The sequence below is a fragment of the Erpetoichthys calabaricus genome, chromosome 8, assembly GCF_900747795.2.
Source record: "Erpetoichthys calabaricus chromosome 8, fErpCal1.3, whole genome shotgun sequence".
Lineage (NCBI taxonomy): Eukaryota > Metazoa > Chordata > Cladistia > Polypteriformes > Polypteridae > Erpetoichthys > Erpetoichthys calabaricus.
The window spans coordinates 45,381,562-45,525,740 of NC_041401.2; the positions used below are offsets into that span (position 1 = coordinate 45,381,562).

The 144,179-nt window shown below is 38.8% G+C and overlaps 1 protein-coding gene and 1 long non-coding RNA gene across 7 annotated transcripts; both read left to right on the plus strand.

Moving 5' to 3' along the window:
- Positions 1-13,787: 13,787 nt before the first annotated feature.
- hnmt (histamine N-methyltransferase) lies at positions 13,788-98,873 on the plus strand. 6 transcript variants are annotated; one of them, XM_028806504.2, is made up of 8 exons: positions 13,788-13,930; positions 25,005-25,151; positions 45,874-45,926; positions 47,535-47,642; positions 51,728-51,858; positions 56,325-56,418; positions 74,880-75,310; positions 82,925-83,090. In XM_028806504.2, exons 2-7 carry the CDS (start codon positions 25,015-25,017, stop codon positions 75,233-75,235), a joined length of 879 nt encoding a protein of 292 aa, XP_028662337.1. In that variant the 5' UTR covers positions 13,788-13,930; positions 25,005-25,014; the 3' UTR covers positions 75,236-75,310; positions 82,925-83,090. The 6 variants fall into 6 exon arrangements, with proteins under 6 accessions (XP_028662337.1, XP_028662338.1, XP_051786976.1 ...); XM_051931017.1 differs by lacking the exons at positions 74,880-75,310; positions 82,925-83,090 and adding exons at positions 94,431-94,861; positions 98,631-98,873 and having other exon boundaries at positions 13,804-13,930; XM_028806505.2 differs by lacking the exons at positions 74,880-75,310; positions 82,925-83,090 and adding an exon at positions 86,354-86,772 and having other exon boundaries at positions 13,789-13,930.
- Positions 98,874-104,902: 6,029 nt separating this feature from the next.
- On the plus strand, positions 104,903-105,845 carry LOC127528985 (uncharacterized). The gene is made up of 3 exons (XR_007935670.1): positions 104,903-104,993; positions 105,074-105,235; positions 105,706-105,845. It is a non-coding gene; the product is annotated as an uncharacterized LOC127528985 (long non-coding RNA).
- The last annotated feature ends 38,334 nt before the right edge of the window (positions 105,846-144,179 follow it).

The window sequence follows — 144,179 nt, forward strand, 5'->3', positions numbered from 1 at the left end:
TAAAATGAGAGAGAACTTTCATGATAAATCTGAGATACAGTGTGTTAATTAAGTCACTTATAGTTGTTGCTTAGAACAGGTCCCATAGCTAGCAGGGACCGAAAGACCCATTTTCAGCATGAAAATGGGATAAGCATACTGTTTTCTGACTGTTTATGTAATGGGTGTAATGGGCTATAAACCAGTGTTTTAAAGAAAAGGCAGAATTTCTGGAAAATTCTGCTACAGGTTATTGCTGATGGCTATCTACAGGACACAAATATTTACCTGTCTTGCTAAAGAGTCACCTGCTTTGAATAGTCAGACTGCTTTGATTTAGTATCTTATCTACACACAATGTGTAGATACAGAACTGTCTGCTTCCTTGGAAAATTAACGAGTTCTGGGGACATTGGTTTCTAATCAAGTACTCAAAGTAAATGTGTTTACACTATTTATTATACAGAGTAAATTGGTTTGCACCATTGTTTTCACTGATTACCATGTTCATCTATGCAGAAATTGAAGCATATATATATTTCTGGAAAAAGGAGAATAAAGGTAGAAGAGAACAGAGAAGTATGGTCTGAGACTTGGGACTGCTGTCTGTTTCTTTTATGTTTTACACCATATTGCTGTGGCTACACCCTGTAGCAACAGTGGCTTGTACCTGGCCCAGGTTCCCCTAGGCCTGAGGTCGGTAACATTTACAAATGGTCCAGCTATATAACCGAACTTAAAGGAATGAAGCATGATTTATAAGCTTTGAACTGAACTTTTCTTAAACCAGAGCATTTCTTTTCTTTGCTATATTTGCCGGTATTTTGCAGCGCCCGAAATATATACATCGCGGGTCAGGTCGCCGCCACCGCCGGGCTGCGAATGAAAAGACCACCGGCAGCATTTGCTCAGGAATACGCCGTCCTTCTCATTACCCTGGAAATAGAATTGTCGGTGTGCCAAATTTGCATTATGTGGAAATAAACCCTGATTGCGGCTCTGTGCAGAAAGAAGCCTCATTATGTAATGTTGCACTGTTTAACTCGAGGTCTCTTAATGGCAAAGCATTGGTGCTGTCAGAACTCATCACTGACACCAAACTTGATATTCTGTGTTTAACGGAGACTTGGCAAAAACCGAATGAATTTGCGTCTCTCACAGAGGCGACTCCAATTGGTTTCACTTTCCACTCAGAGCCTCGCAGCTCAAGACAAGGAGGCGGGCTGGCAGTAATTATCAGAGAAGACTTAAACATTAAAAGAATCCCAATTGACTGCCCATTGTCTTTTGAGTGCCTGGCTCTTAAACTAATAACGGAATCAGGTCCTGTCTCACTCATTGTTCTTTATCGTCCCCCAAAATACAATGCATCCTTCTTATCCGATCTGATTGAACTTTTGACCCACCAAAGCTCTTACTCTCAGAGAATTATGCTTCTTGGTGATTTCAACATCCATATTGACATTACTACATCTAAACTGAGAAATGAATTCCTGTCCGTACTGGACTGTTTTGACTTGACACAACATGTTGATTTTCCAACCCATTCTGGCGGTCATATATTGGACCTGATCTGCACTTCTGGACTATCTGTTGCCAACATTTACAGCACTGATTTGGGACTCTCTGACCATAAAGCAGTATTTTTCACTGTCTCATTACCTATCCCACCTCTTACCTGTAAACGACAAATTTCTTACAGAAACCTTAAAAATATCTGTCCCTCTATCCTTTCTGGATCCATTTCTGATCTTTTACTGTCTGCACCTATTCCATCAACACTAGATAGTTTTGTTGACCACTATAACTCAGCCCTTCACTCAGCATTAGATAAAACAGCTCCTTTAAAACATAAGGAGGTTTCCTTTAAGCGCTCAGCTCCTTGGTATAACTCAGAATTGCGATCTATGAAAGCAGCTGGCCGACGCCTTGAGAGAATGTCACGTAAGACTGGCCTCACCGTGCACATCCAGGCTTTCTCTGACCACCAAAGAGCTTACAGAGAAGCACTAACTTCTGCCAAGAACACCCATTATGGCAGAATAATAGAAAGTGGCCATGATAACCCAAGGGTTTTGTTCTCTGTAGTTAATAAACTACTCGAACCCGCATCTGGTCCAACTACCTCTTCTACTGAAGTCTGTGAGGAATTCCTCCACTTTTTCCGTAACAAAATTAAAGATCTAAATAATTCAACTAACATAAATATATCATCTGTTTATATCTCTCCCTGTTTTCCCACTCCATCCAGCTCCTTCTCTAAGTTCTCACCAGTCACCTCTGCGTTTGTTAATAACCTGCTTTGTAAGATGAGGCTGACTACTTGTGTACTGGACCCCATCCCCACCACACTACTTAAATCCTGCCTTCATGCCATAATCCCGACTGTTACAACAATAATAAACTCATCCCTTGACACTGGCTCCGTGCCACTCACTTTTAAAATTGCTTCTGTAACCCCAATGTTAAAAAAGTCTGGCCTTGATGCTGACAATCTTAACAATTTCCGGCCTATTTCCCACTTACCTTTCCTGTCAAAAGTTCTTGAGCGTGTTGTAGCTTCCCAACTCACCAATTACCTAACCTCTAATATTTTGATGGAACCCTTTCAGTCTGGATTCAGGGCGCGGCACAGCTGTGAAACTGCTCTGCTACGGGTAACCAATGATTTGCTTATGGCAGCAGACTCTGGACAAACTAGCATATTAATTCTGTTAGACCTCAGTGCAGCATTTGACACAGTCAGACATGACATCCTACTGTCCAGAATGGAGAACATGCTGGGTATCTCTGGCACTGCCCTCCAGTGGTTCAAGTCCTATCTGAGTGATAGGCAAGAGTTTGTTAGTCTTGGCAACAGCAGATCCAACTCCGTGCCAGTCACACAAGGAGTCCCTCAGGGCTCTGTCCTTGGTCCTCTGCTTTTCTGTATTTATATGCTTCCCCTTGGCCATATTATCCGTAGTTATGAATTGGGTTATCATTTTTATGCAGATGATACCCAGCTCTACTTCAATGTTAAAAGTGGAACTTCATCAGAGCTTTCTCAGCTCACAACCTGCCTTAGTGAAATTAAAACCTGGATGGAGCAGAACTCTTTAAAATTAAATTGCAATAAAACTGAACTCCTGCAAATTGGGACTAAAATGCAACTTAATAAAATGAGCTCCTTCCCAGTCCATCTTGGCAGTGATCTCATCAGACCTGCCTCTACTGTAAAAAATCTTGGTGTCATTTTTGATTCCTCCCTCACTTATTCCACCCACATAAATCACATTAAGAAACTTTCTTACTTTCACCTCCGTAACATATCCCGTGTTCGCTCCTTCCTCTCCTTCTCTAATGCTGAGAAACTTGTCCATGCTTTTATCACATCCCGCATCGATTATTGTAATTCCCTACTGGCAGGTGCCCCTTCTAATCTTATATCACAGCTCCAGCTTATTCAAAACTCAGCTGCAAGAGTCCTTACTCGAACCAGCAGCAGCGAGCACATCACACCCATCCTGCTCCGTCTTCACTGGCTCCCTGTGTCCTACAGAATCGAATATAAAATCCTACTAATAACCTACAAAGCTTTAAATAACCTTGCACCAAACTACATCAGTGACCTCCTCCATCACTATGTGCCTGCCCGCCCACTAAGGTCCTCTGATTCTGGTAATCTTGTTGTGCCCCTCACTAATCTACACTCCATGGGTGACAGGGCCTTCAGCTGTATAGCGCCCAGACTCTGGAATGACCTACCAAAATTAATCAGGTCAGCTGACTCCATGAATTCCTTTAAAAAACAACTCAAAACTCATCTGTTCAGGAAGGCTTTTAGCTCTATTTGACTTTATTACCTTTCTCTCAGTTTACATCTCTGTCAAGATGCCAATGTAACCTGTATGTGTGTGCTAGACCATCAATTATGTTGTCTGTTTTTTTCAGAATTTACTGTCTTAATCTTCTTTATTTATTTATCTGGTTTGTACAATGCTATATATTGTATATTCTGTCGTTCTTTATTATATTCTGTAAGTGCCTTGAGCATGGGAAAGGCGCTATATAAATAAAATGTATTATTATTATTATTATTATTATTATATTATTTTCTTTTCTATTTTTGTGTTAACTGTTTTACTAAAGTTTTTAAAACAAAGATATTTTGTCTGTGGAATCATTTCAACGAGTCAAGCTTTTACCAGAATCCCATGAAGCATGCTGAAGCTGCAGAACTGTGGTAATTTTGGATAAACACAGCTACAATACCTAAGCTGGTCCAATATTTTATTTGCATATTTTTAAAATACTTTCAAGATTTCTAATTCCAGCACAGCATCTTAAATAGTTTTACCCTTCAGGTTCACATATGATAGTAGCTTGGTACTACCTGTAGCATTCTTACCCACTAATAAAAATTAGATTTTTTATATTTAAAAGAATAGATATAAATAGGTATCAGGCATGCAATGTTTTATCTCACTGAAGCAATAAATAAAAGTTGCAATAGATGAAACTCAATTAATTCTGGATGAAAAATTCTGCCATCTGTGTACTGGCGAAACTGAAAGTGATGTTTACGGACTTCCTAGTGGTAGCACGTAAAGTGAGAAGAGTAACGGACCAGTACTGAGCACTTGATAACACCATGTCTAAGAACAGATGGCCTATAAATAAATTTGTGATATTTTTAGGCTATTTATATCTCAATATTTTGAAATCTCCTCTACATGTTTGATTTAACCCCTTGATTCATACAACCAAGTTACTGCAGTCTGCAACTTATTGTATTTGTGCCTTCTTTATATTTATTAGTGGTTTCTATTGGAAAAATGTTAAACTTGCATGCAAAACTGGGAAATCACAATCACATTAAATTTAACAAAGCAGTATGTATTCAAATCTTGTACTTGCACACAACAAGAAACATTTCAAAACAACATAAATTTAGGTGAACTTTTTGTGCATGATGTCTGTCACAACAGGTCATTTCACTGTGACAAACAGCTCTGCAAAACAATAATAGTCCTACCACATACATATGTATCAATTGTTTTGTGCTTTTTTTTTCCACAACCAATTCGTGGGGTGTCATCATGAGAAACTTGACAAAAAAACTCACTTTCGCACTTCACTTCTTTCTCATTCTCCAGACTCTTTCAAACTGCAGATACCAAAACACTCACTTATATGCATCACACCCATTTGCATAGGAAAGTGATCTGGATGGGTGGGCGAGTGTGTGTGATGTATGTATGTAAATTTATTCCATTATGTTTCTGTGAGAAGGAGGGAGAAGCGAAATGCCAAAGTGAGTCTCATAACAGCATCTTAAAAAAATTACAAATTTGTATTTGATATGCATGGTATAGTCATTTAGTATATCCCACATAGAAGAAGTCATGATATATCTTTATATATAATAAGCTACCCTGGCTGTCCGTTTGTCTGTCCAGGATTTTAAATCACCTGTAGCTTGCAAACCGTTTGACCTATTGACTTGAAATTTGGTACACATATACTACGTGACGTCTGCTATCCGCTTTTGGGGTGGTGATTGATCTCCAAGGTTAATTTTATTTTATTGTAGAATCAACTCTCGGCAACAGGGCGGCCATGCGGTGCATGCGTACGGGCGCTGTTCTCATTTCCTACCACCTTCGCTGTCCCCTATCTCTTTATATCTTAAATCATTCTTGAGACAGATTGAAGACTTAAGTGCCATCTTAAGTGAAAAATTAAAGAAAGCATACTAAGTAATTGCAACACAAACACTGACTTAATCAGTTTTAATGCAAAAAGATGCCGACGAAAGAAGGGAAGAAGCGGGCCACTAGGGTGAAGAAAAGAAGAGCTGCTCAGGAAGCAGCAAGCACATCAACCTCTGAGCAAATGAATGCTAAACGTACAGAGAAAGAGGATGAAAACTAGGAATGCTCAAGTCAAGCGTATTCACTGCACGATATCGTGCAGTGCGCCGTTACTGGTCTAGTATATTCTATGTATCCCCCAGCACTATTTCCATACATACTGTAATAAGACATAACTTTATCTAATTGATTTTTAAAATGTAAGAACAAAATCAGACATGGGCAGTGCCTGAAAACCTGTGTAGTAGAACAATATGTTCAATGGTGTCAGAAGCTTTGCATAAAGTTAACATTATATTAACTGTAGCATTCCCACCATCAGAAGATGTTTGGATATCCTGGACAACTGGAGTTAATTCTGTGTCTTCAGCAAAACACTGCTATAATAGGTTGTATTGAGATATACGCTGTGAAGTTACTAATTTATCTGGCACATTAAGAAGAAAAGGTATATTTGAAATCAGTCCATAAATTGGCTTAAATTAAAATTGGTGTATAAATACCAAAATGCATATTTCTGTTTAGATCAGATTTCTTCATTATTGCTCTTGTTATAGCCACAATTACTGTGTCAAACTCTTTGCCTGTCAATATTTATTTATAATTTTAAAAATAGTTATAGCAAGAATGGTAGTCAAGTGTTACTTACTGTACTTTGTATGAATTGATTTGAGAGACTAGTGGCTTGATTTAATTTAGAAATCAGTTTTCTGTCATATATTAAGTGAATATTTGGCACTGCACATAAAAAGGAATATTTTTTTCATCCTAATTCTAATAATCAGGCACAACTTTGAAATTTAAAGTTGTATGTTATGTATTTATTCATTGAAGAAGTTCATGAAATCACTGCTACTAATGTAAGGATGGATTTCCATCAGAATACAGATTTTCCATTTGTTAAATAAGGCCCTATTTCAAACAGTACCTGAGGGTGATTTCTATTTTTTATCTACTATTCATTTATTAACTATTATCTTTGTTTACCAAAAAATCATTAGTGTTATTATGAGCTTCCCTTCCAATTCACTGATCATAATAAAACATCAAAAGAAAACATAAAGCAGTAAAATATAGTCTTGCTTGAATAAAAGCAAGATTTGTTTGGAGTAGACTATAAATATGTGGTAAAATATACAGTATATACAGTATCCTATACCAATAGTTATCTCAGCAGTCACTTACTTATTGTTGCATGATACATCTCAGCCAAAAGGTTAAATTGTAAAGGTTCTTGATTTTCTACAAATCTGAATATTCACTGGATTTGTAGTTAAAACTCTGTGCTCAGAACTCTGGAGAGTGTGATGTAACTGAACTTTCATTTCTATTTGTTCCAATTCTGGATGACACAGTGGCACAGGGAAAGATGGGTTAACTTCACTAATCCTGGAACCTGCCTTAATTCCATTACTGATTTTAAATTAATATATTTTTTTCTGGTTAAATTACTAAATGGACTTATTGAATATAATAGAAAGTTGAGTAAAGACAAACACCTAGAAGGATGTCTTTGTACGCAGGTGTAATATAAGAGAACAGTAGTAGATAAAGAGTTGTTTGTGGTAAACACTGTTGTTTTGTCATGGTAAGGTCTTTGGGTGACCTCATTCACCTTTATAATCTTTATTTTGTAGACCGTAAAAGAATACCCCAAATCCCATATTCTTACAACACCATCAGGATTAACTGCTGCTGTAGTTCAATACTTCCCCATTCTTTTTACATCTGTAACCTCAGGAACCAAGATAGAAAACCAGAATAAGCAGGAGATATCATTATGTATTATTGATAATATGCTCAATAAATAAGCCAGCAGAGTACAAATGTGACTGTTGGCAAAATTATATTAATACAATCTAGTAATAGACAGTTAATCTTGCTTAAACTCCAGCTGGGCCTTTGAATGTAGAGATTGATGGCATGGCCACTTCTCAGAATGGAAACAGCAGAAAGACTGTGCTTTTTGGGGGGAATTTACATGTGCTTAAATAGTCCATTTATTCACGGAAGCCCAATTTCTAAAATGCCATGTAAACCCTTATTCCAAATAAAAAAATTGGGTTATTGGCCTTGGAGAAACCTGATTATCAGGTAGATATCAGGTATATTTCAACATGAATAATCCAATTATGTGGCTATGTAAACCCCTAACTGGGTTATAGTTGTGGATTTTGTAGTCTGCACATGTCTATTGCACTCTTTCAGCCTGCACATGTACAGTATTTGCTTTGCACACACTTTTAGCAGCCACAGGTAGAAGTGTTCCCAAAATAAATTTCCAGAAGCAAACGTTTGGATGATCACTTTATTCCTTCTCCTGGCTGAAATGATCTGTTTCAAAATTTTAGAAATAGCAACATTTGTGTTGATGAGCTGAGTGTACAGCTACATAATTTTGAGAGCAGTAGTTATGTTACTGAAGTAAAAATATCTGTGTTATTATTATTCCAGCGGCACCGAGGGTAAAGCAAAAAGCATACATACCAGGACATTTGCAGGGCTCAATCACACAGCCAAGCAGAAAAGCATGTTCTACAAGCAATACAGTAGCAGAAACCTATAAATAGACCATCAATTTGACTAAACATTTATAAAAAGAAGGAAAATCATCGCAGTTGTCATGCTTATTTTCTGATTGACGGTGGCCAATGGTGACGTTTAACTGTGTTTGCACAGATTAATGACGTTGGTGCGTTTTGCCAATTGAGAACTACAGAAAATTACTTACACATGTAAACGCAGATTGTTGAGAAATCAGGCTACTGACTTAATTATTCACCTTAACCTAATTATGTGTGTGTATATAAATGCACTGTTTGTTACCTCTTTCTTTATTTTGATGTACTTCCCAGACCAATGGGATAAGACTTCCCAGACCAATGGGATAAGACTCTGTGCATTAAACCAATTCTATTCAGCCACAACTCCAATAATAGCTTAGCTCCATTCTATCCCAGGCTCTCTTCTCTGACCATGGTGAGCAATGTCTAAGTAAGGGAGACATTCTCTTTGCAACTACGCTCTGTGGTTAATGGGTGACTGTGAGGTGACACTCCTCTGGTCATGGGCGACTTCAGTGTGACCACTGGCATTGACAAGGCTGGCTATGAGGATTGTGTCGGTCTCCATGGGTCTGGCAACTGTGGTGAAAGTGGCTCCATGCTCCTTGACTTTGCAAAAGGTTAGTGGCTGCGAATTTCTGGATCCTGGTTCAAGCGCCATGAGCTGCATCGTTGTACTTGGTACTCCAATACTGATGGTGCGGTGAAGGATTTTGATCACATCCTAGTGGGCAGATGCTGGCCACTCTTACAAAACTGCAGGGTCTACAGAAGTGCCCAGTTTTTGAATTCTGACCACAGACTTGTTCTTGCTACTCTGAAGAACCAGCTTAGGTCCAGTAGGCTACAACCTAATAGGAAAATGAGGATGGACCTGGCCAGACTCCAAGATCAGGCTGTTTCTAACTAAATTGCATGCAGTTTATGTGAGGAACATACAGACATGGGTGCTACTGCTGATCCTAATGTGATGTGTGAGACCTTCCATGACAAGACCCTGAAGGTTGCTGAGGGTTGTGTTGGTGTTACCAGTGTTCCCATAAGAATATGTTTCATTTCGCAGGGCACTCTGGATATCATCGACAGGAGTCACAGCGCATGGCTTGATGGCAACTCCGGTTTGTATCAGGAACTGAGAAGGATGGCTGTGAGGGCTCTGAGGGTAGATAAGGAGGCATTTATTAAAGGAATCTGTGAGCAAGTGACACATGTCCTGCTTACAGAGGAATCAAAGCATTATGAACATCCAAATCTGTTCCTCGGAGAGTTGAAGTCAGGGTGGCTGGTGAAACGGTCCTTACGGATAACACTGCAGTTGTAACCCACTGTGCTGGCTACTTTGAGCAGTTGTTTAAAGCTGATCCTCCAGCTAGGACATTGGATATCTCCGGGTCCACAGTTCTTGAGGCTGAACCTCCAATTAGCTGTGAACCACCTAGTCTCACTGAGATTGCACAGGTGGTAAACCAGCTGAGGGGAGGGATCTGTAGTATCCGGGATGAACTTTTCCAGGCTGGTGGTAAGGCTGTTGTCCTAGCATTGCAATGAATCTTTGCTTCCATTTGGGAGATGGGCATTATGCCAACTGACTAGAAAATGGGACTTGTCATCTCTATCTGGAAAGGGAAGAGTGATCTCCTGAATTGCGGCAACTACAGGGGGACAACACTGCTCTAGGTGCTGAGTAAGGTTGAAGTGGTATTACAGCTTGATTCAGAGCCTTGAAGTGGCTCCCTAAGCACACATGTCTGAGAGAGGGTAATAGAAATGTAGCAAACTGCTTGTCCATATAGTTGAAGCAGATATCCTTAAATTACTTTTGAGGTAATTGTACAACATACTTTGCTATTCGCTATTAGCTAACCCAGTGAGTCAAATTGAGTGAATGGCATCCTTTCATTTGTAAAATTGTCTAGGTTCCTACATACAAAGCATACCTTAGATAACTTAGACAATGTATTGAATCTTAAGTATGACTAGAAAAAAGAAACATGGAGCTTAATGTAACATTGGCTTCAGAGTTTTAACCACATTTTATTAATATAATCAAAAAATAAATATCTAACAAGTATGTCAACATGTAAGAAATAATCAACCCAGCAGACACCTAAAACTTACCCTAGCCACCCTGTCCCACGTTCTGCACCTTATCACCATGAACAAAGATGAGAAACTCACTATACCACCACACCTTTAATGTTCTGTTAATTTCTGGCTGCTTTTAACAGTCAATGCCAAAGTAATGAAATAAGCAACACCAATCTAGAAGCGCCCCATGGTGCGCACACACACACACAAACACATCCATCAGGCAGAAATAAGTAGGAATCTCCCCCACACCTACCTAAATATTTTTCCATCAAGAGAAAGATAGCACTGTGAGTCATTTTTTCTTTTAATGGCAAAGACAAGACACACAAGAAGAAGTGCTAAATACACTACAGAAGTGATGTACATATAAGAAATATTGGGATTCTTACAGCACCTTCGTACAGTGCCCATCCTCATCCAAACTACAGTGTGACTGTCTTTACATGTGCTGCATTGACTTAAACTATGAGAGCAGCTGCCTGGCCATGAAAAACACATCTTTGTTACAATAAGTTAACATCCATGGCTAAAATAAACAGTTGCAAGTCTGAGTAATCTGCCCTGCCCTAAGTCAAAGGCAGTAGTTTTTATTTGGAATTGAAGTCTTCTACAGGGGATACTGGCGGGATTTCAAGCTACTTGGCAGCCACTTGGAACAAGAATCTCCAGTCAGGTTATAAACAAGAAACTCAGGTCAGGTTCTACTGTATATGTGTACTTAGATGGTTGGGATAGTGTGGGCAGGTGGCTCAGTAAAGATATTTCCACTCAAACATACAAAGCAGTCTGATGATTACCAATGGTCATGAACAAATGACCATCAGGTACAGGCCCTGAAATAAAATCATTACAATTTATCATTAAAAGAACTTCATATATAACATTCTTCTCTTAAATTTCTGCTACAGTTCAAAAATCAGGAGCAAAACTGTCATCATAGATAAAAAATGTTCACCTTTTTTTAAAAAAAACTTATATATGTGGGCAAAAACCACTTAGAATTTGACCTCACTTTTACCATTCAATGTTGAAGATTCTCATTCATCTTTTCTTTTTGCTTTGAGTGCAAACTGGCTAAACTGCTAAAAATTCAGTTCCTTACCATTGAGTGTAGCCTGACCATGTCATCCCAACTCTTATCAATCCAGCACTGAAGAGCGCAGCATCAAGAATACTTCATGACATGAAGTCGCGGGGACAGTTTAATACCCGGATCTCAAACCAAAATGTGGATTGTTTGTTTGTTGAGGTGTTACGTCAAAGTGGCAGTTGTAAGGGAAATCTGCTTTTCTCTGTAACCAAGAATTTGAGTGTTCATCGCCTCCAGCAAGTTCACTGTGAAGATAATGAGATCATATAACTCTTTTACTATTAACTGAAGTACTTACAGTATATATAAGACACTAACTGTGCTACCCGTCTAAGATGGGTTGAAATCTAAGTAATCAACACAGACTTCAGCGTTGACGTTTGCAGTGCACCATGCAATGCATATTTTTCTGTAATGTGCCATTTAGGATGGCGTTTGTAAAAGTAGTGTTAATGTTTGTGATGCGCCACCCTTTGGAATGAAAGAGACATAACAACTGGGTGGGCACACAGACAGGAATGTATCCTTTCATTAAGATGGACTCTTGTTTAATTATAAGATGTTTGATATACTTTTAATTTATCTTGATAATGTTGTTGCCGTTCTATCTTAATAAAACACCGAATGTTACTGTAGATGGCATAAAGCTTTTTTTAAATCCAGATTGGTATAGAAATGTGCATTTTATAACTATGTTTTGCAAAATATCCTATTCCCCAGAAGCTAAAAATCCCCCAGATTTCTTCAGTGTTTTCACCATATTTCTTCAGACTTCTCATAGTGAAATGAGGATCCCTCAGGATTGTTGTAATTAGGGATGTTTATTCGAACTATTGCAGTGGTGATTTCAGCTGTTATTTAAGGACATATTTCCAGACAATGGCATTGACAAAATATTTACAAAAATGGAACAAATATTATTACTTAATCATAACACACAATGACTTATAACAGATGCAAGGCATCACTGTCTGCTTTCGTTCATAAATAAAAATCAGACAGGATAATTTTATGTGTACTGTATATCAAATAAAACCAGTAAGTAAAAACAAAAATTGATACGCAAGTGCGTCAAAAAATAAATAAAAAACCACTGAACCAGTATTGTGTTTGTCGTTCATTTCTTCATTGTATGAATGAATATAAAAAAACTAGTGAAATGTCTTTATATTACAATTTCTGCCCTCTGAATGTTTATAATAAAAAAAATGAAATGCATGAGTTGCTCCTGGGATCTTTCTCCTGGGATCTCATTTCTTCACTTTTTATAAATGATTCATGACTACAGCATTAGCTGATGGCTGATTTGTTAGAGAATATTGCTGGAAACATGGAAAAATAAAACAGATTTATGAAAAAGACTTAAATTACAGCAACAAGTATTGCAGTCCTAGCAAGACTACCAAAATAAATGAATAAAGTAAATAAACATACTTTGGGAGATGGAACAGATGACAGTATTGGGATCCTATTAACAATGCTGATTTGGTACGTATGCTGCATGTTTTATTTAAATTTGCTCTACAATATGGAGAGTGCAAGAAAAAGAATTTGGGGGCAACTAGCTAACCAGAGTAAAGTTGGAAAATGGCAAATAAATTGGTGACGATCATCGTGAAATAAATGTATTTTTGTGCAATAGGACTCAGCAAGTTCTGGTAATGAAACTGGACCACATCTATACATCCGTCCTTGGGGCTCGATTATGATTTTCATTTTTGTACAAGCACTTTTTCTTTCTTGAACTTTAGATCTGACGTCTGTACCTTTTAAAGCTTTTTCTGCTAATACAGTATAGCTACGCTGACAGCGCTGTGCTTTCTGCTCCTACAAAGAGGCAATTTAATGTATTGTCTAATTTGGTGCCAGCACAGGCAAGGTACCCCTTTATGTGCTCTTCTCCTTGTATCAGATGCCCCCTTTAAATCTTGTTTTTTATATTGAATTATATTACAAAGCACCTTGTGATGCTTTCTGTTAAGTTACAGTGTAAAATACAGCTTCATAATTCTATTCATGGCTCTCATTAAAATGCTGAAAGCGCTATATAAAACATTTCACTCACAGGCTGCTTTTCTCTTGTAATTAAAATGCATGATGGCGTTTCTTTGGAAGTCGATTATCATTTCTTGAATATAAAGTGCAGCTTTGGAGACAGTTCGAAGGGCATCAAAAGAACGACCGTGCCTAACGAGAAATAACAAAACAGTGCCGAGCTATCAGAGAGGAAATCACGCCGCCCCCCGCAGGCGAGGGGGCGGCAGCTCATATAAGCTCCACTCCGCTCAGCCAACAAATCGTCAGGCTCTAGTGAGACAGCTTTACGTGGACAAGACCGATTGAACTGAAACGTAAGTTCAAACTTACTTCATTATCACTATTTTTAAAATATATACTAAATATCGTGTGGTCTTAAGAAGAGTTGTTTTGTCAAAACAGATAAAAGTTAAAAAGCGCAGCCTGGATAGTAGGAACGAATCATAACGTATCATGCCCGTTGTTCCAACGTCAACCTGAAAGCTGCGGTATGTGGCCGCTCGCTAATTTCCGTTTACTTCTGTCCAGAGTCACCGCCACGTCATTCCCTTTATCAGAATCGGTATGAAAACGAACGAGCAAATAAGTACCCCTAATGGCCATGCGCACACACGCCTAATGCCAGTACTGAAACAATGAGACCGCTTTCCAGTTAGCACTTCGGTCCTCTTAATAACTTAAACGTCTCCATGACAACGAGATCTCCTTCTTTATGCGCCGTGTCATCCGTATCGTGAAGCGGATTTATTGAACCTCCTCAACAGGTTTTTGCTAATTTCAGTAGCTTTGGAAACGCTGACAATTTCATTAGTTCCCAAATTCATTGTTGCGACCGTCTAAAATGTTCCGCATCTGTCTACTAGCCAATCGCCTGCCTAAACTCGTTGCCAAAATGCTAAGCTGAAAGATAAAACATGGTCTGAACGTAGCAAGAAGTGTACAGCTGCGCAGCAGTTAATGATATTAAAGCACACGCTATAAGGCTGCCAACCGTCCTCACTTTTAACGCGCCTGAACTGTCCGGGAGGAATGTATACAATTTTTAAAATGTCCGGAATTTTGACTCCTAAAATTTGAAAACCCATATTCTTATCATTAGTAAAAATTGAAAGCCGTACACCAATCAGCACTTTCGGAAGTATTGCTCACACTTTTTCCGCACAAAATATTCACTTACATTCCGGTAGTAAACAACGCTGATATTGACAAGGGTAGTCTGTCCAAATTGGCTTTTTCACTTCATCTTTTGCATTCAGCTTTATCTTCATGGCGACAGTTGACAGTTCATTATAAATGTTCCTTTATTTATTTGTAATCCCAATTCACCGTAACAAAGTGAATTAATTCAAAATCGAAATTACAATGTCACGTTTTCTATGTTTCTTATTTTCGATTCTTTCAGCAGTTTGGTTAATCTAGAAGTTTCATAATCCAGATACAGTCCGTCATATTTAAGTGCGAGTAAGTAGTGCTTTGTAATATTTTAATGGAAAATATTATTACCACCCTTTGTTCCAAAAAGGATTTGTAATTGTAAATGAATCAAGTCAACGATTAAAGTTTCAGGTAATTAAAAACAAAATCACAGGTTTATTATGTCATATAAGTGCAATATGTTTTTAGTTGCAATTTGATCAAGTAATAAGTCACTTCTTCCTGTAATTTAATAATATTTTCATAATTCTTTCATTTACATAAATTCAGGAATACCCATTAGGCAGAAAAAAGAACATAAAAGTTCACAGATTACTTGAACACTAAATATCCTTGTTTTTGAAAGGGTAGAAAAGATTCATTTAAGGGGCTAATGCTCACAAGATTCAATTTCAGTAGCATGCTATGTAAAGATTTCTATTCATATTTATCCAAGAACCCAGATTTACTGAGAAAAATAATTTCAGTGGAAAAATATAAAAGAATGCCGATAAATGCAAATAATTTTACTCTTTTCAATTTAGTTTATTTTCATTTTACTAGAAGTGAATTTACCATGTGTTTCATTTTTTACAGGCTTATGACAGTTAAGCTATCCAAATAAGAATGGAAGGAATTAAGTCTGTTAATTTAAGGGGTTTGACATATTCAAAATATTTAATGGGTTATTAGTTTGCCAGTGACTGTGCTTGTGGCCATCATATCATAATTTATAAAGGTTTATATAATTTTAAAAAACCCTAACACATTATAAAGACATATTATGACATCATAGGGAAAGGTGTCCTCAAAGTCCTCATTTTTCAACCCAGATGTCCTCCTATACAGTGAATGAGAGTTGGCAGTCCGACACATGACAATAAAGGTTATGGCTAAATACAGTAAGTATCTTTTGGTTTAAATGACAAACTGGTTGAATGTCATCAGGTTATCAGAGATGGTGTTATTTTCCTGGATTATGTTGCTATATATCAATATCTGAAAGAGAAAAAACAAAATTAATTACACCTCAAAATATTGAGGCACCACAAGTTTAAAACACATACAGTCCACATTGTTAATTAAATCACAATTAACTTTCATATAAACTAATCTAAAGTTTATAGTTTGAATAATTCTACATTTCCCCTTGAGGTTAATGAAGTTTTTCTATTCTAATCTAAGATAATCGGGAGCCAATGCCAACATTACTATTTACTTAAATATTTAACTGATGCCTTTCTCCCAAGTAACTTACACCATTTGAGATACACTTGGTTACTTTTGTTATTCATGTTGGAGCACAAGCAGGTGAAGTGTCTTGCTCATGGTCACAAAGTGTTAGGGTCCAGGATTTGAACCTACAACCTCATGGTTTGCAGTCTTAACCACTTCACAGTCTAAACCAGGGGTCCTCAATCACGGTCCTGGAGGGCCGCAGTGGCTGCAGGTTTTTGTTCTATCCCAGTTGCTTAATTAGAAAGCAATTCTTGTCGGTAATTTCATTTCATGGCTTGTTAGTGCTTTAACTCCACTATGTTAGGTCATTCTCATATCCGAGATTTTCTTCCCATTTCTAAGGATATCATCCAAATGATTTGAAGTCTAAAACGGCCGAGTATTTCTCAGTCCTTCTCTTTTTTTCGCTTCACTTTCCTTCCAAGTATTTAATTAAACGTAATAGTGCACAATAAATACACAGTAAGTGTAAATGGTAACAAGCTAAATGGAGAAATGCTAATCTCTTTTGTCATTTGCATGTTATGGCTAATAAGGAACAATTAAAAACCAAGAATACAGCTGTTTAAGACTAAAATAAGCAATAAGGGTTCAAAATCCTTAACGAGTGAGACAAGTAAAGTGAAGCAGGAGTGTTACTTGAGCAATAAGTGCTTCTTATTAAGAAATTGGGTTGGAAAAAAAACCTGCAGCCACTGCGGCCCTCCAGGACTGTGATTGAGGACCCCTGGTCTAAACAGTTTCATCATTTTAAATAAAAACTTGAATTTTAAAGTTCCACATGAATTTAAGACTGTGTTGGTGGAAAGGTAACATACTTCATGGGTTTGTGTGTGTGTTTTTTGCTTTGCGCCCTCTCCCACTATAATCTTTCATCTGTGGGGGATGGGCGAAAGCATTAGCTTTGTCAAAAATTTCGATCTCTTGTTTTTTGACGGATCTCGACATTTTAAGGTCTCTCGATACTGAAGACATCAGTATCACAACGATGGGTGTGTGTCTGTCTGTGTGTGTGTGTGTGCCTACCAAACTCGAAACTTAAGCCTGTTATGAGATGATGTGCTGATTAGTTTGTGAGCCAAATCTTGCAAGGGAAAGAGGCACTCTAGACTGAGGAACACTCAAATACTGTAACTCTACAATTAACTATGAATTTTTCTTGTCAATTGCTATAGTAATGACCTATTTTATGATCAAAAAGATCAGCATCAGAGCAGTAAGTAAATACTGATATGTTATAGAATAGTTTGGGTACCTTGTTTTCTAGTGTGCTACTGACGCTCAAATCCAAATTATTTAAAGCAAAATTAGAACATTGAATTACAGCACCTGTATTGGAAAAATGTAATCAGTTAGTAGCATTTAAATTATTTGTTTCAAAAATAGCAGGGGATATTAAGAATACATGTGTAAGAAACATGTCAATATTAAACAACCTGCCGGTGTCATCAATGCTTCTCACTGTGCAAGCTTCTCAAAACTCCAGAAATCATTACCATTAGATAACATTCTTCCAAGTAATGATTGTACAGTTTATGGCATCAGTTACTCTTACAGTTTCTTTAACCCAGTTGCCTATCAACTGGTAACTTACAGAAGTTATTTAGCACTTCCATTGAGCTCCACCAAATCGATTTGCATGGTTCACTGAAAAGAGTCATTCAAAAAGAAAGTTCACGTTTCCCCCCAAGAATATTTCTATCTCTTAACAAACAGCCCTTTTAGGTTTTATTAGCGAAAGGAAACAAACAGAACTACAAAATATAACAGAGTCTAATGTCGACAGTTTTGCTGCCTTTAGTGATGGATTTGCTAACAACGGTACCACTGAGTTTGCTGGAAAATCTACAACCACCACCACCCGTCAAATGTCGAAGGATTGGCCAGGTCATGTATTTGTTTGATATTCACAAGCCACAAAGGCAATCGGTATTAAAGTTTCAAACTTCTGTTCTAGTTGGTAAGGCACAACAGTCATGGATACAACAGATAACTGTACGTGATTGAAATATGGGATATCAAAAAATCTGAATTTAGCATTTCTGTAATATCCTAATTTAGGGCAGATGCACACAGGTATTCAGAGACTGGAAATGCACAAATCAGGTATTCATACGTGAATTGCAAGGAATGGTACAACGGTATCTCATCTCTTTTTTCCCTTATATAATTCTATTCTGGTCAAAATTGTAACGGATATTATTTGGGTGTTTGTGCCTCACGTTGGGTTGGTATGTGGTATGTGTCGTCAAAAGAGAGACCGTTAGTTTATCTTCACCATTTGTAAGCAGATGTGTATTAGTGTCAGCAAAAAACATTTAAAATAGACGTGAAAGAAATACAGTTTACATTGATATAACTGGAGTTCAATTTTTTTTAATTTTAACAAATGAATATTTAAATAATAAAAGTAACATTAGGCCCACTGGTGGCAAATTCAGGGCCACCCTTTTATTTAAATCCTCGTGCTGCAACTTTTTTCAAGCCAGATGAACCTTTGACTCAAACTAATCAATAAAGGGGAGTCAAAAAACTGCTGGCTTTACTTAAAAAAGATGTTCATAAAATTGTCGAAGTTGAGCAATTTGTGAGCAAACTTAAAACATAATGTTCCTGATGTTTAGCTCAGTTGAGACCCTCCTTTGTCACCGACCTCGCGTCTTTAAAATATCCAGTTGTGCTTTCGGTATGATTCAGTTGTATAAGCAAATAGAACCTGTAGCCTTTTATATTTGCCATTTGTTATTTGCAGGCTAAGTGTTTGTTGAAATAAAAATCACAATTTGCTTAAATGGAAAAAAGTCCCTTATTCTTTTAGAGTTTCTGTAGGCTGCTTTATGTATTGATGCAATTTGTATTGTTTACAAAAAAAAATGCAAACTTTATTTAAACAAAAATTACAACATCTTTATATAAGATCAATTTAAACTGTTTAAATGTAAAAAATTGACAGTCGGCACCCTTACCACCTGCAAACAATGCAGATATAACTCTTTACCATTGGTATTGTGCTGTTAGTTATTTGACTAAGATAAACGACTTTATATAAACCTATGCATGATGTTAAGCACAAGTCAGTGCCTAATGCTGATACTGCACATCAGTTAGTGATTCATGTTAAATAAAGCCAGAAACTCACATTTAATACTCACACAGTGTATAAACCAGTGTACACTGCAACTAACTTTTGTAACTTTGTGGACCTACATATTCAGTGCAGTATCATGAAAAGCAGAGTCTACAGCACTGGATTTCAGCCAACAGTTTCCTGGATAGTGCGTTTCATTTGCCAAGGACACCAACATGCATGTACCCAAAGTCACACTGAGCCAGTTTACTTTTACAGGTCAGCCTAACTACATTTCCATGGTCTGTTGGAGAAAACTAGAGTACAGTACAAGGAGGAAATGCAGGCAATCAGAGTTAAGACATTCCGGCTATAGACAGAAGGCAACTGAATCACCATTTGTACTTAAACCTATGATTTAATTGTTTATTGACATAACACCAAACATACTATATTAATATTTTCATGTAAAAGTAGGTCAAAAATGTAATGTCAAAGTGTTCTTTTACCAGAAGCAGTATACGAGCAAGTCTTGGAGTGTTCCAAGCATGTGGCAATAAAATATTGATTTGTTTTCCTCCAGACTGAGCACAGAGACATATTCTGGTCCAGCAGAAGTAACTGCACATCCCGGCAGGGCTATAAAGTAAATACCACACAAAAAGAATAATAAAGAAATATGAGGGCAAACTGGGAAACTAAAGGACATAAAACTGGAGATGAAAAGAAGAAAATCACATTGTATAGCAGGATTGGCCCAGTGTATTGATTTCAAGAGCCTGAAAGTACTAGCCATATGGGTAAAATAATCACGTTGGTTGCTTCTTATTATACAGTAATAGCCAAAAGCTAGTGAAACATCTGCAAAAAATGTGATTGTACCATCTCAAAATAGTTTCTAAAATGCCTTTTTTTCTTCTCAAATTGCTGAAGGACTGACTTACAAATAAGTAGGTGAACACTATTTGAGGCAATGAAGTCTTAAGGTTGTTAAACACAGCAAACGGCTTATAAATACAAATTATGTAATTATCATTTATGCAGCACATCAGTTTCTATTCATAAATAATTAGGTAAAACTTATTACAATTTGCCTTTTATTTTTTGTTTTAAATTGTCCTAACTTACATGATTGCTCAAATAATTAGAGTTGCCCTCAATTCAAGCCAGGACTTGGAGCCTTGTTACTTATGAAACAAGAGACCCACAGCTCTGTCTTTCACACTGAGTTTTTAATGATTAATTTAGAAATGCCTTAATTTGAAGGTTGACTTGATAACAAAATCTTTGTGTTTACGTGAGAGATGGCAGCTATGATTCAATGGATGGAGACAAACTTGACATGGTGCCTCTCTTCACAGAAAGACATTTACTGAAGAAGATGTAGATGTAAGAGCTATTTATTAGTTATTTTATGTTAAACTGCTAGAAGTATTTTCCTAGTTATGTTAAAACGTTTGTGTGTGTGTGTGTGTGTGTGTGTGTGTGTGTGTATGTGTAAATATATTAGTGCATAGTCAATGCAAGATTATAACCCCGACAATCTAAATTGTAGATTGAATATTCTGATTATTTCTTGTCATTCTGACTAGAGACAAATTCAGTCTATGATCTGCCTTGCAGTTGGTAAGCCAAGGAGGACAAACCAATTCAAACTGTACTGAATGTACTGAACATACAAACCGTACTGAAGTGAAGCCTATGCAAGTTTGCCACAACCTTTACGTAATGAAAGTAACTGAAGTTTAACATGAAAAAGCTAAGATTGTAACAGAGAATAAATCTTTTTTTCCCTTTTTGCCTTTTATTCTGCATGTATAATAACTTTTTCCTGATTTTTTGTGATTTGTTCTTTTTCAAATCATCTCTTAACTTCTTTAAAAATGAACTTTTTTGGACTGAGGAATTTCTTTTGTTATGCATTTGACTCATGGTAGATCATACCTTGCCAACACAGTAGCTTCTCAGTTTTAGGAACCTGGAAAAGACGCAGCTACAGTAGGTGATATATCACTGATAGTTAGATATGATAGCAAGACGCAGCAATTGTAGGTAATATATCACCAAAATACCTGATAAATTAAAATGAAGAGGTGAAACTGTGTTATTTGGGTAGTGGAGGGAAAATTGTTGTGATTGGGGTTTCCACATAATCATTTGCATCCTTATGCAGACATGCAATAGGTGACAGGCTTCACATTAATGATAAGCAAAACGATGTGTGTGAAATGGAATTTGCAGAGAAACTCAGTGTTTTTCTTTGCAAAAAAAAAAATTGTGAAACTAATTGCATTTCACTTCCAGTGAAATTCATGGTATTCATACAAGGAGAAAGGTGTTTAGATCCTGTTTGGAAGTGTTTTCAGACATAAGTTTTACATGCATCTGCATGTCATATAGTATTTATAAGCCAATCTCCAGTGAAAAGAAAAACTTCAAACTCATCTCTTGTAACATGAAGACATTTTGTTGAGCCATTCACAATGTGTTGTGGTTGTTCGGGTATGAGTAATGTTATGCTCCCTTTGCTGTTTATGATAACATTCTAGATCACAAAAATAAAAAGTGGAGCTCAACAACACATGAAATGTGAGCATCCTCCACCAGGATAAGATGGGTGTTGCATAATGGTGGGACAGCTTTCCAGGTTATTATTTAACATGCTGCTGCCTATGCTGCCAGTGTTTCTGTTTAAGTTCTAGTGTTTTTATCAATATGAGAAGCCTATAATATGATGGTCTTTTTCATATCAAATCGCTCTTCTAGTCACCTATGTAAATCAGAAAAGTGCAAGGGAATAATTGGGTAGCCAACCAGACCACCATATTTAATTTTATAACTGTAGAAAACCAGTGCTTGTTAGCACTACATACACAAACAAATGTTGCCTTTCAATGGCTGTCTCTTTAAGCCATAGTAGGCAGATTTAGAGCAGGTCAGGTTGGGAGCTCTGTCCTGTTGCAAGTTCGGGTCGAAGAATGATGCCTCAAGGGGCGGGGCCTTCTCTGTCCACTTCATTTGCTGTCATTGGGCGTCTTTCTGGAGCTACAGGTGCTGACACATGACACTCCATACTGGCAAAGGGAGGAGTTTCAAGTATTGATTATGATTGGTGGATTTTAACTGTTTGAAATGTTACATTAGTTTTGTTTATAATTGGACTGTTTTCTCATATAGAAGTTAGGATGTGTTTGATTGTTTTGTTATAAAATCAATTTAATAATCGTGTTTTTAAATTCAAATAAACACATTTTCCATAGTTAAGAATACAATTTATTCAAAAAGTAAAAATCATCCTGTTTTTGCAGTACCTGGGTTCAAAACAATGTAGGAAACTTGTGGAGATGGAGAGTTTAATTGCAATAGCATAGTTTGTGTATTTATTCAAAGAAAGCACAACTCATGTTCAACACAATATGTCAATATTTTTAACTGCATTATCTGCGCTCAAAAGGTCTGAATGTATTGTGTTGACGGACAGTGAACTTTAAATTTATGCTTTCTTACTTTTTGCTTTTCTTATATCACATGTTGAAACGCATAACATAATAATGAAAGTAATAATAATAATCTTAGTTGGCTCTCTCTTAGTGATTGGGTGAGAAGCACAGACATCTGGGAGAGGCTCGGAGTAGTGCCTTTGATCCCAAACATCAAGAGGAGCCAATTGAGGTGGTTCAGGTATCTGATATGGCCTCCTGGACTGCTCCCTGCAGAGGTTTTACAGGAACAGCCAGATGACAGGAGATCACTGAGATGACTATACCTCCCAGATGGCCTGGGAACGAACTCCTTGGTGTCCCACAGTCAGAGTTGGCAAGTGTGGCTTGGGAAAGGGATGTCACTGCTGAGACTGTTACCCATATGACCCGGTTTTGGATAAGCAGTGGAAAATGAATTAATGGGTATAATTTTTATTTATATAGTACCTTCTCAAACCGAAGTACACTTAGCACAACAAAAAAATGTAACAAACCAGAAGCAAATTAGAAAAACAAAAAAGAACAAGTAAATAGAACAAAAATATTGAAACACATTTTACAGAGGCTAAAAATTTAAGACTGAAGAAAGGAAGAGCAACTGGACAAATGTTGAGATAAGAAGTTCCAGGTTGGTGGGGGGAGCATGACTGAATGATCTGTCACCTCAAGAAAAATGTTTGGTCTGCAGGAGCATTAAGATCCCAGTACCAGAGGACCTAAGACAATGTGGAGGATTATATGTATGAAGGAGGTGGACAAGATATGTAAAAACTAGATAATTTGTATTTGATGCATACAGATACAGGCAACCCATGCAGATGGTGAAGGACAGGAGTGATGTTAGTGCAATAGTGGAAGTAATAAGGTATGCACAAGTGCTTTAGCATCCCTCCTATTAAGTGATGGGTAAAAACGGTGATATTGCAGAGGTGGTAATAGGCATTTTTGACAGTTAAGCTTATATGAAGCCCAAAGTTAAGTGATTAGTCAAAAAGGGCAACTAAATTACACACAACTTCTGATAGTTGAGTCAATACACATAAATGTTAAAGCTGAAGTCTGGAATCTTAGAGGCAATCAGGTTGGGGGCAATTCATAACACTTGAATCTTATCAAAATTGAAATTAGCATCCAGCCAGATATGTAAATCAGAAATGCATTAAAACAAGCAATAGGGTGTCAGATCAGTGGTGGACTTGGTGTAAATTTAAATCTGAGTAGTCTTCTACATAAGAATAAAAGCTGAGACCATCTCAAATAATTTGTTGTAAGGGGAGCACCTATTAGAAAAAGAAGAGGACTGAGAACAGATCTCAGAATGTAAACAAGATTTAAATTTACAAATTTTAACAAAATACTTTTAGTTTCAAGATGGATAAAGATTTAAACAAGGATACAACTGTGCTAGAATTGATGAAAAGTGAGGCAGATGACTATTATGATTTATAGTGTCAAAGGTTACACTAAGATCAACACACCATAAACTGCTTGATCCAGCTGAGGCCTGTACAGTTCCATATCTTTTACTGGCAACTTAAGATACAAGACATGACCCAAGTCTGGACAGGGTGCCTGTTGATCACTCCCATTCCACATCAACATTCTCACAGACCCAACATAGAATTGTGAATTGACCCAACGTGCATGTCTTGGGATGTGTGAGAAAAAAAGCACACAGCGACAGAGGGAGAAAGACCAGACACAGGAATTGAAATGCAGGGTGTTGGATCTACAGTATGAGGAGTCAGAACTAATTCCAATGCCACTTTGCTAAAAGGCCATAATAAATATTTAATTGGTGACTCTGTTTTAATCAATGCTTCTTTAGCAATCATTTTAGCTTAGCTATTTTCAGTGCCTCTCATTGTGGTCACTAGCTTATGCAAAAATAAAATTCATAAGGATTGTAGTTCAAGACATGTATTAGCAAATCAAGTGCAAAGCACCCTAAATTGTGTTTAACTGAGGTATGATATTGTATTTTATTCTGTAGTTGACCATTATTTAAGGTATTTCTAGGTAAATCACCTCTTTTGGCGTCAATTTCCTTTGAGGTGTGTTAGGTGAACTTTGATAGTAACTATTTGCCTTTCAGATAATAAATTGCCAAGTTATGCAGGGGAGGTCTTAAGTCACTACCAATAGTTTACTCTCTACAATCCTGACTCATGTTTAATTCTATTTCAGCAAGGCAGAGATGGCATCACCTTTGCAGAGTTTGCTGGGCAATGAAAGCAGTTATACAAAGTCTTTCCAGATATTCTTGGATTACTCCACTGAGCATCAATGCATGCATGAATTTATCGACACAATTCTCCAGGACCACTTAACAAGGTAAAAGAAAATTAAAGAAACATGACATGAACTGTATTTGAACTCAGTATTGACTGTTGAGTTTGGCTGTGTATTTGCTGTTATGCTATAGCATTTACTAGGCCTGAGGTTAGCACAGTGATCCTAGATAGATAGATAGATAGATACTTTATTAATCCCAATGGGAAATTCACATTCTTCAGCAGCAGCATACTGATACAATAAATAATATTAAATTAAAGAATGATAATAATACAGGTGAAAAAAAAAAACAGACAATAACTATGTATAATGTTGAATGTTAACGTTTACCCCTCTGGGTGGAATTAAAGAGTCGCATAGTTTGGGGGAGGAACGATCTCCTCAGTCTGTCAGTCTAATAATAATAATAATAATGAGTCATTAAACTTTAAGCATTTCTGTTAAATTTTTCACATTTTTGTGGTGCCAGCCTGTGCTGACTAGGAAAATGTCTAATTTGCACCTTACCCTTACTGCCAACTCGTAGGCTGCCTACAGCCATTATTCCTCATTTACAGTACCAGTGCTTCTTCCTTCCTTAAATATCTATAGACTCTCAGTTATTCACTTAGCTGAACACATTTTATCTTAGTTAATATTAACTACCTCAAGAGTCCATAGTCCATAACTGTTAATCACTTTTAGACATCAGCTAAAATCTTACATAGTTAACGATGCCATGATTATGACTTTTTTATATTTATGTAGTCATATTCACACAAGAAAACATGGGATTTCCTTTCTGTGGCATCTTAAGCAGACAAGAATAAAAATCACACAAAGGCAACATGTATCTTTCATGAACTTCTTCTATCAATTGAACAGTAGCTTTTTTTGATGGTAAGGGGCAAGACTTGAAGTGGGCCGATACACAGCACTACTGTGTACTGGGTCTTTTCCATTTATTGCTGCACACCGGCATCTCTCTTTGAACTCCAAGGGACCCCCTCCCACTGTTGTCTGATGACATGTACAAATATGATTCTAATCGAAACTCCTGCCATGCTGTCATGGCCTAGCTTATGATATTGTGAACACCAAAACAAACAAAAAAGGAAAAATCTCAAATTGTACAAAACAAACAGTAAAAGGTTCCACAAACACTGTGAAAATGCAAGACCAGAAAGTTGTCGGTGTAGGCTCTGGCTCCTCCTAACCATGTAATGAAAAATCATGCCTTTAAAATGGATATGCACATTGTTGATTAAAAGCAGATCATGTTGTTAATGATTGCATATCAAATACAAATGTCATAGTGCAGTGCCCTTGGAGTATTATTACTTATCAGATTCTATCCAATGGAGTACACATGTATTCTTTTAGAGAAGTACACAAAAGAGGCAGGGTCAGCTTTCACTTCCACCTGCATCATGGCTGCCTGCCTTCCTTTTTAAACCATGCCTTTGTAGAATTAAACCATTCATTGCCCTTACTGCAATTTACTTTAGTGCCAGGAGTGAATCTGTAGCGACTGAGGGCCACCATTTAACTATTCAGATGCACTATTTAGTTTAGTGTCCACATTGTCTTTATTTTTGATATACCCACATGGTGAGGAGCGGATATCACTCAACAGTAGCTATCCACTCCACTGAGGACTACACCTAAACCTGCTTTAAAACATGGCACCATAGCTTGTGTCATCTGGCAATGTCCACCTCTTACCATTTGACAGTCTGACATCTCACTGAGATACATTCTGTTAAGATACCAATAATCCACCATGTAGACAATTCACCTAACTTTAAAGAGCACATGCTGTTTTACTTCTATGTAAATAATAAAAATTTTTAAACATTTTTAAAAGTGTGCTTTGTGTGTTGAATCCTTTCTGAACGTACTTCTAGCTTACAGTCCTTGTATTCCAATAATAACGAAGCGCTGAATATTCCATTATTAGGTTCTTGGCTTGCCTCTTCCTGCTTCCATCCATCTATTCATTCATTCATTCATTTAATAATTCCTCAGTATTAACATAAGGTTGTGGAGGTTGGCATCCATCCCAAAAGCATTGGGTACAAAAAAGAGAAGAAGACCTAATTATGTTGCTAGTCCATTGCATAGGTCGCAAACCCATCCTGAGCTGCCAGCTAGCTTCCATACCTTATGAATGTGGAAAAAACCGTAGTAGATAGTGAGAAAAAAAAGGTGAAGAAAACCTATAAACTCCAAACTGCAGCAACAACCTATACTCGGTCTTCTGGAAATTTGAGGCCACTGATCCCGCATTGCATGCTTAAGCTTTGCTATCCGTTTTACCTTTTTTTATATATACGTTTTGATGTGCAACATTTTGATACATTTTTTGTGTCTGAGCTCAGAATCCTTAAATGTCATTGTGTAATTCTTCTATGATTATTGGATTTTAAACCCTGCAACGACTGGTTTAATTATGTGTCGTAGTGCTGATTTTTGAAAGCAGAAAGATATAGGAAATATTCATTCATTTATTCATTTTTAAAATCTGTTTGTCCTAATAATAAGGGCAGGAACAAAAAAAATGTATTTAATAGAGATGAAATTGTACATGTCTCAATAAATACAGTATGTCTATAAAAATGTGTTTTTTTTGTTTTTTTATTAATTTTATTGTAATCATTCCGTACAAATAGATCAATTTTTACAAAAAATAGGATTGAAAACAAATCAAGCCCCACCCCTGAGAAGGAGAGCATGGCCAAAGGAGTAATACTTAAGGCTTGTAAACATGCCTAAATTGTTGAGTTTAATAGGGCAAAAAAGATAAATGGAGAAGGAAAAGAAATGCAGAAATAATTATCTTCTTATTCTAAAATATTATTGATTAGATCCTGCCAGGTTTTGAAAAAATTCTGTACAGATCCTCTAACTGAGAATTTGATTTTTTCCAATTTCAAATAATATAAAACATCGGTTTTGTTTTTATAAGGTTAAAGTGCAAGACAAGGAGAAGGCATTAGATGACAGACTATGTAGCACTGATGTAATTTCTTGCACACCCAGAATGAAAAGAGTGGGTAGAAATCAAATTAAGTAGAAACTTGATATTTAAAGATAAAGTGTCTCTCTATCTTGATGTGTTTAACATTATTCAAAGAAAGAATGAAACACAAATTCTTCCAAACTTCAAAGTGCATGTAAGGGCGCCATTCCCTAAATACAGTCTAGATTTGCTTTTAAACTTTGGCGGAATTTACAGTGAATTCAGAAAATATTCAGACTCCTTTCACTTTCTCCATACTCTATTGTGTTGTAGATTTAGTTTTAAATGGGTAAATTAGCCATTTTGCCCATCAATCTATAGTCAATAATCCATAATGACAAAGTGAAGACCTGTTTTCAGAAAGGTTTGCAAATTTATTAAAAGTCAAACCCTATAATGTCTCATCATAAGTATTCAGTACCTTGCACAAGCCCCTTTGTTACCAATTACAGCTTTGATTCTTGTTGGGTAAGTCTCTACAAGCATTGAACATCTGGCTTTGGACAGTTTATTCCTTTTGTGGTGGCAAATCATCTCAAGCTCCCATTGATGGGAAATGTCTGTACAGATACTCCATGGGGTTTAAATCTGTGTTTTGGCTGTGCTCAAGGATAGTAAGAGTCTCCAGGATTGTCCTAGCTGTATGCTTCGGCTCACTGTCATGCTGAAAGGTGCACATTCGCAAAGTCTAAGGTTGATTGCACTCTTAGAGAAAGTTTCATTCATGGACCTCTCTGTGTACAGGGATTACGGCAAATTAGTCACCCATGTGTACCTCCAGATGGCACATTCAAAGTGGTACTATCTGTCTTCTTTTAAAAAATTATCTATAGGAACAAAATTACCTTGCCACACTATAATGGAACATGTAGTATTAAATGTTGTATACAACTGAGAACATATGTATTTTTAACCAAACAATGCAAAATAAATAAATAAATAGCTCAAAGGAAACACAATTGGAAACAGACAGGCAAAATATCCATCAAACTATTCTCTAATTAAAAATTGGTCCTGAAATGTTTAGGCAATTAGAACATCTTTTTGGTATCCCAGGCTGGATTACATCTGGAGACCACCTCATATTATTTGAACACTTTATCCATTCAGATGTTACTTCTACTTTTGGAATATATTTCTGACTGCTGAATGTTTTTTCAGAAAAAGACTTGTATGTCTGCGGTGGGTTGGCACCCTGCCCAGGATTGTTTCCTGCCTTGTGCCCTGTGTTGGCTGGGATTGGCTCCAGCAGACCCCCGTGACCCTGTGTTCGGATTCAGCGGGTTGGAAACTGGATGGATGGACTTGTATGTTTATTTACTGTGTATAGAGAATAGTTTGAAGGATACTTTTAGTTTTCTATGGTAGCCAACATGAAAATGCTTGAAACTGCCCACTGGTTAAGCTCAGACATCCTGATTTATTTGTATCAGCACATTTTAGATTAGAAAATTAGATCATACAGTATATAACATTCAACTTGTGCTTTCTTCGGTGATAACAGTTTATATAGGAGAAGTCTTACTTAGTCTTATTATAGCCAGCAGCCATACCACTTGCATTTCATAACAGGTCATCCACCTGAAGCAAAGCATGTTCAGGCCCAGCCAGTACTTGGATGGGAGACTATCTAGGAAAAGCTTGGGTTGCTGCTATTATTGTTATTATTTGTTATATCTGGGACTTTTGATATGTTTAACTAGTTTGGGACTTTACATAGGTTCGCTTCCCGGGTCCTTTGTGTGGAGTTTGCATGTTCTCTCAATGTCTGCGTGGGTTTCTTCAGGGTGCTCCGGTTTCCTCCCACAGTCCAAAGACTTGCAGGTTAGGTGCATTGGCGATCGTAATTTGTCCCTACTGTGTGCTTGGTGTGTGTCTGTGTGTGTGTGTGTCCTGCGGTGGGCTGGAACCCTGCCAGGGGTTTGTTTCCTGCCTTGCGCCCTGTGTTGGCTGGAATTGGCTCCAGCAGACCCAACAGTGACCCTGTGGTTTGGACATAGCGGGTTGGATAATGGATGGATGGTTGTGACTTTACATAATACTTAATTAAGAAGTGTGTTTCTGGAGTATACCATTTACTGTATCTAATGCTGATTGGTGAAAATGAAATTATATTGAACTGTATTATGTAAATGAACCTAATTAATAAAAGGAAGCTTTCTGTTGCATTTCTTTAGTCTGCCATGATGCCTTGGTGAACATGGGGGCTCCGCCTATAAGTGCATAAAGGACAACCTTGTTTGAATTTCACATGTAACAATGGCTTTCTTCATTAGTATTTCACACAAACAACACATACCATTGAAAGCTTCTTGCCAGCCAGGTAGTACAGTTTGCAAAATGAACAGTATCCATGATCTGTGCTTCTTATAATTATGCCGGATATGAAGAAGAATGGTTTATTTAATCAAAATACACCAAATGAAGTAATGATCTCTTGGTTTACACAAATGTAGCAAAAGAAAATCGCAAAACAAAGCACAAAAATCCTACTACTTCTGCAAGCCTGTCTTTGCTACCCCTATTTCTCACCTCCCTTTAAATGATCAGTCCTCTAACCACATTCCAGGCTGCCATGGCCTCACCCTCTTTGTCCAGCAGGGTGCATGCTTCCTAGGAATGTGTTAATTTTTACAAATTCAGCTCATACTTTGAACCTGTATATATACCCCTCTTTTAGTAACCAAAGTGGTAATATTAAGACAAGAGAAATGAAATACCATATATTCTGGTTGCTTTAAGATGCAGCTTTTTGCTTCTAATATGCATTACAGTATAATCATACATACAAATAAAGCTGAAGGGAAACTACTGAAACAGTGCAAAAGCAGTAGTTCTTCAGTTGGGTTTTTGATGACTGCAATTCCATCTTTTGGTTGGAGAGGAAGCATGGTTCTTGGCACAGAGCTGACGTCATATCTTGCCAATGGGTCTTTTGGCTTGAGACATCATGACAAGCCTTGACTACCCACACTTTTAGTATATTCAGTGAGCTATTTGTGCCCAATACCATGTATGGATTAGGCTCTCAAAGACCCAAGTGTAGTACATTCTTTCAATATCTGTGAACATTGCATCTGCTCTAATCACTTAAGGATCCTCCCTGAACAAATTGTTTGCTTCTGCTAAAAAGAATGTATGTATGTATGTATGGCAAACAAAATTTAGGTTCACAAATCACAGTATCAGATTGTTTTTTTTCCAAATCTGGTTACAACATTGTTCATAATTCGAGGGCATACCAATCCCTGGTAACTATGGCAGTTCCACATTCAGGAACTCCCTACTTCAGTCCATATTATAAGGTAATCCTCCTAACTAACTTGCCTAGTTACCCATTTCAAAATAATAACAAAACATGCTTCCTTTCTTTTTTCTTTCTACAAAACTGGGGATTCCCAACCTGGGGTACACAAACCCCCAGGGGATGCAAGATGGCATTTCAGGGGGTGCGACAAAGAGGAAGCCAGCACCACGATTGGCTGACTTTATAGCGGTGCAATCGGTGTCTTGCAGTTTTCCTTCATTTGTGGTCATTTATTAGTTAGTACTCTTGTCGTGTGTATGAAACGAATCAAGCATTGCACATGCAATTATCACCTGTGAATGAGCCACAGAAATGCTTGTTCTCGTAGGTTTCTTGCTTTGGGCGGAGTATTTGTAAAGGCAAATAACTTTTTTTTTAAGAGAGTGGAATCTGTAGAGAGAGGAGAGGTCTAGTGTTGATTTCTGTGCAAGCCCTCATGTAAAATGTCAGTGATTTCAAGGTTTGACATTTTTGGGATAAGGGGGACTGAACTGGATGCAACACCTGCTGTCCATTTCTCCTGTTGGCAGTCCTGGAAGTAGCGCAACATTTTTAACTGTGCAACGTATCTGTTTTTGAACTGCAGTGCAGGTGTTATTGGGAGATAGAGCTTACAAACTGTATTTTATTGCTTAGCGGGGTGCTGGCACCCATTGGTACACAGGGTCTCCAATCCCCTAAACGTCTCGACCGTTGATCGTGTTTCATTTCCTTGTAGTGCCTGATGCTTCACAGGATACCCCAACCCCCCAGATCATCAATCGAGTGTCTAAGCTTCACGGGGTACATATTTACAAGATGATTGAGATTTATGATTGTACACCCTCCACAATGCTGGAAAAAATAATGCTCAATTTCGAGGAATTAAACACCACTTCCACATTATATAAAATCGTATTAGAGTCCCTACCTTTCAAAGATCCAAGAGGACATTGGGAAGAAGATCTCTTAATTAATATATCAGAAAAGGAGTGGAAGGTAGCAAAGCAGAGAATTCACTCGAGTTCCATATGCGCAAAGCATAGAATTATTCAACTAAAAATTATATATCAAGCTCATCTGTCTCGCTTAAAACTGTCCAAAATATTTCCAGAGCAAGATCCAACCTGCGAACGCTGCAACCAAGCTCCTGCCTCACTGGGTCACATGTTCTGGGCCTGCACCCAACTAACATCATTTTGGACCAAAATTTTTAAGTGCCTTTCAGACAGCCTAGGTATCACAATCCCTCCTAACCCATTAACAGCTGTGTTTGGTGTTCTTCCAGACGGACTTGAAGTGGAGAAGGACAAGCAAACTGTGATTGCATTCACTACACTTCTGGCACGCAGACTTATTCTGTTAAATTGGAAGAATCCTAAATCTCCTCTGATAAGTCAGTGGAAAACCAATGTTTTATATTATTTGAAATTGGAAAAAATCAAATTCTCAGTTAGAGGATCTCTACAAAATTTTTTCAAAACCTGGCAGGATTTAATCAATATTATTTTAGAATAAGAGAAATAACTATTACCACATTTAATTCCCTTCTCCATCTCTTATTTACATATATATTTATTTCTCCCTTTCTTTTGTTTATTGTTGCCTTATTAAGAAGCCCTAAGCAATTCTCCTTCGGCTAAGCTCTCCTTCTCAGGGGTGGGGTTTGATTTGTCTTCAATTTTGTTGGGTTATAAATTGATCTATTTGTATGGAATGATTACAATAAAAATTAATAATAAAAAAAAAAAAAAAAAGATTTATGATGGTAAATTGCTTGGTTTATATTTTAATTTTATGCATTTTATGTATAAATTTTAAAGCTTATTTTTTTTTAGTTCAATTTGTTCTCCCATTGTCCTCTAAGTGGTTCACTTTGTGGTTCAAAAATTAGAAATTTGACTGTGATTAGAAATTAGAAATTTGATTCATCTTTAAATGTGATATTACATTTGTAGGGGTTTTGAAAATGAATAAAAACATTTTCTACGAGTGCAGGGCATATAAAAGGTTGGGAACCACTGTTCTAAAACATTGCCCCACTTCACCTTCTTACTCTAGACTCAAAGTTACTCTTGAAGTGAGTGACCTTTAAAACATGTTTGTGATTACATTACATGGACTCTCCTCTAGTGGCCCCTGAAAGTCAACATAATAGAGCCAACTTTGGTTAGGAATTTCTTTTGAAACAAGCACTACAAGACTAGGTTATGAAAATTGACTGAAAAAAAGGGAAAAATGCTCAAGACGTTATAAGTGTGCAACCATTAATGCTAATAGTAATGCTAACAATAATAATACATTTTTGTTTATATAGTACCTTTTCCATGGTCAAAACACTTGTGATGGACTGCGCACATTGATGGGCATCCTGGTCCAGATTAGAGCATGGTGCCTTAACTGGACAGGAGACCAGCCACAAGAAACAGGGTGAAGATTATCTTGTCTCAACCAGTAGACAGGTGGAAGATGGCAAGACGACAGTAGGCACACTGTCACCCCAGCTGGGCTTGACCCAGGAATGATATCCGGCTGGGAGGGCAGTGTAATGGAAGGACGGGGGAAACAAACTGACAGGACTTCGGGCTTCCCCAAGACAATAGGAGGCAGCTTCCTTGGGTGATGATACCCGCAAGGCACTCTGGATATTATAGGTCCGTAGAACAGCCTTGATGGGTTCCGTGAGGGCTGCCAGGTCGAGAGATTCAGTCAGACCCTCAAACAGATGCTCCACAAGGTAGTCAGCGTGGACGGTTGGAACTGGGACCAACTTTTACCCCTGGTACTCTTCGCTTATCGGGAGGTGCCACAAGCCTCCATGGGGTTTTCCCCTTTCGAATTTTTGTACAGGTGCCAACCCCGGGGCATTTTGGATGTTCTAAAAGAATGTTGGGAAGGGGAAGCACTTCCCTCCACCAACATCTTAAAGTATATCACACAATTATACGCCAGATTTGAAAAAATCCGACCCCTACTAAAGGAACACATGTCGAAGGCTCAAGCAGCACAGGCACGGAACTACAATAGAAACACCTCCCTGTGCAAATTTCAGCCGGGAGATCGGGTAATGATGCTTGTGCCCACTTCCCACTCGAAATTGCTGGCTCAGTGTCAGGGCTCTTACGAGGTTAAAGAGAGTAAAGGGCTCATTGACTATTTGGTGAGTCAACCAAATCGTCGGCTGAGCGAGCAGGTATATCATGCTAATTTACTGAAGCCATGGAAGGACAGGGAAGGCCGCCCTCTCGCCGGCCCAACCCTCTCCCTTTTCTCGAAAAAAGCAGAACTTAACCTCAGCCACAATCTGACTCCCCACCAGCGACAGGAGCTCAAAAGTGTGATTCTGTCTGTCCCGGAAGTGGTCAGCAAAGCACCTCGCTGATTCAGCACAACATAGTGACGGACCCAGGGGTGGTAGTCCGGGAATGACCCTATCACCTCCTGGAGGCGAAACGTACAGAGGTGGAACTAGAAGTTCTACGGATGTTGGACATGGACATTATTGAAGAAAGTCACAGTCCGTGGTCCAGTCCCATCGTCCTCGTTTCTAAGCCTGACGGGTTGTGGAGATTTTGTAACGACTTTCGACGTCTTAATCAAGTCTCCAAGTTCGATGCCTACCCCATGCATGAACTCCTCAAGCGGCTGGGGACAGCCCATTACTTGACTACTCTTGACATGACAAAGGGATATTGGCAAATTCCCTTAACGGCATCCGCAAGAGAGAAAACGGCATTTAGCACCCCTAGTGGACACTGGCAATACAAGGTCCATCCATTTGGACAGCACGGGGCACCAGCAACCTTTCAGCGTCTGGTAGACAGAGTGCTAAGGCCCCACCAGTCCTACTGTGCCACCTACCTCGATGACGTTATAATTTTTTCTGGCACCTGGGAGGAGCATGTGCTGCAGGTTTACACCATCCTCCTGACACTAACAAAGGCCGGGCTACGTATCAATCCCCGAAAGTGTTTTTTTGGATTGAACGAGGCCAAGTATTTAGTCTACCTGGTGGGAGGGGGACTGGTGAAACCACAGAGTTCAAAAATCAAAGACATCCTTGAATGGCCCTGTCCAATAGTTAAGAAGCAAATGTAAGCCTTCTTAGGATTAGTGAGTTACTACCGCCAGTTTGTGCCTCGGTTTTCAGAGAGGGCCGCCCCCTTGACGGATCTGACAAAGAAAAGGGCCCTTTACATGTGGTGTGGAACGATTTGACAGAACAGGCATTCAGTGACTTAAAAACAGCCCTCACGATGGCACCTGTTTTGAGAACTCCTGATTTTTCTCGTCCTTTTCTCCTCCAGACCGATGCTTCTGACATAGGTCTAGGCGCTGTGCTGAGCCAAAGCATTGATGGTGTCGAGCACCCTGTGATTTACCTGAGCCGGAAACTGTTGGACCGGGAGACCGGTATGCAGCATTGGAACGGGAAGCCTTGGCCATCAAGTGGGCGGTATCTCACCTGCGGTTCTACCTGCTGGGCCGGTAGTTCACCCTGGTGATGGACCATGCCGCCCTCCAGTGGATGGCCCTTCACAGGGACTCGAATCCTTGAGTCTCCAGGTGGTTTTTTGGACTTGCAGCTGTATAAGTTCACCGTCACTTATCGCCGAGGTAACTGCCAAGCCAACGCTGACGCTCTCTCGCGGGTTCACAACCTCTCGGTTCGTGGTGCCCGACCTGATGGGTCTGGGCTGAAGGAGGGCTCATGTCACGCACGAGCGCATGGGGAGCAGCTTAACACTAGAATTACCAGAGTCTACGAAAAATCTCGTAGATCCGGCCCACCTTAAAACCATTCACAGCTCTCTTTTGTCTTCTAAATGTGCCGATTAAGACGAGCCAGCAAGCAGCCGGCTATTCCATCCCCCATCGTCGCAGAGCGTTCACTAAGTTTTCCCAGCTCTTGCCTTGTTTGATTATCTGGGAGTGACTGAACTGCTAGAGTTTTAGTGTGGAAATAATAGATCGCTATTTGAAACACACACAGTTCATGTGTGTTCCATTTCTACAGCAATCTGTGTAAACACATTTTTAAAACAGAAACGTTTTTCATATTTTAGTAGTAAATGACAAAATGTAGGCATAAACTATATAATGTATGAAGCCTGAAGTCCAAAGATCAAGTAAAAACACTTCCACAAAAGGTTCAAGACTGATACAATAGCTTCCGTGGCGTAGCGGTAAGATTTGCTGACTTGTAATTGAGAGTCCCCGGTTCGATCCCCACTCACTCCTATATTTGCCATTTTCAGTAGTGAGCTCCTCTTTTTGTTAATATTATACAGTACACGCATACATTTGGTTTGCGTCTGTAACACACGGTGTGCATTTATAGGACTTGTAAAAGTTACCGTTTTTTTTTTTTACTTTTATTCTCTCTAAATCACGATACATACTACCCCCACACCAGGGATCTGACGCTGTTATTTTTTATTTGAAACGGAATAACTGGAGATGTGAGTGGTGTTTTGAGACAATGGAACTGGACATTCTCTCATCTGGAGGGATAAAAGCTGACACACAAACGCTGGCGAATTTGCCTTCTTCGTATCTCACCGTCACTTGATTTTTTTATTCGGTTTTATTGAGTGTTCCTGCTCATGCTGAATTAGAGTGCACCTTATGGTGAATGATGTCAAAACAACAAAAAAACACAGACGTAGGTATATATGATATTTGGAATTATTCGTTTTATGACCTGTATAGTACATTTCGGAAAACTTTGTGGCACGGATGCAACATTATTCATATTATTCATATTCATTCGCATAACATCTTGCGTTTTGTAATCAGTGAATGCGTATTTTTTTTTCCCGATCTTGCCAGCCCCCACATGTTGCTGTATGCTGTTTCTTTTGTATACTCCAGGACATGCAGAGGATAGAATAGTACAGAGCAGTAAGTTCAGCGTTATATGCAATAATCAGATTCAAATGTTAACTGTTCACACACACGCAAGGATAGTCTTTCCTACATTTACAACGTGTGTACCTGTTACAATGTACATGCTTCTCTCTATGCTGTGGTTCCTATTACACACCTGAAAAAAAGAGACAATATATGTGTAAACATCATCGCACTAATGCAATATTATTTGAAAACGAACAGCGTCAGATTGGGTGTGGATTTATGTTGGCGCTATTACTGAAAGAAAAAAAGATCAACATATGCGTTGATCCAGCAGAACTGAATAAGCTCACGCGCTCTAGCATCCCAACCCCGATCTGACTCTAAGAAACAGCGCAAGTACAGACGCAAACCAAGTGTGATCAAGATTTCCCGGTTCGATCTCACTCACTCTTATATTTGCCGTTTTCAGCACTGAATAAGCTCACACGCTCTAACACTCCCCCCCCCCCCCCCCAAAAGAGCAGCTTACTACTGAAAACGGACATAAAATTTATAAATTGGTATGCACTGTAAATCGTTAAGTTTAAAATGTCGATCGCAGTTATTTCTGTTAATTAATTCATGCTTTTTACTTAGAGTCAGAACAGGAGCTTGTTCAGCTTATTCAGCTTCTGATCTGACTCAAACAGCGCCAGTATAACTTCACACCCAACCTGACGCTGTTCGTTTTCAAATAATATTGCATTACTTCGACGATGTTTTCTGATTGGTACTATTCGCGTCATAAAATGATTTCTTCACATATATTTGTCTCTTTCTTTTTTAAAATGTGCGTTGTAGCACGCAGCAACTGGCCACCTTGATGTTCTTGCGCACACTGAATAAGACAGCGCTATATGCAATCATCAGATTCAAATGTTAACAGTTAACAGTTATATAGCACGGAATGGAAGTCAGCAGTTCTTAGCATTGCACCACGCAAGCTGTCATATCAACCGCCTACTGTAACTTGCTTTCTTTTTTCTTCGGTTATATTCTTGAATAAATGTGCACTTGCTTTATTATACTTTTACATGGGGTAGGGAAGGATCCTGAACACGACTGAGACAATGAAAAGTGAATTAAAAAAAAAAAAAAACAAAGCTAACCTTTGCAAATATCATAAATTACACTGGCTGTTACAGACTGAAATCAAATGTATCTTTTTATTCTAAAATAGTAAAAATAAGAACACTTCACATCACATAAGGGTCATGCAGGATCGAACTCATGACCTTCTGATTGCCAGTCAGCAACTGATACTGTTGCGCCACGGCAGCAATCGTAGTAAATAGGTGTCAATGTCCCACACTAAGGCAGCTTTTTTTGGCGGCGGCTTTTTTTTTTGTACCTTTTGTGAAAGTGTTTCTTTGATATTTGGACTTCAGGCTTCATACATTATATAGTTTATGCCTTCATTTTGTCATTTGTTACTAGAATATAAAAAACATTTCTGTTTTAACAATGTGTTTACACAGATTACTGCAGAAACGCAACACACATGAAATGCGTGTGTTCCAAATAGCGATTTATTATTTCCATTCTAAAACTCCACTCACTCCCAGATAATCAATCAAGGCATGAGCTGGGAAAAGCTCGTTTACGTTCTAAGTCGGTGGGGGGATGGAATAGCCGGCTGCTGGCAGCATGTCTTTATCGGTACATTTAGATGACAAAAGACGCTGGCAGAGAGGTGAGAACGGTTTTAAGAAGCGATTTAAGGTGGGCCGGATCTACGAGTTTTTTCGTAGGCTCTGGTAATTCTAGTGTTAAGGACCCAACACGCACCACAACAAGTCGTGCCGGGGACAACGGCGGGGTACTAACCTCTTTGTTTTCTCAGAAAAAACGAAGCACCGCCATCCGTGACTTATATATGTATATATATATCTATACTAATAAAAGGCAAAGCCCTCACTGACTGACTGACTGACTCACTCACTCACTCACTCACTCACTCACTCACTCACTCACTCACTCATCACTAATTCTCCAACTTCCCGTGTAGGTGGAAGGCTGAAATTTGGCAGGCTCATTCCTTACAGCTTACTTACAAAAGTTTGGCAGGTTTCATTTCAAAATTCAAAGCGTAACGGTCATAACTGGAACCTCTTTTTTGTCCATATACAGTAATGGACGGCAGCTCGCTGGCCGTGGGAGGCGGGGTTGCGTATCGCGTCATCACGCCTCACACGTAATCACGTGAACTGACTGTGAAGGAGAAAGGACGGCCTTATATGGCGTTCGTTTATAAAACAGCGGACAGGCTATGTAAAGGCAGCTTCACAAAAAAACAGGTCCTTAACAAATTGTTATTGGTATATTTTCCCTCAGTTTAAAAAGGTTTTCTTTTCTTCTTAATAAAAATTTAAAAGCAGAATTTCGCCGCTGCAAAGCGCGCCTGACTTTATTGAAAAGAAACTAAACTTGCAGCGCCGCCGCTATTCAATGACACTTGCCTATCGCCTGACTTTATTGAAAAGAAACTAAACTTGCAGCGCTGCTCTTCACTGACGCGCTGCTATTCAATGACACTTGCCTAACGCCTGACTTTATTGAAAAGAAACTAAACTTGCAGCGCCGCCGCTATTCTATGACACTTGCCTAATGCCTGACTTTATTGAAAAGAAACTAAATTTGCAGTGCCGCTATTCAATGACACTTGCCTAACGCCTGACTTTATTGAAAAGAAACTAATCTTGCAGCACCGATATTCAATCACGCGACGCTATTCAATGGCACTTGCCTAACACCTGACTTTATTGAAAAGAAACCAAACTTGTAGCGCCGCCGCTATTCTATGACACTTGCCTAACGCCTGACTTTATTGAAAAGAAACCAAAGTTGCAGCACCGCCGCCATTCTATGACACTTGCCTAATGCCTGACTTTATTGAAAAGAAACTAAACTTGCAGCGCCGCTCTTCACTGACGTGCCGCTATTCAATGACACTTGCCTAACGCCTGACTTTATTGAAAAGAAACTAAACTTGCAGCGCCGCCGCTATTCTATGACGCTTGCCTAACGCCTGACTTTATTGAAAAGAAACTAAATTTGCAGTGCCGCTATTCAATGACACTTGCCTAACGCCTGACTTTATTGAAAAGAAACTAATCTTGCAGCGCCGCTATTCAATCACGCGCCGCTATTCAATGACACTTGCCTAACGCCTGACTTTATTGAAAAGAAACCAAACTTGCAGCGCCGCTGCTATTCTATGACACTTGCCTAATGCCTGACTTTATTGAAAAGAAACTAAACTTGCAGCACCGCTATTCAATGACACTTGCCTAACGTCTGACTTTATTGAAAAGAAACTAAACTTGCAGCCCCGCTATTCAATGACACTTGCCTAACGCCTGACTTTATTGAAAAGAAACTAAACTTGCAGTGCCGCTATTCAATGACGCGCCGCTATTCAATTACACTTGCCTTATGCCTGATGAGCCAAGAATTAGGACGAAACACGTGTCGCGTACTCTTTGCATTATTTGACAGTAAACTATTTTCAACCATTCTATGATCTGCTTCTCACAACTGAAGGCACCGTGGCTGATGTTAGCTGACTTGCTGGCCAACCATAAGCGTTACCTGGTAGGTAACCACCCATACAATCAGATTGTGATTCAGACTACGAATGCCGTGAATGTAATTACCCCGATCTACATACTAGAGAAAACCTCAATGAAGAAGAAACAGTGTGTAAGCATACATATTAACACATGTGCAATTAAACGTGTGCATTTACGGGGTGATTTCTCAGGCTTAAAAGCTCGCCTTTTATTAAAAAGGTAAATGCAAACTGTTTTCATTCTGAAGGGCACAAACCACGTTGGATTTCAGCCGTTAAACGCGCAAAAATGTCAGTACACCAGATAAATAAGCGCAACATATTATCAGTTGTATTGTATGCTTACAATACATATAGAAATGTGTTAATCGTTAACTAATATTATGGGATGGTGTTTTTCGACTCGCGCCTTGATTTAAACGATTGCATGTCTTGGTGGGTTTGTGTAGCTTATTGTCAATATCTTTACACCTCTTTTTAAGACTTAATTTAAAAAGGTTTTCTTTTCTTCTTAATTAAAATTTAAAAGCAATACTTCACCGCTGCAAAGCCCCTCTAGCGCTGACGTCCGACATTCGATTACTGTAAGCGAGTGCAGTGCAGTGAGTGTGTACGCCTGATGAGCCAAGAATAAGGGGGAAAGAGGTGTCGCGTACTCTTTGCATTATTTGACAGTAACCATCCATTCTATGATCTGCTTCTCACAACTGAAGGCACCGTGGCTGATGTTACCTGACTTGCTGGCCAACCATAAGCGTTACCTGGTAGGTAACCACCCACTCACTTCACTCCCTTACGGGAATCGAACCTTGGACGTCAGCGCTAGAGGCGAAGCCCCTAAAATTGCGCCACGGCGTGTGGTTCGTTTATTTGACAGCATGTAGATCGGGGTAATTACATTCACGGCATTCGTAGTCTGATTCACAATCTGATTGTATGGGTGGTTACCTACCAGGTAACGCTTATGGTTAGCCAGCAAGTCAGCTCGAAGTGATCACTCGAGTGAAGGCAGCTTCACAAAAAAACAGATCCTTAACAAACTGTTATTGGTATATTTTCCCTCAATTTTAAAAGGTTTTCTTTTCTTCTTCATAAAAATTTAAAAGCAGTACTTCGCCAGTGCAAAGCGCGGGGATTTGAGCGACTGATGCATACAGACATATTCATGAGTGCAGGTACTTCGGAAAGAAAGCACCGTGTAAACCTAAACTTTAAATTAAGTTCATAGACCTACAAAAGGTTGCCATTGATTTGAGGCAAGATTGCTTTTCTCATGTACAACTATACGTTGCATTCTTAACAGTAAGCTTGCACGACTTGGTCATATTACAACCTGAGTGCTGAACTGACAACGTCGTATACAAACAGAACTATAACAATCGTAATAAACAAACAAAAAAAAAAAGCGAAGAACCCTTGGATTTCATAAAAAGGCTCCTTCCTTGGCGAAGCAAGGAAAAAGGAAGACCTTATATGGGGCTCTTGCATGCCCTATAACCCGGGAGTGCGTCACAGTCACGTGACTGGAGGAAGCGACATGCTCCCGGGATGAAAAGGACTGTTTACCCTGACCCGGAAGGGATAAGGACTTGGGGGTTTGGCCAGGAACCACTTCCGGGTCAGGGGCTATAAAAGGACTCTGGGTAAGCCCAGACATTTGAGCTGAGCTGGGAGGTAGGAGGGCGAAGTGTCTGGGAGTGGAGGATTGTTTATTGTAGAGAATAGTGTATTGAGTATATGAGTGTGGTGTGTGGAGTGCTTTGTGCACATTATAATAACAAAATAAATAGTTATTGTATTTTCACCTGGTTTGAAGAGTGGTACCTGAGGGTTCAAGAGGTGGACAAACACAATATTTGCTACAATAGATATATATATAGATATATATATAGATAGATAGATAGATAGATATAGATATACAGTATATAGATATACAGATATAGATATAGATATATATAGATATAGATATATATATATGTATGTATGTCTATATATATATATATATATATATATATATATATATATATATATAGCTTATAAGTACTGCCTTACTTCTCTTTAAGAAAGGAAGATGTAATGATACTTGATTTAAACGATTCCATGTCTTGGTGGGTTTGTGTAGCTTATTGTCAATATCTTTACACCTGTTTTTAAGACTTATTGACTGAAACGGGCTTTCACGAAAAAAGTTAGGGCTTTGCTACAGGATACACCCTCCACAAGTTAAGCAAGTAAAAATAAAAGTGTTTATTTCTGTTTTATTTAAACCTTTTAAGTTTGTATGCATAGCCCCATTTGGCTGTTTTAGTTTTTTTTTTCTTTCTTCAGTAATATTTAATCTCCTTAAAGATAAAGAACATATGCATTTTACTTTTTTTGTATCTCTTTAGTAATATTTTAGTGTAAAAGGATAACCAGTGTTTAAACCTTTTATGTTACTTTATAAAGTTATTTTACACAATGTTGAAAAATTAATAAGAAAGCTACATAATTTGGCAGCTGCTGATTTAATTTTCAATGAAATGAAAAAAGCTCTCCAAGAGAAAACCTCAATGAAGAAGAAACAGTTTGCACTATCTAAAAATGAGAAACCCTCATTTATAAAGGTTTGCTGCAGATGACTTAACTGAAAATAAATGAATAGTTCCTATGTGTATAATACATATTTATCTATTTTACTTATGCCTTTATTCCAGCAGCTTGCAACATCTGAGGTACAATTTGTTACATTACTTTTGTTTTTTGCAGCACAGGCGGGTGAAGTGACTTCCTCAGGGTCACACAGTGGTGTCAGTACCAGGATTTGAACTGACAAGCTCCAGGTTTACTGAAATATTACTGAAGAAAGAAAAAAAACGAAAACGGGCAAATAGGGCTATGCATACAAATGTCCATCCATCCATTATCCAACCCGCTATATCCTAAATACAGGAGCCAATAAGTAGATATATATATATATATGTGAATGTATGTATGAATGTATATATGTATGTCTATATTTATATGTATATATATATATGTAGATATGTAAATTTGTATATGTATGTATATATGTATATGTGGATGTGTATATGTATATATATGTATATGTAGATATGTGTATATGTAGATATGTATATATATGTATATATGTTTATGTATATATATATGTTTACATAACCTCTTTAACACACTACATCTCCGCTGCGAAGCGCGGGTATTTTGCTAGTATATATATATATATATAATATACAGTGGAACCTCAGTTCACAAACGTCTCTGAACACGTACAAATCGGTTTACGACCAAAAAGTTCACCAAACTTTTGCATCTGTTCACGACCACACACTCGGTATATGAAGAAGCCAGTTTCCCTTTCGGTTTGTGCGTGCCGATGATTTCCGCATGTGGTCAGTCTCTCCCTGTGCAGCTAGAGAGAGAGCGAGAGAGAGACACACACACACAGGCGCGAGAGAGAGACACACACACACACAGGCGTGAGAGACACACACACACAGGCGCGCAAGCGAGAGGGGGTTGGACACATAAGGCAGAAAAGGCAGTTAAAGAATGCACAGGGCTTGTTTTTGTTTTCACTTCTGTTTACAGCGATCGGTTCGCATTGTTACAATGTTACTTTTCTTGGTGGTTTATTAAATTACGGATTTTTCAAATGTTCATTTTTTTCCCTGTGCTTAAAACTCATTAAAGTGTTTTTAGCGAGCGGTTCGTAGTGCTATAGCACGAACTCTTGCAGTGTTAGTTTTCTCTGTTGTTCAAGGTTTTCTCAGTGTTATTCAATGTTTTTACATTAGTTTACTATTATGCTGTGCATTCTATGGTATAATTAACTATATTTGTGCTTAAAAACTTAAAAAAATATATATTTACATACAGTTTGTACGGTCTGGAATGGATTAATTGTATTTACATACAATCCTATGGGGGAAATTGCTTCGGTTCATGACCAAATCAGGTTACGACCAGAGTTTTGGAATGAATTATGGTCATGAACCGAGGTTCCACTGTGTGTTTGTTTATATATAATATAAAATATATATAATATGTGTGTATGCTCTGTACGTGTGTGTGTGTGTGTGTGTGTTTATGATCTATGTTGGACTGAGGTCAAATCTACAAATGAAATGGAAAATATATGGATGATATATTTATCATACAAATGTTTATATTTTGTAGGTGTGTATTAGACTTTATAAACAGTAGTATTCAATATTCTTTCTCAAAGAAACATTAACATGATGATTGTTCTTATAAATCCATTTTTTCTTTGTGCAACAACTGTATGGGTAATTTGCTTTGCTGAGCACTTCATTATTTTACTTTCATGTTATCCTACTTAATCTATAAGACTACACTTTGAAGAATGCCTTTGTTCAAAATCAGGTAATATATTTGCAGGAGACCTTGACCCAACCTTTGTAAAATGTAAATTTCGGAGAAAAAACATTTATCAATGTTAAAATGCCTTCAAGATGTTAACAATTGATAATACGGCAGATGGGACCATCTTGGCATCTTACTCTGTAAAAGTTTGAAAAGAAATGAGTGGAAAACAATATCAATTTGAAAACAAAGTGTTTGGAGTGGGACTGTGGTTTATAGTCTGGAGAGGGTCTTAGAGCCCATTCTTTTGTCAAAATGAAAATAAGGGATGTTACAATCTATGCTATATAAATGTAATGAATTATTATTATTATTATGATGCCACATCCTACTCAAATACTGTAAAATACTAAGTTAATGTCTGGAAATGTATATCGTCTAATTAAGTTAGCATATCATGAGCTGTGAGGTGCAGTTAGCAGTGATCCAGCCCACTTAACCTAAGGCTTTCAGACAAATTATTTCTGCTACACTGGCTTACCTAACATATGTTTTAGCCCCATAATACAGTTTTAATAACTTAATGCTGCTGAAACCACAATTGAGAAGTGTTGAGGTACAGTTTGACCTAGAAACCAGAATACTGATGCTTTTAAATATGTGTGTGATCTCTCTTCTCTTCTAGCATTGGAAATGACAAATCAGAACTGAATGTTTTAGGAATTGGAAGTGGGAAAGGTAAGTATTAAATAATTCTTTAAATTTTCCAGATATGCAAAAAAAAATGTTTCTCTTATAATACATGGTAACATAATATCATTTCACACATACTTCTTCAAAAGAAGTCTTTAAAATGTAATGTGTCATGTTTCTAAATGAGTAAACAAGTCAGGATGTGTGTAAAATCGTTTATTGGAAGTGCAAGAAGTAACAAGAAACCTGTTCAGTTGTTCAGTATTTATTTAGTATCTCATAGTCCCCTGTACTTTAAATTGGATTGAGAGTCTAGATGGATCTTTTATAGTCGTCGAGTATTTTACAAAAAAGAATGAAAAAAATATAAAGTGGAAGAAACGTTTAAGTTTCAAATGTCTGCCTAGTCCTTAAGCTTCATTAAAATTTGAATGTCAAGACCTTTATTTTGTATAATAACTGCCTACCAAGATGTTTTGCGACTACAGACCTATCATGCTTTTGTTTACAACTGTATTCCTCAGTTTGACCACAGGCCGGTTAAGCAACATGCTGAAGGTCATAAAGTGAATCAGAGGCAAACATTGAACCAGTAACCTTGTGATTTAAAGTCCAATGCATTATTCACAAGGCTTCATTCTGCAGCAGACACAGACCTAGATGTAAACATTTTCATTGAAAGCTCAAATAAATATGTTAGAATCTTTCATAGATAGACAATAATAGTGCAGAGAATTTATTCAGAGAAACACGTATCAAGTAGGGCAGATAACTTAAAGTGGGTTATTTGTCACCAGTTTGAATCGTTTAAGGCATGAAGTGGTCCAGATGTTTTAGAAAGGCTGTCTCTCCACAATTCCTTAAATTGCCATAAATAAGATCTCAGTTCTTTGTCTGAGTGTTCTCAATTAATAATGAGGGAATGACAAAAAACATCAAATTACCCAGAATTTGTTTCCTGCTTCTAGATTGACTAAGCTACAATTTGTTAGAAATAACATGCAATTGATCAAAAAAGTGTTTGTTTTTTTCTCCAGAAAACATTTTAATAATCTATAATTTATTGTATTTATTAATTTAAAGACCATCAGTCTTTGGCTAACTGAGCACTACCCGCTTCATGGCCTTTCTTACCGAAAAGACAACCATGTGCAGCCATATGTTCAAAAAGGTACTAATAATTTGTGGAGTAATGAAGCATGTCAGGCACATTTTAGTTATTAATACCTTAAGCGATAATTTGATGTAGCTTCAACTGTGCATGTTTGATATTTTGCATTGTGAGAGCTGCTATACAATCAGGCACAGTGTCCGTTAAACATGTGAATATATTGAGCTCACTAAGTAAAACAACCTTTCATAATGAATAGCTAAATCAGAAAAGTAATTTGCCAAACTCAATTAGAAATGAGGAGCATGATCTGCTAGGTCTGTAAATAAATAATATAATAGCACACAATTTGTGTAACATCTTCAGATAAATTACATGGAACCCAGAGCTGAGCTTTTGTAGTACTGTAACAACTGAAGGCAACTATGTTTGATAAAATGATGATTCAAACCTTATTACTTTTTTTTTATTATTCCTCAGGAAAAAAACAGTAAAAAATATACATACTGTTCTAATGAGATTGTGTTTTGGTGTTTCCTTAGGTCAGATTGATCTGCACATTTTATCTTATCTAAAGCTGAAACATCCTGGGGTTTCAATTAATAACGAGGTTGTGGATCCTAATGTAGAGCACCTCAAAAGTTACAGAGGTATTTTTATTTTTCTGACAGAACTGATTTTTGTCCCAATAATGTGAAATAAAATTGAAATCTTCAAGCTATACATATTGTAGCTCTCTAAATGCATATTTCTAGTTAATCATTTTCTCAATGCTTTCTTCTGTGCCTTTCTTCTATGTAAAATTCCAGTTAATAGTGATTTATTTTTACCATGTAAATTGAGATATTCTACTATTGTAATTGAATTGTTGTGGTTTGGACCCTCAGGACAAAATACAGATTCAGTTCTTCAGCGTAGACTGACGTTATCCACTTTTGCTATGGCTAAAACACATACCCTGGCTTAAAGAGCTGTTCTCTTAAACTCTTATTCCTAACTAAAAAGTCTCAGTTTCAGTGGTGAGGTCCCTCGTGGTAATGCAGCCTTCACACCTTATCTGATAAGATGATTGATACCAGACCATGTTACATCACAGGGACTGCTCTCAGATGTACAAGCTGGACACCCAAGTTAAAACAAAGGACCATAACTCAAGAATGAGTAATACTGATGGACAGAACTTTGCACAAATAGTCAAAAACAAAAGGATAGGCTTGCTTATATACACCCAAGAATCCAATGGCAAGACCTATGTTCCTTCCTTTAAAAACACCGGTAAGACCTTGATCATCTCTCTTCTTATCAAGATTACAGCTCTCAACTTGGCCTTAACTATGGCTGTCCATAGCCAGAACCCATAGCTGATAGTGTGTTGCTGTAAGAGAGGCTAAAGCCCTCGTTTTACTCCAAAGAGCAACTGTATTGAACTGAAAGGGTGGAAGACTTGTCTGTTTTGGGGTTGAACAAGGGTGCCATTACTCCAAAGCTTGCTGAGGAACATTAAGTGCACAAGCAGAGAGAGACTGTATATGAACAGCCACGCATTTCTCTTCCTGAAAACAGAAACTGCCTCTGCAACAATTGCTTGGAAGACATGAATTTGCTAGTAACAAGAGGAGACTGTCAAAGGCTATTTGAACCTCAACAAGAAACTTCAGTATCTACTGCTACCAGAAAGTGCAACCAAGGTGAAGAAGGATATAATCTCCTAAATTAAAAGAAAATATACTGGAGAGTCTTCCATGTGTCTGGAGAAAGTTGACCAAGAAAGGAACACAGCTATGCTTACACCATAAGTATAAGTACAACCACTTTGATTCTGAGAACTATTAATTGTAACTTTTGTGAAGGCTAGGCTGTGCCACAGAGCCCCAAACACGAACACACAAACGCAGTCCCTGGTTCAAATCAAAGGGGTGTTTATTAAAAAAAAACCTCATAACAACAATTAAACTCGGTGTTTCTTCTTCCTTCTCTTGCCCTCTCTCTCCACTGCACTGCTACTCCTCCAGTTGACTGTTGCCTGTCTCTGCTCCCAGCCTTGACTCGCCTGGAAAAGGCAGTGCACTTGCTATTTACAGAAAGTTTCACATATCTTGTCCATCATAGACTACATTAATAACAGAGACGTGTCAGAACAGGGTGGTTGTGGAGGACTTTGTCTTGTGGTTCAGTGACCTCAACATTAGCTACACAAAAGAGCAGGTGGTGGACTTCTGGCATGCCAAGAAGCCTATGAGACCAGTCACCATTCAGGAAAAGGATTTGTAAGTGGTGAAGATCTACAAATATTTGGGGGGTTCACAAGAACAACAAACTAGACTGGTCTGACAACACAGTGGCACTGTACAAGAAGAGCCAGAGCAGACTGTACTTGCTCAGATCTTTTGATGTGTGCAGAAAGCTGTTGTAAATGTTCTACCAGCACATAGTAGTCAGTGTGGTGTTCTATGCTGCAGTCTCCCGAGGAAGCAACTTAAGCTCAAAAGGAGCACAATGCCTGAACAAAATTACCAGGGAAGCCTGTGCCATCACAGGGTGAACCCTGGACACACTGGAAGCTGTTGTGGAAAAGAGGGTGATGGCAAAATTGGATGACATCATGAAAAATCCCCTCCAGAAGGTGTTCTCTTGGAGCGCTTTCAGCCACCGTCTCATTCCACCACGGTGTGATAAGAAGTGCCTGTGGGAGTCTTTTGTGCCCACCCACTACCTTCAGGCAATTCGATGCTTCCACCCAATGTACTTGTTAAGTTTATTTTTTATTTATTTTTGATTGATTGTATTATTTGTCCTGTGAGTCTGTGTCTTTGTTTTTTGTGTTTTCTGTTGCTGTATGTATTTCCTCATGGGATTAATAAAGTGTATCTATTCCATTGGGTGGCACAGTGGGTAACGCTGCTGCCTCGCAGTTGGGAGATCTGGGGACCTGGGTTCGCTTCCCGGGTCCTCCCTGCGTGGAGTTTGCATGTTCTCCCCGTGTCTGCGTGGGTTTCCTCCGGGCGCTCCGGTTTCCTCCCACAGTCCAAAGACGTGCAGGTTAGGTGGATTAGCGATTCTAAATTGGCCCTAGTGTGTGTGTCCTGTGGTGGGTTGGCTCCCTGCCCAGGATTGGTGCCCTGTGTTGGCTGGGATTGGCTCCAGCAGACCCCCGTGACCCTGTGTTTGGATTCAGCGGGTTGGCTGGATGGATGGATCTATTCTATTTCCATCCATCCATCCATTTTCCAACCCGCTGAATCTGAACACAGGGTCATGGGGGTCTGCTGGAGCCAATCCCAGCCAACACAGGGCACAAGGCAGGAACCAATCCCGGGCAGGGTGCCAACCCACTGCAGTCTATTCTATTTACTTTTTAGAATATTCAGTTAACTTGAGATGCACATTTATTGTGTAGATAGAAGCAATAGTTACCAGAGGAAACCCATGTAGTCACATAAAGAACAGGCCAACTGCATACAGATAGTGATGGAGCTGGATGTCTAACACAGGACCATGAAGTGTCAACCATTGTGCCATTTCCAGTTATTTCCAGTAAAACCAAATCCCCAAATATGCTTTATTTAGGAATAATTTCAAACACTTAAATTAACATTTTTCATAATTAAATGATAAAAAAAGCTTCTTTATAGTTCTGTGCCTTCTTTAAAGTTGAATACACATGCCGCAAATGTTTCCTTGGTTATCAATATCAGAATAGAGAAGATTTACTAAATAGAATAAAAACTATGCTAAGGGGAAATTTTTGTGTAAATTGTTGAAAGTTATTTCTTCTCTTGGATTCCTATAACATGCCCTTTATCATGTGAAAAAGAATGAATGAAGCATGTGAAAATGAAATGAAAAGGTCATTGTGTTCATGTTGTTATGCTTTCAGCACCGTCTACACATTATAAAGCATTCCTTTTGTATCCTAGATACTACACTGTGATACAAAAGTGTTTAGAAAAAAAGGAATATGGGTCAGATTATTAATTTGGATTTTTTGTCCCAGTATATTCCATGCTTATCCAATTCTTGTCATTAAATAGATGCAAGGCACTAACTGAGTTGTATGTTTTTTTTTGTACTTCCCTAAACCATTTAAAGGCCATTGATAGGTTCTCTCTGTCCTATAAGCAATGGGCACAAGGCCGCAGTCAACTATGAAGAAGACAGCAAGCTACAGGGCACACTCGCATACAACAGCAATTTAACATTATCAGTCTACAAAACAATACACATTTAGGCTGAGGTGTTAAGTTGACACAAAAACTAGGAATCAAGCAAAGATTCAAACACTCTGAAGACTGTGCTACCCTGCTGCCCAAATCAATTCTAGCAAAGCTCTCCTGACATTTACAAGTGTCTCCTGTATATACAGTAGTTGTATTGACTTGACCCTGCTGATTGTGTAGTGCAGTCTGCTGTGCTTCTGGTATTTTCGTGGTTTTGCTCTGTTGAGAATCTGTGGAGAGGTGATGACACTGAGCTACTGACATCCTGAAATGAGTGTGGTTCAAGAGGCAACACTGTTAATACCAATTAAAAACGTTAAGTTCCAATTAAAATCATAAAATCAACTTATATGTATAGATGTTACATAAATAAGCTTATCTTTTGTGTTCAGTGTGAAAAACATTTGCATTAAATACAACTTAACATCTATAGTAAAATACATATGTGGTATCAGTTGGCTCACATCCCAAAACATACATATTAATGAGTATTATTGTCCATTTTGAAATTCCCACAGAGTTGGTGGCAAAGACTCCACACCTTGAGAATATCAGCTTTACCTGGAACACGATGACAGCATCTGACTTTAAAGATAAGTTAGACAAGGAAACGGAGGCAAGAAAATTTGACTTCATTCATATGATTCAGGTACTGTATTAAAGTAGAAAATTATTTGTATTGCATCTTAGTTAAAATTCTCTTGAATTCCAGTTAGCCATTATTTTATATCCTATAGACAACTATAACAGGATGTTCAATAATGTTGCTGTACTGTAGTAGCAACATTTTATTTGTTGCTATTAAAGTAATTATTTTCATTTTTAATTAATTAATATACTTGTGGAAGTTCAGCTCCTGTGCACAGACAGACAGACAGACACCAGATGTCCAAAAACAAACACATTTATTACTCTTCAGTAATGGACAACACCACACAATGCTCAAACCAGCCAAATACTCAGTCCCTTCTTTCTCTCTTCTTCTTTCTTGCCACCCTCACTCCTCCACACACAAGCTCCGTCCTCTTCCACCCGACTCTGGCTCCACTAATGGAGTGAGGCAGCCTCTTTTACACTGCCTCAGATGTGCTCCAAGTGCTCCGTAATGCTCTTTCGGCAGCACTTACTGGTGTGGCGGAAGTGTTGTATGAGCACCCAAGAGCACTGCAGCTGTGCCTGGATTCACTTCCGGCAGCACTTCCAGGTGTGGTGGAGGTGCTGCATTCCATGGCTCTGTAATCATCTGGGCACCCACTGGTGGTGGCCCCAATGCAGACCCGGGTGGCTGCCTTCTCGTGGTCCAGGGGAGGTATTGTCCCAGTCTCGGTTCTTCCAGGCGTCACGGCTGTGCAAGATCCCCAGCAGTCCACCACAGTACTGTATGTACAACTAAACAAATAATAATGCCTATATATAAAATAATAAGACACTGTCAAACCCATTTAACCAAATTCAGGGTGGGCAGCACAGACAACAAATATTCTAGCAGCACTCGGTCAATCAAGGGCCCACTTACAGTACATATACAACACAGGACTACTTTGGATTCACCACTTACCAGCACAGCACAGCCTAATCATCCTTTATCCCTTACTGGCTATCTTCCTCACCACTTCAACACCTAACTGCTAATGTGTGGTGAGCTTACTGGGGCAAGAATGGCTGCCGTTGCATTTTCCATTCAGATGCTACACATTTTTGATTGTTGAAATGCTGTCTATGTAAAGCACTTTGAGTAGGTTAGAAAAGCAATATAGAAAAGTATTTAATTAGTAATGGAGTCTAAGTAAACTTTTCAATTTTGAGTTTGTATATATCTTTACAGAACTAACACAAATCTAGATCTGACAAATTAGATAAATCTAACCCCATCAGATAAACTCTTCCTGTGATTATATATTGCTGTCTTTAGTTTGATTGGAGTTGCTTTATGAACAGATTTAATCTATTACCTTTGATTATTGTATTGTACATAAAGTTAAAGCCTGACTGTTTAAAAATGAAGAGGAAATAATCTGTTCAGGAAAGCTCAGCAGTGGTTGTGGATTTTTGTTTTAATTAGTTACCAGTGGCTAATCTGTTTCTTTTGGTAACACTTTAGGTGTCCTTTCTTAGCAGCTATTTAGTCTGTAAATATTTTATTATCACTTTATTAACAGTCAGTCAGTATCCAACCCGCTATATCCTAACACAGGGTCACGGGGGTATGCTGGAGCCAATCCCAGCCAACACAGGGTGCAAGACAGGAACCAATCCCGGGCAGCCCACTGCAGGACACACACACACACCAAGCACACACTAGGGACAGTGTAGGATCACCAATACACCTAGCCTGCATGTCTTTGGACTGTGGGAGGAAACCGGAGCCCCCGGAGGAAACCCACACAGACCCGGGAAGCGAACCTATGTAAAGTCCCAAACTAGTTAAACATATCAAAAGTCCCAGATATAACAAATAATAATAACAATAATAATAGTAATAATAATAGCGGCAACCAAAGCTTTTCCTAGATAGTCTCCCACCCAAGTACTGGCTGGGCCTGAACATGCTTTGCTTCAGGTGGATGACCTGTTATGAAATGCAAGTGGTATGGCTGCTGACTATAATAAGACTAAGTAAGACTTCTCATATATAAACTGTTATCACTGAAGAAAGCACAAGTTAAATGTTATATATGATCTAATTTTCTAATCTTATTACACACATTAAAATTCTTGAATGACTTTGCTTTGTTTTTTATCATGCAAAAACCACTTTGTATCATATTTTTCAAGACATTATATATTATTTATTTCTTTGTCGCACACTTTATTGAAAAACTGTATCTAAACTTAAAGATGTAGTATAAAATATTTAATAGCAAATTTTATTTGATGCTTTACAAATGTCTAATTTTAGAGCATATTAAATATTATTATATTTATTAATATTCTATGCAATACCTGTACCCCTACAGAAATGTATACGTGTCCCACATAAAGTAAATAAACTAAGAAAAAAAGTAATCTGTTTTCTTAATTTTAAAATCTTTGCATGCTATTATGAAATGAAATTAAAACAGAAGCTAAAATTACCATGCACATTAAGGTTTCAGCTAAGGTGCTCAGTATTACTCTTTCATGAACTGGATTTTCTCTTCTGGACTGCTTATGGATTGTATATTTAGGGACTTATAGTATCAATTGAGTAGCTCTGAGTATCAAGCATCATTCTTGGTTTCATGAACAGAACTTATGGAGTTATTAACAACCCCTTAATTTGGGTATCTTTTATAAGGAGCAATTAGTTGTCTATAATGCTTTCAGAATGTTAATAGGTGCTTATAAAGGATATTTTAACTAAAGTATAGTCATTTTGAAATATCTAGAAAATAGATTAATGAAATTGATTATGCATGCACTACCATACAAAAGTTTGGGATTGCGCAGAAATTTTCATGTTTTTGATAGAAATGTTTATCTTGAGACCACAACTGAGCTGTTTGGGCATATGACTAAACACCGTGTTTGGTGTAATCCAAACACAGTTTATAAAAGCCACATCATTCCCTTCATTAGGCATGGTGATGGCATGCTTCTCTGTAGTAGGCTCTTAAACGTTCTGTGAGGGTAAAGGGTAAAATGAATGCAGCAAAAATACAGTAATTGAGGAAAACCTGATGAGGTTTACCAGAAAAATATATGTCTTGGAAGATTTGTTTTCAGCATGACAATAACCCTAAGCATAAAGCCAACAGCTAAATGAGAATGGTTTAAAACAACAATGTTTATATTCTGGAGTGACCAGGTCAGAATCCAAATGTCAATCCAATTGAGAATTTGTGGCTGGATTTGAAAAAGGCTTTTCATTCTCAATCCACATGCAACCTAACAGAGCTTGAGCAGTTTTGCAAAGGCAAATGTGGAACAATTGCAGTGTCCAGATGTACAAAGCTGTGTATGATTCAAGGCTGTCATGGCTGACAAATGCATATCTACTCAATACTGACTTGAAGGTGGTGAATACCTATGTAATCAGTTATTTTATATTTATAATTAATTTTGACCACTTTGCAGAGATATGTTTCACTTTCACATTAAAGAATGTCAAAATCCAGAGTAAATCCACTGTGATTCAATGTTGTATAACAATGAAGTATGAACATTTCCAAGTGGCATGAATACCTCTATAGACACTGTATGTTGGGGCCAACAGTTGTAAGGTGCTGATTTTGATAACAAAACACTTGTAACAATATTTAGTTAAGCATACATCAGTAGGCTGTAGCTTTTAGGGGATTTGTGCATCTTTATGGGACCAGTTATTAATGAGAAGCTCTGGCACTGGCCATAGCTGCTCTTAATTCTGTATTATGTCAAAGGGATCTAAAGCCTCTGCTCCATTATTGGAAAGTGAAAGACAAGAAGATTTGAAACCTGCAGAGGACACACTGCACTGGGTGTCTCTAGGAGTTGCAACACTTTAATGTGCACTTGGGGTGTAGTTGCAGCTCAGACCACAGGGAAATGACAGTGCACAGCAGAATAAGCAATTTTACCATAACTACTCACCTTAGAAGGTTGTATAAATTGATTGGCACCAAGCAGAGCTCAATGAGCTAGGAATAGAAAGTAGAGTACAGGACAAAGCGTCATTGACATGGATGAGAAGCAGCCCAATGTGAGGAAAAACCTGTGTTTATTATTATCCCAGTGGGAATTATTTGTTCTGTCTTTGTTAAACTTGACTTCAGATAATGTTAGTCTGTAATGAAAATAAAATGAAAACTAGAGGTAGAGCGTTGTATGGCTGGGCGGTGAGGTCAAATGGGCAGCACCAAGTAATGATCCTCAAAATGCACAGTCATTTTAATATGAAGTGTGAGGATGAAATATATAATTATATACTTGAGCATGAAAGCATTGGTAAATTTCAAATTAAAACAAGGAGTTAATTAGAAAGTGTAAATTGGAGTACCATGTTTTTAGAAAGTTTTGCAAAACAAGATGCCTGCCTCCAGGTGTAGTTATGATATTTCATCTTTCGACTTGAAAGATTAATTTATACTGACATGAAAAACCATGCACACTTTAGAAAATACGTCAAGTAAACTCTTTATTTGGCTTTGTCCATAGATGCTGTATTATGTTGAGGATCCTGGTGAAGTAATAAAATATTTTCATGGACTCCTGGCACAGAATGGAAAGCTTCTGATTATCATTGTGTCAGGTAAGATATTACTGAATTGAAAATTATTGACCATTTAATTCTCTGGGGAGAACCAAGCTTCTCTTGTTTTTACTTAAAATTTGTTCAAAGGTTAACCTTCATAGATGACACACTGTGCAAAGTGTTTCATACTGGGTCTTCCTTTGAAATGTTTCGAATACAATAAGATTGTAATACTGCAAATATGTGACCTTGAAGTTAAGTGCTAGACTGTAAACCATATAGATACTTGTTTAAGTATGATCAGCTATCATAGCAATTCTCGAAATATTAAAATATTCAAATTGTGTTCCCCGAAGTGCAGGTTGCTTTTAATGAATATGCTAATTAAGTGGGCATTTTGCTATTAATATACCTTTGCTACCTTACTTTCACCCAAACTGCATGAGTGAATCTATCCCTCCATTCTTTAAGTCTTCTTATGCCATCACATGGTCAGAGAAACCCAAAGCCCAAAGTTAGGAATGTTGGATGCAGGACAAGAAGCAGCCCTGGATGGGGAGCAAATCTGCCATTGAGTACATAAATCTTTATACAGATATTGCACACATCCAGAAAAAGAAACCATGCAACATGGAAAAAACATGCTGGCTCCATACATACAATAAACAGGCTAGAGGTTGAACATAAGTGGAGGGTTCTTAAAACCTAGAATGAGTACCAGCGTAAATACAAATAAAATATAAATGCTTGTTTTTGTTGAATTACTTGTTTGTGTCTTCATTTACTTCCACGCTCCAAAAGCATGTTACCAAAATCATTGATCTCTCCAAATTGCTCTTGTGCATGTGAATGGCCTGCTGTCAAGGGTAGATATGCAGGTTAGGTGGTAATAATTTATCCCTAGTATTTAGGGTGTGAGTGGGTGTGTGTTCATCCAGCAATGGACTGGCGCTCTGTCCAGGGTTAGTTCCTGCCTTGTGCCCTATGCTAACTGGTATAGGCTCCAGCACTCCACATGACCCTGTTTAGGACCAAGCGGGTGGGACAATGACAGTGACAATCTCCCACGTGTTGACTGTTTTTAAGTGTATACATACTGGATATGTGGTTCTCAAATAAAATGTTTTCATTAATTTTCCTGCAAGATTTTCCTACATTATATACTATTTTTCAACAAAATAAAACTGAACAGTTATATATATACGTATATATATATATATATATATATATATATATATATATATATATATATATATATATATATATATACAGTGGTGTGAAAAACTATTTGCCCCCTTCCTGATTTCTTATTCTTTTGCATGTTTGTCACACAAAATGTTTCTGATCATCAAACACATTTAACCATTAGTCAAATATAACACAAGTAAACACAAAATGCAGTTTTTAAATGATGGTGTTTATTATTTAGGGAGAAAAAAAATCCAAACCTACATGGCCCTGTGTGAAAAAGTAATTGCCCCCTTATTAAAAAATAACCTAACTGGGGTGTATCACACCTGAGTTCAATTTCCGTAGCCACCCCCAGGCCTGATTACTGCCACACCTGTTTCAATCAAGAAATCACTTAAATAGGAGCTGCCTGACACAGAGAAGTAGACCAAAAGCACCTCAAAAGCTAGACATCATGCCAAGATCCAAAGAAATTCAGGAACAAATGAGAACAGAAGTACTTGAGATCTATCAGTCTGGTAAAGGTTATAAAGCCATTTCTAAAGCTTTGGGACTCCAGCGAACCACAGTGAGAGCCATTATCCACAAATGGCAAAAACATGGAACAGTGGTGAACCTTCCCAGGAGTGGCCGGCCGACCAAAATTACCCCAAGAGCGCAGAGACGACTCATCCGAGAGGTCGCAAAAGACCCCAGGACAACGTCTAAAGAACTGCAGGCCTCACTTGCCTCAATTAAGGTCAGTGTTCACGACTCCACCATAAGAAAGAGACTGGGCAAAAACGGCCTGCATGGCAGATTTCCAAGACGCAAACCACTGTTAAGCAAAAAGAACATTAGGGCTCGTCTCAATTTTGCTAAGAAACATCTCAATGATTGCCAAGACTTTTGGGAAAATACCTTGTGGACTGATGAGTCAAAAGTTGAACTTTTTGGAAGGCAAATGTCCCGTTACATCTGGCGTAAAAGGAACACAGCATTTCAGAAAAAGAACATCATACCAACAGTAAAATATGGTGGTGTTAGTGTGATGGTCTGGGGTTGTTTTGCTGCTTCAGGACCTGGAAGGCTTGCTGTGATAGATGGAACCATGAATTCTACTGTCTACCAAAAAATCCTGAAGGAGAATGTCCGGCCATCTGTTCGTCAACTCAAGCTGAAGCGATCTTGGGTGCTGCAACAGGACAATGACCCAAAACACACCAGCAAATCCACCTCTGAATGGCTGAAGAAAAACAAAATGAAGACTTTGGAGTGGCCTAGTCAAAGTCCTGACCTGAATCCAATTGAGATGCTATGGCATGACCTTAAAAAGGCGGTTCATGCTAGAAAACCCTCAAATAAAGCTGAATTACAACAATTTTGCAAAAATGAGTGGGCCAAAATTCCTCCAGAGCGCTGTAAAAGACTCATTGCAAGTTATCGCAAACGCTTGATTGCAGTTATTGCTGCTAAGGGTGGCCCAACCAGTTATTAGGTTCAGGGGGCAATTACTTTTTCACACAGGGCCATGTAGGTTTGGATTTTTTTTTCTCCCTAAATAATAAAAACCACCATTTACAAACTGCATTTTGTGTTTACTTGTGTTATATTTGACTAATGGTTAAATGAGTTTGATGATCAGAAACATTTTGTGTGACAAACATGCAAAAGAATAAGAAATCAGGAAGGGGGCAAATAGTTTTTCACACCACTGTATATATATATATATATATATATATATATATATATATATATATATATATATATATATATATAAATAAAATTATATATATATAAAATATATATATATATATATATATAAAAAATTTTAATATACAATACTGTGCAAAAGTTTTAGGCAGGTGTGAAAAAATGCTGTAAACAAAGAATGCTTTCAGAAATATAAATAATGATTGTTTATTGTTATCAATTTACAAAATACAAAGTGAGCAAACAAAAGAAAAATCTAAATCAAATCAATATTTGGTGTTACTACCTTTTGCCTTCAAACCAGCATCAATTCTTATAGGTACACTTGCACAATTTTGTAGGATTCTAGTCAGGTGTATGATCAACCAATTATACCAAACAGGTGCTAATGATCATCAATGTCACATGTAGGTTGAAACACAGTCATTAACTGAAACAGAAACAGCTGTGTAGGAGGCTTAAAACTGGGTGAGGAACAGCCAAACTCTGCTACCAAGGTGAGGTTGTGGAAGAAAGTTTCATGTCATGGCGAGATTGAGCACAGCAACAAGACACAAGGTAGTTATACTGCATCAGCAAGGTCTCTCCCAGACAAAGATTTCAAAGCAGACTGGGGTTTCAAGATGTGCTGTTCAAGCTCTTTTGAAGAAGCACAAAGAAACGGGCAACGTTGAGGATCGTAGATGCAGTGGTCGGCCAAAGAAACTTAGTGCAGCAGATGAAAGACACATCAAGCTTATTACCCTTCGAAATCGGAAGACGTCCAGGAGTGCCATCAGCTCAGAACTGGCAGAAACCAGTGGGACCCAGGTATACCCATCTACTGTCCGGAGAAGTCTGGCCAGAAGTGGTCTTCATGGAAGAGTTGCAACCAAAAAGCCATACCTCCGACGTGGAAACAAGGCCAAGCGACTCAAGTATGCACGAAAACATAGGAACTGGGGTGCAGAAAAATGGCAGCAGGTGCTCTGGACTGATGAGTCAAATTTTGAAATATTTGGATGTAGCAGAAGGCAGTTTGTTCGTCGACGGGCTGAAGAACGGTACAATAATGAGTGTCTGCAGGCAACAGTGAAGCATGGTGGAGGTTCCTTGAATGTTTGGGGCTGCATATCTGCAAATGGAGTTGGAGATTTGGTCAGGATTAATGGTGTTCTCAATGCTGAGAAATACAGGCAGATACTTATCCATCATGCAATACCATCAGGGAGGCATATGATTGGCCCCAAATTTATTCTGCAGCAGGACAACGACCCCAAACATATAGCCAAAGTCATTAAGAACTATCTTCAGCGTAAAGAAGAATAAGAGTCCTGGAAGTGATGGTATGGCCCCCACAGAGCCCTGATCTCAACATCATCGAGTGTGTCTGGGATTACATGAAGAGACAGAAGGATGTGAGGAAGCCTACATCCACAGAAGATGTGTGGTTAGTTCTCCAAGATGTTTGGAACAACTTACCAGCCGAGTTCCTTCAAAAACTGTTTGCAAGTGTACCTAGAAGAATTGATGCTGTTTTGAAGGCAAAAGGGGGTCACACCAAATATTGATTTGATTTAGATTTCTCTTTTGTTCATTCACTGCATTTTGTTGATTGGTGTAAATAAATGATTAACACTTCCATTTTTGAAAGCATTCTTTGTTTACAGCATTTTTTTCACACCTGCCTAAAACGTTTGCACAGTACTGTATATATGTATATGCATATTGCTCTATCTGTCTAACTATCTTCTTTTAGGACTCCTGGATAAATGCTTTCTGGTCCCAGTGATTTGTTTCTTTTCATTCTTTTAATTCCAGTAGCACTTCCCTCTTTCTTTCTCATCGCCAAGTTGTTTCATACTACTCTCCATGTAGTATGGAAGGTATTTCTCTTTCTGTATATTTGATTTTCACTCTACTGTTTTTTTTTTATACACTTCACCCTTTTCTTGACTGATCACTTATTGTTAAAAATAATAAACAGGCTGTTTAGCATAGATTTTCCAGAGAATTGGCATTTTCAGAGTTACTCTTGTCTGACTGCATTTTGGTAACTCCAATCTTTTGACTGTTGCTTTCCTACTCTCAGAAGACTTTTGGTTATTACTGGAGTGATTTGTGTTGTGAGGTGTAAAACAACTAAATACTTTCCTTGTTTTTATCAATTGAGAAGCTTCTTTAAATGTCCTTACTTACATTAAGTAATGTAAAAAACAGACTTTTTTTCACTGTGGCCCTATTCCATATTTATTTGAGAGAGTTTATATCTGTAGCTACCTTTAGTGAGAGCTCTACATTATACAAGTTGTATGCTTCCTCCACTCCCAAAATGATTTAAAGACAAACATGGCTATATAAGCATATTCCCAGTAACTGGGGTTGGTAATGTAGTATGCCTATTATGGCCATACAATTCTTGATTTAGAAAATTCAAGAAAGGAACTCTAATAGTTTAAAAATATTCAAATAGAAAAAGTACTGAAAGTATATGTCTTCAATTTACTGATACAAGTGACATTCAAAAAGTTTGTGCACTTTTATATTTTCGTTGGAAACGGTGATGTCAAAAACATTTTTTGCAGATGGCATTAAAAAGTTGGTATAACGCTGGGAAAATTGCATCGCAAAGCAAGGTGACTATGTAAAAAAGTGACGTCATTTGTTTTTGAAATCCTTAATAAATGGAGTTTAAAAAAGTTTTTGAACATCCCTCATATCATGTACGTTTCTGTTGTAAATTGACTTACTTACCAAGGCTATTATTATAATACTTATTTTTTATCTGCATTTACTTTAATGTTGGCCTATACTACTGTATATTTAGATGGTTATACTACATAGCCAAAAGTACGTGGACACCCCTCCAAATTGTTGAGTTCAGGTGTTTTAGCCACACCTGATGTTAACAACTCCATAAAATTAAGCACATAGCCATGCAATGTCCATTGACAAACATTGGCAATAGAATGGGTCATACTGAAGAGCTCATTGCCTTTAATGTTGCCATCTTTGCCACAAGTCAATATGTGAAATTTCTGCTCTGCTGTTTCTGCCCCTGTCAACTGTAACTCCTATTTTTGTGGATTACTGTAAAAGCATCCAGGAGTAACAGCAGCTCAGCTACAAAATGGTAGGCCATACAAACTTGCAGAGCAGGGCCCCCCCCGAGTGCTGAAGCGAATATCACGTAAAAGTCACCAGTCCTCTGTTGCTTCACTTACAAACTGCCTCTGGAAACATCAGCGCAAAAGCTGTTTTGGGGGTTTCGTGAAATGGGTTCCTATGGCCTAAGATCACTATGCACAATTCCAAGTGTCGGATGACGTGGCGTAAAGCATGCAGTTTTTGAACTCTGGAGCAGTAGAAATGTGTTCTTTGGTGAATTTGATGAATTACACTTCACTATCTGGCAGTCTGATGGATGAATCAGAGTTTGGCGGATGCCAGGAAAATAATACCTTCTGAACTGCATAGCCCCTATTGTACAGATCAGAGGAGGAGGGAAAATGGTCTGGTCTGACAGTTATGAAATGCTTGTAGTTATACTTCAGTATACCATAGAAACATCTGACAAAAAGATCTAAAAGCACTGAAGCAGCAAACCTTATGAAAAACAAACGGGACTCTTGGCCATGACTGTACTGTATAATACTGTAGGTGTGATAGGTAGGTGTCCACAGAAGTTTAACCATATATTGTATAACTGTATACTTAGTGCCTAGTTATATTTTTCCCCTTTTAGTATGAGGTAAGATCTCCTTTAGCCTCCAGAACAGTTTCAGTTCTACAAGGTGTAGATTCAATAATGTGCTGGAAACAGCTTTTAAGAATGTTGGTCCATGCTGTAAAGGTAGGATCTTGCTGTTCCTGCAGATATTCCCATCTTATCTCAAGGGTACTCTTTTGGACTAAGATCTGTGAATTATGCAGATTATCAAAGTAAGCCGAACTTGCTGTAATGTTCAAGAAAGCAGGTTGAAATATTACGTTTTTTGATATCATACATTATCCTGTTTGAAGTATCAATTCGAATAAAGTGTGGACCCTGACCATAAACGGATGCACATGGTTAGCAACAATATTTAGTTATGACGTGGCATTCAAAACTCCCTCAATTGATATTAAGAGGCCAAGAATTTTTCAAACCAGGCAACAATTTTTCAGTTTTTAGTTATTTAGTTTTGCTTTATGTCCACTGTTGCCTAATCTTTGCTTAAAAAAATCTAACCTGCTATGGTGTTCAGTTAATGTAGCAGATAATCTTCAAGGTCTTTCATGCTGTGCATTTAGAGATACTCTTCTGAACACAACCATTTTGATTGTAGCTCTTTTTTGTTATCTTAAACACATCCTGCTCTTCTAGATTGACCTGTCTCATTAACAAGGTGCTTTGTACATGGAACTGCATTTTACTGGATATTTAATGTTTATTGCTCTAGAGATTGGAGGAGGAGGTTAGGAGCATGCGTTGATACGACGCGTTACCGCACCCACCACATGACAAACCACCTCAAGATCCCAGAATAGGACCCAAGTGCAGCCATTCAAGGGGTGACACCTCAGCACCACACTAGTTCAGATGAAATGGGACAGTGTCAGGTTTTTTTATGGTGGCTGGAGTGCCAATTCTGCCACCAACTCCCTGCGGGTTGGAAGGCCTGCTTGCAGGGCTGGATGCAGATTAACATCATACCCAGGATGGAGCAATTGCAGGTTAAGAGCCTTGCTCAAGGGCCTAACAGAGTAGAGTTATTTCTGGCGTTTATTGGATTTGAACCAGCAACCTTCCGATTGCCGGCACAGATCCCTAGCCTCAAAGCCACTACTCCTCTCTAGATATTGTAGTGCATAAAATCCCAGGAGGACAGCTGTCTTTGATATGTTGAAACCACCACGTTTAACACAGTTAAGTCACTTAGATCACATGTCTCTCCCATTAACTTCATACTTTTATATATTGATTTGCAAGCACGAGTGTCTCTTTCTGCCAGGTGTATCTAACGTAGTTGCCACTAAGTGTATGCCTTTCTCAGTTACTTTGAGATTATTATCTTAATTTTAGACCAGTCAGGTTCAATGGAAAAACATATCAGGAGTGCAGCTGGATGATAAATTAGACTGGACTGCCAATACTGATGCTCTGTGTAAGAAAGGACAGTGCCGGTTATACTTCCTTAGAAGGCTGGCGTCCTTCAACATCTGCAATAAGATGCTGCAGATGTTCTAGCAGACGTTTGTGGCGAGCGCCCTCTTCTACGCGGTGGTGTGCTGGGGAGGCAGCATTAAGAGGAAAGACGCCTCACGCCTGGACAAACTGGTGAGGAAGGCAGGCTCTATTGTTGGCATGGAACTAGACTGTTTGACATCTGTGGCAGAGTGACGGGCGCTCAGCAGGCTCCTATCAATTATGGAAAATCCACTGCATCCACTAAACAGTATCATCTCTAGACAGAGGAGCAGCTTCAGCGACAGACTGCTGTCACTGTCCTGCTCCACTGACAGACTGAGGAAATCGTTCCTCCCCCAAACTATGCGATTCTTCAATTCCACCCGGGGGGGTAAACGTTAACATTATATAAAGTTATTGTCTGTTTTTACTGCATTATTATCAATCTTTAATTTAATATTGTTTTTATTAGTATGCTGCTGCTGCTGGAGTATGTGAATTTCCCCTTGGGATTAATAAAGTATCTATCTATCTATCTATCTATCTATCTATCTATCTATCTATCTATCTATCTATCTATCTATCTATCTATATCACAGACAGGCTTCATCCTTTTGTCTTGTGCATGGCCTTTCACTTCAAACAGAAAGCTGAAATTCATAAATGTATTTTTACAAATGACACTGTGTTAATTTTACCAAATAATATAATTTTATCTTCAGTTTGGAGACTCTTTGGCTTCCTTTCAGTGTTACCAGATATTGGAATATATTGTAGATGCCCTTGATATCTGTTACATATTTGTGTTGGAGATGACAAGATTAAAAAAGAACAATTTTGGGAGAAAAAGATACTGGATTTGTCCATGGTTTGAATACATACAGTATACCGAGCAAACAAACCTGTAGGCTGACTAATAAGGTCATGCAGTGTGCAGCAGGTAAATGCTTGTCCAAGTCAAAAGCTTAATTGTGTGATCTATTCATTTCCAGACCCTTGTATTTGATGATCTATTTTTTAAATTTAGTACCATGTGTTTAGTTACTGTAGAATTACTTTGTGAGTTTGTGAGTTACTGAAACCATGTCAGAGAAACACATTCAACTCTAATGGTTTTAACCTATCGAATAAAATGTCAGTAGTTATGTTTTATGCTGTTTGGCACAAAGGTTGCTTTTTTATCTTGATCGATCACTAAAACAATGCAGCAGAGTCACTGTTCAAATAATAACACATCATGGCAAAGAAAACATATTGATTAACCATGAATATCTTTAAAATTATGTAGTGAGCTTATATTATGACATACATAAATGTCATGTACATAATATAAATTGCATCACTCTTGATTAAGATGAATGATGGAAAGTCTGGGATTGCCAGCGTATAGATCCTCAGCCTCTGGTAGCTCACAGACTATTGGGGAGACATAACAGCAGACAGGTACATATGACAATATTAGCAATAATTTGATTGCTTTATTTTATTTTATTTTATTTTATTGTGTGAATCATGTCATTTACTAACTCACTTAATCCAGACCAGGGTCACCTTGGTGACTGGAGCCTATCCCAACTAGCATAGGGGGAACAAATCTTGGACCGGCGCAACAGTCCATCGCAGGGTGAACACACACACCAAACACCCACTCGGGTAAATTCATTGAAGCTAATTCCCCTAACATGTATGTCTTTGGACAGTGGGAGAAAAACAGAGCACTCAGAGGAAACCTGTGCAGACACAGGGAGGACATGCAAGCTACTTGTGAATGCAACACAACGCTTTGTCTCCTTACTGCAAGGCTGTACCACTGTGATACCCTGTTATGTTATTTATGTTTAGTTCATTTTTGGTTTAGTTTTATTCATTTAATAGTTCCTTTTAGGATAATGCATAGTAAATTGTGATATGATTATTATTAGAAAAAAATATATTAGCTAATTTAAAAGCATGCAAACCTTGTGCAGTTGAGTACACAAAAATCATGCAGTGACACAGTGGGGGCATTCAAACCTGAGCCCTTACTGTTACCGCTTTAAACCTCACTTATTATTTTTTAAGTGGTGAATATTTGATACCCCTCCGTATGTAAGCAATGTTTTTCCATTGCTTTCCATCAATAATAAAGCAGCCATTAATTGTGAATCTTGAAATAACTTCTAATTAAGAGATAATGATTTATTTGTTCATGATAATACAGGAAAGCAGTAGGAGGTGTTCCATCAGCCACTTTTCTCATTGGCCCACCCTGTTTTGTTGCTTAGCTCCTGAACAAGGGCCTTAACCTGCAATTGCTCCATCCTGGGTATGACGTTAACCTGCAAGCAGATGCTGCAATTTGTAGGGAAAACTTGGCGGTTGGTGGCAGGATTGACACTCCAGCCACTTTAGAAAACCTCATACCAAAGTAGTGTGGTGCTGAGGTGTCACCTGTTGCATGGCTGCACTTGGGTCCGAATTTGTCATTTGTCGTGTGGTGGGTGTGGCAATGTACTGTATCAGTGCGTGTTCTCAGCATTTTTCTTTTTTTTTTTTTTGTGAATAATATCTCTACAAAAAAACATTTTAGGTTTTATTAGAGAAAGGAAACAAGCAGAACTGCAAAGCATGGCAGAGTCTGATTAAAAATTTCAGTGCTGCCCCAGTGGCAACTGAAACCCCGTTATCTAGATGTGCCAAATTTTGCAATGAGCTTGCTACCAATATAACTACTGAATGTGCTAGAAAATCTACAACCACTCAGTGTGAAGGGATCGTCTAGGCTACATCTTTGTTTGATAGTCACTAACTCAATCGGTAATAAAGTTTCCAACTTCTGTTACAGCCAGTAAGGCGCACAATTCTATGGCTCATTGGTACAACAGGCACAGCACACATGGTTGTAATTCTGATGATAACATAACTGAGGATAAATTCACTTGCAGATTCAGAGAGTGGAAATGCACACATGAGGTATGCATACACAACTTGCAAGGAATGGCAAAAACCGTATTCTGTCCTCCCTGTGTGGAGAGCGCTTTGAGTAGTGAGAAAAGCGCTATATAAATGTAAAGAATTATTATTATTATTCTGTCTGTTTACTGTTATAAAATACTACTGGTCAAAATTATATTTGAGCATTTGTGCTTTGCAAAGTCTGGTATCGTTAAGTTTATGTTGGTGCAACATTTTTTAAATGAATGCATGTTTTACCATAATAAAAATAACATTAGGCCCACTCATGAGATATTTAGGTTCATCCTTTGATGTAATCCCCGCACCACTATTAGGCGGTAGTAGCAATTTAGCTGTTAAGGTTTGGGTTTTCTTATCAAGTTCTACATACTTTTAGACCATGATTGTCGAGAACCACAGTGTTTGCAGATGTTTATTTCTGAATTACTAACCAATTCCTTCTGTTAATGGAACATAATACTTTTGCCTTCATTTTAATTAACTTGCTTTTTAAGATTGTTTCTTTTTTTCCTGTATCCAGCAGAAAAACAATAATGAGATGCTATGATCACAATAGTGGTCAGCTAACTCAGGCCTGAAACTGAGTTCCTGAAAGGCCACCATTTTTGCTGTAACCAATGTCTTAATTAGGTAAAATTGCCCAGTAATAGTTGATTCCAAACTATTGATATTCCATGAGTGCCATCAAAATGCTTTGTGGGCCAAAGCAGAATAACATTTCTCAGGCCTTTCAGAGGCTATAAGATCAACTCCAAGCAGTTTGATATTCCTGTGGCAACAGCTGGAAATATTATTGTGCAGTTTAAGGTCCATGGTACTTTAGCCAACCCCCCTGGACATGGCCAGAAGAGGAAAATCGACTCCAGAATGGGCAGAAGGGTAGAGAGAATGGTAAACAAAAGTACAAGGAAAACATCCAAAGAGATACAAGTTGAACTCTTAGGTTTTAAGTGTCTGAACACACCATCTGTTGATTTTTGAGTGACAGTGGGCTCAATGCAAGAAGACCCAAGTAGACTCCAATGTTGAAAGAAAACTATAAAAAATTTGCTAAAATGCATGTCCTTTGGACAGTTGAGACAAAACTGGACCTTTTTGGCAAGTCACATCAGCTCTATGTCCACAGATGAAAAAATTAAACTTTCAAAGAAAAGAACACCATACCTACTGTGAAACATGGAGGATGATCGGTTATGTTTTGGCACTGCTTTGCTGCTTCTGGCACGGAGTGCCTTGAGCCTGTGCAGGAAACAATGAAATCTCAAGACTATTAAGACATTCTGGAGCGAAACACACTGCCCAGTATGAGAAAGCTTTGTGTCAGTTTAATGTCTTGGATCCTCTAACACAGCTAAAAGCACTCATGAATGGCTAAGAACAAAAGATTGGACTATTCTGAAGTTGCATTCTATGAGCCCTGATTTGAATCCAATCACACATCTATGGAAAGAACTGAAACAGTCAGTCTTTAGAAGGCCCCCTTCAAACCTGACACAGCTGGAGCACTTCACTCAAGAAGAGTGTGGCGTGAAACTGTGGAATCCTGAAAGCACAGGCACAAAAACTCTTTCAAATGTTGCCTACCAAAGGGGGGAAAACACCGTCAAAAACTCAGACTAGAAACCCAATATTCTGAGAACACATCTTTGTAAAAATAAAAGGATTATTTTCAAGAAGGCTCTGCAATACACAAAGCTCTGTAGAGCACATTGAATTGCCTGAATATGCAAAGCAATGTACAGTGAACAAAGTCCCAATACAGTATCCAAAAACTTTGATCAAAGAACAGAGCAGAGGTTCAAAAAATAAATGTCCAAATGTGTGGCAGAAGATGTGTGAACAAGGAAAAATAGGTAAAGAAAATGAAAAGTATAAAATCAAGACAAAGTTTTGGAAACTAAAAGACATGGGAATGTCACAAAAATTCAAAAATAATGCTAAAGAGGTCAAATGTATGAAGAAGTAGTTTATTATAGAAGTAGAGAAAATAGGTACAAAGGTAGCAAAGAGACAAATCAAGAAGATAGGAGTCAATAGATAAAAAAGTAAGTAACTGATGCCCTTTTGAGGCTTCCTAGTACAGGTCACTGTCCCTAACTGTTTGAGGGATGGCTTGTCCTTGTAATCTCATGCCCTAAACCACGTCTTACCAAACAATCAAGCCTCTCTGCCTCCATTATTATCTCCATCTCTCTGTACTTTAATTCTGGTTTGAATTGTGAACCTCTGGCCGGCTGGTAAGGAAGTGGTTACTTTACTATATCATAGGCTGCTACTGCTTCTAAAGTAGTCACTGGAACTAATCCAGGATCAGGAATGTGCTTTAGAGGCCCTGAGAGTCTTCTTGTCAGAGCTCTTTCTAGTGCCTCTAGGTACCTCTGCAGTTCTGAACCCAAGCTAACAGTTAAACAAAGCAGGCAACCCCCAAGTGTTGCCCTAACTTATGGATGGTAGGCAGTGCCAGTCAAAGCCCATATGGAGCCCTAGGCCATGTCCAGAGTGCCTGCCCCTTGATTTTCATATTGGTCTATAGCATGCATTCTGTATCCTTGTTAGACTACTGGAGGGGTGCCCCATGGTAACTGGAGCGTGAGCCCCTTGAATTACCAAAATGTCTAGAGGTCTAGAGCACACACTGCTTAAGTTACATAAATGACGCCCCTTGATCCCTTGGTGTCCCTAGTGCACATTGCATATTATTAGACTTTGAGGGTGGGTGGGGGGGTTCCACCTTGATCATGTGCTCCTTAAATTACCCAAATGGCACCCTGGGGTGTCCATAGCATGGCGGTTTGCTGTCGGGGTTGGGGGATAGTGGTTCAAGAATGCACAGCACTTGGGGATTTGAGGATCATAAACGATGCCCCTCAGTGTCAAAAACCCCTTAACCTTCATAAATGGCACCCTTTGCCTGAGTTGCCTAATAGATTGACTGGCTCTGATGAAAGGAGGTCATATGTAGCACAGAGAACCCTCTATGTGCACTGTAGCCAACTTGGGACCTTTTAATAAGCTAATTACCACTGCCCCATCCCCAGCACCATTCTTCTAGGTTTATTTCATTGGAGTGACTATAAGGGGCTTTCTGTCAATAAGGGTGCTACCTTACCCCTGGCAGTTTTTCATCTCAAACCAAGGCATGGCAATGAATGCTGTCACTGTCAGAGTGATTCTTTTCCAGTTATTAAGTTGAGATTCTTTTTTTCTAGCTGTCCATTTGGCCTGTATTTTTAATCCTGTCCAGGGAAGAACTCCACAGAACATACATTTACAAAATCAGAATATCAGTGCAAATACATGTTTTCAGGCTATCTAAAGTAACATTCAGAACTGATGTGCAAGGTGTAAAAAATTACTAAAAACCTTTGGCTAAAATGACTCTTCTCTAAGGAAGGCTAATGTTCTGTCAAATAATTTTCACTCCCACACATACAGTACACACTCACTGCATCATATTGTAACTGAAATTATGTTAAAACAGGATGTAATCATGGGACATTAAAGGCATTTTTTGAGATTTAAAAGCCAGTTCTCCTATTGGCCTGTGTAGGCCAAAGCCAGTCTGTGGAGTTTGTGGTCAGGCTTCAAGGGGAGAGGTGTACCTCTACAGAGGCCAGTGAAGGTCCTGGCCTGGTTTTGGGGTTGTTTTGGAGGCATTTCACCTTTTTTACTATTTTGTGAGCACTAATTCACAACACATTCTAGAATGGAATATACTGGATGATACAATCCCTCTAATAGGACAAACAGCAGGGGGGCTGTCTTGGAGGACTGGCAATTTTAGGGAATCTGACATATTAGGGATTGAGGTACACAATAAGCCACCAGAGGAAGTTCTACAATGGCATGCCTGCAGAAAATGGAAGGCTAAACAAGCAATTCTAGGAATTGAGCAGAAAGGATTCCAGGAAGGATTACAAAGCTTCCTCACTCATAGACACCAGTCCAGGGCCAGGGTCACAGCAAGAGAAAGCAGGGGGACAGAAGGGGACTGTATGGGAGCAGCACTGTTTGAACAGTTATTGTTCTTTGTGTTTATCCCTTTAATTATCCATTCCTGATATATTATTGTTGTTGAAAACCGAGCCTTCCCTGTCCAGTTCTGGATAGTGCCAGAAGGGACACTTTTTCCATATTTTAAACTCTTTGACTTACATTGCTATGTATTTAAACATCATATTTGTATATTGTAGGTGTGCCTTTTAAATATTATATTTTATTTATATAGGTATAGAAAGATTATATATTTCAACAACTTCATTGGTAATTTCTACAAAAATATTATTCAATAGTAATACTTCTGGAATTGGTTTATATTAATTTTGTTATTACATATTTTTAATGAACAAAAGTTTAAATACCAGTAGAAATACTGCTTATTTATCATTGTGATGTTATATTTCATAAAAAAGTTAAAATTTATTTATATTAGAACTGAAGTTTGCATCAAGTATTTTTAATGTTTGCGTTTCTATTAAATGTAAAGTAATTAGTTATTAGACATCAACCCAAATGATACAATTGCCTGACTAAAAGATAAATATTAAATCAATGACATGCCGATACTGAGTAGCAAAGGGAAAACAAATGTAATAAGAAATCACTTTGGTACAATGTATCTAATTAGAGCTAATTAGCTATAAACTGCCAGACAAGGCATATATTAGAGAGACAAACCTAAATTACAATTCTCAGTTGCAGTAAATTGACTTTCTAACATCACTTTTAACAAACTTGGAAAAGTTGCAACAAGTAAGACTATTAGAAGATTGCAAGCTGCTTACATTAGTTACTGATATAAGACTTCAGTACTTTTTGCACCTTCTCATTTGTGTAATCAATGTTACTTTGTTAATTATAGTCCATAGTGACTATTATTACATGCATTTTCAAACACGCTAAAATAAATCTAGGGTCAAGAGAGGCCAAAGCAGTGTGGGACCACTTTGTAGTTGTTCAAATGGAGAGAACAAGTCACTCTTTTCTCAGAAAGTACCATTATCCCAGACTTCCTCATCCGAATTCTCATTCCATTTTCATAACTCCCTGCTGTGTACCCCTCCCAGGTGTAGGTCAGTTTGATGAAGCCAAGAGGACAATGCCATCCACATGCCTGCGGTACTGAAATTGGATAGTCTCCAAGCCTCGACTGTGCCTTGATACTCTTCCCAAGGACATCAAAAATAGAAGAGGAGATAACAGACTGTTGATATATTCTTAGAGGTACAGGAACACCGGGAGTCTTTAAGGGGAGTTTTGCCTAGTGACTCAGTAGTTAAAGTGGGCTGCCCTTAACCTTTGAATTGATAATGATATGTGACCTTTATTGTACCTTGGGATGGAGTTTAAAGCATTTAAAGGCCTCCAAAAGACCTACAAACCAAGCTAGGACCTTCACTGGCCTGCCCAGAAGAGGCTCACTCTAAGTCAGCTAACCCCAAACTCTAACCATCAGGTTGCAGCCTAACATGCTCAAAAATGGGAAATAGATTTAAAAGAAATATTAAAAAAAAAATATATCGGCATGTCTTATAAATGAGGGAACTATCAAACTCTGGATTATACAGACAAGTCAAGCAAAGTATCATCATATTGAAGAATATGTATTTAATAAAATAGGAAAATACTCAAGAGAGCAAAAAAGGTGTTGCCAACAAGTTATTCCAAACAAGTCCCAATACAGAATCAGATATGAACAATTCAAAGACAGGGCAGGAAGTATCATAAAAGAAAAAGTAAATCCACACAAAAACAAACTCCTACCTCACAACTGAGAATCTCTCACTGGCTCAGTAAATAGCCCAGAGGGAGATCTTGGCAGAAGTGATGTCAGAGTGGCCTCTCCTCCCATGGCTCACCTTTTCAAAGCAGCACAAGCAAGTTATTCAGGAGAAGTGTGTCAAGAAACACTACCGCGGTATAATTTTTATTTCTTTATGGAACTCCTGTAAAAATCAAAATTTTCACCTGGAGATAAATAAAGTTCTATCTATCTATGAAGTTAATTCATAAACACACAGTACCTAACAGAAATTACATTATTAAAATATATTTAAAAAAAAAATAAAAACAATAGTAAAACAAAACACACATAAACTCAGGCTGACACATAACATTGATAGAATGGCTTGGTCCTGCTTTATAAACAACAAATGGGTGAGGCCCTGTAGATTTAGGGGGCTGATGTACCAAGGGACATTAGGCATGATTTTGCTGTATTTTTGTGTTGTCCCTTTTTCCATCAGAAGAAACATGACAGGACTAAACATTTACACAACATGCAATTAATATTTGCTTGTGAATGAGACAAAATTAAAAAAGAGACAACTTATTTCTGCTGGGCAGACACATGTTTCTATTTCATTCTACTAAGAGTCTTCTCTTCATCTATCATTTGTACTGTGTGCCTAAGGCATTAATAACTACTGGGTATTTTGGGACGTGTAACTTTGCCTTCAATGTCTTGTTAGACAGTATGGCCCCTCATCGGGGGTCTACATATTTAATGTCTCCTCGGTGCACTTCATCCATCTGAAGACACTGCAACAGTAAAGAGCAGTTTCTGCCTTTGGTGGTAAGCCTTCACTCCTCTCCTTAAAAGAGTGTCTTCAATGCAGATGTTCCTTAGACAAGTTTGCTAATTTACATCATTCATTACTTTGTTGTTCTCACTGGAGTAACCTTTACTCAGCGCCTGTCACTCCGCCACAGAAGTCAGACTGTCCAGCTCCATGCCTACAACAGAGCCTGCCTTCCTCACCAGTTTGTCCAGGCGTGAGATGTCCTTCTTCTTAATGCTGCCTCCCAAGCACACCACCACATAGAAGAGGGCACTTGCCACAACCGTCTGATTGAACATCTGCAGCATCTTATTGCAGATGTTGAAGGACACCAGTCTTCTAAGGAAGTATAGCCGGCTCTGTCCTGTCTTGCACAGAGAATCCGTATTGGCAGTCCAGTCCAATTTATCATCCAGCTGCACTCCCAGGTATTTACAGGTCTGCACCCTCTGCACACAGTCACCTCTGATGATCACGGGGTCCATGAGGGGTCTGGGCCTCCTAAAATTCACCACCAGCTCCTTGGTTTTGCTGGTGTTCAGGTGTAGGTGGTTTGAGTCGCACCATTTAACAAAGTCCTTGATGAGGTTCCTGTACTCCTCCTCCTGCCCACTCCTGATGCAGCCCACGATAGCAGTGTCGTCAGTGAACTTTTACATGTGGCAGGACTCCGAGTTGTATTGGAAGTCTGATGTATATAGGATGAACAGCACCAGAGAAAGTACACTCCCCTGCGGCACTCCGGTGCTGTAGACCACAATGTCAGACCTGCAGTTCACGAAACCCACATACTGAGGTCTGTTTGTAAGATAGTCCACGATCCATGACACCAGGTATGAATCTACTCCCATCTCTGTCAGTTTGTCCCTAAGGAGCAGAGGTTGGATGGTGTTGAAGGCGAGTAATTGCATTTGCTTTAGTAATACAGCACTTAATGTTGAAGATATTAAATTATTGTTAATTTATTTTAGGAAACAGTGGATGGGAAAGGCTTTGGATAAAATATAAAAGTCAGCTGTGTTATATGAATGCTACCTTCTATGTTACCGCAAATGATGTAATGAAGACTCTGGACACATTTGGCTTAAAATATCAGCACTTTGAATTTCCATCCACTTTCAATATCACAGAATGTTTTACTGCGAATAATGAAATTGGAGACCTCATACTCGACTTCCTCACTGAAACTGTCAATTTCAGAGCTACGGCACCCCCTGACTTGAGAGATGACGTCTTGGCATTGCTGCGCCACCCGGACTGCAGCCTGGAAAAGGATGGAAAGTTTCTTTTTAATAACACCTTGACTGCCATTATAGTTGAATCCTGACAGCCTGTGCTTTATTCGTTTAACAAATAATAATATGTTCATTTCTTCACATGATTTTCTGTGTTTACCCGAGAGGTTTAAGTAATATACTGCATGTTATTTAACTCGCTAAGTACAAATCATTATAGTTTTAATACAGAAGACAAAAGTAAAACTACTATTTCTGTGTTCATATTTTAAAAATGAAACAGTAACAATTTCAATATCAGTTTTGATATTATAATTGCCTTTTTTGATTTCCTTGTATTCATATTATATCTAAATATATGCATATTAAAAGCAAAGACGTTTTTATGTAATAATTACCCAGTACATTCTTTTTATAAAAGTAAAATATAATAAACATATAAAATTTTACAAATCAAACAAACCAGTTAAGTCTTATTTAGTTATATACTTTTTTCTTTTTTTAAATCCTATTTTCAATAAACTTTGTTAGAGTCGGAGCCCAGGCTTAGTTAGAACTTCTGAATCCTGCCTCATATTTTTCAGACATGTTTGGAGTTTCAGGCCTAATTTTGAGTTTAAAACCCCTTTATGAGTTTTGGGCACCTGGCAGTCAGAACAGGGAAATTATGTTCGGCCTGTAATGTGTTAGTGAGACTGAATCAGGAATAATGTTTGAACTGAAAAAAGAAGTCGTGCAGAGAAGAGCAACAGTGTCCTTGACAGTCTAAGGGGATTGAACTTCTTTAGTTTTGAACGTAGAACCATAGAGCACTACAGGTGCAACTAAGACAGATGTCACACTACACGACTTCAATTTGGAAAGTATGTCACAATTAACAGTTTGTAGTTTGCCAGGCCATACTGCCTTGAGAATGTCAGATTAACATGACTAGGAATAGCAGGGGATGACATCTTCACAACTTCTCAGAACAGCTTAAAACTTTCAAAGTTTCACAAGCTCATTTCATTTTGATGGTGAGTTTTCATCCTTCCTGACAGAATTATATTAGTGAGCAGTGCTTTTAATGAGGCTGACTAGGAGAAAAGACGTGGTCAGGGAGGGCCAAAAAAAGTCAAAAACTGGGAGATCATTAACACGTGCAATAAAATATTAGGCAAAAATGAAAGTCAAAATGTTCAAGAACAGACTCATAACTAAAAGTATACAAAAAGAATAATTACAAAGGAACATTGCAGCTTATCCGAGAATCCGGGTAGTGAAGCACTGCATCAGATGACCTATTAACCCAACACAAATTAGTTTTCAATCAGAAAAGTGCTGATGTTTTAAGCCAAATGTGTCCATGGTCTTCATTATATCATCTGAAGTAACATAGAGGCTAAATAGGTAAAAAGCCAGAGGGAGGACTTGGCAGCAGTGATGTCAGAGTGGCCCTACCTCCCATGGCTCACCTTTTCAAAGCAAGTGAAACAGCAGCACAAACAAATTATTCAGGAGAAGTGTGTCAAGAAACACTACCGCAGCTTCTTTATACCAACTACAATATGCCTTTATAGTGCCTCACTGTGACATCTCTTGTGTCTTTACCTAAATCAGAAGATTTCTTTGTAATTTTCTTTCTTTTTGCTGATAATGTTGTGTATTTCAGAGGAGGGTTGTTGTTTATTATAATATAGATTTATTTTATTTATTTATTTATGGAACTCCTGTAAAAAGCTAAATTTTCACCTGGAGATAAACAAAGTGCTGTCTATCTACCTATCTATCTAAAGTTACTATGGATTAGTAATTCATAAATGTACCTAATAGAAATTACATTATTAAAATATACAAAAAAAAAATAACAAAAACTACAGTAAAACAAAATACACATAAACTCAGGCTGGCACATAACATTGACAGAATGGCTTGGTCCTGCTTTATAAACAGCAAATGGATGAGGCCCTGTAGATTTTGGGGGCTGATGTACCAAGGGACATTAGGCATGATTTTGTTGTACTTTTGTGTTGTCCCTTTTTCCATCAGAAGAAACATGACAGGACTAAACATTTATACCATCCATCCATTATCCAATCCGCAATATCCTAACTATAGGGTCACAGGGGTCTGCTGGAGCCAATCCCAGCCAACACAGGGTGCAAGGCAGGAAACAAACCCCAGGCAGGGCGCCAGCCCACCGCAGGGCACACATACACACAAACTAGGGACAATTTAGGATTGCCAATGCAACTAACCTTCATGTCTTTGGACTGTGGGAGGAAACCGGAGTACCTGGAGGAAACCCACGCAGACACGGGGAGAACGTGCAAACTCCACGCAGGGAGGACCCGGGAAGCGAACGCAGGTGTCCTTACTGCAAGGCAGCAGTGCTACCACTGTGCAACCGTGCCACCCTAAACATTTATACAACATGCAATAAATATTTGCTTGTGAAAGAGACAAAATTAAAAAAGAGACAACTTATTTCTGCTGGGCAGACACATGTTTCTATTTCATTCTACTAAGAGTCTTCTCTTCATCGATCATTTGTACTGTGTGCCTAAGGCATTAATATCTACTGGGTATTTTGGGACGTGTAACTTTGCCTTCAATGTCTTGTTAGACAATATGGCCCCTCATTGGGGGTCTACATATTTAATGTGTCTCCTCAGTGCACTTCACCCATCTGAAGACACTGCAACAGTAAAGAGCAGTTTCTGTCTTTGGTGTGTAGAAGTACTTCCCCGGACACAGACAGGCAGACACCAGTAAGTCTAACACACACCTATATTTACACAAAACAGTCGCGCACAGCACACTGTGCCCCTGCACCAATCACCCTCAAGTCCGGCCCTTTCAATGCGCCTTCCTTCACCACCTCCACTCCTCTCCTCCGAGCTCTGTCCTCTTCCTCCCGATTCCAGCTGATGACTGGATGGAGGCGGTCTCTTTTATCCCCACCTGGACATGCTCCAGGTGCCCTCTGATGAATTTCCTGCGGCACTTCCTGGTGTGGCGGAAGTGCCACATGAGCACCCGGAAGCACTCCAGGTGTCCCTGGTATTCCTTCCGCTAGCACTTCCGGGTGTGGCGGAAGTGCTGACATCCAGGGTTCCACAACGGTGGCCACGGGCCCCTATAGGGTTGAGCTTCCATGCTCAATTCCCGTGGCCCCCCTACAAACCATTGTGGCCTCCGTCTCGTGGTCTAGGTGAGGCATAGTCCCTACCCTGGTCCTTCCAGGCGTCCCTGCTGGGCACAGTCCCCAGCCAACTGGTACAGGTGGTAAGCCTTTATTCCTCTCCTTAAAAGAATGTCTTCAATGCAGATGTTCCTTAGACAAGTTTGCTAATTTACCTCATTCCTTAATTTGGTGTTCTCACTGGAATAACCTTTACAGTCGAATTCCCTATGGAACAGTTTTCTCTGTCCTCCTAGAGGTGGCGAGTAATTGCATTTGCTTTAGTAATACAGCACTTAATGTTAAAGATACGAAATTGTTAATTTCTTTTAGGAAACAGTGGATGGGAAAGGCTTTGGACAGAATGCAAAAGTCATCTGTGTTATACGAGTGCTAACCACTATGTTACCTCAGATGATATAATGAAGACTTTGGACACATTTGGCTTAAAATATCAGTACTTTGATATTCCAACCACTTTCAATATCACAGAATGTTTTACTGCGAATAATGAAATTGGAGACCTCATGCTCGACTTCATCACTCAAACTATCAATTTCAGAGCTATGGCACCCCCTGACTTGAGAGACAACATCTTGGCATTGCTGCGCCACCCGGACTGCAGCCTGGAAAAGGATGGAAAGTTTCTTTTTAATTACACCGTGACTGCCATTATAGTTGAATCCTGACAGCCTGTGCTTTATTCGTTTAACACATAATAATATGTACATTTCTTCACATGATTTTCTGTGTTTACCCGAGAGGTTTAAGTAATATACTGCATGTTATTTAACTCTAAGTACAAATCATTATAGTTTTAATACAGAAGACAAAAGTAAAACTACTATTTCCGTGTTCATATTTTAAAAATGAAACAGTACACTTTAAATATGAGTTTTGATATTATAATTGCCTTTTTTGATTTCCTTGTATTCATATTATATCTAAATATATGCATATTAAAAGCAAAGACGTTTTTATGTAATAATTACCCAGTACATTCTTTTTATAAAAGTAAAATGTAATAAACATATAAAATTTTACAAATCAGACAAACCAGTTAAGTCTTATTTAGTTATATACTTTTTTCTTTTTTTAAATCCTATTTTAATAAACTTTGTTATTATTATATAAACTCTGCTTTGCTGCTGGGTTAGGGGCTTTTACAGTTTCCTTCTCCCATTTGAGATGATGAGCTTTGGGTTGTTTTTGGTGTGCAAATCACTAACCTCCTTCGCAGAGTCGGAGCCCAGGCTTAGTTAGAACTTCTGAATCCTGCCTCATATTTTCCAGACATGTTTGGAGTTTCAGGCCTAATTTTGAGTTTAAAACCCCTTTATGAGTTTTGGGCACCTGGCAGTCAGAACAGGGAAATTATGTTCGGCCTGTAATGTGGTAGTGAGACTGAATCAGGAATAATGTTTAAACTGAAAAAAGAAGTCGTGCAGAGAAGAGCAACAGTGTCCTTGACAGTCTAAGGGGATTGAACTTCTTTAGTTTTGAACGTAGAACCATAGAGCACTACAGGCGCAACTAAGACAGATGTCACACTACACGACTTCAATTTGGAAAGTATGTCACAATTAACAGTTTGTAGTTTGCCAGGCCATACTGCCTTGAGAATGTCAGATTAACATGACCAGGAATAGACAGGGGATGACATCTTCACAACTTCTCAGAACAGCTTAAAACTTTCAAAGTTTCACAAGCTCATCTCATTTTGATGGTGAGTTATCATCCTTCCTGACAGAATTATATTAGTGAGCAGTGCTTTTAATGAGGCTGACCAGGAGAAAAGACGTGGTCAGGGAGGGCCAAAAAAAGTCAAAAACTGGGAGATCATTAACACGTGCAATAAAATATTAGGCAAAAATGAAAGTCAAAATGTTCAAGAACAGACTCATAACTAAAAGTATACAAAAAGAATAATTACAAAGGAACATTGCAGCTTATCCGAGAATCCGGGTAGTGAAGCACTGCATCAGATGATAGTTTTCAATCAGAAAAGTGCTGATATTTTAAGCCAAATGTGTCCATAGTCTTCATTATATCATCTGAAGTAACATAGAGGCTAAATAGGTAAAAAACCAGAGGGAGGACTTGGCAGCAGTGATGTCAGAGTGGCCCTACCTCCCATGGCTCACCTTTTCAAAGCAAGTGGAACAGCAGCACAAACAAATTATTCAGGAGAAGTGTGTCAAGAAACACTCCCGCAGCTTCTTTATACCAACTACAATATGCCTTTATAGTGCCTCACTGTGACATCTCTTGTGTCTTTACCTAAATCAGAAGATTTCTTTGTAATTTTCTTTCTTTTTGCTGATAATGTTGTGTATTTCAGAGGAGGGTTGTTGTTTATTATAATATAGATTTATTTTATTTTATTTATTTATGGAACTCCTGTAAAAAGCTAAATTTTCACCTGGAGATAAACAAAGTGCTGTCTATCTACCTATCTATCTAAAGTTACTATGGATTAGTAATTCATAAATGTACCTAATAGAAATTACATTATTAAAATATACAAAAAAAAAATAACAAAAACTACAGTAAAACAAAATACACATAAACTCAGGCTGGCACATAACATTGACAGAATGGCTTGGTCCTGCTTTATAAACAGCAAATGGATGAGGCCCTGTAGATTTAGGGGGCTGATGTACCAAGGGACATTAGGCATGATTTTGTTGTACTTTTGTGTTGTCCCTTTTTCCATCAGAAGAAACATGACAGGACTAAACATTTATACCATCCATCCATTATCCAACCCGCAATATCCTAACTACAGGGTCACGGGGGTCTGCTGGAGCCAATCCCAGCCAACACAGGGCACAAGGCAGGAAACAAACCGCAGGCAGGGTGCCAGCCCACTGCAGGGCACACATACACACAAACTAGGGACAATTTAGGATCGCCAATGCAACTAACCTTCATGTCTTTGGACTGTGGGAGGAAACCGGAGTACCTGGAGGAAACCCACGCAGACACGGGGAGAACGTGCAAACTCCACGCAGGGAGGACCCGGGAAGCGAATGCAGGTCTCCTTACTGCAAGGCAGCAGTGCTACCACTGTGCCACCGTGCCACCCTAAATATTTATACAACATGCAATAAATATTTGCTTGTGAAAGAGACAAAATTAAAAAAGAGACAACTTATTTCTGCTGGGCAGACACATGTTTCTATTTCATTCTACTAAGAGTCTTCTCTTCATCGATCATTTGTACTGTGTGCCTAAGGCATTAATATCTACTGGGTATTTTGGGACGTGTAACTTTGCCTTCAATGTCTTGTTAGACAATATGGCCCCTCATTGGGGGTCTACATATTTAATGTGTCTCCTCAGTGCACTTCACCCATCTGAAGACACTGCAACAGTAAAGAGCAGTTTCTGCCTTTGGTGTGTAGAAGTACTTCCCCGGACACAGACAGGCAGACACCAGTAAGTCTAACACACACCTTTATTTACACAAAACAGTCGCGCACAGCACACTGTGCCCCTGCACCAATCACCCTCAAGTCCGGCCCTTTCAATGCGCCTTCCTTCACCACCTCCACTCCTCTCCTCCGAGCTCTGTCCTCTTCCTTCCGATTCCAGCTGATGACTGGATGGAGGCGGTCTCTTTTATCCCCACCTGGACATGCTCCAGGTGCCCTCTGATGAATTTCCTGCGGCACTTCCTGGTGTGGCGGAAGTGCCACATGAGCACCCGGAAGCACTCCAGGTGTCCCTGGTATTCCTTCCGCTAGCACTTCCGGGTGTGGCGGAAGTGCTGACATCCAGGGTTCCACAACGGTGGCCACGGGCCCCTATAGGGTTGAGCTTCCATGCTCAATTCCCGTGGCCCCCCTACAAACCATTGTGGCCTCCCTCTCGTGGTCTAGGTGAGGCATAGTCCCTACCCTGGTCCTTCCAGGCGTCCCTGCTGGGCACAGTCCCCAGCCAACTGGTACAGGTGGTAAGCCTTTATTCCTCTCCTTAAAAGAATGTCTTCAATGCAGATGTTCCTTAGACAAGTTTGCTAATTTACCTCATTCCTTAATTTGGTGTTCTCACTGGAATAACCTTTACAGTCGAATTCCCTATGAAACAGTTTTCTCTGTCCTCCTAGAGGTGGCGAGTAATTGCATTTGCTTTAGTAATACAGCACTTAATGTTAAAGATACGAAATTGTTAATTTCTTTTAGGAAACAGTGGATGGGAAAGGCTTTGGACAGAATGCAAAAGTCAACTGTGTTATGCGAGTGCTAGCTACGATGTTACCTCAGATGATATAATGAAATCTTTGGACACATTTGGCTTAAAATATCAGAACTTCGATATTCCAATCACTTTCAATATCACAGAATGTTTTACTGCGAATAATGAAATTGGAGACCTCATGCTTGACTTCATCACTCAAACTATCAATTTCAGAGCTATGGCACCCCCTGACTTGAGAGACAACATCTTGGCATTGCTGCGCCACCCGGACTGCAGCCTGGAAAAGGATGGAAAGTTTCTTTTTAATTACACCGTGACTGCCATTATAGTTGAATCCTGACAGCCTGTGCTTTATTCGTTTAACACATAATAATATGTACATTTCTTCACATGATTTTCTGTATTTACCCGAGAGGTTTAAGTAATATACTGCATGTTATTTAACTCTAAGTACAAATCATTATAGTTTTAATACAGAAGACAAAAGTAAAACTACTATTTCCGTGTTCATATTTTAAAAATGAAACAGTACACTTTAAATATGAGTTTTGATATTATAATTGCCTTTTTTGATTTCCTTGTATTCATATTATATCTAAATATATGCATATTAAAAGCAAAGACGTTTTTATGTAATAATTACCCAGTACATTCTTTTTATAAAAGTAAAATGTAATAAACATATAAAATTTTACAAATCAGACAAACCAGTTAAGTCTTATTTAGTTATATACTTTTTTCTTTTTTTAAATCCTATTTTAATAAACTTTGTTATTATTATATAAACTCTGCTTTGCTGCTGGGTTAGGGGCTTTTACAGTTTCCTTCTCCCATTTGAGATGATGAGCTTTGGGTTGTTTTTGGTGTGCAAATCACTAACCTCCTTCGCAGAGTCAGAGCCCAGGCTTAGTTAGAACTTCTGAATCCTGCCTCATATTTTCCAGACATGTTTGGAGTTTCAGGCCTAATTTTGAGTTTAAAACCCCTTTATGAGTTTTGGGCACCTGGCAGTCAGAACAGGGAAATTATGTTCGGCCTGTAATGTGGTAGTGAGACTGAATCAGGAATAATGTTTAAACTGAAAAAAGAAGTCGTGCAGAGAAGAGCAACAGTGTCCTTGACAGTCTAAGGGGATTGAACTTCTTTAGTTTTGAACGTAGAACCATAGAGCACTACAGGCGCAACTAAGACAGATGTCACACTACACGACTTCAATTTGGAAAGTATGTCACAATTAACAGTTTGTAGTTTGTCAGGCCATACTGCCTTGAGAATGTCAGATTAACATGACCAGGAATAGACAGGGGATGACATCTTCACAACTTCTCAGAACAGCTTAAAACTTTCAAAGTTTCACAAGCTCATCTCATTTTGATGGTGAGTTATCATCCTTCCTGACAGAATTATATTAGTGAGCAGTGCTTTTAATGAGGCTGACCAGGAGAAAAGACGTGGTCAGGGAGGGCCAAAAAAAGTCAAAAACTGGGAGATCATTAACACGTGCAATAAAATATTAGGCAAAAATGAAAGTCAAAATGTTCAAGAACAGACTCATAACTAAAAGTATACAAAAAGAATAATTACAAAGGAACATTGCAGCTTATCCGAGAATCCGGGTTGTGAAGCACTGCATCAGATGACCTATTAACCCAACACAAATTAGTTTTCAATCAGAAAAGTGCTGATATTTTAAGCCAAATGTGTCCATAGTCTTCATTATATCATCTGAAGTAACATAGAGGCTAAATAGGTAAAAAACCAGAGGGAGGACTTGGCAGCAGTGATGTCAGAGTGGCCCTACCTCCCATGGCTCACCTTTTCAAAGCAAGTGGAACAGCAGCACAAACAAATTATTCAGGAGAAGTGTGTCAAGAAACACTCCCGCAGCTTCTTTATACCAACTACAATATGCCTTTATAGTGCCTCACTGTGACATCTTTTGTGTCTTTACCTAAATCAGAAGATTTCTTTGTAATTTTCTTTCTTTTTGCTGATAATGTTGTGTATTTCAGAGGAGGGTTGTTGTTTATTATAATATAGATTTATTTTATTTTATTTATTTATGGAACTCCTGTAAAAAGTTAAATTTTCACCTGGAGATAAACAAAGTGCTGTCTATCTACCTATCTATCTAAAGTTACTATGGATTAGTAATTCATAAACGTACCTAATAGAAATTACATTATTAAAATATACAAAAAAAAACAACTACAGTAAAACAAAATACACATAAACTCAGGCTGGCACATAACATTGACAGAATGGCTTGGTCCTGCTTTATAAACAGCAAATGGATGAGGCCCTGTAGATTTTGGGGGCTGATGTACCAAGGGACATTAGGCATGATTTTGCTGTACTTTTGTGTTGTCCCTTTTTCCATCAGAAGAAACATGACAGGACTAAACATTTATACCATCCATCCATTATCCAACCCGCAATATCCTAACTACAGGGTCACGGGGGTCTGCTGGAGCCAATCCCAGACAACACAGGGTGCAAGGCAGGAAACAAACCCCAGGCAGGGTGCCAGCCCACCGCAGGGCACACATACACACAAACTAGGGACAATTTAGGATCGCCAATGCAACTAACCTTCATGTCTTTGGACTGTGGGAGGAAACCTAAGTACCTTGAGGAAACCCACGCAGACACGGGGAGAACGTGCAAACTCCACGCAGGGAGGACCCGGGAACCGAACGCAGGTCTCCTAACTGCAAGGCAGCAGTGCTACCACTGTGCCACCCTAAACAATTTATACAACATGCAATAAATATTTGCTTGTGAAAGAGACAAAATTAAAAAAGAGACAACTTATTTCTGCTGGGCAGACACATGTTTCTATTTCATTCTACTAAGAGTCTTCTCTTCATCTATCATTTGTACTGTGTGCCTAAGGCATTAATATCTACTGGGTATTTTGGGACGTGTAACTTTGCCTTCAATGTCTTGTTAGACAATATGGCCCCTCATTGGGGGTCTACATATTTAATGTGTCTCCTCAGTGCACTTCACCCATCTGAAGACACTGCAACAGTAAAGAGCAGTTTCTGCCTTTGGTGTGTAGAAGTACTTCCCCGGACACAGACAGGCAGACACCAGTAAGTCTAACACACACCTTTATTTACACAAAACAGTCGCGCACAGCACACTGTGCCCCTGCACCAATCACCCTCAAGTCCGGCCCTTTCAATGCGCCTTCCTTCACCACCTCCACTCCTCTCCTCCGAGCTCTGTCCTCTTCCTCCCGATTCCAGCTGATGACTGGAGGGAGGCGGTCTCTTTTATCCCCACCTGGACATGCTCCAGGTGCCTTCTGATGAATTTCCTGTGGCACTTCCTGGTGTGGCGGAAGTGCCACATGAGCATCCGGAAGCACTCCAGGTGTCCCTGGTATTCCTTCCGCTAGCACTTCCGGGTGTGGCAGAAGTGCTGACGTCCAGGGTTCCACAATGGTGGCCACGGGCCCCTATAGGGTTGAGCTTCCATGCTCAATTCCCGTGGCCCCCCTACAAACCATTGTGGCTGCCCTCTCGTGGTCCAGGTGAGGCATAGTCCCTACCCCGGTCCTTCCAGGCGTCCCTGCTGGGCACAGTCCCCAGCCAACTGGTACAGGTGGTAAGCCTTTATTCCTCTCCTTAAAAGAATGTCTTCAATGCAGATGTTCCTTAGACAAGTTTGCTAATTTACCTCATTCCTTAATTTGGTGTTCTTACTGGAATAACCTTTACAGTTGAATTCCCTATGAAACAGTTTTCTCTGTCCTCCTAGAGGTGGCGAGTAATTGCATTTGCTTTAGTAATACAGCACTTAATGTTAAAGATACGAAATTGTTAATTTCTTTTAGGAAACAGTGGATGGGAAAGGCTTTGGACAGAATACAGAAGTCATCTGTGTTATACGAGTGCTAACCACTATGTTACCTCAGATGATATAATGAAGACTTTGGACACATTTGGCTTAAAATATCAGCACTTCGATATTCCATCCACTTTCAATATCACAGAATGTTTTGGTGCGAATAATGAAATTGGAGACCTCATGCTTGACTTCATCACTGAAACTATCAATTTCAGAGCTACGGCACCCCCTGACTTGAGAGACAACGTCATGGCATTGCTGCGCCACCCGGACTGCAGCCTGGAAAAGGATGGAAAGTTTCTTTTTAATAACACCTTGACTGCCATTATAGTTGAACCCTGACAGCCTGTGCTTTATTCGTTTAACACGTAATAATATGTACATTTCTTCACATGATTTTCTGTGTTTACCTAAGAGGCTTAAGTAATATACTGCATGTTATGTAACTCTAAGAACAAATCATTATAGTATTAATACAGAAGATAAAAGTAAAACTACTATTTCCGTGTTCATATTTTAGAAATGAAACAGTACACTTTCAATATGAGTTTTGATATTATAATTGCCTTTTTTGATTTCCTTGGATTCAGATCATATACTAAATATAAACATATTAAAAGCAAACACGTTTTTGTGTAATAATTACCCACTACAAAAGTAAAATGTAATAAATATGTGAAATTTTACAAATGAAACAAACCAGTCTTGTTTAGTTATATAGTTTTCTTCTTTTTTTAAATCCTATTTTAATAAACTTTGTTATTATTATATAAACTCTGCTTTGCTGCTGGGTTAGGGGCTTTTACAGTTTCCTTCTCCCATTTGAGATTATGAGCTTTGGGTTGTTTTTGGTGTGCAAATCACTAACCTCCTTCTCAGAGTCGGAACCCAGGCTTAGTTAGAACGTTTGAGTCCTGCCTCATATTTTTCAGACATGTTTGGAGTTTCAGGCCTAATTTTGAGTTTAAAACCCCTTTATGAGTTTTGGGCACCTGGCAGTCAGAACAGAGAAATTATGTTCAGCCTGTAATGTGGTAGTGAGACTGAATCAGGAATAATGTTTGAACTGAAAAAAGAAGTTGTGCAGAGAAGAGCAACAGTGTCCTTGACAGTCTAAGGGGATTGAACTTCTTTAGTTTTGAATGTAGAACCATAGAGCACTACAAGTGCAACTAAGACAGATGTCACACTACACGACTTCAATTTGGAAAGTATGTCACAATTAACAGTTTGTAGTTTGCCAGGCCATACTGCCTTGAGAATGTCAGATTAACATGACTAGGAATAGACAGGGGATGACATCTTCACAACTTCTCAGAATAGCTTAAAACTTTCAAAGTTTCACAAGCTCATCTCATTTTGATGGTGAGTTATCATCCTTCCTGACAGAACTGTATTAATGAGCAGTGCTTTTAATGAAGCTGACCAGGAGAAAAGACGTGGTCAGGGAGGGCCAAAAAAAGTCAAAAACTGGGAGATCATTAACACGTGCAATAAAATATTAGGCAAAAATGAAAGCCAAAATGTTCAAGAACAGACTCATAACCAAAAGTATACAAAAAGAATAATTACAAAGGAACATTGCAGCTTATCTGAGAATCCAGGTAGTGAAGCACTGCATCAGATGACCTATTAACCCAACACAAATTAGTTTTCAGTCAGAAAAGTGCTGATATTTTGAGCCAAATGTGTACATAGTCTTCATTATATCATCTGAAGTAAGATAGAGGCTAAATAGGTAAAAAGCCAGAGGGAGGACTTGGCAGCAGTGATGTCAGAGTGGCCCTACCTCCCATGGCTCACCTTTTCAAAGCAAGTGGAACAGCAGCACAAACAAATTATTCAGGAGAAGTGTGTCAAGAAACACTACCGCAGCTTCTTTATACCAACCAGCTGAGAGGCAGAACAGTACAGGAGCTTATGGTGAAAAGGTGTAAAATATCTGTAGCAGATCTTAGTTATACCATTTAAGTTAAGGAGCAGCCGAAAGAAGGAGAAATTTAATTTAAAAAAAAAAATAATAATAAACTTAAGGCAGTTTACTAATCCCAAATCAAATTTTAATAATGAGGCCCGTGCAATGCAAGTCCTGTTGGATGTTGGACTTTTTAGATGTTGGTTTGGAAGAGCCAGCTGTCTATGAGGGCTACATCTGCAAGAGATGTCAGCTGATCCAGCACCTCGAGTTCAGGGTCGCTGAACTGGAGGAGGAGTTGGCTGACCTGCGTTGTAATAGAGAATTGGTGGACTTGGCCCAGGTGTCCTTTAGAGAGATAGTGTGCACCCCCAAGGTGGCGCGGGAGGAGATTCCAGACCAGACAGGTAGAAACATGTGGGTCACGGTCACAAGGCATAAGGCAAAGGGTGCACACTGTCCGGGGGCATCAACCCCAGAATTAGAAGTGGCAAACCGTTATCATGTCCTTGCGGAGCTGGACGGTGTCTCTGATAATTCTGAGGTGGTAGGCAGGGATGAGGAACCCCAACGGGCCACCTCAAAACCAGTTCCCAAAAAGAGAGAGGTAGTGATAGTTGGGGACTCAATCATTAGGGGGATTGAAGCGCAGGTGTGCTCCAGAGAGAGAGAGTCTCGCACGGTGTGTTGCCTTCCGGGAGCACAGGTGGGGGACCTCCCTGGAAGGGTGGATAGGCTCTTGGCCAGAGCGGGGGTGGATCCAGTTGTCATTGTCCATGTTGGAACAAATGACATACATAAGGGTAGTCTGTCAGTTCTGCAATCCAAATTTAAAGAGTTAGGTGCTAAGCTGAGGAGCAGAACTGACAAGGTAGTCTTCTCCGAAGTTCTGCCTGTGCCACGTGCCAGTCCAGGTAAGATTGAGGAGATTAGAAGGCTTAATGCGTGGCTCAAATCTTGGTGCAGGGTAGAAGGGTATAGGTTTATGGGGCATTGGGACTCCTTTTGGAACAGATGGGACCTGTTCCGCCGTGACGGGTTACATCTGAACTGGAGGGGCACCAATGTATTGGGGAGGCGTATGTGTAGGCTACTCGAGGATTGTTTAAACTAGGGAATGGGGGGGGGCAGGGAGTTTAGGACAGGCCAGGTTTAGATCTATACATGGAAGAACAAACAATGGTGTAGAAACAAGAATGCATAGTAATGTAAATTCTAAGCAAACATTTAAATGTAGAAGGAGTAATACATGAAAAATAGCTTGCCTTAATGCTAGAAGTATCAAAAATAAGGTAAGTGAGTTGGAGTTATATGTAGCAGAGCATAATTATGATATTATAGCAATAACGGAAACCTGGCTAAATAACAAAGATGGGGATGAGTGTAACATAGAGGGATACACATTTTTTAGGAAGGATAGACAAGCAGGATTTAAATGTAAGTCTTCTTCAGTTGGATGATGAGCCCTATCTTAGTGAGGACATGTGGCTTCGCCTGGAAAATATTAGGGAAAGGGTCTTATTTTAGGAGTGTGTTATAGACCACCCAATTCAGACAGTAATTTCAACACACATCTTTTTAGTAATATCAAAAAGGCAAGTTTACAGGGAGATATTATAGTCATGGGGGACTTTAATTATCCAAATATTAACTGGGATAACCTTACAGATGGCAGAGTACAAGAGCAGGAGTTTTTAGAAGTAATCAATGACTGTTTTTTAACACAGCATGTTAAGCACCAACACGGGGTGAAGCCTGTCTGGATTTAGTATTTTGTAATAATCAGGATAGAATTGAGGGTGTAGAGGTGATTGAACCACTAGGGTCAAGTGACCATAATGTAATACAATTCTCAGTATTTTGTAAGAGTGCAGATGCAAAGACTAAAATTGTTAAGTTGAACTTTGGTAGGGCTAATTTTGAGCAGATGCGACAAAGTCTAAGTAGGATACACTGGGATAAGGTTTTAAGTGTGGAGACAGTTGAGGAGCAGTGGAACAGGTTTAAAAATGTTTTACATGTAATGCAGGACAGATACATCCCTAAATTTGGAATTAATAGGAAACGAAAAAACACTCCACGGTGGATTAATAAAGATTTAAAAAAGAAGTTGCAAAGGAAAAAACTGCTTTATAAGGCATATAAGACTAATGACTGCAAAGTGAATTGTAGAGCGTATGAGAACATGAGGGTAACCATTAAGAAGGATATCAGGAAGGCTAAAAGACAGTTGGAGAGGAATATAGCAGATAAGGCGAAAGACGACCCTAAGAGATTCTTTCAGTATTTTAGTAGTAAAAGAACAGTCAAGGAGGAGGTCAAGTGCATCAGGAATAGTAAAGGGGAATTAAAAGATACAGACAGTGAAATAGCGGATGCATTAAACTTACATTTTTCTGAGGTGTTTACAAGTGAGCAAGTGGAAAAACCTCCCAGAGGTAACAGGGACTACTAAGGAGGTACTGAGGGATTTGGAAATTGTAGAGGGAGAAGTACTGCTCAGATTAAATAAGCTGAAATCGAACAAATCACCAGGACCAGATAATATTTATCCTCATGTTCTTAAGGAGGCTAGTGAGTACATATATAAACCCTTGACGCATATTTTTAGGAAGTCACTGCACACTGGAGAGATTCCGAAGGACTGGAAAATGGTAAATATCATCCCATTATATAAAAAGGGTGACAGGGCAGATCCAAGCAACTATAGGCCAGTAAGCTTAACATGCATCACAGGAAAATTAATGGAAGGAATTATTAAGGATAAGATCGAGCAACACCTGGCAAGGACAGGAGTTATTCTAAGCAGTCAGCATGGGTTCAGAAAAGGGAGGTCGTGTTTTACTAACATGCTGGAATTCTATGAGGAGGCAACAAAAGGATACGATCAAAGTGGAGCTTATGATATTATTTATCTGGACTTTCAGAAAGCATTTGATAAGGTGCCACATGAGAGGTTGGGCATCAAATTAAAAGAGGTGGGAGTTCAAGGTGATGTTTGTAGATGGGTGCAGAATTGGCTCAGACACAGGAAGCAGAGGGTGATGGTGCGAGGAACCTCATCAGAACTGGCTGATGTTAAGAGTGGTGTTCCACAGGGGTCAGTGCTAGGGCCGCTGCTATTTTTAATATATATAAATGATTTAGATAGTAATATAAGTAACAAGCTGGTTAAGTTTGCAGATGATACCAAGATAGGTGGATTAGCAGATAATTTGGAATCCGTTATATCATTACAGAAGGACCTGGATAGCATACAGGCTTGGGCAGATTTGTGGCAGATGAAATTTAATGTCAGTAAATGTAAAGTATTGCACATTGGAAGTAAAAATGTTAGGTTTGAATACACAATGGGCGGTCGGAAAATCGAGAGTACACCTTATGAGAAGGATTTAGGAGTCATAGTGGACTCTAAGCTATCGACTTCCCGACAGTGTTTAGAAGCCATTAAGAAGGCTAACAGAATGTTAGGATATATAGCACGATGTGTGGAGTACAAGTCCAAGGAGGTTATGCTCAACCTTTATAATGCACTGGTGAGGCCTCATCTTGAGTACTGTGTGCAGTTTTGGTCTCCAGGCTACAAAAAGGACATAGCAGCGCTAGAAAAGGTCCAGAGAAGAGCGACTATAATAATAATAATTCATTACATTTATATAGCGCTTTTCTCAGTACTCAAAGCGCTATCCACACAGGGAGGAACCGGGAAGCGAACCCACAATCTTCCACAGTCTCCTTACTGCAAAGCAACAGCACTACCACTGCGCCACCTGTGAGGACTAGGCTGATTCCAGGGCTACATGGGTTGAATTATGAGGAAAGATTAAAAGAGCTGAGCCTTTACAGTTTAAGCAAAAGAAGATTAAGAGGTGACATGATTGAAGTGTTTAAAATTATGAAGGGAATTAGTGCAGTGGATCGAGACTGTTATTTTAAAATGAGTTCATCAAGAACACGGGGACACAGTTGGAAACTTGTTAAGGGTAAATTTCGCACAAACATTAGGAAGTTTTTCTTTACACAAAGAACGATAGAAACTTGGAATAAGCTACCAAGTAGTGTGGTAGACAGTAAGACGTTAGGGTCTTTCAAAACTCGACTTGATGTTTTTTTGGAAGAAATAAGTGGATAGTACTGGCGAGCTTTGTTGGGCTGAATGGCCTGTTCCCGTCTAGAGTGTTCTAATGTTCTAATGTTCTAACTACAGTATGCCTTTATAGTGCCTCACTGTGACATCCCTTGTGTCTTTACCTAAATCAGAAGATTTCTTTGTAATTTTCTTTCTTTTTGCTGATAATGTTGTGTATTTCAGAGGAGGGTTGTTGTTTATTATAATATAGATTTATTTTATTTTATTTATTTATGGAACTCCTGTAAAAAGCTAAATTTTCACCTGGAGATAAACAAAGTGCTGTCTATCTACCTATCTATCTAAAGTTACTATGGATTAGTAATTCATAAACGTACCTAATAGAAATTACATTATTAAAATATACAAAAAAAAACAAAAAAAAAAAAACAACTACAGTAAAACAAAATACACATAAACTCAGGCTGGCACATAACATTGATAGAATGGCTAGGTCCTGCTTTATAAACAGCAAATGGATGAGGCCCTGTAGATTTAGGGGGCTGATGTACCAAGGGACATTAGGCATGATTTTGCTGTACTTTTGTGTTGTCCCTTTTTCCATCAGAAGAAACATGACAGGACTAAACATTTATACCATCCATCCATTATCCAACCCGCAATATCCTAACTACAGGGTCACGGGGGTCTGCTGGAGCCAATCCCAGCCAACACAGGGCGCAAGGCAGGAAACTAACCCCAGGCAGGGCGCCAGCCCACCACAGGGCACACATACACACAAACTAGGGACAATTTAGGATCGCCAATGCAACTAACCTTCATGTCTTTGGACTGTGGGAGGAAACCTAAGTACCTGGAGGAAACCCACGCAGACACGGGGAGAACATGCAAACTCCACGCAGGGAGGACCCGGGAAGCGAACGCAGGTCTCCTTACTGCAAGGCAGCAGTGCTACCACTGTGCCACTGTGCCACCCTAAACATTTGTACAACATGCAATAAATATTTGCTTGTGAAAGAGACAAAATTAAAAAAGAGACAACTTATTTCTGCTGGGCAGACACATGTTTCTATTTCATTCTACTAAGAGTCTTCTCTTCATCTATCATTTGTACTGTGTGCCTAAGGCATTAATATCTACTGGGTATTTTGGGACGTGTAACTTTGCCTTCAATGTCTTGTTAGACAATATGGCCCCTCATTGGGGGTCTACATATTTAATGTGTCTCCTCAGTGCACTTCACCCATCTGAAGACACTGCAACAGTAAAGAGCAGTTTCTGCCTTTGGTGTGTAGAAGTACTTCCCCGGACACAGACAGGCAGACACCAGTAAGTCTAACACACACCTTTATTTACACAAAACAGTCGCGCACAGCACACTGTGCCCCTGCACCAATCACCCTCAAGTCCGGCCCTTTCAATGCGCCTTCCTTCACCACCTCCACTCCTCTCCTCCGAGCTCTGTCCTCTGATGACTGGAGGGAGGCGGTCTCTTTTATCCCCACCTGGACATGCTCCAGGTGCCCTTTGATGAACTTCCTGCGGCACTTCCTGGTGTGGCGGAAGTGCCACATGAGCACCAGGAAGCACTCCAGGTGTCCCTGGTATTCCTTCCGCTAGCACTTCCAGGTGTGGCGGAAGTGCTGACGTCCAGGGTTCCACAACGGTGGCCACGGGCCCCTATAGGGTTGAGCTTCCATGCTCAATTCCCGTGGCCCCCCTACAAATCATTGTGGGTGCCCTCTCGTGGTCCAGGGGAGGCATAGTCCCTACCCCGGTCCTTCCAGGCGTCCCTGCTGGGCACAGTCCCCAGCCAACTGCCACAGGTGGCAAGTCTTTATTCCTCTCCTTAAAAGAATGTCTTCATTGCAGATGTTCCTTAGACAAGTTTGCTAATTTACCTCATTCCTTAATTTGGTGTTCTCACTGGAATAACCTTTACTGCCGAATTCCCCATGAAACAGTTTTCTCTGTCCTCCTATAGGTGGCGAGTAATTGCATTTGCTTTAGTAATACAGCACTTAATGTTAAAGATACTAAATTGTTAATTTCTTTTAGGAAACAGTGGATGGGAAAGGCTTTGGACAGAATGCAGAAGTCAACTGTGTTATACGAGTGCTAACCACTATGTTACCTCAGATGATATAATGAAGACTCTGGACACATTTGGCTTAAAATATCAGCACTTCGATATTCCATCCACTTTCAATATCACAGAATGTTTTGGTGCGAATAATGAAATTGGAGACCTCATGCTCGACTTCCTCACTGAAACTGTCAATTTCAGAGCTACGGCACCCCCTGACTTGAGAGATGACGTCTTGGCATTGCTGCGCCACCCGGACTGCAGCCTGGAAAAGGATGGAAAGTTTCTTTTTAATAACACCTTGACTGCCATTATAGTTGAATCCTGACAGCCTGTGCTTTATTCATTTAACACATAATAATATGTACATTTCTTCACATGATTTTCTGTGTTTACCCGAGAGGTTTAAGTAATATACTGCATGTTATTTAACTCTAAGTACAAATCATTATAGTTTTAATACAGAAGACAAAAGTAAAACTACTATTTCCGTGTTCATATTTTAAAAATGAAACAGTAACAATTTCAATATCAGTTTTGATATTATAATTGCCTTTTTTGATTTCCTTGTATTCATATTATATCTAAATATATGCATATTAAAAGCAAAGACATTTTTATGTAATAATTACCCAGTACATTCTTTTTATAAAAGTAAAATGTAATAAACATATAAAATTTTACAAATCAAACAAACTAGTTAAGTCTTATTTAGTTATATACTTTTTTCTTTTTTTAAATCCTATTTTCAATAAACTTGGTTATTATTATATAAACTCTGCTTTGCTGCTTTGGGGCTTTTACAGTTTCCTTCTCCCATTTTAGATTATGAGCTTTGGGTTGTTTTTGGTGCTTCATATTTTTCAGACATGTTTGGAGTTTCAGGCCTAATTTTGAGTTTAAAACCCCTTTATGAGTTTTGGGCACCTGGCAGTCAGAACAGGGAAATTATGTTCGGCCTGTAATGTGGTAGTGAGACTGAATCAGGAATAATGTTTGAACTGGAAAAAAGAAGTTGTGCAGAGAAGAGCAACAAAGTCCTTGACAGTCTAAGGGGATTGAACTTCTTTAGTTTGGAATGTAGAACCATAGAGCACTACAGGTGCAACTAAGGCAGATGTCACACTACACGACTTCAATTTGGAAAGTTTGTCACAATTAACAGTTTGCAGTTTGCCAGGCCATACTGCCTTGAGAATGTCAGATTAACATGACTAGGAATAGCAGAGGATGGCATCTTCACAACTTCTCAGAACAGCTTAAAACTTTCAAAGTTTCACAAGCTCATCTCATTTTGATGGTGAGTTATCATCCTTCCTGACAGAATTATATTAGTGAGCAGTGCTTTTAATGAGGACCAACCAGGAGAAAAGACGTGGTCAGGGTGGGCCAAAAAAAGTAAAAAACTGGGAGATCATTAACACGTGCAATAAAATATTAGACAAAAATGAAAGTCAAAATGTTCAAGAACAGACTCATAACCAAAAGTATACAAAAAGAATAATTACAAAGGAACATTGCAGCTTATCTGAGAATCCGGGTAGTGAAGCACTGCATCAGATGACCTATTAACCCAACACAAATTAGTTTTCAGTCAGAAAAGTGCTGATATGTGCCATAGTTCCTCTAAGCCAAATGTGTCCATAGTCTTCATTATATCATCTGAAGTAACATAGAGGCTAAATAGGTAAAAAGCCAGACGGAGGACTTGGCAGCAGTGATGTCAGAGTGGCCCTACCTCCCATGGCTCACCTTTTCAAAGCAAGTGGAACAGCAGCACAAACAAATTATTCAGGAGAAGTGTGTCAAGAAACACTACCGCAGCTTCTTTATACCAACTACAGTATGCCTTTATAGTGCCTCACTGTGACATCTCTTGTGTCTTTACCTAAATCAGAAGATTTCTTTGTAATTTTCTTTCTTTTTGCTGATAATGTTGTGCATTTCAGAGGAGGGTTGTTGTTTATTATAATATAGATTTATTTTATTTTACTTATTTATGGAACTCCTGTAAAAAGATAAATTTTCACCTGGAGATAAATAAAGTGCTGTCTATCTACCTATCTATCTAAAGTTACTATGGATTAGTATAATAGAAATTACATTATTAAAATATACAAAAAATTAAAATAAAAAAAATAACAAAAACAGCAGTAAAACAAAATATACATAAACTCAGGCTGGCACATAACATTGACAGAATGGCTTGGTCATGCTTTATAACAGCAAATGGGTGAAGCCCTGTAGATTTAGGGGCTGATGATTTTGCTGTACTTTTGTGTTGTCCCTTTTTCCATCAGAAGAAACATGACAGGACTAAACATTTATACCATCCATCCATTATCCAACCTTCTATATCCTAACTACAGGGTCACGGGGGTCTGCTGGAGCCAATCCCAGCCAACACAGGGCACAAGGCAGGAAACAAACCCCAGGCAGGGCGCCAGCCCACTGCAGGGCGCACACATACACACAAACTAGGGACAATTTAGCATCGCCAATGCACCTAACCTTCCTGTCTTTGGACTGTGGGAGGAAACCAGAATACCCGGAGGAAACCCACGCAGACACGGGGAGAACGCGTAAACTCCACATAGGGAGGACCCGGGAAGCGAACCCAGGTCTCCTTACTGCATGGCAGCAGCGTTACCACTGTGCCACCCTAAACATTTATACAACATGCAATAAATATTTGCTTGTGAAAGAGACAAAATTAAAAAAGAGACAACTTATTTCTGCTGGGCAGACACGTTTCTTCTCTTCATCTATCATTTGTACTATGTGCCTAAAGCATTAATATCTACTGGGTATTTTTGGACGTGTAACTTTGCCTTCAATGTCTTGTTAGACAATATGGCCCCTCATCGAGGGTCTACATAATTAATGTATCTCCTCAGTGCACTTCATCCATCTGAAGACACTGCAACAGTAAAGAGCAGTTTCTGCCTTTGGTGTGTGGAAGTCCTGCCCCGGACACAGACTGGCAGACACCAATAAGTCTGACACACACGTTTATTTACACTATTTACACAAAACAGTCGCGCACAGCACACTGTGCCCCTGCACCAATCACCCTCAAGCCCTTTCAATGCGCCTTCCTTCACCGCCTCCACTCCTCTCCTCCTAGCCCTGTCCTCTTCCTCCCGATTCCGGCTGATGACTGGAGGGAGGCAGTCTCTTTTATCCCCACCCGGACGTGCTCCAGGTGCCCTCTGATGAACTTCCTGCGGCACTTCCAGGTGTGGCAGAAGTGCCACATGAGCACCCAGAGGCACTCCAGGTGACCCTGTTACTCCTTCCGCCAGTGCCTCCGGGTGTGGTGGAAGTGCTGACGTCCACGGTTCCACAATCGTCCGGGCGCCCCCTGGCGGTGGCCACGGGCCCCTATAGGGTTGAGCTTCCATGCTCAATTCCCGTGGCTGCCATCTCTTGGTCAGGGGGAGCCATAGTTCCTCTCCCGGTCCTTCCAGGCATCCCGGCTGGGCACAGGCCCCAGCCAACTGCCACAGGTGGTAAGCCTTCACTCCTCTCCTTAAAAGAGTGTCTTCAATGCAGATGTTCCTTAGACAAGTTTGCTAATTTACGTCATTCCTTAGTTTGGTGTTCTCACTGGAGTAACCTTTACTGTTGAATTCCATATGAAACAGTTTTCTCTGTCCTCCTAGAGTTGGCGAGTAATTGCATTTGCTTTAGTAATACAGCACTTAATGTTAAAGATACTAAATTGTTAATTTCTTTTAGGAAACAGTGGATGGGAAAGGCTTTGGACAGAATACAGAAGTCAGCTGTGTTACACGAATGCTAACCACTATGTTACCTCAGATGATATAATGAAGACTCTGGACACATTTGGCTTAAAATATCAGCACTTCGATATTCCATCCACTTTCAATATCACAGAATGTTTTGGTGCGAATAATGAAATTGGAGACCTCATGCTCGACTTCATCACTGAAACTATCAATTTCAGAGCTACGGCACCCCCTGACTTGAGAGACAACGTCATGGCATTGCTGCGCCACCCGGACTGCAGCCTGGAAAAGGATGAAAAGTTTCTTTTTAATAACACCTTCACTGCCATTATAGTTGAATCTTGACAGCCTGTGCTTTGTTCGTTTAACACATAATAATATGTACATTTCTTCACATGATTTTCTGTGTTTACCTGAGAGGCTTAAGTAATATACTGCATGTTATGTAATTCTAAGAACAAATCATTATAGTATTAATACAGAAGATAAAAGTAAAACTACTATTTCCGTGTTCATATTTTAGAAATGAAACAGTACACTTTCAATATGAGTTTTGATATTATAATTGCCTTTTTTGATTTCCTTGGATTCAGATCATATATTAAATATAAACATATTAAAAGCAAACACGTTTTTGTGTAATAATTACCCACTACAAAAGTAAAATGTAATAAATATGTAAAATTTTACAAATCAAACAATATTTCTGTTTTATTTAAACCTTTTAAGTTCATATGCATAGCCCCATTTGGCTGTTTTTTTTTTTTTTTTTTCTTTCTTCAGTAATATTTAATCTCCTTAAAGAAAAAGAACATATCCATTTTACTTTTTTTGTATCTCTTTAGTAATATTTTAGTGTAAAACGATAACAGTATTTAAACCTTGTATGTTACTTTATAAATTTATTTTACACAATGTGAAAAATTAATAAGAAAGCTACATATTTTGGCAGCTGCTGCTTTAATTTTCAATGAAATGAAAAAACCTCTCCAAGAGAAAACGTCAATGAAGAAGAAACAGTTTGCACTATCTAAAAATGAGAAACCCTCATTTATAAAAGTTTGCTACAGACGACTTAACTGAAAATAAATGAATAGTTCCTATGTGTATAATACATATTTATCTATTTTACTTATGCCTTTATTCCAGCAACTTGCAACATCTGAGGTACAATTTGTTACATTACTTTTGTTTTTTTGCAGCACAGGCAGGTGAAGTGACTTCCTCAGGGTCACACAGTGGTGTCAGTACCAGGATTTGAACTGACAAGCTCCGGGTTTAGTGAAATATTACTGAAGAAAGAAAAAAAACGAAAACGGGCAAATAGGGCTATGCATACAGATGTCCATCCATCCATTATCCAACCCGCTATATTCTAAATACAGGAGCCAATAAGTAGATATGTATATATACAGTATATATATATATATATATATATATATATATATATATATATATATATATATAGATATATATATATATATATATATATATTTATATATATATATGTTAATGTATGTATGTATATATGTATGTCTATATTTATATCTATATATATATATATGTAGATATGTAAATTTGTATATGTATATATATATATGTATATGTAGATATGTATATATATGTATATATGTTTATGTATATATATATGGTTACATAACCTCTTTAACACACTACTTCTCCGCTGCGAAGCGTGGGTATTTTGCTATATGTATATATATATATATATATATATATATATATATATATGACAGCAACACTCATAACAATGACAACACAATTACATATATATATATGTAGAAATGTATATATATATGTGTCAATCTATGTATGTATGTCTAGATATATATATATATATATATATATATATATGTATATATATGTGTATATATGTAGATGTGTATATATGTAGATATGTAAATATTTATGTATATATATGTGTCTGTGTATATATATATATATATATGTGTGTGTATGTATGTATGTATGTGTGTATGTATGTATGTGTATATGTATATGTGTGTGTTTATGTATGTGTGTATATATATGTTGATATGTGTATATATATATGTATATATATGTGGATGTGTATATGTATTGTCACACATGTACGATTAGGAGGCAGTCAAAGAGCCTAAAGGTGAGTAAAACATCGCGAGATAAGGGGATGTCACGTGGTACTTACTTGAACTCTCTTTTGCCAACAGGAAACAAGAAGAAAATTAATCCCGCAACTTCCGGGTTTTCAAAATGGCCGTGATGACGTCACTTCCGGCCAATATTGATGACGTCTGTCGCTACCCGATCTGCAGTGCCTACCAGATTTGCGCGCGCATGCGCAGAGCTTAACTATTACGACCTTGCACGATCTGCGTTTTTTTTACTTTGCGACACGAGTCCCCATCCGATTTGTCTCGCGCACGCGCTCTCTGCTTAATTAAAATTCATTTCACGACGCTGCCCGATTTGTTCTCCGCATGTCGAATGTTTTACGACACACGAGAAATAAGGTTACCACGGGATTTTAATTTGTCGTCTGCATTAACAAATAGAACTTCCGCCATTCGAGTGAGAAGGACAAAGAAGAACGCTGTAAAGAATAGGAGCATATTGAATTTTTTTCCTGGCAGAAGAATATTTTTCACTTCTTGAAAAAGTGAAGACTTTTCAATTTTACAACGACTTGAAAGAATATCTTTTACGGGAAGAATTTAGCAACAATTTAACGGTCAGAGAGCGAAGTGAAATACGACGTGTGTCCGTGAATTTTATGATTAAAGGTACTGTATGTAATGTTTATTGAATGCTTTTCAATTTTTGAGAATACAGTATATTTTTTATATATTTTTTACATCCGGCGCCGCCGTGAGTGGCAGCCTTTTCAGCAGCTCCGTGTATGACTGTATATGTATGTGTACTTTTCTACTTTTATTTTTCTATTTTTATTTATTGATCACTCCTACCACTTTATTTTATGTGGATTCCTTCCCTGGACACACTTACTTTTACAACGTGGGCATGGATTTTAACACGCCGAGACTCGCCTATTCAAGTACTGAACTTCGGGCGCTGAGAACAAATGCCAGTGCCGGTGTGGTTCCATATTTACCCGACGAGGTAAGAAGGCGGTATCGTGGCAGCAGAGCCGGCACTAAGCTAAAAAAGAAGCGGCTTGCGAGAAAGTGGCGTTTCAAGCCTTCGGTGCCTTCTGTGATTCTGGGGAATGTAAACTCAATCTCAAATAAGATCGACGAACTGGCTGCGCTGGTGAAAAATGTAAGGACCTACAGAGAATGCAGTTTGTTGTGTTTCTGCGAAACGTGGCTAAATAACACCATCCTAGATGCCAACGTGGAGCTACCCGGGTTTAGCACAGTTAGAGCGGACAGAGATGCAAGTACCTGTGGTAAGCACAAAGGAGGAGGACTCGCTCTCTATGTTAATACACGGTGGTGTCACTCTGGACATGTTAACGTCAAAATCTCCACTTGCTGCAGGGATATCGAACTGTTGGCCGTAAGTTTACGTCCCTACTATTTGCCCAGAGAGTTTGGACATGTCATTGTTGTTATTGTATACATTCCTCCTCGGGCAGACGTGGAGTCAGCGAGTGACATCATCCATTCCGCTGTTGCTAAGTTACAAACGCAGCACCCTGAGGCGCTTGTGCTAATCGCTGGAGACTTTAACCATGTGACGCTGGACAAAACATTGCCTGCATTCTCCCAGTATGTGGACTGTAACACCCGGGGAAATAAGACTATTGATTTACTGTATGCAAACGTTAAAGACGCATACAGCGCCACCCCGCTGCCTGCTCTTGGGAAAGGAGATCATAACCTGGTTCAGCTTCAGCCTCACTATAAACCAAAAGTTAGAGTCCTACCTACAACCACACGATCATTCAGGAAGTGGACCCCAGAGGCTGAGAATACTCTGAGAGAACTTTTTGGAACTACAGACTGGGATATCCTGCAGGGATCTCATAATGAGAACATTGAGGAAGTTGTTGACTGCACTACTGACTACATCAACTTCTGTATGGACATTGTAGTTCCAGTAAGAACAGTACGCTGCTATGCTAACAACAAGCCATGGATTACAAGTGACATCAAGGGCCTTTTGAATCAGAAGAAAAGGGCTTTTAAAGACGGTGATCAGCATGAGCTCAAGCGTGTGCAGAAGGAACTCCGAGTCCAACTCAGGGCGGCGAAGGAGCAGTACAGGAGAAAGCTGGAGCAGAAGTTGCAGAATAACAGCATGAAGGAAGTGTGGGATGGGATGAAGATCATCACTGGCTGCAGCTCGAAGCGGGGTACCACCATTGAGAGAGACGTGAAGAGAGCAAACCAAATGAACAACTTTTTTAACAGGTTTGACCACCCTAACCCACTCTCACTCTCACCTCGGAGTACAGCACCCTTCACACATCCTTCTGCTGATACCAGCATAGGAGAGACATCCCCACCCATAATTACAACAGCACAGGTGAGCAGAGAGCTGAGGAGACTTCGTGCCAGCAAAGCAGCGGGTCCAGATGGAGTATCGCCACGACTGCTGAAGGTCTGTGCATCGGAGCTGGGGGGTCCTCTACAGCGCATCTTCAACCTGAGCCTGGAACAGGGGAGAGTCCCGAGGCTTTGGAAAACATCTTGTATCACCCCAGTCCCAAAGGTATCACGTCCTAGTGAGCTGAATGACTTTCGGCCTGTTGCTCTGACATCACATGTGATGAAGACCATGGAGAGGCTGCTGCTTCACCACCTTAGGCCACAGGTTCAACACGCCCTTGACCCTCTGCAGTTTGCATATCAGGAGAAGGTGGGAGCGGAAGATGCCATCATCTATATGCTACACCGATCCCTCTCTCACTTGGACAGAGGCAGTGGTGCTGTAAGAATTATGTTTCTAGACTTCTCTAGCGCCTTCAACACAATCCAACCTCTGCTCCTTAGGGACAAGCTGACAGAGATGGGATTAGATTCATACCTAGTGGCATGGATCGTGGACTATCTTAAAGACAGACCTCAGTATGTGCGTCTTGGGAACTGCACATCTGACATTGTGGTCAGCAACACAGGAGCGCCGCAGGGGACTGTACTTTCTCCGGTCCTGTTCAGCCTATATACATCGGACTTCCAATACAACTCGGAGTCCTGCCATGTGCAAAAGTTCGCTGATGACACTGCTATCGTGGGCTGTATCAGGAATGGGCTGGAGGAGGAGTATAGGGACCTAATCAATGACTTTGTTAAATGGTCCGACTCAAACCACCTACACCTGAACACCAGCAAAACCAAGGAGCTGGTGGTGGATTTTAGGAGGCCCAGACCCCTCATAGACCCAGTGATCATCAAAGGTGACTGTGTGCAGATGGTGCAGACCTATAAATATCTGGGAGTGCAGCTGGATGATAAATTAGACTGGACTGCCAATACTGATGCGCTGTGCAAGAAAGGACAAAGCCGGTTATACTTCCTTAGAAGGCTGGCTTCCTTCAACATCTGCAATAAGATGCTGCAGATGTTCTATCAAACAGTTGTGGCGAGCGCCCTCTTCTACGCAGTGGTGTGCTGGGGTGGCAGCATTAAGAGGAAAGACGCCTCACGCCTGGACAAACTGGTGAAGAAGGCAGGCTCTATTGTTGGCATGGAGCTGGACAGTTTAACATCTGTGACAGAGCGAAGGGCGCTCAGCAGGCTCCTATCAATTATGGAGAATCCACTGCATCCACTAAATAATGTCATCTCCAAACAGAAGAGCAGCTTCAGCGACAGACTGCTGTCACTGTCCTGCTCCACAGACAGATTGAGGAGATCGTTCCTCCCCCAAACTATGCGACTCTTTAATTCCACCAGGGGGGGTAAACGTTAATATTTAACATTATACATAGTTATTGTCTGTTTTTTTTTTTTTTTTTTTTTTTTTTTTTTTCACCTGTATTATTATCATTCTTTAATTTAATATTATTTATTGTATCAGTATGCTGCTGCTGAAGAATGTGAATTTCCCATCGGGATTAATAAAGTATCTATCTATCTATCTATCTATCTATCTATCTATCTATCTATCTATCTATACTGTAATATAATCTAGATATATTTAGGATTATCTGATGTTTTGTTTAATAATTGGAATATTGCAAAATTTACCGTTTTAAATAGGCTGGTGATTTCAATGAACGCGCATGAATATTTTGAAATATGCAAAACTTTTAATAAATTGTGTTATTAAAAAAACTGCTCAGGTGGACTTTCCTGTTATTTACTGATTTATACTTGATTAATGGATTAGTAGGTTTTCTCTTTTTGGGAATATGAAAAACTGAAGTGCCTAGATGTATCTCAGATCAGGTGTCTAAATTTTACAATTCTTTTAAAGAGAGAAGTAAATTGGTATCCACTAACGAATGTTAAAATGTGTTTTTTCTTATGCAACTCCCAACATTAGACCACAATATCTTAGTCTGTGTGTGAATCCTCGCAATCCCACTAACTGTTGTTTTTCTCGTTCTATGAGTTTCAATAGAAACAAAACCAGGCTGTTTCATTTGCAAAATAAAGCACACATTCTTAGGGGTATTATGCTTTGTTACTGGGTAATTAGTGTATGCCTTCACTTATAATGTGATGTGGTCATATTTCAGTTACATGCAAGCAACTTTTGTATTCTGTTCTTTCTTAATTTTGGATAGTCCATCATCCATGCCCTGGCTGCTCTGCAGGGTGTATCGGGACAGGAGGCAGAAGACTTATTTCTTGGTGGCCCAGAATACAGTATCAGGTAAAAGTCAAGTCTATGAATGTTTGAAGTAAGCGTTTAAATATTTCTTGTTTATTATTTTTATATTTTACTTGCCTTAGTGAAGTGGAAGAATTTAACCGAAAGATAGGGCAGCAATTAAAGAAGTAGGGAATGCTGTGATATCTGTTGGAATAGAAGATGATGCTACTGCCCAGTGCTTCCAGGATCCTTCATTTGAGTCTTGGGTCTGAATCTACTGCGTCATTGCCAAGTATTCTGGGGTAATGGATCTTGTTTTGTTTACATTTTGTTTTTCTCCATATTCCAAGCTCATTTACTTGATCTTAGCTTTAATAAACTGGATGGCTGTCTCCTTCATAATTGATTTTAATGTACTATACTATTCATTACATAAAAAGCTCTGAACAGTTTAGTCCCTTCCTGTATTTGGTACTGTCTCTCCCCCATCACTCCTCAGTGTAATCTTTAATCCACAACCACTAATTTGCTTATGAAAGAACTGGTGAAGCAGCTTGCACATGTATACCAAAAATATAGAATGCCGGCTATAAACGAAAAACCTTTCAAAATACTTTTAAAACTCCATTTTTAAACTTCACCTCTGCTTAATTCCCACTTCTATCAGTTTACGATTTACTTCTGCTTTATGAATGGAACTGCATACACTTTGAAAGATTTACACCAGATAATAACCATTGTTTTTTTTTGCCGTTTTCTTTTTTTTGTCCAGTGATGCCCTTTGCCATGCACCCTGGTCAAGTCTCGTGCAGCTGACTGTGGTGCTGAAGAGAGAAGATTTCTGAAGACCCTCTTGAAATGGAGCTGCAATTGGATTAACACCACAACAGTATGCTGGCTGTGAATGTCCACAGGGGCCTGGGGAGGCTGTGACCTTGTGACCCAGAGACGTTGTTTTGTCAAATAAAAACCAGCCTAAAATGTATTCACGGTGATATCCGGTATTATAAAACAGCCAGATGTATTGTGACAGTAAATGGAAATCTAACAAGTATGGCCATGGCTGTGTTACCGGATCCTCCGTTTCCAGTTATACTTGGTAGGGACTGGAATGAAATTATTAGCGGTAAAAACGTAACTGTACCAAAGAAATATTTAGGCTTAATGATGGAACAAACTGATCCGACTGCCTCCACGTCATGTCCCTCAGTAGCACGGGCGGATACTAGCACCCAGTGCGAAGAAATTGATGTCCCATCGTCCTCTACGGGAGCTAATACAGTTAACGTGGAGGACGTGGAGGCAGTAGCCCCTCCCATGGAGGTCGCACAAGACCCAATACAAGCATTAACGTCCCAATTCCTTCTAACACCCTCATCCTTTAAAAGAGAACAGTGGAACGATGATTCCTTAAAGTTTGCTAGGAATGCTATAGTGTCCACCGAGGGTTATACAACTCTGAATCCCATGCCACCCACGCCGTTCTTTGTTATTAAAAATGATTTGTTATACCGAGTGGCAGAACACGGGGGTGAAGTGCGAGCAACATTGTTAATTCCACGCACTTTTCGGCGAAAAGTGTGTGAATTAGCACATGCTCACCTTCTGGGAGCCCATTTGGGCTTCGATAAAACTTTAGAGAGGATAAAGCTCCGATTTTATTGGCCGGGAATTAATGAGGAGGTCAGGCGATTTTGCGCTTCCTGTCCGGAGTGTCAACTTCGCCAGATTCCCAGACGGACTCGAGCTCCTCTCGTTCCCCTTCCCCTTATTGATATCCCATTTGAAAGAGTCGGAATAAACCTCGTAGGACCATTAGAACCCTCGTTAAAAGGATTTAAATATATTTTAGTATTAGTTGATTATGCCACTCGCTTTCCAGAAGCTGTTCCTTTGCGCTCAGCTAATACAAAAACCATCGCATGGGAGTTAGTAGGGATATTCGCTCGTGTTGGGATCCCCAAAGAGGTTTTAACAGACCAAGGGACTCCTTTCACTTCGGAGACGTTCAGGGAAATTGCTAAATTACTCCGTATAAAACATCTGAAAACGTCAGTCTATCATCCCCAAACTGACGGGTTGGTGGAGCGTTTTAATCAAACATTAAAACAGATGTTACGTAAGGTAGTTAGCGAGGATGGAAGAAACTGGGATCAGTTGCTTCCCCTCGTTTTGTTTGCATACCGGGAAGTCCCACAGACCTCTACAGGTTTCTCTCCTTTTGAGTTATTGTATGGAAGACAACCCCGAGGGCTTTTGGATATGTTAAAAGAAGGATGGGAAGAGGAGGTCCTCCCTACTTCAAATATTCTCGAATATATCGCGCAATTACGCGATAGACTTGAGAAAATTAGACCTATTCTAAAAGACAATTTAGAAAAAGCACAAGCAGCACAGTCTCGTTATTATAATAGAAACACCACCATTCGGGAGTTTGTCCCAGGTGATCGTGTAATGGTGCTCGTCCCAACCTCCCATTCAAAATTGTTGGCACACTGGCAAGGTCCTTATGAAATAAAGGAACGAAAAGGACTCGTCGACTATTTGGTTAAACAACCTAATCGTCGACCGAGTGAAAGAGTGTATCATATAAATCTACTGAAACCGTGGAAGGACAGGGACGTTGATCCCTACTCCGGACAACCTAGTTCTCTTTTCATGTCATGTGCACATCTGAATTTTGGTTCTGATTTAAAATCTGAACAACGACAAGATCTCGAACGGGCTATCTTGTCTGTCCCTAAAGTTGTGGACGAGACACCCGGACGTACTGCGTTGATTGTTCATGACATCATTACGGACCTGGGAGTGATTGTCAGAGAGAGACCTTATAGGCTCCCGGAGGCAAAGAAAGTGGAAGTAGAGCTGGAAATTAGACGAATGCTGGAACTAGGGGTTATTGAAGAAAGTTATAGCCCTTGGTCTAGTCCAATTGTCCTAGTTTCTAAACCTGATGGCTCGTGGAGGTTTTGCAACGACTTCCGACGACTAAATCAGGTCTCAAAATTCGATGCGTATCCCATGCCGCGAGTGCATGATTTACTTGATCGGTTAGGGAACGCTCGATTCCTAACTACTCTTGACATGACTAAAGGGTATTGGCAAGTTCCCTTAACGGACTCCGCTAAAGAAAAAACCGCTTTTAGTACGCCCAGTGGACATTGGCAATATAAGGTGCTTCCTTTTGGTTTGCACGGGGCACCAGCTACTTTTCAACGTCTGGTGGATACACTGCTTTGGCCCCACAATTCCTATAGTGCCGCCTACTTGGATGACGTTGTCATTTATTCCGGCACATGGAAGGATCATGTATTGCAGGTTAAAGCAGTCCTCTCCACACTAGCGTCAGCCGGGCTTCGTATTAACCCGAAGAAATGTTTCTTCGGATTGAAGGAAGCCAAATATTTAGGCTACGTAGTGGGTGGGGGTACTGTTAAACCACAATGTAATAAAATTGATGCCATCTTGAATTGGCCCCGTCCGATGAATAAGAGGCAGGTTCAAGCATTTTTAGGGTTGGCGGGTTACTATCGCCTTTTTGTACCGCACTTCTCTGAAATTGCTGCGCCCTTATCGAATTTAACAAAGAAACGAGCGCCTTTAAAAGTGGTATGGGATGATGCGGTGGACAAAGCATTCAGTGACCTGAAATTGGCCCTTACGTCAGCACCGGTGTTGAAATCTCCTGATTTTTCTATTCCTTTTATTCTCCAGACCGACGCATCGGCCACAGGATTGGGTGCCATGCTGAGCCAATGTGTCGACGGTGCTGAACACCCCGTTATGTACCTCAGCCGGAAATTGTTGGAACGAGAGACCAAGTATGCTGCGGTGGAGCGAGAAGCCTTGGCGATCAAGTGGGCTATCACATCTCTACGATACTACCTACTGGGACGCGAGTTTACTCTGGTGACGGATCATGCCGCTTTGCAGTGGATGTCTCTTCATCGTGAGTCTAACCCGCGCATCACTAGGTGGTTTTTGGATTTACAACCTTATCGTTTTAGTGTCATTTATCGTAGGGGTTCCTTGCAAGCCAACGCAGATGCTCTCTCTTGTGTCCACGACCTCACGGTGCAGGTCGCCTGACCCGAGGGGTCTGGGCTGAGGGGGGGGTCATGTCACACATGTACGATTAGGAGGCAGTCAAAGAGCCTAAAAGTGAGTAAAACATCGCGAGATAAGGGGATGTCACGTGGTACTTACCTGAACTCTCTTTTGCCAACAGGAAACAAGAAGAAAATTAATCCCGCAACTTCCGGGTTTTCAAAATGGCCGCGATGACGTCACTTCCGGCCAATATTGATGACGTCACTTCCGGCACCCACAAACCACCTCACTTCCGGCTCCTCAAAATAACGTCACTTCCGGTTCCTGTTGCCACATCACCATTTTGCCAACCATTTCCTGTCACATGTTTTTTTGTTCTATAAAACCACCATTTTGTTTCAGTAATGTTGTTCATTGTACTTTCAAGACTTTGAATCACTGCATTTTTCAATATTGTCTGCACGACAATATACGGGGACGGTCCCCAAATCTTTATTTTGTATTTGTGACTTTCTTTTTCGATCACAGTATATATATATGTAGATATGTGTATATGTAGATATGTATATATATGTATATATGTATATGTATATATATATGTTTATGTGTGTGTGTGTGTGTATATTATATATATAAAAGACAGCAACACTCATAACAATGACAACACAATTACATTGACAATCATGTTACTTTATTTTTAAAATGTTTCCTTTTCTTTTTCATAACCTCTTTAACACACTACTTCTCCGCTGCGAAGCGCGGGTATTTTGCTAGTTATTATATAAACTCTGCTTTGCTGCTGGGTTAGGGGCTTTTACAGTTTCCTTCTCCCATTTGAGATGATGAGGTTGTTTTTGGTGTGCAAATCACCAACCTCCTTCTCAGAGTCAGAACCCAGGCTTGCTTAGAACTTTTGAGACCTGCTTCATATTTTCCAGACCTGTTTGGAGTTTGAGGCCTAATTTTGAGTTTTGAGAGCCCTACAGTCAGAACAGGAACATTGTGTTCAGTCTGTAATGTGGTAGTGAGACTGAATCAGGAATGATGTTTGAACTGAAAAAAAGAAGTTGTGCAGAGAAGAGCAACAAAGTCCTTGACAGTCTAAGGGGATTGAACTTCTTTAGTTTGGAACGTAGAACCATACACTACAGGTGCAACTAAGACAGATGTCACACTACACAACCTCGATTTGGAAAGTTTGTCACAATTAACAGTTTGTAGATTGCCAGATACTGCCTTGAGAATGTCAGATTAACATGACTATGAATTGCAGGGGATGAAGAAAACTCCACTATAATTATGTTGTTGGACTTTAGTGCAGCGTTTGACACCATCGACCATTCTATTTTACTGCACAGGCTAGAAAATGATGTTGGGCTTACAGGCACCATGCTCGCTTGGTTTAGTTCTTACTTATCAAATCGATTCCAATATGTACAGAAATGTGCTGACAGTACTCCATCATTATACACAGAAGTTCAATATGGTGTCCCGCAGGGCTCAGTACTGGGACCTTTACTGTTTTCGCTTTACATGCTTCCACTGGGATCTCTCATTAGGAAACATAATGTTAATTTTCACTCATATGCAGATGACACCCAGTTATACCTTTCATTTAAATCAAATGAAGTTTCTCCAATGTTGTCTTTAATTAGTTGTGTTAGCGAATTAAAGGAGTGGATGAATGAGAACTACTTGTCTGTAAATACAGATAAAACAGAGATATTAATTGTTGGAGGGAATGATGCTGATCACAACAATATTTTGTCATCATTTAACTCAGTTGGAATCCCAGTCAATTTTACTGAATCAGCCCGCAATCTAGGAGTTATCTTTGACTCTAGCATGTCATTTAAAACGCATATTACAAAGTTGTCCAAAACATGTTTCTTCCATCTTAAAAATGTCAGGAATTTAAGGCGCTTTTTAAATAAACAGGATTCTGAGAAACTAATTCATGCATTTATCTCTAGTAGGATTGACTACTGCAATGCAGTGTTCACTGGATGTTCAAACTGTTCTTTATACAGCCTCCAGTTAATCCAAAATGCGGCTGCAAGAATTATTACAAGAACAAGAAAATCCGAACACATAACTCCAGTTCTTAAATCCTTACACTGGCTCCCGGTTAAGTTTAGGGCAGATTTCAAAATCCTTCTTTTAACATATAAAGCATTACATGGTCGAGGTCCGGCTTACTTGTCTGAACTTATCATGACTTACAAACCTGAGCGCACATTAAGATCTCAAGATGCCGGTCTGCTTATGATTCCAAGGATTAATAAAATAACAGTGAGAGGTCGAGCTTTTAGTTACAGGGCCCCTAAACTGTGGAATGGTCTGCCTGCTACTATAAGAGATGCCCCTTCGGTCTCAGCTTTTAAATCCTGGCTGAAGACTCACTACTTCAGTTTAGCATATCCTGATTAGAGCTGCTGATTAACTGTACAGACTGCATCTCTGTTGTTAGTCATTAGCACTTAAACATAAGTAACATGACAGTTATAATTGTATACTAACCCTCACTTATTCTGTTTTTCTTCTCAGTACTCAAATGTGGCACTTGGTGCCACGGCCCACCTGCCAAGTTGTTTTGCCTGTCTAAGGTAAAGTCATCCCAGATGGAGGATCGCAGGAATCGTGGGAAAGAGGGGTTCTTTCATCGGATAGGCTGGCCCAGCACTGTTTCAGCCGTGGAATGGCCAAATGGGGGAGGCAGCTTGAAGGATGAGGTCTCCAGGACTCTACACAAATCCAAATCTTATTATGGGATATATCATCTACTGTTAAATTCTGCTCTGTACTTCTAAAATTTATATTTTTTATTTCTTACTATATTGAGGAATTGTTCTGTTCTGTGTACTGCGTTGTATTGTATTGACCCCCTTCTTTTGACACCCACTGCACTCCTGGAAAGGGGTCTCTCTTTGAACTGCCTTTCCCAAGGTTTCTTCCATTTTTTCCCTACAAGGTTTTTTTTGGGAGTTTTTCCTTGTCTTCTTAGAGAGTCAATGCTGGGGGGCTGTCAAGAGGCAGGGCCTGTTAAAGCCCATTGCGGCACTTCCTGTGTGATTTTGGGCTATACAAAAATAAACTGTATTGTATTGTATTGTATAACATCTTCACAACTTCTCATGACAGCTTAAAATTTTCACAAGCTCATCGCATTTTGATGGCAAGGTATCATCCTTCCTGACAGAATAGTATTCCAGTGTTAGTGAGCAGAGGCTGATGAGGAGAAAAGAGGTGGTCAGGTTGTGACAAAAAAGTAAAAAAACTTGGAGATTGTTAGCACATGCAGGAAAAAATAAAATGTTAGGCAAAAATTAAAGTCAAAATGTTCAAGAACAGACTCATAACCAAAAGTATACAAAAAGAATAATTACAAAGGAACATTACAGCTTATCCGAGAATCCGGATAGTGAAGCGCTGCACCGGATGACCTATTAACCCAGCACAAATTAGTTTTCAGATCGTGATCGCTGTAATCCTGCATCCCTAGAGACCGGAAGACAAAATACCGGCACCTTTGATAACCAAAATGACTGTGAAAATGGTTCAAAATTAAATTAGAAAATCTAAACAAGGAGCAGATGCTTAATTCCAGTATGAAGGACAGATTCTCTGACTTTAAAAGCCTATGTTAAGAGATAGAAATTCACCCAAGAAAAGAGCAACCGTTACCAAAATACAGTAATCCTTTTCATAACACACTGGTGGCAATACAGATACTTTTTTAAATATGATGAGTTCAGCTACTAGCTTGATTCTTGTTTTCTCCTTTTTCATTTGGTCGTGGTGTGGCAAAAAGGAGACATTGAAAAGAAAAACCTTTCTTCTATTTTGGGCAGTCCTAAAGAGCCACGTTGTTTCTTTCATTTCAATCACAATGCATACATTGTACTTCCGGCTGAGTGCGGATTGGTTGGGAACTCTTGCACACATAGGAGTCTACTTCGAAGACTTAATGACAAAATCAAATCAGTTTGATTGGCATGGATAACTTTGCTCCAGCAGAATTGTTTCTTTTAAACAGTGAAATGTGGACTTGAGAGCACAAGTGAAATTTAAGGGGAAGTACATTTAAGACAAGAGTCAGACTGCGCTTGTTTAAACCGATTCATTAAAATCTGGAACAAACTGCTGAATCAGGTGGTTGAAGTGGAAAATTTGACCAGTGTAGCCATAATAAAAATACCTGTACCCTCAAACAGCCTTGTCTTTGAAACTCAAGACATAAAGTTTTAGTTCTTAATATAGCTAAGGTAATGTTCACTTCACTGTTTTTTCTACCTTTATGCTCTCTTACTTCAATCAAAAATGGTAATTGTAAATATTAAGAGGAAAGAGGCCCTGAATATTCTGTAATAACTCTCGTTAGGACGTAGCAACCTGAACGAAACAACGTGCAATGTGCTCTTCAGTTTATGGAGCTTAGAACAATCCAGGATGCACCTGCATCAGAGCAATGAGATAGGTGCTGGACAGCCGTTGTGACGTTTAACCTCCGTTTGCAACTACTGGGTGCATACCGCCTGTACCCCTTCACTAAGTCACTTGACTTCTAATCAGGATAGTGGTGTATAGTATTGTGTAGCGCGTCTTCATGGTGCGAACCTATTAGGTCACCAGTTCGTTTAAGCAATGTCAGAACTCGATGATTGCGAGTTAATGGAAGGTTACTTCCAGCAAGATGGAGCAACGTGTCACACATCGGCAAGGAGCATGGCAGAAACTGAGTCCTTCTTTGGCAACAGGGTAATTTTAAAGGGGCTTTGGCCACCACAGTCGCGGGATCTGACACCATCAGACTTCTTCCTTTGGGATATGCTCAAAAAGTCTATTGGAACAAGCCTCGCACTGTAGAAGATTCAAAGGAAAACATCCAACGTGAAATTGCTGCTATTCCCCCCCGAGGCGTTTGCCCATAAGTTCAGGAACATGGAGCTCTGCGTCGAAATGTGTCTGGCAGAAAACGGAAACCACTTCCAGCATTGCATGTAATACAATCGATTACACATACATGAATCTGCCTGTATTTTTCAAAGCTACTAGATGAAGGTGGCATACAGTAACGTAGTGAGCAGACCCTGTCAGTAAACAGGAAGAACTGTGGATACTTGTAAATGTAAGGAGAATGTTATACTATTTCTCCTGGCAGATCCTTTCAAACTCTGTTAGATTGCATGGGAAGTGTAAGTAATCTTCAGTTTTCTGCACAGAGGTTCTTTGGGGTTCAAGTCTAGGCTTTGGCTGGACCACTCAAGGACAGTTAGAGACTTGTCCCAAAACCACTCCAGAATTGTCTTGGCTGTAGGCTTTGGTCAATGTTGTGCTGAAAAGGTGAACCATCACCCCAGTCTGAGACTGTGTGCACTATGGACCAGGTTTTCTTTTAGGATCTTTCTGAATTCAGCAACATTAATCTCATTCTGGACAGTCTAATTATTCTTGCTGCTGAGAAGGACCCCTATACCATAGTGCCATTGCCAGACATATTGGTTGGAGTTCTGCTCACTGAGTTTCATTTTTATTAGATGAGCTAATTTTTTTCCTCATCACCTCAGAGTCCTTTAAATGCCAATTATGATTGTACTACTTTCTAGTTGATGGAGTGTTGCTGAGATGGGCGTTCGTCCAACAGATTCTTTTGTCTCAGCAGAGAATCTCTGAAGTTCTGTTAGAGTGGGTTCTTGGTCACCTCTTCGTCACAAAGACTTTTCTTACCCAGTTACTCAGTTTGAGTGTAGATTGCTAGGCAAAAATAGCAAATTTATCCAGTTAAAACTAAGTCTACAACACAATAAAGTGTGGAGAAAGTGAAGTGGCCTAAATGCTTCCTGAAACCACTGTTACCATTACATCAGTTACCACTGCATCACTTATGCAAGAGTGGTAATAATGACTGCAAAGCAGAACAATATAGTTGGAGGAAAAATAGGGTGACAACAACCATTTGATGATAATGATGTGCAACACGAGCAGATATACGTGAATAACAGCATGCGTATTTAGATCAGTTTATCTCATTTCCTTACACACCTCTAATTGTGCTTGCCTCCTCCTACTGTCTTCTCTTCTATTACACTGTTATCGAAAGTTAAGCCTTTTCAGTTAGTTTTACTTCATCTTACCCCATGTTATCCACATGTGTCTGTTGCCATTGTATATTATCATAATCAATTTTGTTGTCATCATGAACAAAACATATCTTGCTTTCTTACTCATCCATATACCTGAATGATCAATGGTAACAAACAATTTATCAAAGCTGCAAAAAGACCTATTGTGCTGAAGAAACTCAGTAGAGTTCTACTAGTTGCTTTTGCTGACATAAACCTGTGGGAGATAAGTGGTGCACCAGTTAAATAACAAAAGTTTATAATCTTATGTGATGGACTGACATTCAACAAAAGAATAATATGGCTCCATAGATACACATCTGAAAGATATGAAATGAAATCTGTTTATTATGCTGGAAACAATGACTAGAGCATCTAGCATGATTTGGGAACTCAGGTAAAACAAACGGAGAATAACAGGGAACATGACTGAAGTGTTTAAAATTATGAAAGGAATTAGTACAGTGGATCCCAGTTGTAACTTTAAAATAAATTCAAGAAAGTGGGAAAATGATTGTAAACCTAAGGGCAGATTTGCACAGAAAATGGAAAGTTTTTCTTCATTCCTTACAAGAAACATGACACATGGAATACATTAGCAAGTGGTTTGGTGGAGATTGAGACTTTAGGAACCTTCATATCCTACCTTGACGTTATTTTGGGCAATCTACACTCTTAAAAATAAAGGTTCCCAGAGTGGATCTTCATAGCAATCCCATAGGGCAGTGCTTCCCAAACCCGGTCCCACTGTGGCTGTGGTTTTTGTTCCAACCAGCTTCTGTTTTTAATTGGACTCCTGGGCTAATTAAGTGAACTGTTATTTCCCAAGTTCTGTGTGTTTTGAACAATACACTATAGACATTAGAAAAATATATTAAAATGTACGAAGTAGTTCTATGGGAATAATGTATATTTTTTCTTTTTAACAATATTTTCATCGTGATTTTCATTCTAGATATATACGTCAGGTTTCTAGGTGTTTACTAATTAGTGGGTCTGATGCTGAAGTAGTTGCAGCCTTTGATTGTTCAGTGTTTGCCTGCGTGTCTGCTCTGCTCGTTTTTTAATTGTCATTAATAAGATACAACGAAGGGGGAAAACTGCACAGAGAAAAGAAATCAACGAAAGAGAGTTAAGCATTTAAATCTATAGGAAAAGCAGAAATATTTCTAAATGTATTATAAATGTAAAAATCATGCTGCTGTGCTTTTCTGAATGTAGAATAAGAAACAAAAAATACCAGCTAATTAAATGAGATCAGTGTTATTAGGTATTGATACTGATTATGAAGCTGGTTGGAACAAAAACCTGCAGCCACAGTGGGTCCCCAGGGCCGAGTTGGGGAAGCACTGCCATAAGGGGGAACCATTTTTGCTTCCCAAAGGAACCATCCACATGAAGGTTCCAGAAAAGCCTCCATAACAAATAACATAATTAACAAATGATAACAGATATGTGAAATACAAATATGTTGCTGATTTTAAAAGGACTCTTCCTATGCAACAGTATAGGCTCGGTTTAGGTTTTCTTGATCTGGGGGGTATTTTTCGTACTGTACAATTACTGATGTAATTGTTGATGATTTGGCGTGATCCTGGATCTGTCGGTTTTTCAAAACTCTTGCTGGATGTGTTGTCATAGCAGCACATCCAAATCCTCAAACCTGCTCAGAGCAGGCTTGTTCTATGTAAACAAGGATTAGCTCACACACTCAATCAGTGTCCGTGTGTGGAATTCATTTAGTCATGACTTCACCGTTCATGAATGAGCAACCAATTGATATCAATGCGCAAATTATAAGAAGAGAGTTTCATATAGAAAGGGTTTTGTGCGATCGGCAAGATCCTTTATTGCTCCCGGAGGAAATTCTTTTCGAAAGATACCGCTTTAGCCCAGGGGGAATATTGCACCTCAAAAATTTATTACCACCTTATATTCGACGTCAAACTAGGCGAAGTCGGGCTCTCACAACCATACAGACAATATGCATTGCTTTGAGGTTTTTTGCAAGCGGCAGTTTTTTTTATATACTGTAGGCGATGCAGAAAATCAAACATTATTTGGAAAATGAACCTCTCCTCCTGATGAATAATCAGACGCAGTGTCTTCATCAAATATTTGACCTTCGTCAATATCTCGTTGGTCAGACACAACTTCTAGGGATATGACATTCCCTGCAACTGAGCCCAACAAAAAAAAAAGAGGGCTATATGGAACATACCTATGGCACACATTGAGGACAAATATATGCAATGACCATCCTTTACCAGAAATGAAGTGACCACTGCAGCCTGCCACTGGTTCTGGGGAGGAGCTTCCCCCTGGAATGCCCTCAGAAACGGAGCGATGGGCATTTTGCTGGAGAGCCAACTCTTCTGCAGAGGTTAGGTCTGGACTGTGTGGACCTCCACCTGTTTTTTGCTTGTCTGCCTTCTTATTAGCTTTAAAATTAATGTTTTTTATATTATATATGATTATTTATATCAACAATTCTTTAAATAGTTATATATACCAATATTTACCAGTTTGAAGTATATTCTTGTACTTCACTTTAACCTGTTCCCATGTTCTCCTTGTGCTCACGTTTGATCTGGAATTATGACATATTAAATAATAATTAATCTGACACATAGGAAATGAAACGCTGCATTCAGTAAGCACACTACTTACGCATTTAATTTGTCGGCCACTTTTTGCCAGCCGTCTTTTCTGGTTTGGGCTGCTTTTGCAGTGTTACCCCTTGTGCATATTAAATCTTGAAATTCTTCATGTCCTTCAAATAAAAGGTCTTGCTCCACTTGTGTGAAAAAAAATGCGCCCGTTCTTTCATTATTTTGTTACAGCCTATCAAAGACTTACTGATCATGTTTTCTAGACTCAATATATATGGGCTTTTCAATCAGTGCGGGCGCGCGCATTCATCTCGGATGATTAGATCCAGCTAAACTAATCTACTACACGGCTGCATTTGAAAAAACGACTTATCCCTGATGAGTTTCACTGGCATTAACTCATCCAAGATGAGGCATCTGATCTCGGATGTTTTAAGCGACATACAGAAAATACCCCCCTGTTGGTTTCTTGCAAAGGTGGCCTACTACACATCAAATATTTCTTTTTTGTCCAGATTTTAGGAACCTTTTTAAAGCCCAAAGAACCAAATAATATGCAAACAACTGTTCCTAGAATTAAATGGTCCTATGTCAAGCAATGGCTCTACGAGAAACCACACAGCTCAGAAAAATGAAAGGATGGACCTTCATGTTGGGCTAAATGGTCTGCTTTCTTTTTTGTAAAGTTCACTGAATGTTAATTATGTCAGGATGGGACATTTAATCACAGAGCCCACTCAGATACACAACAACACTGACATGGGGTCAAATTAAAATCATCATTGAATCTAACACACACTTCTTTGGGATATGCGAGAAAATATGAAGGTATTGGAAGGAAAAAGTTATTCACACATGAGATAAATGTGGAGATATAACATAGATAGTCACTTGCACAAGTTCATAACAGTCTTTGCAGTTGGAAAACTATTTAAAGGTGTCCATGTTTGTAAAACTATGTCAAACACTGTTAAAAATGTTTATCGTTTAATGTTGGATCCGTTTCGTAGGATGCTTTCGCCCTGCAGCTCTACTAAATTACAGCTGTGATCAAAGGTAAGAAAGTGTTGGAATAAATGACGGTCAAATGTTTAGAATTAAACCACAGTACTGCAACATTGTCCCTGCTAGGTGGTGTACTCAAAATGAGATCTGAGAATTGTTTAATTGAGATTTGCAAATAAATGGACAAGGTGGTGATGAAAAACATTTAAGCCATTTTGGTATTATATTTTCCAGACGACAGATCCCTAAGTGACTAAAAAGAATGTAACTCGATCATTTCTGGTGCAGAGCTGAGAAACTGAAGCCAAGCAGACTGATGATTTATGTAGTCTAGGACAGACAATGGCCTATGGCATTATTTATTTCTGGATGATAGAAAAACACTTTGAAAATGTAGTATTTGGATTGATTATTCTTTGTAATTCCTACAAAGGGGCAATTCTAAACTAGGTAAATTCCAGCAGTTTACAAGAAAAATGACTTCTTTTGATTAATGAAAGCATGCTTTCAGAAAGAATTTCAAATACTTTGCTTACGGTATTTGAGTGGAGAACATGGGACATTTTCAAAGTCAAATATGTTTTACTTTTCCAAGTCAGCTGACAACAGTTTGCCAAAGCAAGTGACTGTCCAATGATCCGCTAAACTGAACTGAACTATGAAAGGGAAGTAAATGATGAGGAATCTGAACCTTGTTAAACTGTGGGCTGTAAGTCAATCAAGCTTTATTTTACATATAACAAGGCATGCTGTGTAGTGAGTGCTGTCAGATGCATGTATGGTAATAAAATGGTCTTAATCTGTTTATTCCCTTGTAAGTTTGCTTTTTTAGGATGTTTACCAAAGGAATATTCAATTAAGGTTTTAACAGCTAAAATGTCACATTTATGATTTATTTCTGATGTGCTTATTCAGTTATAGCTGTGCCCCATGCTGATACTGGTTTCACAATATTTATTTTAAAAATGCACAACACTTAAATTCGCCATTTAGAGAGTGATTTTGCTTTTATCTAGATGACAGTTTGCTTTTAATGTCAACTTTGCCAGTAGGTGCCATTATCCACACTGCCTTTTATCTTTTGCATCTCAGATGACCTGAAGAATTGATTTGACTGACAAATATCCTCTGTTTATTCTGCTGCTTTTTTTAACATAATGGGCAACACGGTGGCACAGTGGTTAGCACTTCTACCTCAACGATCCAAAATATTGCATTAGAATCCCAGTTATTTTCTGTGTGGAGTTTACATGTTCTAACTAGATGTATTCAAATCTCATGTTATTCTAAATACAATCCAAGGCTTGTTAATACTTTCACATATTCATTTTGGGTGGTAGTCTGAGGGAGCTTTATAATGAACCTTCCTGCACATTTTCAGTTCTTGTGGATTGTGTTTTTTTATGTTTACACTTTAATTTCTAATACACTTGTTTAAAAGAGCTGGTGGTATCATTAAATTATGATGCTTGGATTTTTACTTCATTTTGAGAGGTGCCACTATATGTGAAGTCAGTTTCACATGTAAGTTGTAATGAGGATGGACTTTTGGGCTTTAAATTTAATTGTTTGGTGTATCTGCTTTCTTATTGAAGTGGGCTGTTTTATTGGTATTTTTCTGTACTTAAAAAAAATTTCACTATAACTTTTGAGTTAACCTGTAATAAAAATGTTCTTACTTGCTCTGCTTACCACATAACAGGTGAGAAACAGCTAAACTATTTTGGGGTCATTTGAATAAAAGCATTAACCATAGGTTGGGGTCTGTAAGAGCTGGCCCCTAAACTACTACGGCCTAATGGTGCAAGGGGTACAGTAAGGAAGCTGAAGACCGTCATAAAATACAGGGCTCGCCAGACGCTCTAGATCTCTCTCCTTCCATCCACGTCATCCAGAGGCCACGCCAGATCAACCATGGATTAACTCAACCACAAGACAAGTTTGAAAAGCTGCCTGACCCACAAGGTAAATTGGGTGCCAATACTTCTAGAAAAAGGAGTTGCTATCCATCCAGGATATAATGTAATGGAAATTCACACTCAGCAGTTTTAATTTGCTTCTGCTTTTTGCACTATAGAATACTTTAAGAATAGTTTAGAGAATTTTGTTTCAATAAATTAAGCAAGTAAACATTTTGAACCTGTGTATTGCCATGGACTCATGTCATTAGCCATTTCAGGCCACAGATTTGTACTGTGGTAAACGCCAGTGGCTAGCATCTGGGTTACAACAGCCTTTAGAAATAGTCCCTTCTCACTCTGAGCTATTAGGGGCCTTCCAGACTCACCTGGGTAGATACTGCGAGCAGAGTGGTGATGTTAGCTGAGCTGTCTACTCACCACCCACTTTACCTCACAGAACCTTTACACCACAGACTGGCTGTTTGCTCATTCTGAACTCTTTCTAATAAACTGTCTGTGGTCTAGAGATAGAGAAGGAAGCAATTATTTTAACCACAGATGCGGTCTTCTTCAATCTGACCACAAGTGGAGCTGCAGACTGCACTTGTATCATCTGCATAGCCGTGGTAATTATATTTCAGAATGATCAGGCCTAATTGGCGAATGACGATTGCAAATAATAACGGACCCAAACAAAGATCCTTCTGGCACTCTGTACATAATATCTTGGATAATCACCACATTTGACAATGAATTTTCTTCTTGTGATATAACAGTGAAACCCTTAGTGTTCTCAGTATAGACTGTTGGAAGACACTTTATTCATCAAGAAAAGTGATGTTTATTTTATGCTTTAGTTATTCCCAGTTATGTTTGATATCTACCCAAAAGCAGTTTAACCTTTCAAGAAGTTTACTTGTTTTATCTTCAATGGCCCTAAAATGGATAAGGAAGATAGATAGATAGATAGATAGATAGATAGATAGATAGATAGATAGATAGATAGATAGATAGATAGATAGATAGATAGATAGATAGATAGATAGATAGATAGATAGATAAAATTTTCTTAATATGAGTAGACCTTCACTCACTAATCTTGACACAAAATTACAAATGTCAACTCAACACCCAAACACAAATTAAGCTTATTTCAAGACACAGTAGCCCAAAACAAACTTATCACTAACAAAATAAAAACATTGACATCCACTGTAAACCTAAGGCTACAATTTTTTTTATGTACATTTATCAAACAAAACTAGGTTATCACAGACAAGAAATGTAAAGTGATAGACTGATAAAAGTAGTGAATCTGTTCTTCATTTAAATGCAAAATGCTTAAATGTTTTATGTTTCACTGCTTTTATTTCTATAATGTGCTAGTTGCTGTCTCTATTTTGTTTCTTCAGTCCTTATTATGTAATTTTCGTAGTACGTATTAGAAGGCCATTTGCCAACCCAAGTGCAGAAAATGGATGAATGAAATGGATAGAATTTTTTTTCCATAATACTACTCAATAGCTACCATTTGGAGTTACAAGTTATAATAGAATTGTGTCAAGGAGCTCCAGTAGTTTTATATAAAGCATGACTGCACCTTCCACTCCCAAGTGTATCTTTGTGCTTTACTGCTATGTATTTGGCTAAATGCATTAGTTATTCTTTGTCGAAAAAAATGACCACCTTTTTGATGTATTCCGATGGTGAGCCCATTTTGTTAGTTTTTATTGTACATTAGTAGTGCTGGATGAAGAAAGGCTTTAAAATAATATTTACTAGCATTAAACAATTACAGATCTGTCTCTTATAATAACTAATGTTCTCTTTCCATGCTTTATTTCTAATTATTGTATAGATTCCAGGGCACAGAATGGTTAATATGAAAACAGTGAATTGAATGGACTTTAATTGAACTAAACAAATTAACCTTAATCCTTTAATCATTCTAATACTTCTGTACATTTTCTACATTTTAAAGATAGCTTCATAAGAACAAGTCTAAAAAGTTATATAGTTTAAGGTGATAATGTAGATTAATATTTAATATTTTGATAATTGTCTACGGTGGGTTGGCATCCTGCCCGGGATTGGTTCCTGCCTTGTGCCCTGTGTTGGCTGGGATTGGCTCCAGCAGACCCCCGTGACCCTGTGTTCGGATTCAGCGGGTTGGAAAATGGATGGATGGATAATTGTTTGTAAACTGTAATTTAAGACATTTACTTTCAGAAAGCTGTTTTCCTTTTAATCTATTGTAATGTCCTCCCCCAGAGTTTCAGGACTGCCTAACCCTTAAATTGATTTTGATAAGAAGAGTGTGGTCTGTGAAGGGCCTGGGTGGGGGGGGAGGGGGTGGTTGGTTGGGGGAGGGGGAGGTGGATCGACCACAGTGAGTGCAAGGCTGTATGGACACATCAGAAGCATTGCTTTAAGAATTTTTTTAATCCTTTAACCCGGGAAGAAAGCCTGAACTGGAAGGCAGGACTGACAAGGCAGTTTACAGCTTAATTACCTGTGTATTCTTTCTTTCTTGTTTGTCTGAAGCTACATTTGTGCATCCTTTGAAACCTGAAGAAAATGTTGAAGTAAACAAGCATGGCCTGGACTAGGTAGATTTAATCTGCCCAAGCTGTTTCATTGATGGCATGCACCCTACACTAATTAGAGAAGGTGTGTCAAAAAGATGCAGGATTACTTTAAATTAAAGCTGATATATTGGCTTAATCTCTCTCTCTCTGTGCTGTTTTCCAACCCACCGCAGGACACACACAAACACACCCACACACCAAGCACACACTAGGGCCAATTTAGAATCACCAATCCACCTAACCTGCATGTCCCTCATACATAAAAAAAGAGTATAAAGGAGAATAGCGTTACCCTAAGACCTTACCACAATACAACTTAGGTAATTATTGACACTAATACAGTACACCATACCCTGTTATTAACTGGTGTCTCCTCAAGTGTTAAGTTTTTGAATGGCAGGTCTGTTTCCAGGCTGAGGCTCAAGGCCACAGATGTGAATCTGAGAACATGTTTGAATTGTGTACTCTTGATCTGCATGAACCACTGCTAACACACCTCTTACTACAGCACTGCCAGGAAAGACTGAAAAAACAAAAACATAAGCCATTGCAAACACAATCCCTGCAAACCGTTTAGGAAGCTCAGTTTCAACTTCTCAAAATTAAAATTACAGTGATTTCACAAAATTCATGAATTCATTACTGAACCTGTATTGTCATAGGAACCAGAGGCTATGTATTAAAGCAAAACGGAGAAAGCTTAGAAAGGTAATAATTATGACATGGTTCACATGTGCAAAGCCTTTGCAAACCTGTAACACTATGGAAGAATTCTCCCAGAATTTTGCCATTTCCCCCATGTGGCTCTCTCTTTTATTTTGATACCATTGGAGTAACCAGTATACCCTTTAAAAAAAGTAGAGTATCCTGCTCCGTGGCAGCCATATAATCAGTTACCTCTCCAGTTACCTATGAGGAATTTTTTTTTTTTAAATATGGATAATGCCAGGTCTGCATTCTGACAAGTAATATCCCTTATACCCATTGCATCCTCTTCTCATCCATGGAACCTGTCACCTTAGCATACTCTTTAAATTGAAATGACAGGTCACACGTTCAGAAATATCTTGGATCGGTTACAGTTCTTATTGTAAGAATCTTTATTAATCAGCATAGTAGTCCTATTTTAGAACTGGGTCTGTATAAAATAAAATAAGCAATCAATCTGTAGGAGAGCTGATTATCAACAGGTTTCTTTGAGTAATTCAGACATGTCAATGCAGAACTGTTGAATTTGCAAATTAGTATTATTAAAAACTGATTATATTGACATTTTATAATATTAAATAAAGAACTTCTTTTTAGGGGTTATTTAAAAAGTACCTGTTCGTAGCAGACCTTAACTGAAGGTATGAACACTTAACACTTTTACAGTTGTAATAAAAATGTCCCTGTTGTAATCTTCTTATGTGCTATGATTTTCAATAGGATCTGTGAGTTGGCATTAAAGAATGATTACAGCCATTTCACAGTATTAGACATGGCAAGCTGGTAAAGTAGAGGAAAATTCAATTAGATGAAATGACATGTTTAATATTTCAGATTTATTGTTTAACCTGATCTGTGCCAAAGGCCATTCAGTTGACAGGGTCTGATTCTTCTTATATTTATGGGGTGACACTCTTGATATGAAGCTATATTCAGAATGGCAGACAGTATATTAATTTATATTTTAAGCTGCAAACCACATATATACACTTTCAAAGTATAGTTTTTTTAAGGTTTTATTTTAATGTCATTGATATTTTAAGGTATTTTCCTTATTTTTGGAGGCTCTGTTATCATTTAACAGCTTGCTAAATGATGCAATCATGGTTGTTTAAACATTCGCTTCTCATATATTGCCTTTCTCTGTGTTTAAGAAAATTATTTTAAAACTGCATTAATTCTGAGATATGGCCAGGCACTTCTTGTTTGCACATTTCTCCCATTTGAATATGGTTTCTCTAGTTTATGTAGTTTCTCTCCCATCTTAAAGGTTATATTGATATGTTAATCCAAACTGGTCTTGTATGTGTGTGGGTCAGGGCATAAACATACCCTGTGATGAACTAGCTTCTTGTCCAGGGTTCTTACCTTGCGCCTCATAATTATTGTAGAATACATTCTGTCCCTCTGTGACCCTATGATCAGTAGGTTTAGAAAATTAATTAATGAATAAATTAGCTGTGGAAAACACAATCTGTCTAGTAATAAAATGCTAAATCATACAATTACCACAGTAACATAGTCCCTGCCTGGCAGAGGACTGTTCAGGCTTGAAAGGCCCTTGAATTACACCTGTCATGGGTCAGTACTTCTAAAAAAGGACTATCCTTGTACCTGTATAAACATTTTGCTTGTTACTAGGGTGCCTGAGATTATAACAACTTGGGCAGGTAAATGGGCATGGTGACCTACTGCTGGGACATCATGAAGTCATGAACCAAGATGGGCCAGGGCAAGTGAGACAGACAAAGACTCACAAAGCTTTCTTTTCAAAAGTGTAACAAAGGTTTATTAAATATAAAGGATTACAGTGACAAACTGCAATAGTGGAACAAAGAATAAATAATTCTTTAAAAACTAGTCCATATAAATAGTGTCTTTCGTTGTGTATGTTCCTATAATTAATTAAATAAATTATTTAAAAATCCACACAGAGTTCATCGAATGGTATTCCCTTCTTTTCTCCCACATAAGGACACCATCAGGAATCTGGGGCAAGTAGCCCACCACATCCCAGGCTGCCACCTCATTTTGTGCTCTGCACACCCAAACTGCCACCTTGATTGGTAACAAAAGCTCACCATGGCACATTGCCTTCAACAAAGGATACTGTTAAACTGAGGATCATCCCATCTTCCATAAGTTCCTGTGGTCTTTCTCAACTGCTCTCCTAAGTCAGCATACTCTATTAACAACCACAGCACAGAACCTCTGTATAAGCTCTCTCTTAGTTAAATCAACAGAGCCAATTCTGACCACACTTTCCTCTGTTTTACTCTCCACCACAAACATCTCTCCAAATGATTAGTGATCACTTCTCCACTCCGCATTTCGAATGCTTTCCTTTTATTCTTCTCGACTCCAGCTGACATTCCATAATTACCATTCTACTGCTTAATTACTGCATCAAGCATGAGTGCGTATTCATGTGCTAATCTCTCACCAGTGCAGGTTAAGCCATCAGGCCATGCATAAAAATCAATTAATAAATTAAAGCTTTAAACGATTCCTGGACTCAACTTATCACAGGCCACTGACCTTAGGAATAGGTCACTGGGACTGACTAGAAGAAAGGCAAAAAATAGCCCTTAGCAGATAGGCGGTGTTATGTTTCAGCCAGGATTTGTTCCCTGGCTTATGTTTATTTTCCTATCTTAAGTTTATTGCTATTTCTATATTTTTAAATATACGATTTTTGTTATTAAGTAATTTTTGACAAGATCATTGTATTTAAATATTATTTAGTAATTATTTACTGTGTTGTTTTTGTTGGTTTAAAAACATTCCTTGTGTTTTGTGGGTGGAACCTTAAGGGACTGAGCCACTATTACATCCTCCTCCTCCTTCATAATTCAGGTTGAGTTTGGATTCATTAAGAGGTTTGGAGGTACATTTTCAGTGACTTTTGAATATGATTATCTGGATTATTATGGTTTTTGTTTGTTTTTTGGTTTCTGTTTACTGGATTACGGACAGAACTTGTTTACCTTTGGTTGCCTGTTTTGGCATACCAATGTTGCCTTATTTTTGCCATTTTTTTCTGTTTTGTTTTTTTCTGCTTCTTTCATTATAAAGAGTCATTGTTTAACTTGTTCTCGAGGTTTTATAGTTTCCCTTATCCCTTGAAGAGTTTTTTTGTATATTTTTGAGATTTTTTGACCTTTTGAGCTTGAGAAGGCCTTGAAGACTACTTTTTGAGTTTGACGTCAGGCTGCCTGGGGTGAGGCCTGTTTCTGTGGCTAATCAATGAAATGACTGGTCTGGCTGTCACGTCATTTTTGAGACTTGTGCCCATTCAACCTTTTTTATGTTGCTGCTTTACAAGAGGAGGCAGCAAGGATTTTCAGCTGTGGGCACATCGAGCTCTACTGCTACTGAGGACAACAGGCCTTTTAAACAGGAACTGGTTCTCAGGTACTGTATATAGAGATGCCTGGCCTACTCTGATGGAACAACCACCATTCATTGGCAGAATGGCTAAAGACAGAGTTGGAGTAAGAGTAAGAGAAAACAGGAGGTAGGGAGAATGAAGTTAGAGTCCAGGCCTGTTTTGTGGTTTTGTTTAGATTGATAAAAGTTTGGTCACAAATATTGTTTTCATAAATAGAGAAACAATTCTTGTTGTGGCATATAGTATTGCTTGACAAGAAACCAAAACCTCTGAAAATCTTCTATGTGATGTGGTGCTGCACAGGAATGTCAGGGTTTAGTGAGATATAGAGCTCAGCTGATATCACCCGGAAGTGCGTCTCTTGTTTTCAAAAACCAGTATCTATTCAGCCAAGAATGAGAGATTCCTATTTAGCTGAAGCTGATAAGAGAGTTCTTCTGAGGGCCACTGTAATTCAAAAGATATAGGTATAAGAATGGCTAATAGCAGTTACCACAGTGCAATCTGCAGACTGAGATTACTCATTTTGTGATTCCACAGAAATACGCTTGGAGCAGTCAGTTGGCTTTGCAACTGTGAACCAGTGCAGTGTGGTATGGTGCTGAGAGAGAGAGAGAGAGAGAAAGAGCTCAGCTGGTATTACCCAGAAGAGCTCTGGTCATAGTGGCAACTTCTAAACTTGGCAGTGTACAATTTCGGGTGTTTTGCCTATAAATGTTTTATTAATAACTACATTTCTGAAGCTCTTTATCCTCTAGTTTTACATTTTTATATTTCAAGTATTATCTAATACAGAACATTTACTGTCAAGCCTTGTGGACACTTGCTGGTGTCACTGCAAGAGACTGAAAAAAGACGATAAGCATTTTCCATCAAAAATATATCCTTCACTTGCCCTAAAATGTCTGATTCTAAATTTCTAAAAATCTGTAAGAGTCAGGATATTTAAACTATAGAATATCTTGTTTTAAGTTAATGCACAAAACAGAAAAGATTATTACAGCTTTGTCTGTTTCTTGTACATTCATCCACTTGAATGAAAATGTCAAAACTATCCACTGAATGCTTTCATTGACAAAACATAAGAGAAAATCAAACTGTCCTGAAATAATAATATCTTGGAAACTACTACAGATAGCATTTGACAATTTTGTGATTACTTTCAGATATACAGGTAGCAACACATGGTGCATTTTGGTTAAATTGGAGATTTAAAGTTTAAAGTTAACAGAAGGGACAGAGCATGCTGTTCAAAACAGTTTTTTAGGAAATGACTATTTTATGTACACATATCTAACAGAAATGTTAGATTTGCAAAATATACCTGTGCAGCACTGGGTAGTTCTGATATAACCAATAAAGAAAATTAGCAATTATTTTAACAAAATTTTTAATCTCTTAAAATATTTATCTAGGTCCTGCTTCCAACCTTTATATGCAAAATACAATATTTTACCACCAGATGAGAATTGCTTTACTGTGAAGTTTATTGTAATGTGTATTGTCACTAGTACAATGAAATTCTTACTTATTTGTTCAGAAAATCAAACATACAAAAATATAATCAATACAGTATTCATGCAACTTAACCTATATACACAGTATGCTTTACATATTATGCAGTTTTAAGTATGAGCAGCTGTTGAGTAGCCTGAATGAAGTGGTGCGAGGATTAAACATTTAGTACCGTTTACCAGAACAGAGGAGAGGCAGTGAAAGATGATCTTTAATAACATATTTTGCCTTTTTAACCATTGTGTGTTATATACTCCATTTCCTAGATATGAGAAAGTTGAGTGTCATTAATATTCTGTGCCACCATCTATGGTGCTTTGTGCTTCTCAGCCAAGCAGGATCTGAATCAATATGAAATTGAGCCAGAAAGGACAGACTCTACTGTGCACCACAGATGTTGGTTAAAACAAATGGAAACATCAGGGCCTTTCAGAGATATCTAACAAAGTGCAGATATTGGTGAACCTTCCTGATGATAGATGTGCCCACTTCAGGGAGTCATGAACTGAAAACTTAAAACTGCTAATCAATTCCATGTCATCCCATCTAATGTAGATGTAGCGGTCTGCCTCCTTTTTCCTGAGGTCTACCACCAACTCTTTGCATCTTATTTAATAAAAATCTCATATAGCAATTTGTTTTAATGTTTATCTCCTATATGTATGTCATCAGGAGTAAAGGTTCCTGGTGTTTCAACCAAATATAAATCTAGTGATACTGTTTTAGATGACAAAGAAATTGATGACTTTCCTAAAGAATTATTGAACTGTTTAAAAGTTACAGAGTTGCTTAAACATTTACTGAAATTAAAAACTGGAGCCCTCATTAATACGATTCTAAAATGTGAAGCCCAAAATACTTTGTAACAGATTCAAATTAATTATTAATATTCTGTAGTAATCTGCCTACCAGGCATTACCACTTTAAAGGAAAAAGTCCTATGAATAGGGTAAAGTCAACGTTAGTAAACGTTAAAGCACTTACTTGTTTAAGGCCTGGTTTATACTTCATGCAACGTACCGCATGCTCCAGCGGACGCTACTGCTAGGCAAGCGTTTTACTGTTTATACTTGTGAGCACACCTTACGTAAATCTGGAAGATTCCACCAGGTGGCAGTATGAGATATCATCCCAGTGAGAAAACATCCGGCTTCGCTGTGTTGTGAATTGCCTGCAACATCCATTAAATTTTGAGGACGCCTTGCCATAATGTCTCTGAAAAGGATGGATATTTAATAATTAAATCCATCAATCCAGAGATACACCCATTCCAGCCAGCACTGGGCACATGGCAGAAACAATTCCTGGATGGGGCATCAGCAAGGTTAATACAAGCACTCACAAACACTAGCATCATTTTAGCATCTACAAATCCCCAAATCTGCATATCTTTGGAATTAAACCAGAGCACACTGTGGAGACCCAGCAGGAAAACATGTAAACTCCAGGCAGAGAACATCAGTGATGTGACTCCCTGCGAAACAGCAGCGCTACCCCTCTGCCACAGTGTCATCTCCATGTGTTTAATTATTAACAGTATTCATTATTTAAATGAAATTAACAATTTATCTGTAAAATGTAACATACATACATTAATGCATTTCATCATGACAGTGATATCAAGTATAAATCTAAGAATTCTAAATGTGCAGAGAGTTGGAATATCATACATTTATTGCATCCTGTGTGGTGATTGCTGGTTGCTACTGCTGTCAGGTCAGGAGGAAGCCCCAGAAGCTCATAGCGAATAAACAACAGGGTCGGTTTTAAGGTGAAGTTTACAACGATCTACTTTAATGATACAGAAAACTATGAGATTAAAGTGGACATTTCAAGATTAAAGCCGAAATTTCCAATTTAATCACACAATACACCTTTTCACTGCGTCCTTAATTTTTTTCTCTGTGGCTCAAATACAGCGCCATACATTCTGTTGCTGTTGTGAAGGTACAAAAAAGAAAAAAAGACAGCACAGAAGATGGCATGTGAGACCTTATAATGTGTTGTGTCATTATGATGGGGAATATGCGATGCTTAAATATAAAAGCCCCACGAATGCATTTGTATGTCGGCAGTTTGCTTCACCACATCGAACCATTCATCAAACATCGGAGCTGGCACATCAATCCCGTAGGATCCTCAAAGCATCTTTCAGTCACTTGTAGATAGTAAACAGAGATGCTGACGTCACATTCCAACTTTTATCACACTGTGACCCCTGACTTTTTGCTGGGATTACAACTCGCGCATGCGTTGTGTTAATTTCTAAGTACCTGCTTAGAGGACGCATCAAATCAATGCTGGGAACTCGTGGCAGCCACGCAGCGTATGAGCAATGGCGTACGAAGGCAGGTGTGGCCCACACTGGGTACTAGCTCTGAGGAGGTGACAAAAAAATTCCGGTTTTGTATTAATGCGCCTTTTTGTTACATAAAATAACATGTCAAATAATTTACATGGGCTTTAACAATCCCTAATTGTAGCAAATTGCAGGTGAACGATGTGATGCTGTAATGATTTAGTATTATTGTGTGGTGCGTGGGGGGAGGGGGTGTTCTGTCTCGTTTCTTTTGATCTGTGCTGGTGCTCAAGTAAACAAACAACCGATCCTGTGACTCATTGTCTCATCCCTGCCACAAATATATCATCGCCCCAAGTCGTTCTGTGCAACAAGATGATATTTTTAACCTGAACATCATAATAATATAGTTGGAGCGAAACGTTTTAGACAGTGGGGTGAGTAGGTATTGTCCGCTCTATAACCGACCATAAAGTAAACAAGTTTACTTTAGGATTGTTCTATGAGCGAACGGACAATATCTCCCTCCCCATCCCACTATCTTAAGGCCCCTATATATACGAGCCGGGACACACGACGAAATCATGTGTCACAATTCTGGTTAATTGGCGATTTGGCATAATTTTTGGCGACAAATCAGAGGCCAAAAGGGGCAGTATTGGGAAATTATCATTGGCGTTCTCTTGATTTGGCTCGTTATTGCCTTTATTTTACGTCGCCAAGATGGTATTTTTAAACGTATTTTTTTCTAATTTTTTGACGCTTCTTCGGTTTTTCCTTTAATTTTTTTTTTTATTCTTAAACAATTGTTTACAAAATAATTAGCATTATGCCCTCTTTACTTAACCAATTGAATAAAAAAATTGCTTTCTCAATAAATTTCATTTTATATTTTGGTGGATATGGGGTTGACAAGTTTAAACTCCGCACCGGGTGCCACCAGACCTTGTTACGCCACTGCGTATGAGTTCTGTGCATGAAGTATAAATGAGCCCTAAATCATTAAGTGCAGGTTGCGCTTTCGCAGTCATTTTAACTTTGTCTTCGGCAGGTTCACGTAGCGGGATGGCGGCGACAGGTTGGGTGTGCCTCCAGGTCAGGCCTGCTGCATATCCCATCATAAAGGCGTTAGTCTCTTTAGTCCTGCTGTTGGCAAAGAAAGGCGCGAAGCATTTTAGTTAAGAATGTGCATGCATGCATTAGTGTAAGGAGGGAATTCCCAAAGAAAACAAGTACTTACTTTTATAGTGCATGTCAGGATGCGCAGCAGTTCGCGCTCAATCAAGCGCAAGCGAGGCAGCTAACCCTATTTATTAGCCTACATGCCTTGCCAAGGGTGAGAGGAGCACCTGTGCAGTAAGCACCTGCATCTGTCGCGATTGGTGAAAGGGAGCAACGTGTCGCGGGACTGGTTAAAGATTTGTGCCCTGACATTGACACTTCCTGCCTCTTGAGGGTTGTCTTTAGATTCGGTGGTGTGGTTTGCGTGGTTGGTATACGGTAGCTCTTTCAAGTAGTACTGTATACCAAACAACGGCTTGTGCCTTATTTTGTAAACTTCTTGTATATATTATAGATCTCTCCTAGTGTAGCTTTATTTTGGTGGAGGTATTATTTATAGATTTTGGGTTTTGGTGCACTTTATTTTTGTTCTTATATATGCACTGTTTTTTTTCCTTGTAAATATTTTTGTCATTCTTTGGACTTTCTGTGAAGTTTCTTCCTGAACTACAGTACTTTTCTTTATTTAGGAAGACTATCATTTTTGTGTATATACATTTTTTGTGTTTATTTTTTATTTTTGGGGACTTGAAACTTCACTGCATATATTGCTCACTATTTTTGATTGGGATATTATTTTTGTTGTTTTGTTGTACCTGTACATATACCCACTCTTGTTTAGGAAACACCACCTTTTTGTGTCTGTGTCTCTATGTCTGAATTCTCACTAATCTGAACTTGGTCAGTCCTGCACTACAAGACACTCACTCTGTGGTGTGGTGCCAACCTTGCCATTACATGGGGTGTCACATATTCTCCATTACATAAGATGACTGTAATAATCTGTAAAGTTTACTTTAGAAAACAGCTTTATTCCCTGGATACCTTACATTCCAATAGACCTTTCATTCAAGTTTAAAAAACTGCAATTTCTAAATAAATAATGTTCTCTAAAGAGCATAAATGAAGCTCAAGGCTAAAATATACTTTTATTGGGAATAGACTTGAGAAATCCTCATCTATTTAGCAGTTGCTTTATTATATGTAATGAAAAGAGTTTGTTTGAATGGACAGAGTTAAATTTTGTAATTATGTATTTTAAATGGATTTATAGATGTTTTCTTAGTTGCAAAATTAAATATATCTTTATCATTTTTGTCTTTCCTAATGATTAACATAAATCTAAAATTTTCAAATTCACCCATTGTTAGTTAATTCTGCTATTTTTTTCAATAATGGGACAAACAGGGCTCAGTACTTTTCCCCATGATTTTAACATAAGTTGGCTTGGTCCTCCAAGACTTACAGTGCTTTACTTTTCAACGTTGGAAAGAAACATTCAAAACATACCACAGTGGAATGTCAAATAACTTTTGGCTAGAACAAATGTATCCATCATGTCAATAGGCTTATTTACAACTTCAAAGTGTCTTTTTTGAATAATATAATGGCTTCATTACTTGTATACAGCTCCTAGTTTCCTGCAACGACTTGAGTGTAGATTGATTTCAGGCTGTCATTAGTAAGTTTCTCTTAACATATCACACTCTTTGCTTGAGGTTTGTCAATTACTTCAAAAAAAAACCAAAGTCGATAAATCTATTTTAGTGACTAAGGGGTTTTAGTGCAATGGAAAATAGTGTCAGTAGATTGTTGCATCACCACAAGCCATCAGAACACCTTCAGTACATTTTGGTATGGATTAGATTAACATCCAAGACTATATTGAAGGGTTGTGACACCATTCTTTCATATAAAATGTAGTCTTTTTTAATTAAGGGTGCTTGAAAACACTTACTCAGGTGCCACACCAGAACTAAGAGTAATTGCTCACTTTGTTTGAGATCTGGTGATGGGGCAACCTTACTCACTGACATAATTTTCATGATCCTAAAACTATTCATTTAGCACTTGTGCCCTGTAGTTGAAGGCATTGTATTTCCATCAGAATAGAAATATTTTACTATGAGATGAGTGTGATTAGTATGGATTTCTTTCTAAATATCAAAAAATGCACACACAATATAAATTTGCTCATAGGCTGTACCCTACTATCTGTAGATGTTAACTAATGGGACTAGAATTAGATCCCCTATGTTGCCTTGGGGGGCAGCACAGTGGCGCAGTGGTAGCGCTGCTGCCTCGCAGTTAGGAGACCCGGGTTTGCTTCCCGGGTCCTCCCTGCGTGGAGTTTGCATGTTCTCCCCGTGTCTGCATGGGTTTCCTCCGGGCGCTCCGGTTTCCTCCCACAGTCCAAAGACATGCAGGTTAGGTGGATTGGCGATTCTAAATTGGCCCTAGTGTGTGCTGGGTGTGTGGGTGTGTTTGTGTGTGTCCTGCGGAGGGTTGGCACCCTGCCCGGGATTGGTTCCTGCCTTGTGCCCTGTGTTGGCTGGGATTGGCTCCAGCAGACCCCCATGACCCTGGGTTCGGATTCAGCGGGTTGGATAATGGATGGATGGATGTTGCTTTGGTCCTCTTAAAGCCTGTTCTGGAAATGTCCTTTGACTGTGCCTCTCTGGTGCTATGTGGATGAATCCCCCTCTATGATTCCTTCTTTCCCCATTCCTTTGTCCCCTTAAGTTCTTCTCCTTCTAGACCTTTCTTCTCATCTTCCATTTCTCACTCCCAGTGGAGGTTTGTCATGACTGCAATCCTGGCAGCTAAGTTGCTTTTAGCTTCTTGTTGGAAATCTCCAGCCTTTGTCTCTCCTGCAAACTGGAAGTCTTCGTTTTACAGTCTTACACTTGTTGAACTTTCTCTATCTTGGATCAACAACTCTTCTGGCTCTGCTATCCAGAACTGGCTTCATGCTGCTCAGTTAGTAAAGAGCTGGTTGGGGATTGCTCCATGAAGCAGTTTCTACTGTCCACTTTTCTTTGTTTTTTTGTTTCCCTTACTTCTGCTTTTTTTTTTCTTTTTCTTCACTTTAATTAGCCATCTTAGGTGAGGTGGGGCAGGTTGGGTTTGGTCAGGTTGGGCCAGTATTTTGTTTTTGTTCTTAAATTGCCCACAAATCAATAATTACTGTTGGTTTCCTTTAACTTTATTTAAAATTTGATCACAACAAAGATGTTGCATTTTTCTCACCAGTGGACTTGAGCCATGCATGGAACATGCACTCCACACCGTAAGAAATACTCCAGAACCATTCTATTCTGCATCTACTTGCAAAGCTCGACAGATAGCTAAGCAAGGTAACAAAACAAGAGTCAACCACTGAGGCAAAAGGAATAAACTTTACTTTTACGAAACTGTAAAAACATACCTAAAATAAAATGAGCTTGAAGTAGTACAGGTATTACAAATGAAGCACAATCACTGGAGATGTATTAAATATATACACTGTAAATCAAAAGAATTAATCATTATCTGTTTCCTTAACCAGCTGTATCATTTAGAACCACCTAACAGAAGTTTCAATTTGCATAGGCTTCTTTACCACAATAGACATGTGCAAAGACATAAATATATGCAGTATGGCAATGTTCCAAGATTAATATTAATAATAGTACTTGTCACACAATTAAATTTTATAAGCAATAAATAAACTTACAAGCAATGCTTTCTGAGGTTCACCGTGTGTGACTGAATTGAGACTATATTGTGACAAGCTACTTCTTTTAAAGGCTTAACGTAAGAGGATATAATGAGATCACACCATTGAGGATGGAATGTGTTTGCACTACTGAGGACATCATTACAGAAGGGGCCACCACGACACTTTCATTCTGGGATGTAAATGTTTGTGACTAAATTTTGATTAGTTTTGGCCACTTATGTATCTGTACACCTGTTGATAGCAAGGTGAAGGATAACTGATTTGACCAGACATATGTTTTTCATTGTTGAGTAGAGTACTTCATGAGTTCTTCACACCTCTTTACAGGAGCAATAAGGGATTTATGCTTTGTGTCGTAACCATAGCTTCACTCTCTGTAACGTTCTCACCATATTTTACTTAATAAGGCACCCTTCTCCTACTCTAACTTATCCTCAAAGTCTTCACGGTCATGGAGTTTACCCCTGACACAGCTGGCTTTGGATGAAAGATGATGTCTTTCCTACTGACTCCCATTCAAACATCACCTTAGACACTGTTGCACATGAAACACCAGCATGTGCAAGCTGAGTGGTCTTTGTCACTTAAAGTGCAAGAAAACATATCAGATTTAAGATCTCAATTAATTTTATACATAATCTTGAGTATAATGGGGTTGTAAATTCTTATTGATGTAAATGACCAGGCATATGTTTCTTTCATATATGATGCGTATACCTCATGTATTGAGTCATTTCCTTTGTCAACAACTTGTATAGTAAATACTATTGTTAATCAATGTAAGTTAATATACAAAGATGTAATAAAGGTAAAAAGTTTTACAAAACAAGAAACAATAAAGTTTATTAATCTGATGTAATTATACACTTTCATCAAAAAGTTTTTGCCCCCTTTGTAAGTTTCCACATTTTATTGTTATATGACATTTAACCACAATGGATTTAATTGGGATTTTTGACACTGATCAACAGAAAAAGACTCTTTAACACTAGAATCCCTGAAATCAAATGTTTGTTTTTATTATATAATTGTAATAATAATAGCAGTTCACTACGCAAAATGGTACATACAGGGAAGACCCAGAATCCAATCCACAACCTTATGAGACAGCAGTTCTTAATTCAGCACCCACCAAGCAGAAATGTCTACTTTGTATCGATTGATTTTTGGGCTTGTTTTTACACATTGACAGCAACATGTAAATTGAGCAATTTATTTTTCTTCTGTTATATTCTTGAAAAAAAGTACACTTATTTTGTTATACCTTTTGTGAAAGTGTGTATTTGATATTTGGACTTCGCTCTTCACATATTATACACTTCCTGTCAATATTTTGTCATTATTACTGTAACATTAAAAAAGTTTCTGTTTTAGTTATGCATTCACCATTTCTTGCCTCACATTTCCTGTCATCCTTCATTTACACAGATGGTTGTAGACACAGAACACACTTGAAATGTATGTATTCCAGATAACAATATATTATTTACCAGATACAATTCCAGACACCTAACTCCCAGATAAACAGACTTCAGCTGTGAGAATTTTGTGTCCGATTTCAGCTGCCTTGGTGAGGGATGGGTGAGCAGGCTGATTGACACATTTTCAAAAGAAAGGTCAGGGATTCTCATGTTAATGTCAAAGCTCTGCAAAGTGGTCTAAGTTATAATGCAATGGCTTAAAAGTTCAGTCTTGTGTGTTTCCCAGTTATCTGAGATTATATTTGATCTCCTAGTAAAAAGAATCAATGGCTTTGAATTTCAGCTTTTATTTGGGATTTGGTTTCTGATTAAGAAAAATATTCTCTGTTTATGAACTTTGCTTCATTACTGACATCTTTGTTTCTTCTTCTGGTCCTAATTTTATCCCCTATCTAATGTCACAATAGTCACAAAAAGACATCAAAGAAAGGTTTGGGGCAGCCACCCGTATATTATGTTCTGGCTACAAAAGGTAAATATGTTGCACAGATCTTTACAGATTGGAGTCCACAGCTGAACCGCCGGTATGGAGACAAGATGGCAGCTTTAAAGGCCAGTGTAGGAAATGACGATATCAGGGCCAGAACCAGAAGTGACATCATTAGAGGAAGGGCCGGAAGTGGTGTCATCAGAAGCAGGACCGGAAGTGCCATCATCAGAGCGGTCCCCCAGAAGTGACGCCATCGCAGAGGCTGGAAGAGGGAGTGACATCATCAGAGGCGCTGGAACCCATGCGGGATTTCCCGAGAATGGTCTTCAAGGGATCGAGAAAGACAATTAGTGCACCCTGCCGCCCCCTGGTCGGATGTGGAATTACCATTATTCAGGCCCTTTAGTTGTCTCCGACTCGCATGTGTGTGACACTAACTTGTGGGTCAATGAGTTTAAGCAACATTTAGCATGTGACTGTTGGAAGAAGGGCAGTGGAATTCTCTCTCTATATATGTTTTTTGTTACTTAAAGAGTAGTCAATTTATGGTAATTTAAATTTAAATTTGTATAACCAGGGATATATATATATATACTAAGAAAAATGTGATAAGCCCAAATTGAATAATTTTGGTAGTAAACAAGTTTATATAAAAGCTCAAAAATAAAGTGCAACAATCCATATATTTTAAGGCCAAATAAGCAATCACTGTACAGTGGAACCTCGGTTTACGAGTAACTTGGTTTACGAGTGTTTTGCAAGACGAGCAAAAATTTTTAATAAATTTTAACTTGATAAACGAGCAAGATCTTGCAGTACGAGTAGTATGTATACGCTTTGTCTACTGAGCATCATGTGATCACAACTGAGCTGATGGTTCTTCTCTCTCTCTCAATGCGGGATTGTGGGCAATCGTCTCCTATTCTCCGTCTGAGTCGGCGTGCCTCACTCATAGTAAACATCCATATGAGCGTATTCTGTTTACTACAGCATTAGCATTGTGACTGTGTATGTGCTCGCCCGTTCGTGTGTGTGTGCGTATGTGTGTGTGTGCACGTGTGTGTGTGTGTGTGCATGCGCGCGCTCGTGTGTGTGTGTGTGTGTGCTCGCGCGCATGTGTGTGCTGTGACGTGCGAGTCCCCGTCTTGCACCCTAAAACACGAAGCTGAGTCTCAGTACTTTAGCAACACCAGCTTTATTCAGCTTGAAACAGCAACAGCATGGTTATTTATACACAGACACAGCAGTCAGGCAGGGCCCTGCACATTTATAATGTTCCTTGTTCCTTGTATCATCCATCGACGGCAGGCGCTTATAGCATGTCCGTGATCTTTTCGGATTTGCTTTTACAGCGAACTGCTACAGCGCTGGGAGACTGCGATTGCTTTGGGATACTCTTCCGCATGTCGTCCCGTTTGGTGCAATCCCACAAGAGTTTAGAAACTCACTCACACCAGCCATGATTCCTTTCAAAGGTAAAGTGCAGGTTAATTTGTTTTATGTATTTTTACTTTATATTTTGTATTAATCATTTTTATATGAATAGTTTTGGGTTGTGGAACAAATCTTCTGAGTTTCCATTATTTCTTATGGGGAAATTCACTTTGATATACGAGTGCTTTGGACCACGAGCACGTTTCTGGAACGAATTATGCTTGCAAACCGAGGTTCCACTGTATATTACTTCAGCTAGGGTGCAAGAGCACTAAATACACTGTGGAAAATAGCAATTAGGTCTTCCAATCTGATAACCATATCCGAGATCCAATGATTGCACCTGATATTAGAAAACAATGCTCTATGGCCACAGGCCCTTTCAATCTATTTCTGTAAAGCATCGCTTATCCAAAAACAAGGTTAAACAATAAAAGTGAATGCAGACCACTATATAAGATTTTTCACACAGTTATTGTAGAAGTCTTCCTCAGACTGTCTTCTCAGTTTGGATTGTGGTGTGGTTTTGTTGAATAACGGCCAACAATATTTATTGGCAAAAGCTAATTATTTTGCTACAGGAAGGATTGTAAAGCAAATCCATGCTGTCTTCTTTTGGTACCAAAAGTCTCTAAATGTGTGATTTTTGAATTAGAAAGCTGTGAGTCAACTGTGAGTCTCTTTGAAATACTAAATTTCTTTAAACCTTTACTCAGTTTGCCATTGAATGGCATACTGTGTCTTTCACACTATAATCATTCTTTTATCCCTTCTTTTATCCCACAATGGAAATGCACAATTAAGGCCAATATATGTTTTATGTTGAATTTATTCTTTTATTGGCTTCTGTGATGTTTCCACAAGGACCAGGAGTTAGTTTAAAACCCCTCATGTTCATATCCTGACTGATGTATAGTAATATTTAGACACAGGTGGACTCGTCATTACAACCCAATGTGCTCAATATAATAAAACTGTTTAATTGGATAAAATAAGGTTCTGAGATGTTCAGGTATGGTCACAATTTAGGATGAGTGTCAAACGCAGCTCCTGCCAGACACCACTGACCTGCATTTTAATCAGGAGCTGATCCATTGTTACACTGCAATATCGTATTTCATTTTATGGATCTACTAGGATATAAAATAGAACTGATATATTCAGCTACTTGAGGGCTGCAAATTCTATCTGTGAATTTTATCACAGCCTCATTCCTTGCCAGATTCTCTTTCTTGCCTTTAATTAAAATGCATTGTTAATTAGATTTCACATTTCATCGCTTGGATCAGTGCCCTGGCCAGAGATGGCTCTTGTCTTGTGTCTAGTGCTGTGAGGATAGGCTCAAGCCTTTCTCTGCAATGAGTTGAATAAAGTGATGGACCTATCAGTTAACCATGTACTGGTGGAAATAAATAAATAAATAAACATAGCTGTGCATGTCCATGGTGAGGCTTTTGCAGTGGTAAAAAAGTGGCACAGTGGTTAGTGCTGTCTCACAGCTCCAGGGATTTGGGCTTGGCATTTGACCCAGTCACTGAGTACACATTGTCCAGTTTGGACAATGGGATTGGCATCATTTTTATCTAACTGCTTCAGAGAATATAGGTATTGTAATTAGTATTGCTTCATTTGTCAGGTTTGAGTGAATGCAAGTGTAACTGTATGATCATGCCCTGTGATAGACTGGCATCCTAATAGTGTTGCTTTCTGCTTTGCTACCATAATGAGCTCTGGCCTCCAAAAAAAGTATATTCAGAAAATGAATGGGTAGAGAGGGGGAAATGTAGAACTTGGGAATGAATTTAATTCAAGTTGATGTAAACTTTGTTAAAGTTTGTGATGGATTATTTTCCTTCCCGCTATATTATGTAGATTACCTTTTTTGTTTAGAGCTGCCAGGGAAGAGGAAAAGAGGAAGGCCTAAGAGAAGGTTTATGGATGTTATGAGAGAGGACATGCAGGTGATGGGTGTAACAGAACAAGATGCAGAGGGCAGAAAGATATGGAAGAAGATGATCCACTGTTGCGACCCCTAATGGGAGCAGCCGAAAGAAGAAGAAGAAGACCTTTTTTGTACTCATCATTGTGAATTTTGTGTAGGTTAGCCATCTCACTGGACATCAAAGGTTTTGTCTCCTGAACATTTCTGGGTGTGTGTTATGGGTTGTATCCTGCTGATCACAAAAATCATTCTTAAATTGCCTTATCATTTACTATTTTATTGCAATCGTCTATTTTTATCATTACCTTTCATATTATACATATAAATATACTGTACAACATCTACAACCGGAAGATTTGTGGTGATCTAAAAGTAGTGGCAGTGCTACTAGAAATGAAGTACAGTTAAAAGCATAATATGAGTATTATAATAATTATGAACCATTACTAACCCTGCTGCTGCTGTGTCAAGGGGGTTTCTTCTTACTTACATTATACAATAGCTCATTAATCATTGTGTTACACTTATTGTCATATAATATTTTGTTGCAAATTTTCAGTTGCTTGGCATTGATGTCCAGACGGGGTCCTGCTTTACCTGAGCTGACCGGCACTCTTGGGTCCGTCACCATTAAAGTGGTAATTGATGTTTTCTTCTGCTGCTGTATCAACGACTGCCAATATTAACTACCATTCAGTGACCTAACTTTATGATAAAGGTTGTTCTCTGAAGGAGTGGATGACATACAGTATGTTAATGATGTACTTGATGGAAAATAATTCTAATTTAATAAAGCAGTAAAGATATTCATTTATTATTTTCTGAGTGGTAATGGATTCAAGTAAGAATAGGTATGTGTTATTTGGGGGAAAAAAAATCTAAAAAACTGGAAAGAAAAATATGTGTGAAAACTTGGAGGAAATCCCAAAAGTGAATCTTCATGGACCATTAGTTTTCTTTTCCATTTGGGATGAAGAGTGGCCTTCCTTTCTGCAGATAAGACAATGCATTTTATAGAGTAATAAATGGACATTTAATGACAAGTAACATGTGTCAAGAAATGAATCACTGTAAAACTATTGGTTCTGAAAGGCTTATTTATGGCTAATTTTCATTCGCTGAGATGAAAGGATACATATGTTATATAAGATGGCCTTCTGCTGACAGCTTGGAGATATAGCTCACCTCCTACTTACCTTGCCACTGTAGATTTAATAACTGCCTTTGCTGCCAGCTCGCTACCTCATCTTAAGCGAGGCAACAATCTGAATGTGTAATTTCATAGGAATATTGTTTGTACATGCTAATTATATACATGTGCTATTAATATTTTTATGATAGATTTTAGAGCTCTAAGCTCACAAATGTTTTTTTTTAAAGAAAACAAAATAATAAAGAGAATCTGTTTTGAACATGTTGGTGTAAAAATGTACACTCTGAGCAAAGAATTTATAATATAAGTGATAATTAAAACACAAACATGCTATTATTTTAATTCCACAAGCACTGTTCTATTGGTGACCTTCAAATTAAAGAAAGCTGTGTACAAGTAATAGCCCATGTTTGCCAGGGTATTTCCAGCAAGAGGTCATTTCAACTGAAGAATTATAACGGGAAACTCAAAATGTTACCTTGGGTCATAAATTTAATATGCAGTGTTATGAAGGATTAGATTTTCCTTCCACTCACTGCTTGAGCTGCTGTTAAACAAGCCGACTGTGCATGCTAAATGATATTATGTTTACTGGCATACAGGTCTTAATTTTAATTATAAACGGAGTCTTTCTGTTGATCAGTGTCAAAAAAGCCAAATTAAATCCATTGTGATTCAATGTTGCATAATAATAAAAATGTGAAAACTTCCAAGGGGAGAAAACTTTTAATAGGCACTCTATCTAGAATCAGCATTAGTGAACTAATTACTAGTGAAACCTAATTTGTCTTGTATTTTGTTTTATGGGGTGTGGTGGGCGACCAGGTCCCATGCCTGGCCGGGATGCCCCTTCTACTTATGTTCCGGTGGAGCAGCCATGGGCTCCTCAGTACCTCCCCCGGACGCTTGGTGGCAGCCTCCCTGGCTGACGATGGTGCCTCAGTTTCCCGCAGGGTTCCATGGGAGATGGAGTTCTCAACAGCCCTGAGGGGATCTGGGGTGCTGCATGGATCCCGGAGCCAGCCTGGACAACTCTACAGCCTCGCCCCGGAAGTTCAATCAGGAACAGGTGATCAAGTACCTGGAGCACTTCCAGGTGGGCTATAAAAAAAGACCCACGACCACCACTCGGCAGCCAGAGTCGGGTGGAAGGAGGACAAAGCTGTGGAGGAGTGGTGGCGAAAGAGAGAAGGGTTGTGGTTTGTGTTAATGTGCTTGGGACTGTGTTGTGGCTGGAGGGTTCACGGGGAAGACGTGCCCTCCAGCTGAAGAAAGAATTAAAAGTCTTTTGTTGAGTTTTACACGTGCCTCAGTGTCAAGTCTGTGTCAGGTTGGGTGCTATAGCGTCCATTTCATAGGAGTAAAATTTATACAGATACTAGCCAACCCACGGCGTAGCATACGCCGCATAATTATTTATTGATGGGTGAACACTTCCTGAACGACACAGTTGTCCAAATGGGGTGGGTTTGAGGATACGACTGTGAGTGAATGAAAAGATGGAACTCTGGAGAGAGCAACATATAATTGTCCGTGACTGAAAACTGGTTTTGGCAGATACAGGCATATCGTTTTGAAAGTTTGTCCCTGCGCCAATCTAACAGGAAATTGTCTGCATTTAAAAGTAAAAGGCAAATTTGAATCTGATGGGGTCAGGGATATCCGGGGAATAAGGACAGTTTGTGAGGTAGGAGCTGCAATAGTTTTACACTCCAGTGCATTGCGGTGAATGCTGGTAACAGTCTGTCTAGTGCCATCACAGAGACTTCTTGCTGGCAGGAGGTTTCTGAGAAGCATAACGACTGAACCAATTTTAATTTTGAGTTTATGTG

What these genes read in the sequence shown, in the direction of transcription:
- hnmt (XM_028806504.2), top strand. Translation starts at nt 25,015, where the DNA reads ATGGCATCACCTTTGCAGAGTTTGCTGGGCAATGAAAGCAGTTATACA. An exon ending in CTCCAGGACCACTTAACAAG is followed by an intron (nt 25,152 to 45,873) that starts GTAAAAGAAAAT and finishes CTTCTCTTCTAG; the next exon opens with CATTGGAAATGACAAATCAG. An exon ending in GCACCTCAAAAGTTACAGAG is followed by an intron (nt 47,643 to 51,727) that starts GTATTTTTATTT and finishes AAATTCCCACAG; the next exon opens with AGTTGGTGGCAAAGACTCCA.